The sequence below is a fragment of the Pelmatolapia mariae genome, linkage group LG14 (genome assembly GCF_036321145.2).
Source record: "Pelmatolapia mariae isolate MD_Pm_ZW linkage group LG14, Pm_UMD_F_2, whole genome shotgun sequence".
Classification (NCBI taxonomy): Eukaryota; Metazoa; Chordata; class Actinopteri; order Cichliformes; family Cichlidae; genus Pelmatolapia; species Pelmatolapia mariae.
The window spans coordinates 11801805-11945983 of record NC_086239.1 but is presented as its reverse complement, the minus strand read 5'-3'; the positions used below and the strand labels follow the sequence as shown (position 1 = coordinate 11945983).

General features: G+C 40.3%; 3 protein-coding genes across 3 annotated transcripts; all 3 read left to right on the top strand.

The window, feature by feature from the left end:
• Positions 1-3251: 3251 nt before the first annotated feature.
• LOC134641632 (von Willebrand factor A domain-containing protein 5A-like) lies at positions 3252-25162 on the top strand. The gene is made up of 18 exons (XM_063494121.1): positions 3252-3294; positions 3872-4074; positions 4164-4386; positions 4963-5129; positions 5204-5318; positions 5436-5584; positions 5683-5771; positions 5861-6005; positions 6389-6468; positions 6556-6670; positions 10172-10330; positions 10416-10519; positions 16606-16826; positions 20778-20816; positions 23372-23413; positions 24070-24224; positions 24747-24870; positions 24977-25162. The coding sequence occupies exons 1-18, from the start codon at positions 3252-3254 to the stop codon at positions 25054-25056; spliced, it is 2253 nt and encodes a 750-aa protein (XP_063350191.1). The 3' UTR covers positions 25057-25162.
• A 21203-nt stretch (positions 25163-46365) lies between these two features.
• Positions 46366-95285, top strand: LOC134641794 (von Willebrand factor A domain-containing protein 5A-like). The gene is made up of 29 exons (XM_063494371.1): positions 46366-46470; positions 56816-56863; positions 57436-57638; positions 57728-57950; positions 58554-58720; positions 58804-58918; positions 59045-59193; positions 59292-59380; positions 59481-59625; positions 61053-61132; positions 61223-61337; positions 70954-71112; positions 71198-71301; positions 78232-78452; positions 79012-79050; positions 84348-84365; positions 84702-84719; positions 85055-85072; positions 85409-85426; positions 85763-85780; positions 86115-86132; positions 86467-86484; positions 86821-86838; positions 87174-87191; positions 88755-88793; positions 91045-91086; positions 91684-91838; positions 92356-92479; positions 92586-95285. The coding sequence occupies exons 1-29, from the start codon at positions 46407-46409 to the stop codon at positions 92663-92665; spliced, it is 2523 nt and encodes an 840-aa protein (XP_063350441.1). The 5' UTR covers positions 46366-46406; the 3' UTR covers positions 92666-95285.
• Positions 95286-100335: 5050 nt separating this feature from the next.
• LOC134641795 (von Willebrand factor A domain-containing protein 5A-like) lies at positions 100336-124167 on the top strand. The gene is made up of 22 exons (XM_063494372.1): positions 100336-100511; positions 101108-101155; positions 101279-101481; positions 101571-101793; positions 102929-103095; positions 103179-103293; positions 103433-103608; positions 103701-103789; positions 103948-104092; positions 104428-104507; positions 104583-104697; positions 104808-104966; positions 105066-105169; positions 105300-105508; positions 105594-105662; positions 106663-106701; positions 106948-107010; positions 121729-121761; positions 122015-122065; positions 123271-123434; positions 123608-123731; positions 123848-124167. The coding sequence occupies exons 2-22, from the start codon at positions 101116-101118 to the stop codon at positions 123925-123927; spliced, it is 2448 nt and encodes an 815-aa protein (XP_063350442.1). The 5' UTR covers positions 100336-100511; positions 101108-101115; the 3' UTR covers positions 123928-124167.
• The last annotated feature ends 20012 nt before the right edge of the window (positions 124168-144179 follow it).

Genomic DNA, 144179 nt, shown 5'->3' with positions numbered 1-144179 from the left:
GTACAATATATACAGGATAGCAGCATTAATATAATGACAGTAAGAATAGCAGCATAATAATTGACGGTGACAGTATGGTGTAGCTAAGCAGTTTCAGTTGTTTTTGTGCTTATTTACTGTGGTGATAGCTCTGGGAAAGAAGCTATCCCTGAATCTGTTTGTCCTGGTTTTATGTGACCTGTACCGTCGGCCTGACGGTAATAGTTCAAACACTTGATTGCTGGGGTGAGAATGGTCCTTGATGATATTGCCAGCTCTGCTGAGGTACCGAGAGTTTGCAATGACCTCCAGGCTGGGCAGAGAGCAGCCAGTGATCTTCTGGGCTGTGTTGATGACCCTCTGCAGTACTTTCCTGTCTGCAGCTGAGCACCCTGCATACCATGTTGTTATGCTGTACGTTAGGATGCTCTCTATGGTGGCTCTGTAGAATGTCACCAGCAGCCTCTCCTCCAGGTTGTTCCTCCTGAGCACTCTCAGAAAGTGTAGACGCTGCTGGGCCTTTTTTACCACCGCCGTGGTATTTGCAGTCCAGGAGAGATCATCAGAGATCTGCACGCCCAGAAACCTCATGGAGTGCACCCTCTCCACACAGCTCCCGTGAATGTACAGTGGGGCCGGGTCTGCTCTGCCCTTCCTGAAGTCGAAGATAAGTTCTTTAGTTTTCGTGGTGTTCAGTTGGAGGTTATTAACTGAACACCACTCAGTCAGTCTGTTGACCTCATCTCTGTAGTCCGACTCATCCCCCCTTGAGATGAGTCCAACCACGGTGGTGTCATCCGCAAACTTTATGATGGTGTTTGAGAGATGGGTAGGGGAGCAGTCGGATGTGTAGAGTGTAAACAGGAGGGGACTCAGAACACATCCTTGTGGAGACCCGGTGCTGAGTGTGATGGTGCTGGACAGGTGTGGGGCGAGTCTGACAGACTGTGGTATTGTTTCCTGAATGGCACTCTTTTTAGGATCGGGAAACATTTAACAGGGCTGTGTAATTGGTGTGGTGTTATGGAAACAATTGAGCATGTATTTATTAACTGCAGAAGGTATGATAACCATAGGAGAATGATGAGGGTAGAATTGGGAATTAGGGGGGAACCAGGTTTGAAAAGGTGGTTGACTGGCTAGGATGTCATGAAAGGAAAGGAGCGGTTCTTCGGTTTCTGAGAAGAACGGGATTGTTGAAGAGGATTTAAAGAGCTAAGTGCAGTCTAAGTAACAGCAGAGGGTGGCAGTAATGCAACTTCAATGGATGCAAGCTGCCGTTAAACTGGAAGAAGAAGAAGAACAAGGAAACGGGATGTATCCGACAGCAGTGATTTGTTTCTGCAATGGGATCTGTAAACACTACTAGAAGGAAAAAGAGCTGTAGTCAACCTGCCCGGATACAACTACCTGTCCACACAGGTAAGCTTCTATTGCGCATGATTCTTCATTTGGGGTCTCGAGTGCCATATTTTCATATTTGACAGGTGGACTTTAACCATCCCGTTCTTTATGAGTTTGTCTGTCAGTTCATTCCTAATGTGACATCATTGGTTTCTATTTCAGTTTTCATTATTGCCTTTTAAAAAAAATGCTTTCGGGTCAAAGTCAAAAACACAAAGTTTCAAAACTGTTTCAAAAACTTTTCAAATAGTTTTGTGTTTTGTGAAAAAGAACTACTGCCTTAGGTTCTAAAAGTTATTATTGCCCAGGTGCACAGTCACTCTGTCACAAGAAGAAAGATGCAAGTTTTAGTCTGCACAGTAAATCCCCTGACTAGAAGTTATCAACGCATGGAAAAAGTCCTCGGTTTTCCATCTTAACTGGTTTTCTGGTGGCGTTTTCCAACATTTCACTCCGTGTAAAAAATAATCCAGATTTTTCTAGTCGCAGATCCCTCACATTAATGCGAATCTTTGTAGAAGCGAAGACGCAATCTTAGTAAGACGCGTGTCGAATCATTGACGTTTAGACGATTTAACGGGTCAAGGAGATTTTGTTTTCTCTTAAGAAAACAGCTCCCATAAAGCATGCACTCTATATAACGCACTCTACTGCGTTGGTCAGGAGCAGGATATGTTCAGTTGCAGTTTTAAATTGATTGGAATGAATTGTTTCACACTGTTGGATTTGCAGATACAAACACAGAACGCATTCAAGGATTTCAGTTCAATAAATAAAAATCAATTTGGTCGATGTTATTTGACTCAACTGATAATTAATTTCATATTTTTCAGTGATAATTTGATTTGATCTGCTGACAAACCGAAGCATCTACGCGAAATTAACTCTTGATGTTTTAATATTTAAAGTTTCAGAACTCTAATGCGCAGCTGCCATATTAGAAATAAGCAGCAACACTGAGAGTGCACTCAGCGTTATAATAGTAAATTAAATTAAGATTTTTATTTCATCGTTCTGTGTGTGCATATTCTGTTATAGATTTTTAATCACCCTTTTATCATTGTCACCTGATAAAGTGTCTGAATGGATTGCGCTGTATTCATAAGAAGCGCCATGTTACCAGTAGAGCCCCCCTCCCCCGTCGTTCGTGTGCCATGGTGAAGTCAGCCGCCTCTTATCCGACGCTTAAGTTTCTTGCGCCTTTTCAGTAAGCTTTACGGTAGCGCATCTTTGTGTCCGTTGTTGTTGCCCCCAACACACACAGGAAATTAAGCGAAATAAAGCTCTTGGAGCTCTTGTTTTTACCAGTTAAGTATTTATTTACTTTTCTTTTTACTTTTGCTGGTAATGTGCTTCTTCCTTCATGATTCATTGAAATCTTAAATGTTACCTGCACCCACACTACATTTGTCCCGAGTTTCACCCCAATCAACTGCAAAATTCCTGAGAGGTTAAAGGACAGTTATGCTCAAACTCAACTAACGCTGCAGCTATAGATTATAATTCTATCGAATATACCGTTGATTAATCGGATAAGAAATACTTTTGTCTTATTAATGAGCAATAACAAAAAAACAAACAAAAAAAAATCTAAAGAAAAACAATACAGGGCTTTTAAAATGAACTGCTCACTGGGTTCCATTTTAGAAATTCCAATGTTTTTGTTTCATTTGTTAAAAAACTAAAAACAACAAAAACAACCCTTTAAATGTCATATTAAGTTTTTGATTTAAGGAAACATTTTCTTAAATGCAGAATTTTATATGTATATACTATATATAAAGTAGAGCATTGTTCCAGGCTGCATAGACGAGAAATATTTCTTGTTTTTAATATTAATATCACTATGTTTTTGTTTCACAGGTAGGATGATGAACAGCTGTGGTCTGCTAACTCTCCAGAGGGAACCAGGTACTGACAGGAAATAAAGTTTTCTCTGCAGACTCTTTTCATTCATGTAACATTCAAATGTAAAGACTTTAATCAGTTGTAGTAACAAATAATAATATATAATTGTTTCACCCTGACTGAGGCTGTACTCAACTATCAACATGAGAATTGCATTGAGGTTCATTTTCATCTTCTACTGGCCAAAGCATACATAATAAAAACGTCTGGGTCTCCCACACTTACTGGTGGAGAGTTCAGGATGGCAGCAAGCTCACTCTGTACAAGTTGGTAAAGTTGACCATATGCATCCTGGGCAGTGGGGTGCTGCTACATATGGCTACGAGTCATGCAGAGTATATCCTTGTAGTAGAAAAGTAAAGAGGAAAATTAATGGATATAAAAAATAAAATAAATGAATCAATATTAATAAAAATAAATACACATTGTGACACTATCAAACAGTCAGGTTTAAGTACCAGCTTGTTAATGGTTGACTTTTGTGTGGCTGAAATGTAACACAAGACACAGTCTGTGAATCAACCATTTGCAAAACATCTGTATGGTTTATGTATTTATTCTAATTTTGTTTGTCTGTCAGTTCCTCTGAAGAGCATTGAGGTGGAGCTGGAGGTGAGGGACCATGTGGCTACAGTGGTCTCCACTCTGAACTATGAGAACAAGGAGGACAAACCAATAGAGGCTGTTTTTGTCTTTCCTGTGCCTGGAGATGCTGCTGTCTGTCATTTCAGTGCTCAGATTGGACAGACACAGATTGTAGCTGAGGTGAAGGAGAAACAGAAGGTGAGCTGGACAGTAAATATAACCTGATTATAAGTGAGATTCACAATAAACACAGTGAATGTCACTGACATGTGTCACCTGTGCTTCAGGCTCGTGAGGAGTATGATGATGCTCTGAGCTCCGGTCAGCAGGCCTTCCTATTGGAGGAGAGTGATGAGAGTCCAGATATATTCTCTCTGAGTGTGGGCAGTCTGCCTCCAGGAGAGAGCGCCTCCATCAGGTTGGAGTACGTCACTGAGCTGGCTGTGCAGGCTGATGATGGTCTGAGGTTCTGTCTGCCTGCTGTGCTCAACCCTCGATACCAACCTCAGGGTAGGACAACTTCAGAATACTTGGACCAGAAATGTTTAAACCATAATAGGTCTTTAACAAACATTCAAAACACTGGCAGAATACAATGTATGGCATAAAATTAAGTCAAGATCCAACTTAATTTTCTAGAAGAAAAAGTGATATAAATATTTTTCATATTATAAACTTTGTAAGAAACCAGAGGCAGATGTGTTGAGTAACCACAGACTGTAACTTTTCAGATTTTCTTATCAGCTTGATATGTTGCAAGTGAAATTTGAATATATAAAATTGTTATGGGGATTTGTGTATTGTGTATATTGTATTTGCTATTAGAATTGATCAAGTATGTGGAACATTTGCAAAGCACACAGAGTACAGCTGTTGAGTTGTAAAGCTGCTAACACAGATGCATGGTTCTCTGTCATTTGTACTCTGATAATTTAGTTATTCCTGAACAGCTGAAATAGAACTTTTTTTTAAAAATACCTAATTTTACTGAAATCCTTATTCGAAGCAGATGTTTTTAGCAGCTGTAGTTTTTTCTTGTGGGCAGCCTTATTGTTTACAACAATTCTAACCTGATACTGTGTACAGGTAGTAAAGGTGCAGGTGTCCAGGTGACTTCTGCTCCAGCCTCTCTGGTGCCCTACAGTCTGTCTTTTTCTGCCCGAGTGTCCTCTCCTCGTCCAGTCTCTAAAGTAGAGTCCAACTGTTCCCTGGACCCTCTGCAGTACCTCAACACTGATCAAACCCAGGCCACGGTAGGTAGAGTGCTGATGTGTGTGGTTGTTACTTATTACTGAGGAATAAATATGAATGTGTTTGTGGTGTGCAGGTCAAGCTGGCTGCAGGACACAAGTTTGACAGAGATGTTGAACTGCTGATTTATTACAAAGACGCCCACCAGCCCACTGCTGTGGTGGAGGCAGGACAGGCCTCTGCTGAGCCGGGTGAGTGAAAATGAGTGAAGTCATTAGTTTGCAAAGAAAAAGTTCTGGAGTTCAATATGTTTGAATAAACACTGAAAGTTGATGTTGTTTTAAGTTTTTTCTGTCTCTGATTTTCAGGCTCTCTGATGGGTGATCCAGTGGTGATGGTGAGTCTGTACCCTGAGTTCCCCCAGTCTGTGATGTCTTCAACGGCTTCATGTGGAGAGTTTGTGTTCTTAATGGATCGATCTGGAAGTATGAGTAATACTCGCATCCGCAGTGCCAGGGTATTCATCATTTGTTCTTACACTCATATTAGATAGATATTCCTTCACAGCGTTCCTCTCACACAGAGGCCTCACCATCTTTTCCCTGTTTTCTTAAGGATACTCTGCTGCTCCTCTTGAAGAGCTTACCAATGGGCTGCTATTTCAACATTTACAGTTTTGGGTCCAGATATGAACACATCTTCCCGTGAGTCTCAACAACAACAACAAAGGCCCTGCTGTCTTTGTTAAGCTATCTTAATGGATGTTTTGGTGCATGTGTTTATGTGATGGCAGTAAGAGTGTGGAGTACAGCCAGCAGACCATGGAGGAGGCTCTGAAGAAAGTTGAGCAGATGGAGGCTAATCTTGGAGGAACAGAGATCTTGGAGCCTCTCAAACATATTTACAGCCAGCCCTGCATTCCCAGTCAGCCCAGACAGGTAACACATACAGTGGGACACTTTCCTAGGGTGGTTATGTCTCAGGTTGTGCAGCAGATAATCTGCTCATAAGAACATTTGTGGTTCGATTCCTGGCTGCATGGAAATGTCTTCTTGATCCCCAATGTGCATGATGTAGAGTGAGTATGTGCACGTTAATGCTATATAGAAACCCATAGAAAAAAGGGCCTGTATTCACCCATTTTATGTGAATACGTGAATGAGATGTGTTGCATAAAGAGATTTGAATGCTCAAGCAGAGTAGAAAAGCACTAATAAGAAACAGCCCAGTTACTATTTCTGAAACCTAACTCAGCTCTCAGAACAAGCTGTGTGTTTGTGAGTCTGATGTTATGTCCTTATGTGCCAACTCTCCTCTCTAGCTGTTTGTCTTTACTGATGGAGAGGTGGGGAACACCAAAGAAGTGATCGATCTGGTGAAGAAGAATTCAGGTTCTCACAGGTGAAACCACAAAACGACAGTTATATCTACACAGTTCCCAGAATGTCCAACATGTCCTCTGTGTGCGTGACAATTGTTTTATTGCAGGTGTTTCTCTTTTGGGATTGGGGAAGGGGCCAGCTCTGCTCTCATCAATGGGATGGCCAAGGAAGGAGGAGGTCACGCTCAGTTCATCACAGGGACTGACAGGATGCAACCAAAAGTAAGAAATTAAACACAGTTAATGGGGACGTTAATAACACCATATGAAGGACTTACTAAACATACTTAACCAACTCATAAAAGACACTAAATCTTATTCTGCTGTTTTGATTAATGGTAATAAATCCAATCAAAGGTTTTTCCTTTGACACCATCAGCAGATTCCTTAATCCACCTCAATCTGTTTTCCCTGCCATTTATTCCAGTGACTGCTTAAAAAGTCTGCACGTCTTCAACTAGACCAAGTCTCTTGATCAGTTCTCTTCTCTGAGTTTAAACTAATTTTCTCGACAGATCTCCTTGACATTATTTCACACATGCAGTCTTTTTCCTTGGAGGTGCAGTACCCTTCCCAGTCTACCCAAGACTGGCAGCCACAACCATGCCGGCCACGCTGCTTTGCTAGCTAAAACAGCGGTGTCGGCACATAAGGACGCTGTCATAGCCTGTCAACGATGTTGATTAGCTGCGTATATATGAATGTGAATTGCGTCATTGGCTGGAGCAGCCAGTCACCGGGCACGTAGTGACTCATACTGCAAAACAGAATGAATTGTTAACGTATTTATTTTAATTTCAATTCAGGTTAGATTTTTTTTGTGTGCAACGCAGATTCTCTGTGCACGGAGACCGTGCCAGCAGTGCGCGATTGCACAGAGGGAACATTGCCTACAATGCTGTGATTGCAGCCATTCCCCAACTCTCTGTGAATGGTACTCATGGCCATTGATCAGTGGTTGTTGATCAATGTTCATGAGTGTTTGCATATTAATGATCAAGGAACTGACTTCCCAGCTCATTGTTCCTTCACTGGGCTGGTTTCAGTCATTATGCAAATGTTCTGTTTATAAGACTGGGGAAACCTGCAGTCATTTGAGATTGAAGAAGTCACTTAGTTGAGTGACAAAACATTTCTCCCACTGAAAACGCTACGTCCAGATGAACAGAATCAACTTTTGGGGATTTACTTACCTGGATGACTGACCATGCATCAAGACGCTGGTAACTTCAGTTTAACTGCCTTGGGGCTAATGATGGAGCCCCACCTTGTATGGGTGAATGCAACAATGACTTTAGGGAAATATCTTTTGCAGCAAGCCACACCTTCTGCCCAAGTAGCTACCTGGGAGTGCGTGGCCTGTGGTGGTCTGCTTAACAGCGCTAGCGCTCATCTTTCCAGAATAATGTCTCTCTGGTCCGTGTCCAGACACGTTGACATCGCCGCTGCTCCGCTGAGGGAACTGCCAGTTCTATCTCTGTTTCTGGAAACAAAGTGGTTGGTATCCTAAGGAGATCTCAAAAGAGAGAGAAACCATTAGAGGATGAAGTGTGAGAGTTGTGTGCATACTCCACTCAGAGGAGATATGATGACCAGGTTGAAGGGTTGTTGAAAGTGAAAAAGCAAAGTGTAGCCTCCAGCTCCTGTTTCATGTGCTCTGTTTGGCTGCTGGTCTGGCTATGATATCCAGAGCTGAGACTGACCCGGCCTCCTAATGCTGAACAAAATGACCTCCACACCTGTGAAATAAACTGAGGGCCTTGATCAGACATGATCTCCACCGGAATACCATGGAGTCGGAAAATATGATCTGTTAACAATTTAGCTGTCTCAGCAGCTGAAGACAGTTTTTTTTCAAGGCTATACGGTGGGCTAACTTAAAAAAACCTGTTAAATATGGTGATTATTACAGTTTTGCCTGAGGAAGCAGGGATATGGTTGTAGGAAACAGAGACGTTAAAACGTGCGTGAAATAGTAACCAGCGAGCCTGACGGGCATTCAGTCTCTTGGCTGTCCTCAAATAGGTTAAGTTCTTGTGATCGGTCCAGATCACAAAAGGATGCTCTGCCCCCCTTGTAAGTGTCTCCATTCTTCTAGGCCCAATTTTACAGCCTACAGCTCACGGTCATCTACATCATAATATCTGGGGAGAGACTGCGAGGAAAGAAGGCAGAGGCTTGTAGTTTGCCTTGAGAACCTGAGCACTGTGAGAGGACTGCTCCGACACCAGAGTCTGATGCTTCCACTTCTACAATACACAACTTTGAGTGGTCGGGGTGGATGAGAATGGGAGCAGTTGTGAATAAGTGTTTTAATTTTGAAAAGGCGATTCAAAGAAGGCAGTCTGTTTGTTCAGCCTCACTTCTGGTACCGGTGCCCACCTCTCAATTTTAAATACATGTAGACATTGAGGGTTCTTTGGAGGGGCCATGTTGACACTGGCTTTTGTCTGGCAGGTGAACTGGGGCAGATTGTGGGCACCATGCCCCTCCCATGTATTAAATTCACTTTAGAACAGCACGAATCAACACCACATATGAGTGGGCAGAGTGAGGCATGGGGTCGTCACACACTGCTGATGCCAGGAGAACAGGAGAACTTCACTGCTGCTGCAGGACTGGTGGGTAATGGTAGTGAAAAATTGGTTATTAAGGGCTGTCAAATCAAATCAAATCACTTTTATTGTCACATCACATGTGCAGGTACACTGGTACCGTACATGTGAGTGAAATTCTTGTGTGCGAGCTTCACAAGCAACAGAGGTGTGCAAAGTACAATAACATAAGAGCAAGCAAATATAAGAATGGCTAAATCTGAGAATTATATGAATAAATATATGTACAATATAAGAGTGTATGCATATTACTGAATGTGTATACTAAATATGTATGTCTACGTGTGTATATATATGTGTGTGTGTGTGTGTGTGTGTATATACATATTTTACAAATTAAATAGAGTAAAAATAAAATAAATATATAAAATATACAGAGGTTGGTAGTTGATACAGAGGTTTGTAGTTGTAGCAGGGATGGGAGGATTTAACAGGATCAAAAGGAGATGTAACTCGTTAGCTAACCTAATATCAATTAGGTTCTGCTCAACTCCTGAATCTGCTGAGGCTTGAAGTGACCTAGTGATCTAGTTGAGACTGAGGATGACCAGAAGGAGAAGCAGAGATTCAGTGGAAGTGAGGGATTCGCCCACCCGTATGCCCGAATTTACCAGTGGGCGGAGTCTTTTGGCCAAATTGGACAGGTTGCCATAAAGTGATTTGGAAAATTTCTCTGCAACGGAAGCATCTCTCCCTTTCGTCAGCTGGAGCTGGCGACACTGGGACCGGGATCGGAAACAGAGGGAGTCAGGACAAAGACAAGCTATGAAAGAGAGAAAGCGTTTATTGGTTAGCTTAGCCTTGATCTTTTCCCCTGTATTTTGGTCCATAGTTTGCATGTTGGAATAAATGTCTGAATATATGGTTGATTATGTGTCTGTTTATGTGCATGTATGTATGTTCAAACATGTTATATACATTAATAATAATAATAATAATAATAATAATAATAATAATAATAATAATAATAATATTATTATTATTATTATTATTAAGTCAAATTATACATTACAGCAGCAGCAGATACTCACTAAGATCAGACCTGCAGTGAGTTAAATGTCTGTTCCAGCTGTTTGTGTATATTTGGAGAGTTTTCATTATTTTTCAGGTGATGCAGTCGCTGCGATTTGCTCTGCAGCCAGCTGTGGTCGACATCTCAGTCACATGGGATTTACCAAAGGAAGTGTCTGTCACTGTCCTCTCTACACCAATCACAGCACTTTTCCAGGGTCAGAGGTCACTGATTTATGCCCAGCTCACTGGACAGGTAGGAGCAGCAGCCTCTCATGTTGTTGTTTAGGTATTTGATGACAGTAATTAACGTGACTTCTAACACTGTAACTCTGTGTCAGAGCTCAGAGGCAGCAGAGGGCTGTGTGACGCTGAAGTACAGCCTGGCAGGTCATCCCTCTGAGAACCAGCTGCACTTCAGTCTCAGACCTGCAGAGGACACTGGGTAAAACAGTTTAACACAAACAACACTTCTGTTTTGAATTGTGAGTTTCCATGTGTTGAATTTAAAACAGTATTTTCAGAAACATAACTCTACTTACTGGAAAACAGTTAATAATACACAGACCTAATGCTGTTTGTCTAGTTTTAAATCTGTTTCACTTTTTCCTAATCATTATTTCTTGGATTAGGGGTATCATAACAACTAATACTATATCATTACTGATCACAAACATATTAGACATGACAGAGTAATCTCAGTCTGCAGTTTGTGTGAAATCAAGGAGACATTGTTTGAATTCAAGTCCAAACACTATTGTGCAATAATCTGACACTTACTATAAAATACACTAAGAACAAACAGATTGACACACACAGGAACATCACCAACAACAACTACTTTGTGTCCTCAGAGCCTGCTTTTGTAAAGAATGACAGACTTGTCTGTACATTGCACACTGTCATAGTGTTTTTTTAGAGAAGAGAACAAAGTCTGTCTGACTTTTAGAGGCAAATCCATCAGCAGCAGAAAGAAATCTGTGCAAGATACTGTCAGAACTCCTTCAGACTGATTACTGGGGTAAGTCAGTGGTTCCCAAACTTTTTTTGCTAGGCCCCCCCTTTGTTTTACAAGAAAATCTTGTCCATGATTTGGACAGGGAGAACAAATCATGGCAGGATCAGCCTGACATTATTTGTATTCCACTGTAACTTTACTGTATAAAGTGTCAAAATGTCAGGAATAGTTAGTCATTATAAGAAGTGAACTAAAAATCCAGAATGTGGGATTCTGTTTGTCTGTGATTTGGACAGCCCAGCGCGTGCTCCCAACGCAGGGGAAACTAATTCTGCCGGGGAGACCTACCTTGGCACTTGTGCAGGTGAGGCCAAAGGCAAGATATGCTTCATTGTATTTTCTAGTCTTTGGCTTGGAAGGAAGTTGGTTTGGAGATATAGTTGTGGGAGCCCTGTCAAAAACCTGTCCATTATGATAGCAGTGTCCAAGCATTCTTTTTTTTTTTTCTTTAATTCATAACACTATTTAAATTCAGACACTATCTCTATTTTTAACATTACTCGTCAATACTTTCCGTTGGGGCTTTATCAGATGACCCTAAACCATCCCTTAGGTATGCTGCAACTGGGTTGTTGGTGGCTTACCATGATACACTGAGCATTTTATCTTCATTTTATCTTCTCTCTCCATGTGTTTATACACCAAATTGCATTTTGAGGTTTAAACCAGCCTTAGCAATTGTTAAAAACTTGCTTTCTCTCTTTCATAGCTTGTCTTTCTCCTGACTCTCTCTGTTTCCTTCTGTGGGATTTCTGCCAAGCTGCAGCCTTTCTTTGAGGTCTAGGGAGCGGACCCAGCTTTCGTGTTAATTTAAGGACAGCTCAGGAATTTCTTAAGCTAATGGGTAGTTTTTCTTGTACTATACAAAATACTAGCTGCTTGTTAAAAAGTAACTTCAAACTTCAAACAGTTAGTAAAGCCAAACCCAGCTCATGGGTCATTCTGTTTGAAATCAACACAGGAATTCTGCTCAACCATCTATGATTTTCATAAAGATTTTATGGTACAAAGTTTGGGCACGTATAACAACTACTGTGAAATTTTAGCTTCAAATACTAAATACTACACGAGATATTTTCTTCAAAAAATGCTCTGTTGTACTACGTTGTACTGCTAAAACAAAAAATATCAGTAGGTTGTCCTGTTCAAATAGAATATATGTATATTTTTAATTTGTGAGACCCAAGTGACTCCATTTCAAATAATAACATTTTGTCAGGGTCCTGGGTCTCCTGACCCAGCGTTTTTAGTTCTTTGTGATATTTTTTTTTTTTTTGTAGTATTTTGTCGAGTTCTCATGTGATTTATGGTTTCTAGTTTTGATCCCTTGCCCCTCATGTTTCTCTGTGCCCCCTCTGTTCTGTGTAAAGTCCGTGTTTCTTGGTCTGTGTCTTGGCATGTTTTGAGTTTCCTGTGTTTTTTTGTCACTCTGTATTGTGAATTATGTTCTCATGGTTGGTCTTTTGTTGCTCCCTTGAGTCTAGTTTCTTGTGTTCCAGGATTTCACTCTGTGTATTATTTATCATCTCTAGTCTTTTGGTTCTTAGAGTTCTCTGCCTTATGGTCATGTCTCTGTTTCTTAGTTGCTCTGTCTCCACTGTGTCAATTTCGCACCTCAGTGTTATACTTCCTGTTTTACTTTGAAGGTCTGTGTCTCATGTGAGTGTATCCTACTTTGTTTCCTTGTCTCGTCAGTTCTGATTTCCCCTAGCTGTGCTCTCCTTCTGTGTCTCATTCCCTCGTTATTCCCCAGTGTATTTAAGCCCTGTGTTTCTCTGTGTTCGTGTCACGTCGTCCCTCATTGCGGTGTGTTACTCTGTCCCTGTGGTTCCTTGAACTTAGATTTCCCAGTGTAGTTTTTTTTTTATGCATCTTCCTTGCCAGCCAATAAAGCTGTGATTTTGAGTTCACCCCTCGAGTCTGAGAGCCTGCATTTTGGGTCCAACTCCTGCCTGCCACACAGCACTTCCTGACACATTTTTTTTTTACATTTTTTTTACATTTGACCATCTGGACACTCTAGTATTTGTTGTATTTTGAAGAGACAACCTACTGATTATTTTTGTGGCATGACTTGTCATGTTTGCTCAATGAAATTTGAAAGGAAATACCATTTTCTTCAATTCAGTTCAATTTTATTTATACAGCCCCAACCGTTGCCTCAAGTTGCTTTATATTGTAAGGTAGACTCTACAATAATACATACAGAGAAAAACCCAACAATCATATGACCCCCTATGAGCAAGCAGGCTACAGAGGGAAAGAAAAACCTTTTAACAGGACGAAACCTCCAGCAGAACCAGGCTCAGGGAGGGGCGGTCATCTGCAAAATATAAAATATGCATGTGTAACAGAAAGGATTGGTGAAGGACACTGGATTTGATTTCATAATTGTGCCAGAGTAATAAGGCAACGAAGTGGCTGTTGAATGAGAGAGTTCAACATGTTGTGACCAAAGGCCTGCACACAACACAAGTGAATTACACGATTTCTTTGTAGATTAGAAACATTACAGTCTATGTAAATAAACCAGCTAATTTGGATCACTCCACCCTGGAACAACAAGAATTCAAAGAAACCATTAAAAGCCCGGAAATAATATCAAATTCATTCCCATGATGAGTGTATGTATACCTCTCATAACAACTGTGCAAAATGAGTGGACTTTAACCCCGTGACTCAGTGGTCCTCAACAATTGCATACAATATTGTTAATAATCAACAAATCAATGTTTGACTCATTTCCAGCTTATTGTAGGTTTCCTCCCTTTCAGCAACTTCTACGCTGCAGTCTGAGCTTTTCTACACTTGTTATGATCAAATTAAGGTGACAGTGTTGACTTTTTTGCTGCAGTTACTTGTCTGACAGGCAGAGACTCCATTCCCACAACAAAACAGCAAAGTGAGGCTGAGACTGAGGCTCAGATACACAGATAATTTAGGAAGTTTTTGATCATTCTTTCAAAAGGACATTTGTGAGGTTGGTCATTGATCAGTTTGAGTTCAGGACTCTGTGCAGGCCAGACCAGTTCTTCCTCATCAGACTCGCTTATGTAGCCTATCTTGCTTTGTGCACTGGTGTGCAGTAATGCTAGAATGGGAAGGGGCCCAAACTGTTCTTGCAAAGTTGAGAGCATGAAACTGTCTAAAGTTTCTTGGTATGCTGAAACATTAAGAGTTCCTTTCACTGGAACTAAGCGACAACCCCAACTCCTGAAAAACAACCCTGCACTAAAATCCTCCCACTACCAAACCTTACACTTAGCACAAAGCAGTAATACAAATACCAATCTCCTGACAACCCCCAAATCTAGACATGTCCATCAGAGAACACTCCTTTTCACACTCTTTGCTTTGACCTTGGTATTGAAAGGCTCAGATGCAGCTGCTCAGCCATGGAAACCTAGTGTTTGAAGCTCTTTCTGTCCTGTTCTTGAGCTAATGCGAAGACCACATGAGGTTTGGAGGCCTGTAGCAATCTTGTTAAAACTATTTAAGGATCAGATCTAAAACAATACCATTAGAATACATTTTCTTCTTTTCTGTCTTATTCTTTAACACGGAAACTTCCATCACATTTGAAATTTCAGTCAAATATGGATATAATTACTTCACCATCCATCCATCCATCCATCCATCCATCCAACCCTCCCTCCCTCCCTGGCTTATCCAGCCCCAGGTGGTGGGGTCAGCAGCCTAAGCAGACAACCCAGACCTTGCTCTCCCTGCCCATCTCCTTAGGCTTGTAAAGGGAAACACCAAGGCGTTCCCAGGCCAGCTGAGGGCTGTAATCTCTGCAGTGTGTCCTGGGTGTGCCCCGGGGGGCCTCCTCCCAGGGGGACATGCCTGGAACACCTCACCTAGGATGTGCTTAGGAGGCATCCTTGTCAGATGCCCACATGAACCACCTCAACTGGCTCCTTTTTGATGTGGAGGAGTGGCTCTACTCTGAGCCCTTCCTAGATGGATGAGCTCCTCACCCTATCTCCAAGGGAGAGACGAGTCACCCTTCAGAGAAAGCTAATTTCCACTGCTTGTATCCATGATCTCATTCTTTTGGTCACTACCCACAGCTCATGACCATATATGAGGGTAGGGATGTAGATCGTACAGTAAATCAAGAGCATGGTGTTCTGTTATTTGAGTACGGGGGGTGGGACCCATGTCCCTTCTTCGGGCTGTGCCCAGTCGACCCCCATGGGCTTAGACCAGGCCACCAGGCACTCACCCTTGGGCACCCTCCCCTTGCTTGGCTCCCAGGTGGGACCCCAGTAACTCTAGCTCAGGAGGATGAACTGTTCCCTATTTTTTTTCACTCAGATGGGTCTTTTGAATTGCTCTTTGTCTGGTCCCTCACCCAGAACCAATTTGCCATCGGAGAGCCCAGCGAGGAATGCCCAGACCTCTACATTGGAGAGACCAAACAGCCACTTCATAAGCGCATGGCACAACATAGAAGAGCCACCTCCACAGGACAAGACTCAGCAGTCCATCTGCATCTTAAGGATAAAGGTCACTCCTTCGAGGATGCCAATGTTCACATTTTGGACAGAGAGGACAGATGGTTTGAAAGAGGAGTGAAAGAGGTCTATGTCCATCTATGTCCACTGTGAGCGACCATCTTTGAACAGAGGCGGTGGTTTACGACACCAATTGTCTGCCATCTATAATCCAGTTTTGAGATCCCTTCCCAGACGCCTTAACGCCCACTCACATCCTGGGCCATCTGACCTCAGGAATTCACATGATAGGGTGGGGCCAGGTTTAACAATGAGCTCACCCGAAACCCGGGCTGATTAGGTCCCACACCTGCTTTCACACCTTGGCTTATGTGATTAGAGGATCACCAGGGGGTCCTTTGTCCCTCTTTGGGGGGATAATCCCACTGGGTTTAAATCTGGGACTCTCGGCCATTTGACCTTAGAACTGAAGAAGCTTCTCGGATGAGAGGTGAAACGTCTTCAAGCAACTTAAAGAAGTCCAGACGCTTTTCTTTCCAAGCTCCTTAGACTCCGACAACATAGTCCCTGGGATGCCTGGGACACACAAACCCCTTCACCATAAAAAGGTAGCAATTCACTGAGGGGTGTTTCATCTAGTTTATGTTGTTCTGTTAGATTTCAGGTAGATTTGTTTGTAACACATTCTCACATTAAAATTCATTGTAAAATCTTCTTTTATCTTTTCTCTTTAAAACTCTGTTTTTGTCATTAAATCATACATTTAATTGACGTCAGACATTCTTTGAGATTACTGGCTGCTCAGTGTCGATCACTCCCTCCTATCTTCCTTATATATACACACACACACACACACACACACACACACACACACACACACACACACACACACACACACACACACACACACATAGATAATTTATTAATCATTATATGAGTTATACTTTAACATACTTATTTAATATACCTGATTACATTCTGATCAGTATTGAGCATAATTAGCTATTGGCAATATTACATATGACATATGAATGTTTTCCTTCTTGCCTGCAGACTAACAGTTCACAGGTTGGGTGCTCAGACTCTGATTCGCTCCCTGGAGATGGAGGAGAGAGATCGCAGAGGACAGCAAGATGGAGGAGTGAAGGAGAAGGTGGTGCAGCTCAGTGTCCAATCAGGAGTGAGCAGTTCGTTCACTGCCTTTATTGCTGTCAACAAAGACAACAGCGAAGTGATTCAAGGACCTCTTGTGCGCAGAAATATTCCAACACCCTGTGAGTTTATTTCAAAATAAAAAAGTAAACTCTGTCAGCCACAATTTGAAGATGAAGAAAGCTGATCTTGAATGAAAAGAGCACAATGATAAATTGAAGAGCAGACTATCAGAGTCAGTTCACAGGATCTAGTCGTAACAAATACAAAGAAAAGTTGGTTAAAGCAAAACGTGAGATTCAGTAGCAAAAATCATATCATATCACATTTTACACATTACACATTTTAAATACTGTAGTGTTTGTCTTATATGTTTACTTCCCTTTAACAGATTCTTATTAAATATTTTGATCCCTTTTTTTTACATCCTAGGTGCTTTCTCAATTTTAAAGAGTTCAGGACGACGTATGAGTAAGTAGAAGCTGAATATCAGTATAACACACATCTGCACATCAATGCCTTTCTAAAAAAATAGAAACACATTTCTGTTTTAACTTGTTCAGAATGTTAAATAATAAATACTGTGTGTACAGTTGCTGTTGTACTTGCTTTGATAGTCATTATAATGGGATGTATCCTGAGTAAGCAAGCCAAAATGTTGCTGTTTTTATATTTGGATTATTAGTGAACATATTTTACACTTTAACTACTACTACTAACCCTTCATGGGTGTTTACATTTCAGAATATAGGTGAATATCTTTTACACTTTAAATACTACTTATTATACTACCTGTGAGGCACTGCATTAATATTAGAATTCTGTTATTTTACTAGTTTATTTAGTTACTTATTTTTGTTAGCTAATCCTCTTAGGAGCAATGTTCCCTCTAAGCTGTGCGCGTGCGCAATTGTGCACTGCTGGCACGGTCTCTGCGCACAGAAAATCTGCGTTGCGCACAGAAAAAAAATCTAACCTGAATTGAAATTAAAATGAATACTTTAACAATTCTGTTTTGCAGTGTTAGTCAGTAAGTGACTGGCTGCTCCCGTATGGGATTAGAACGATGCCACCTTATCCCATAGTCCAGCCAATGATGCGATTCACATTGGTATATACGCAGCTAATCAGCATCGTTGACAGGCTATGACAGCGTCCTTATGTGCCGACACCGGTGTTTTAGCTAGCAAAGCGGCGTGGCTGATGTGGAGTGAAGCCACGTTAATGACAACGTGTACAACCATTGGAGATGTGAGCAGGACAGACGGAACAATTGACGGAAAATGTGTGGACTTTATACCAGTTTTTAAATTGTGTTGATAGGCCACGTAAAACCAGAGTTATGATAAAAATATATGCAATGTTTGGTTTTCTTCCTGAATACTATCGTTGTTTATATTTACTGCGGGAAGAAACCGTAAAAACGGCATTTTATAAGGAAAATGCTCGAAAGCACTCTCCGCCTTTGAGCAAAACCAAAACCAAAAAACCCCCCACCCTTTCCTATTGGTCGAAAAATGTACCATGTTGACCAATCAAAACATGGTATTTAGTTGTTTAGGAAGGGGGAAGTTTTAGGAGTGACGGTGGTGTTTTGAGATGTGAGAGATTTGCGACGTTTACCGCAAATCTTGTGTAGTTAGTGTGTAGTGTAGTCAATAGTTTTGTTGTGTGTGTCAGAACAATGAGGCGAATGCTGAATGTTACAGGTGTTACAGGAGTGATACATCTCCTGTTGTCAGGCCTGCAGGTATCAGGCTTGTGATGTTCTCCTTTATCTCATAGTGGACAGAAATTATTTTTTGGAGTGGCACCATAATGGTACAAATTTCATTTAACTTACCTCTACGTGCTTGCGCAGGTTTGATGTTGAATTTTTAAAAGCTGCTAACTCGGTCTCTCTGGGCAAACACAGCTTACACTGCATAATAAAGCTGTTGCCTTTCTTGCACTTGAAGCCGAAATGGACCATTAAATACGGCCAGGGGTTCACATCAGTTTCTTTGAGTTCAGGGTCAGCAGAATTCGACAGAGTTTCTTTTTTCACTGGATCCGTACCACCGATGTCAGACTCCGTCTCCGTCTTTATCGTGACCTTAGCGCCAATTTGTTCTACTACCCATCATTCCCTGCTGTATTTCCCAAGCGCAATGTTTTTTGTTTTTATAAATTTACTCAGTAACGGGTGTGATTGAAAACATAGCGAAGTACAATACTTTTTTAAAAAAGTAAAAGTAAAATTACAGACTTGAAAAATGACTTTAAAAAGTACAAATACACAAAAAAAAAACTACTCAATTACAGTAACGCAAGTAAATGTAATTCGTTACTTTCCACCTTTGCTTATTGGCCTACATATTTATTTATTATACAGGCTATACAGTACATAACATCACATGTTTTATGTAACTAAAGTGTTTAATTATGTGGGCTACAGACAATAATCAAGTTATAGACTATATTTATATGAAAAACGTGTATACTTACTGCATTTGAATCATTTTAACCATATGTAACCACCTGCATATGTGTTTGGAAAAAAAGGCTTTGATTTTGCCACCCTAAAAAGATTTCTCTAGATCCGCCCCTGAATGGGCTGTGTCCCAAAGTGAAGACTTTTACCTGATAACCTCAGCCTGTTTAGTAAGTAGAGGCTGAATGACAACACACATCTACACACATGTGCATTTCTAAAAATAAAAACAAACAAACCAACACATTTGTACTTGAACTTATTTGAAATGTTAAATGTCAAACATTCACTGCACAGTTGCTGCAGTATTGGTTTTGAAGGCCTTTGTAATGGGCTGTGTCCAAAAGTGAAGACTTTTACCTGATAACCTCAGCCTGTTTAAGGTTGATTTATAAATGTTAAAAATGGGTGGTTGTGGTGTTCTTATTTATCTCTAATATGTTCAGCCTGTCGTAAATGTTCAACCTGAATTTAATTTTATTTTATTTGTATAGTGAATTTTGATGCTCCATCTAACTGTAGTAAATAAAAGCTGAGAAATAATATACATCTACACACCTATGCATTTCTGAAAATTAAAAGGAAAAGACCAACATAGGTCGTAAGAGTGCAAGTAAATAGAGGCTGAATGACAACACACATCTACACACATGTGTATTTCTAAAAATAAAAAAATAATCCAACATATTTGTATTTGGACTTATTTGAAATGTTAAATGTCAAACATTCACTGGACAGTTGCTGAAGTATTTATTTTGTTAGTTGTTGTAATTGGCTGTATCCTTAGTCAGTAACTAAAGATGTACAAGCTTTTATTTATACTACCATTTACGATAAGTTTCAAGTCAGGATGAAGACCTCAGAAGCCATAAACTTACCGATCTAAACAGCAAATAAAATGTCTAATTTTCCCAACATTTCAATATCAGCATCATAATCCAGCTGCAATTCATTCCTGTGAAATTAACTTTTTGAATTATTAAATAATTAGAAGTGTAATATATTAAATATGTGGTCCTATTAAAACTCAGAGAAGGTCGTATCTGTACATGTCGCTCCTTCAATAAAGAGCTGTTTTCTTCTCTACTGCACAAAAGAGTAAAAACAATGAAAAAGACCCTTTAAAGAGCCAATGTGTCCAAACTTGAATAATTAAATATAGGTGGTGTTTATCAACATGTAGATTTAAATACAGTTTAAATTTTGTAGTAATATTCTAACCTGCTGTAATTCTCTCAGAAGCCAGAAACTTAGTATTATATGGAGACATTACATGTTAAGATGAAATATTAATCTGTTGTTGTCATGGTTATTTGCTTTCCTTAAAGATAAAGACAGATGAATGTTAATAATCAGGGTACAACAATAAATTTAAGAGCAGAATATTTGAGTCAGGTTCAGACGATCCAAAAGCAAAAAATGACATTGACTTTAAAATATTTGTTACAAGAAATCAAGATTCTGATTAGAACAGTGACAGTGATGTGTATTTAAATACTTTTATACTATTTGTTTTGTATTTGTATATCAACAAATCAGTAATTTAGTGTTCCTTAGCAAATTCTTATCAAATGTACTGACTCTATTTTTTACATTATAGTGTGTGACTCCGCGGTGATGTTTGAGGACATTGAAACAGGTAAGTAAAACCTAAATGACACATCTGTACATTTATGTAAATGTGTAGCTGTTTTTAGAAGGGACCGGTCCCATCCAACTACTGGACATAACCTGCCTCAGTACCACATGGAAGCTCCTGTCCAGGCATCATAGCGGCTAAGATGAATAGGCACATGGCTCAATACATAAGCGGGGCACAAAAAGGAATTGGCATGAATACCAGAGGCACAAAACACCAGCTACTGATAGAGACTGCAAGACTCGGCTGACCAAGCCCCACACTCAGATCCTGGAATGCCTAGAACTGTACAAGATCAACAGGACCCTAAGAGCCTTCATCAGGAACTCTATGTGGATGTGGCGAACAACACTAGAGGCTAACTTCAAGCCAAAAGCACAAGTCACCATCAGGTGTGGGATCTACCAAGGAGATGGATGTGCTGTCCCCACTGCTGGTCTGCTTAGGAGAAGTGTAATCAGATGACAACAAAGAGAGGGAAGGTAGTCAGAACTGAGGGGGTCAAACAACAAGAAGTCAACATTGCAGACATAGAGGACAGGTACAAGTACCTGGGGATCCCACTGGCAAATGGGAGCTGTGGAGAGGCTGCTAGGAAAGCTGCAACCACTAAGTACCTGCAGAAGGTCAGGCAAGTCCCGAGGAGTCAGCTGAACAGTAAGAACAAGTTCCAGGCTATCATCATGTACACCCTGACCGTGATCAGGTACCCAGCTGGGATAATAAGAGATAGAAACTGCTGACATCAAGACAAGGAAACTCCTGACCATGCATGGAAGGTTCACCCTAAGTTCAGCACCCTGAGGCTGTATGCTAAGTGGAAGAAAGGAGGACAGGGACTGGTGAGTATCAGTATCACAGTCCAGGATGAGACAGCAAATATCCACCAATACATGAGGAAGATTGCCCCAACCGACTGCGTGCTCAGTGAATACCTCAGGCAGCAGAAACCCAAGAAAGAGGAGGAAGAGGAGGAGCCATTGTGGATGGACAATCCCCTGCACGGTGTGTACCACCGGCAGATAGAGGAAGAGGCCGACATCCAGATGTCCTGATCTGAAAGACTGCACAGAGGCACTAATCATGGCACAGGAACAGGCTCTGAGCACAAGATCCATAGAGGCTGGGGTCTATCACACCAGGCATGACCCCAGGTGCAGGCTGTGTAAAGATGCCCCCAAGACAATCCAGCACACCCAGCAGGGTGCAAGATGGTAACAGGCAGGGCATACATGGACTGCCATAACCAAGTGGTCAGCGTACCATACAGAAACATCTGTGCCAACTATGGCCTGGAAGTCCTGAGGTCAAAATGGGAGACGTAGGGTGATCGAGAATGATATTTTGTTTTATATAACACGATGAATTTGAATAGTTCAAATGTACTGTCTTCATCTCATGCCATCCATTCTTTTATGATTTTAACATCGTGATGTTGGACATAGCTTTGGAGGAGTTGTACATAACAGGAGTAAGCAAAACGCTTTGTGAAAGTTAAATAATTATATAGGCATTTGTATTCATACAGTAGTCATCACATAGTGTTGTCTTCCATACATGTATGTGTATAAGTAACATACGTATGGAGAGAAATATGTTTCAAAAGGGTTGTAAATGCGGACGATATGATCCAAAAGAACCTTGTATACCTGCGGATTTGTTTTTGTTTGTTTTTTCAAATAAAGTGGACATTTAGTTTTCTTAAAAAAAAACCTAGAATAATAAAAATAAATAGTATGGACTAACACTCTAATGTTGATCTTACCATTCTCTAATGGCAGCAGGCTAACATTAATGTTGATGTAATGAATAATTATGAACACATATTGCATTGCACTCTGGGAAGAAACCCTTTAAATGAATTATAATTATGTATTTGGTAAATTGATGTTTTCCAGTAAAGGAGTTATAAGTTGTTCTGTGTATTTAGAAAAGGAAATGCTCACCTTATTTGAAACAAACACACTAACTCACCCAACCCAGCCCAGCAGGTATACAGGAAGCCCAGATGTTCCAGTTTTACACAGGGACTTGAACGCAGCTTACATCTGTAGATCTGTGTGAAGCTGATGGAGTTAAATTTGTCTCAAAACCCCACGTGGGCATGCAATTTGTTCTGTGTGTATCAGCTGATTCATCCACACATATTTAAGGTTTTGCGAACAAGCAAGAGAGATGTTACGTGTAGTTTTACAGATTTGTATGCTCAGAAAGGTTTTTGAAGGTCAACATTGAAATCTGATTTGTTGGCTGAACTTAAACTCAGTATTTATTCAGGTTAGGATGTACACATGTATGTCAGGGGAATGTTTGTGCCTCTGACAGCCAAAAGAATATTATCATGGAGTGTGTATGCTAAGGACAGAGCAGCACAGCAGTGCACTGTTTTAACATTGTAAGAAATCAGGAAGTGAAAAGGTTATGATTTTTTTCTTGGAATATGACTGTTTTTGAGAAATCCATACATTCAGATACTATTGCTGAGGAATTCTCTGTAATTACCTCAAAAACATTTGTGTGTGTGTGTGTGTGTGTGTGTGTCTTTACCAATTCAGATGGATTCCTGATGATGGAAGAAGAAAACCAGTCAAGAAAATGTAAGTAAAAAAACAAAATGAGAGCATTTATTTAGTTTTAATTAGCAGGTGTGTTTTTTCAAAAGGTCAGCTGATAGAAATTCTTTTTTTCTTATTGTGTGTAACACCATCAGTTATAATTTGCTGGGTTAGAATAAAATAAGAAAAGGAAATAAGCACGCATTGTCTTGGTAGATATGAAGGAAGTTTAGTGGAAGTGACTGTATAACAATGTTTAGTTCAGTTGCTTTGATAATGAGATCCAGTTTTCTCTCACTGAATAAAGTTTTAGTTTTATATTCTAATAAATCAAATTAAATTAATTTAATACATTGGCCATATATTTTTTCTCAGTAAAACATGTGAAACACATACTTTACATCGTTTCAAGCTTTCATTTCATCAGTTTGATTGCCTTCAGGTGGTATTCATTAAAACTACAGTAACTAATGTGTGATGCTGCCAGTTTAATACATTCAGACTGTTGTAAACATTTGATGTTTGATGTGGAGCTCTTATGTAATTATTACAGTTTTAAGATGTAATTTTCAAATGAATAAAATAATATTTATCTGTTGCATAGTTTACAGTGCGGTGTTTTATGCACTGGGTTTTCATGTAGGGTTCTGTTTTGTCATCTAGCACCATCATCAGGTTTTCTTTTTATTCCATCTTAGATTTTCCAGCTGCTGTGCCTGAGCAGCCACCCAGAGACCCTTTGCTACAGTTAGTCTCCCTGCAGGAGGCGTCTGGCTGCTGGCTGCTTGATCCAGCTCTGGCTGCTGCACTGGGACAGACCAACGAGGAGGTGGAAAAGTCAAAGCCTGAAAAGGTGCACTGCTGTCAATTTAAATATTAACACAAAATGATGATGTGAGATGAAACAGATTTGATTCTATATTTTGAGCTAAACCACATGATGTAATTAAAAACACACCATAAAACAAATAAAATGAAGTCAAACTAAATGTAGGCCTGCCTCACAGCCTGAGAATAAACATCTGCATATCAGAAGCTAAAACACTGGTGGTAATCACACTCCTAACCAACCACTGAGCTGCACCAGCGTCTGATATTATCCAGAAACCACACAGCAGCAGAAATTATTTTCCTCATCAGTTGTTGTAAAAATATGTCAGCACATTATTTTAGAGCATTTATGATATCACAGTTTGGGATTACATCAGGAAGAGCATCCAGTGTAATTATCTGCCAAATCAAATATGCAGAGCTGCCCACCTTGGTGACCCCGTGTGACAAAGAAGTACACAAACATATCTAATATTACTGGTTGTAGAAAGTAAAATGTGTGTTCTGTCTGTTTTATTTTATTAATTTTGATTTGGTGAATTAGGCCAGCAGTGAAGTGTGGGCCACCATTCTGGCTCTGATCTGGCTTCATGGTTTCAAGATGGAAGCAAAGGACGAGTGGGAGCTTCTGGCTATGAAGGCTGCCTCGTGGCTCCGTGCTCAGAATGGTACTAACAATGATAGTGACAGATAAAATAACAGCTTTAAAAAACTGTTTTATTCTACAGCTTTCCTCCCACAATCATTATTTTAATATCTGTTTTGTGTTTTTAGCACCGTGTGTGTCAGAGTGTGTGGATGCTGGAAATGTCCTGCTGGGTTGCAGCGTGAAGAAAGAAGCTCTGGGACTCTGAGGGTTTTCTTAAAGTAGCTTCATCTTCAGAGTGAACAGAAGCAGGTCTACTTACTCCACACTGCCTTTGATACAGAGCTGTTTTATATCATCAACCCCTTTTACATGTTTATTTGTTATGAATTATGTACTTAATTTTGGTTTTACCATTGTGGAAAAAAAGTATGTGCACAATTATCTGAATACTCCTAACACAGTAAAAGATTGGACCACTGCTGTGGCAGCTCATTCAGAAAGTGTTTTAATTCCCTTTCTCTGCCACTAGATGGCGATTATGTTCATACTTTTACTTCTTTTACACAGAAACACCAAAACCAATCTAAGAAGAGTCTTTTTCCTTCCTGTTATAGTTCTGAAAATGGCTTCAGTCCAGGACATTTTCAAGATGGTCCTCAGTGAATTGGAGTAAATAGAGCTAAACTTTGAAAATAACTATTTACAGTGTTTACACCATCTTCTAAACAAAAAAGTCTATCCTAGCTTTTATTTTTAAAAAAAGTAATATTTTTATGGACAAATTGAAATGAAACCATACAGAACATCGTTCTGTTTCTCTCGCAGAAGTTACAATTTTATCCATAAAACACTTTCATTCTGCTAATTGACACTGATTGGTCCTTGAACGTCTTAAGACAGCACATAGTCTTCATTCATGTTTGCTTACTTATGATTATTTTTGAATTTTCAAAAGTGCCTGTTTTGTAATGAGTTTCCAAATAACACTTAGCATAAAAAGTTATGAAATTTATGTTTGGTCTGTTATTTCTTTGTTGTAACAATGTTTCTTGGCAATAAATTGTATATTGTTGGAAAGTCTGTTTTTCCCCGGAAATGGTGGCACATTTGTAAGAACAATATATTTTTGGGTTATTTGTGGGTTGAGCAGCAAAGTTGAGTACCAGGATTGTTTTCATGAATAACTTGCCAAGTCTTCTCTGCCAATGCCTTAGCTTTCTGGGTGCTGCACTGCACTGTCAGAGCATGACATGAGTGAACACACGCTATAAATACACAGAAGGGAACGAGGAAACTACACACAGGAGGGAGGCACAGCTGATTGTGATTGACAAGACAAGACAGGGGAAACACAAACTGAACACACTGGCATAAGACACAGACTCAGAGACGCAGGCTTTACACAGAGACCTGACTACCCTAGAGGGGATACACAGGTAGGGATGACACAGAACAGAATTAACACTGGGAGGTCAAATAACAAAACCTAAAAATCAGAACTCAGGAAGTACCACGAAACTAGGGAGCTAGAAACACTAGGACAGAAAACCCAAAACACAAACAGTCACAAACCATTATGAAATTAAAAGTATAAGTACAAAAACCAAAAACACTGGGTCACCGACCCAGGACCATAACATAATGTTGCTTTTTTTCCCCTTCTATGGTGCTGTGGATGTGCAGTATTACAAACTTAATAAGGTGAATCAATTTGACTGATATAGAAAATATTTTGATTTTAAATGTTGTTCAAATGTTGCTAAAGCAAATCCACAAAAAATTTGGTTTTTTGTTACACATTATTAGTACATTTGTTTAAATGGAGGTTTTCCTGTGATCAGTAATCCCCTCCAACCTGTTTCATGACTGCACAGCACATTAACTTAGCGTTTACTCTTAAACTGTAGTTGTTAAAATCTGAACGCTTTAAGAGCTTCTTAGCCAGGTTAACAGATGAACAGCTTTTAAAATATTTATTCCTACTGTAAGTTAAAGTTATTTTTCCATTTTGTCTTTATTATAGTATTATATTTGTCCTATTTTCTCATTTTCTCCCGAAAAGAAAACGTCTCTGTTTCCACATACAGTGATGTTACTGTTAGAGAGTGTTCCTAGTGTTAATATCAACACTTCACCGAGTTCTTTTGATTACTCAGAGGCATCCGATGGAAGACAAAACACTGCTCAGTAGACCATTACTTCTAGAAGGGAGATGCGTCCTGCACGACACACTGCCAGAAATCTCAAAATTGCGGTGTGCCCCTAGCAGTTTTATTACAGAAGCTGTTTCATTCTAGTCTAAACAACAGCATTCCAGTAACTTTCCACAGAAAATGGTCCCCTCTTATCTAGATTTTCCCAGGCAATCATGAGCGAGAGTCTGCAGCTTTCTACCCCCCAAGGACACATGGTCTCATGCCTTTATTTTTCAGGGCTGTGTCCACTTAATTCTACCCTATATAACTTTATAACACTTACTAATAAAAAAAGCATAGCATTATTGAGGCCCTGAAAAATTGTTTACTCCCAACACTAGTCAAACAGGAAGCAAATATATCCTGATCAGTTTTTATTTTGATCTTATAAACAAATAAGTTATGTAATCAAGGTATACTGAAAAAAGTCTCCTTATGTCATCAAGTACAGAAGCTGGTAATAAATAACCAGTTCATTCACCACTACATGATTTCTGCTGCTGCATTCGTCCTCACCTTAATGCTTTAAATAACTGACACTGACGTTTCACCTTAAGGAAATCAATATAGTTCCCATTCTATACAGCGATCGAAACAGATCCATAAAATCCATCCATAAAGTCCATTGGCAGTGTGCTTTACACCACTTCATCTGACATTTTGCATTGCACTTGGTGATATTGCACTTGGTGATATAAGGCATGGATGCAGCTGCTTGGCCATGGAAACCCATTCCATGACGCTCTCTATGCGCTGTTCTTAAGCTAATCGGAATGTCAGGTAAATACTTTGAAGTTTGGTAAAAGTTTGTGATGGTGAGTTAGAAGTGTTACTAAAAACAAACAGCTGGACGAATAGTTTGCAACACATTAGTTTAACTGAAAAGGCAAGGCAAGTTTATTTATATAGCACAATTCAACAACAGAAACAATAAAAAACAAAAACAATAAAAAGCAAGTTTTAAAATTGATTAAAAAACAGTAGATAAAATCAGAACAGTAGATAAAATCAGTAGTTAAAATGTAAGTTTTGAAATTTAAGCTTAAAACTGTGGATTTGGTGTTTTATTCAAAAGCAGCTGAGAACAGGTGAGTCTTCAACCTGGATTTAAATAAACTGAGTGTTTCAGCTGATCTGAGGCTTTCTGGGAGTTTGTTCCAGATATATGGAGCATAAAAGCTGAATGCAGCTTCTCCGTGTCTGGTTCTGACTCTGGGAACTGATAAAAAACCGGATCCAGATGACCTGAGGGATCTGGAAGGTTCATACTGGGTCAGGAGGTCACTGATGTATTTTGGTCCTAAACCATTCAGAGCTTTATAGACCAGCATCAGAACTTTAAAGTCTATCCTCTGACGGACAGGCAGCCAGTGTAAAGACCTCAGAGCTGGACTGATGTGGTCCACTTTTTTGGTCTTAGTGAGGACTCGAGCAGCAGAGTTCTGAATGAGCTGTAGTTGTCTGACTGATTTTTTAGGTAGACCTGTAAAGATGCTGTTACAGTAATCAAGCCTACTAAAGATTGTGATATATATTTGTGTGTCATCTGCATAGCTATGATAGTTTATTTTGTTGTTCTTTATAATCTGTGCCAGTGGGAGCATGTAAATGTTAAACAGAAGGGGTCCCAAGATGGAACCTTGGGGAACTCCACATGTGATATGTTACGAAATCAGTTTCACCCCGGTTCTTTTTTATTCCTCGGGCATCCAGAGACGGCACCGGACTCAGTAGCCATTTTCACAAAAACCTTTATTCATCTTGTTCAGCATGCATCTTCTAGAAGGGGAGACGTGCAAGGCCAGTGTCCCTCTGCAGATACTCCACTCCTTTCTTTGTTACAGTCAGCTTTATAGAAGTGACCCCATCATAAAACCCCCATGGTGTGTTGCAAACTCTGTGTCTGTGTGTGTATGCATGAGCACGTGAGTTCCAGTGTGTGCGCGTACCATTGTGTCTATGTGAGTGCAGGTGAGTGAGTGTGCATGTAGGTGTGGGTGCGTTGTAACAGTCAAAGCACTGTGTATGTGTCTCTGTGTATGTGACTTCCTGTCGGTCATAAAAGTAATCTCCTCACTCAATCTACACCAAATTCCTTTAGACAACATACAAAACAGAGTTAAAATATTACAAGCACTGAGACCCCCACTCTGCATCCACTCGGCTATTGGCCTCTTGTTGTCTTACATTTACAGATAAGGTGGAGAGTCTCCTGCAAACCTACTTCTAAGTTATAACAGTTATGAGTTTTTATTAAAGGTACAAGCATCAGCATCAGCAACCCCCAACTGTAGCTTCCTGTCTCCTTTTATGACAGCAGACCCCCAGTGTCAATAAATTCCTTTCCCTCTACACAATTACACACACTCTCAAGCCTACAGCTAAGCCAAACTGAAACACACAGACAAATCCTTCCCTATTCCTCTGATCTACTACTGGACCCTCTCATCTAAGCAAATTTAACACATTGTATTCTAATAATTGTTTTCTTGTACTCACAGATACTTGTCTGCTCAGATGTGAAGTTACCTATTGATACAAAGTATTTCCTGTTTTCTAAGTATGTTTTGAACCAGTTTAGTACAGTTCCTGAAAGACCTGCCCAGTTCTCCAGTCGTTTGAGTAATATGCTGTGGTCAACAGTATCAAATGCTGCACTGAGATCCAGTAAAACTAACACATTTTTCCACTGTCTGTATTCAGACATATGTCATTAAACACTTTGGTCAGAGCGGTTTCAGTGCTGTGGTTTTGTCTAAAACCTGACTGGAAGGCATCATAGCAGTTATTCTGTTTTAAGAAGTAATTGAGCTGTTGAGAAACTGCTTTTTCAATGATCTTACTTAAAAATGGGAGGTTTGAGATCGGCCTGTAGTTGATCATTTGTGTCTTGTCAAGATTGTCCTTTTTCAGTATAGGTTTAATTACGGCAGTTTTTAGTGGTTCTGGAAACACACCTGACATTAAAGAAAAGTTGACGATCTGTAACAGGTCTGACTCCAAAGTCTTTGAGACCTTTTTGAAAAAACTTGTTGGCAGGACATCTAAACAGCAAGAGGAGGAGTTCAGTTGACCTAAGATGTCCTCCAGGTCTTTGCTGTTAATAGGGTGAAACTGTTTGATGGTGTTTAAACAGTTTTTCGGTGGACAAGGTACATATCCTGAATCTGCTGTTGATGTACCAATTGCTTGTCTAACAACATGGTAACATTCTTGGGCATAAAAAGAAGTCAAGTCAAAAGTAAGTATGGACAGATTTCACCCTAGGTGTGTGAATGGTGTCTGTGACAGATTGGTATACCCCAGTATCTCTTGAATCAAGATATCGCTGAAATAAATACAGTTTGCATTTTGTTAACTTTACATTTTATTATTAGCACAGAACATTCTTTAGTTGTTTTGTTTGAGAGAAAAAGAATATCGCGAGTTCAAATTCAATGTTTAAAAATGTCATTTCTTAAAACCGCTCGGTTAAATTAGCCAGATATTTAGGTTTTTAATGACAAAAATAATACATCGACTCTTTATATAGAAGCATCTTTGACAAATACAGGTACTTCTGAGAAGTGGTGGGTGAACTGGTAATTTAACAAAGCTTGCAAATGATAGTAACCAAAGTAGTTTTCCTGTGAAACACAACACTACAGCATACATACATACATACAAACAGCATATATACACATTGGGGTTGTTGGGTCATCCATCCGCTTCTCCAGGAATCTCACCTTGACATGATGATGATTGGAGACGCTGCGTATTGTTTTCTTTGGTGCTATCAGTTCAGTCAATGTCAATGAAAAGCTCTGTGGCCCAAAACACAAATATTAATTCAAAAATATCAAAATGCAGAGTGGAATGACTTCATTTTAAACTTCCCATTGACCTTTATACATCTACTTAAGTGTAAATATTGCATCTTACACTGATATGTGTCACACAGATAAAATAAGATGCAGAATATAAAGTAAAACGTCAATTTATGCCTACAGGCTAGAAAACATTTTGGTAGATATACCTGACTTCTCTGTATAATCATCAGTACAAGGTTTTTCATTCATTCCTGGAGAAAAAGAAAAAACAAAAACAAAAACATTTTGTCCTGCGTCCTGATCGCTGCAGACGATCTCCTCCGTGACATCTCTCCTGTACAGTACAGAATCGCTGCATCGATCGCTAGCAGTGTGACTCTGAAGTGCAGTACTGTATGTCGACGATGTCGACGAAACGTTTTAGACCATCAAAAAATAAAATTGTCTACTTGATTTCACCTATCACTGGTTATTTTTAGAACATAACACCCGCGATAAATGAGGGACCGCTTTTTACAGATACTGAGAAATATAACATTTGAATCCATTTTCTCTTTTGCTCTGAGGCGCGGGGGAAAAATATCGACAAGTCGATGAACATCATTTACAGATATATTGGGTAAATGCCCAAGACATCTATAGAAATGTAAATCGCCGCTTGATTCATTCATTTGCTTAACTTGTTTTGGACCGTAAACAAGGCGCGAATAGGACACCGGAAACACAGCTCCCCACAGGAGTTTCCGCACTGGAAGTAGCATATGCTAACGTGCACATAGTCTATTGGGCATACCGGGCATTTGCCTGGTGGGCCGATGGTGATTTTTCATTTTTATGTTTGTTTGTTTTTGTAACGGTATAAACAATGAAAGGTGGTGGATTAGCCAATTGGTCATGATCAACTCTGGGCTGGACCAATTACAATACATCCGTATTGACAGGAAAAGGAACGCGATTAGTCCCGTACTTCAGCTAGAATGAAAAAAAGACACAAAGCTGGAGTTATTCTGTCTTTAGGTTGCACAGCTGCCTCTTCTCCCCTCATTCTCTCTCCCTCCCTCTCCTGTTGCTACTTCAATCATTAAACTGATCAATGATCAGCTGATCGTCTCTCTTATTTGTTTATCGCCCATTTTGCGCCAGAAACAGGAAACCAGCGGATGTTGCGCTAAACAACAACAACAGCACGTTAAAGCTTGATAAGCTGTTGTTATAATTTATTTAGAATTCATTTCTAGTATCATCTGATGTTTCGCTGGAGCCACAGCTGTAAAAGCTGCTGCTCATGATATCGGTTTAGAAACATGAAGGTGATATAAATCATGCATATATACCAACAAGACAGTGTACATCACAACAGCATTTGTTTTAGTTCAAAGGCTTTATGGTTTTTCCTATAATACCTGGTGGTGTAGTCTGTGATTTTTTTTGTCAGTTCAGCCTTATATATTATGTTTAACCCGAGTGACCACCTGGTCAGCTGGTGGGTAACAGGCATATCCGAAAACGTTAGAGCATGTATGCAAATATGTGAAGTCTTGATAAATCGAGCAGGTATTTGAAGTTTACACAGCACCATTCTTGCATGAAAATATCTTAAAAGTTTATTTTGTGACCCAGAAAGAGTAATATTTCAAACTCCGCCACTCTGTGTTCCTCCGCCACTGCCTCGTTTGAGTTTTGGACGAAATGGATTCTGGGATATTGCATTTTGTCATTTTGAGCTGATTGGAGACCAGAACAGCCAATCAGATTTTTTTGCATCCAAGTCTGTGATTGGCTGGTTTTGTGGCACAGATATAACGGTGTAGAGAAAGAGTTGAGCGCGCACGGGCAGAAATGTTAAGAGCCCGAGCAACACATTGTGAGCGAGCCCAAATGCAAAAACTGAGCGAGAGGGGCCGCTATTGTGTGTGTGTGTGGATAACAGCAAACACTGAAATACATTTTTTGCACGCAGGAATGAATTTTGTTCACTCAAATTCAGCTTTTCTTTGCTCAAAATAAATTTCTCCTCAAAATGCAACACTTGCGCCTGCCTTTTTTTAACGTGCGCTCAGAATAGTGGCGCAAAAATAACGCCATATATTTCTTAAAGAATGTGCTGGTTTGCAGTGCTTACCATTTTCTACCGCTAGAGAGAAATTCAAACACTTTCGCTCTCTGCAATTGGTGCTAGGACACATTTCTGAGCTGTACATCGAGTCCAATGAGTCCAATTTGTGAGTCACAATTTCCAGTGTGAATTGTTTTCTGTTGCTCATACAACATTCAAGTTTCCAAGTTAAATTGCCAATTTCTAAATCTCCTGCATTTGGACACACATCGGAAGAGAAAACAAAGTGCAGCTGGACTGTTGCTGTAACAGAATAAGTTCAGATCAACAGTTTAAGTATCATTTAGTCATTTGTTTCCAAATTACTGTTGTCTAAAGAGATTTGAAAGAAAAGTGACTAAATTTCTTAAAGATGTTTCAACTGAAGAAGCTTCTCAGATAAGAGGTGAAACATCTTCAAGAAACTTAAAGAAGTCCAGTTGCTTTTCTTTCCAAATTCCTTAGACTACCATGACCTGGATGACTGAGATCCTTTTGATATATATTTAGTATATTTATGCATATTTAGATATAGATACATGCAAAGATGAATAACTGTAGAAATACATCACTAAATATACAAAAAAGCACATTATTTTTACACTTCTAATTATTTAAATTTTAAAGGCAAATATGTCTTTGTGTTATCTTCCTCAAGGCAATGCAAAAATAACTTTTGTTGTGGAATTTTGTAACTCTTTTTGAATATAGAATATAGACTATAGATGAACTAAAGCTCTACACATTACCTTTCAGGCTTAAATGTTTTCACTGCTTTATTAAATGCTGTAAGCTCCATAACAACAGGAAATATTTGTTTATTTATTAATTTTAGAATCTAGGTAAATCATATTTAACATTTATAACAATGATGATTTAGTGAGAAACGTAGCTAAAAGTAGTGAAAGAGGGCTCAGCAGTCCTATGGCCTGTAACCACAAAAGGCAAAAACCCCAACAAGAACAAAAAAATAGAGAAAGTTGAACATATGGGATTTTATACAAAATTTTATACAAAATAATATACTTAATATTTGTACGTCCAAATCCAAAACAACATAATCATATGCACTTTGAATAGGGCACTATAGTACTTTGGTAGTCAAATTGTGACAGATTACCACTGACCAACAAAGGCTTGTCTGTGCAGTTCGCTTCTGATGAAACAGACAAACTTCTTCAAATGAACTCAGTTTATCCCATGCTTTATCAGATAAGTTATTCTTAGTAAAAAAAAACAAAAACAAGGCTCAGGTAGGCTATACCTGTGGACAAAGGCAAATATGTTTTCTTTTTCTCGTCTTTCATTACTTCATTTGGTACAGAAGATAAATTGTTCAGTATTTGCCACACAAGTTTATCCAACCGAACACATGATGCAAAAAACATTGTTTATATAATGTTTAAACAGAAATATTAAAGTGTTTAATAATAATAAACATTTTATCATTCTACGAGTTGTTTGTGTGTGTTAATTTTACAAGGCAGTTCTTAGGATTTACCACATACGCACACATTCTGGTAATTAGTAATCTAATTTCAACTTGCTGTTGGTCTCCGAAGTACTACAGAGATATAGTATGGGGAATGTAAACTTGTATCTCTGTATGGAGTTACTTAATTCATCCCTGTTTTGAATATACAAACACACCCACTAACACACCATACAGGCATCGCTGGACTGGCAAGTGGGTATACCGGGCATTTGCCCGGTGGGCCTCTCATGATTTTTCGTTTTTATGGGCCGATGGGGTTTTATTTCTTTTCTCTTTTTTAACGGTATAAATGAATGGTGGTGGATTGGCCAGTTGGTCATGATCGACTGTGGGCTGGGCCGATTACAGCCGAGGTCGAACTTTAAAGTTGAGGTGAAAAGGAACGCGGTTTGTCCCGTTCCTCTTCAGCTAGAAAGTTGCTAATTCAATCATGAAACTGATCAATGATCCGCTGATCGGATTTTCTCTCTGCGCCAGAAAGAGGAAACCAGCGGATGTTGTGTTAAACAACAGCAGCAGGTTTAAGATCAGCTGTTGTTAGAATTTATTTAATATTACTTTCTAGTATCAGCTGATGTTTGCTGGAGCCACAGCTGTAAAAGCTGCTGGTCATGATATCGTTTGGATATGTGGTGAGAGGGAAACATGAAGATGAAACCAGGAGATGTCCTTACTGAATCATCAGAGCTGAACAGATGATGGAGAAACAGGTTTACCTTTTAGGTGGCATGAATGAGTTGAAGGGAAGTTATGAACTGTTTCTGAGAGACCAATAACACCGGGATCTTTTTCTACGTAGCTGACAGCTAACTGTGCAGGGGCGGATCTAGCAAAGTTTTGCCAGGGGGTCAGGTAGGGCATTAACAGGGAGAGGGGGGCACAAAGAAATACTTTTCTTTCTTATTCTTATTTAAAATGTCTAGCTTTTAATAAATAATTATCTGAATCTTACAACCAAAGTTTTCATCTGATGTAAAATGTATAGAAATCCATTATTGTATTCAGTAAATATTAAGTCTAGTATATACCCTAAGAACTTATATTATTCTTTCTTTTGGGAAGGTGCCATCTGTGCAGTTCTGTTGAAGAAAGATGTTGAATCTATTTAATTACTGGAGAAAAATAATAGATTTCTGTGCATTTGTTTTATACGTGCATTAAATTAAAATCAGTTTTGTCAATTAAGCATCTTGAGGCAGAGGGTATGGCAGTGGTTCCCTATCTTTTTTTCTTTTCTTTTTTTGCTGGCAGTTGGCAACCCTATTAGTCAGGTATATGTAATTATAAATTAGGTTGTTTTATATTTTTGCTAAGTACGGTTTAGAATACCAAAATAGGGAGAATGGTGTAGGTTTAAGTTTATCATAAAGACCTTATGGCTTTTCCTATAATATCATGGTGGGCCGGTCACTAGTCAGAGTTTTTGTCCCAGTCCAGCCCTGCATACAGGGGCTAGGATCTTATAAACACTGGGGGCCTCGCCTAGCCCTTTTTTATGATATTTATTCATGCATATGATATATAGAAGTAGTAGTAAAACCATAAGAAAATTGCAAGCCTGCGTGCTGCCAGTATCTGTTTTTTTTTAGTTTGTCCAGCCCTAGTCTCATAGCTTCTGCTTCTGTTGCACCTTTTAAATTGATAGTCTGTCTTCTTCTTCTTCTTCTTCTTTTCACCTCTCCTGTTGTTTTTTTTTTACTATGAAATCTTAATCTTGATTTATTTTGTATGCATAGTAACCCGACATCATTTATTAGAAGTCATGAGAGTTTCAGAGTAACAGACAATTGCTGTCACACGGTAACCATGGTTACGCACTGTCATGCACACGTGTGCAAACAGTTTGAGACAGGATCATGGATGATTTCATCCTGACATGTTGAACTTGTGGGCATTTTTTACTACCCACGACCGTAAACCAAGATTTAAAAATATGGACAATGATTTGTGTGTGGCCTTTGAGGACTCACAAACGCAATTTGACCACACACTTAAAACTATTTTACAAATGCATACATCCAAACCTGAGTACACACTGTGCACACAAATGTCTAAAACTACACGCAACTTCCTTCTCGGTCTCTTAAAATCCATATATATATGTGTGGACGAATCGTCTGGTACGCACAGATCACGTTGCATGCCCACGTGGGGTTTTGAGGCAAATTTAACGCTGCCAGTTTTGCACAGATTATCTGCAAACGTAAGCTGCATTCAAGTCAGTCACAATGTAAAACTGGGACGTCTGGGCCTCCACTTCCTTTTCTGCGTTTTTTTTCCCTAAATAAACTGAACTCATAACTCCTTTACTAGAAAACATAGATTTACCAATTACAGACACTAGACATTAGACTGCACCATCCTGAAATGTTCAGAATTATTAATTACCCCAACATTAAGGTTACCCTTCTGTTATTAGAGAATGGTAATATTAACATCAAAGTGTTAAGTGCACATTACCTTGGTTATATTCAGAACACACAGAGATTAGTTAGTGTATACTCACTCCAGAGTAGGATTCACAGTGATGTACAGCCACGCTGTAGCTGAGCACTGGATGACTTTTCCAATCAAAAGATCGTCCAGCATGTAGCAGCAGATTATTCAAACCGTATATTAAGCTTTATAGGCCACTGTGTAGTTTCTCTAACTGGTAAATCACATTTTCTAGTAGATCTAGTAGATTTAGAAAAGGACACGTCCACTTTTTTTGGAGAAAAAAAAGTCCCTAAAACAAAACAAAGCATTTGCGTGCACAGAAAAGTTTTTGAAAGAAAAAAATTATGATTCTTGAAGCTGAACAAATTGCCTTCTATTTGTGTGTGGATTGAAGCACGCACTTGTGATTTCTCAAAAGTTGTACATATTTGTAAATCTTAGTTTACGCTTGTGGATCATATCGTAGCTTTTGCAACACTTTAGAGGCAACTTTCCCTGCATAAGTCTATGCTGCAACAGTAACAGGAGACAGCTCCTCTGCCAACAATGTTGAAGTGCTTTAGTTATAATAAGAGGAATTCAAACAAGTAGACATCTTAAATGTTTTTGTACATTCAAAGAGTAAGTAGAGTAATGTTTATTTATATACCACTTTAAGATATGAACGAGTCACAAATTGCTTTACAGAGGTAATAAAGAGTGGACAAAATGAACATGCTCAAATTATGTAAAATAACACAAAACACCAAAAAATTACTCAAATGCCTTTCTAAATAAATTAATTTACAGCTTCTTCTTTTTTTAAAAAAAAATCTCCGGACCTCAGGATTTGGTTTGAAGAATAGGTGTCGAGTAAACCGGAGTCATATAAGTGGGATCCTCACCTCCTAAGGCCATAAAAGAAAGAATGAAGATTTTTTAACTGATATGTAAATCTTACCCGAAGCCAGTGCAGACACTTTAACAATGGAGTGATATAAAATAATTTATGAGTGGGTTAAAAGCCTTACAGCAGCATTTTTGGCAGATTGGAGTTGATTAACAGATCATTTAGACAGACAAGACAATAGAGCACTACAGTAATCTAAGCGGAAGGAGATGAAATCATGAACAGGAATGTCCAGGTAACCATTTCTGGAATAAGGCTCAAAAATAAACATGGCAAAATAAACCGGACAATGACATCAGGGTGTTAGACTGACCTTCTCACATGAGTCCAGAGTACCAGACATTCTGAGTCAGTTTGTAAATTCACATTGTTGCACTTTAAAGTCTCTTAACTATTAATTCACTACATCAACTGCTTTGCAGCACAGCTGCTGAAGTCACATGTTACAGGCCTGAATGCATTTGCCTTTTAATGAATCATTCTTTTACGAGGTCTGCTCTTGAGCAAAACATTGAAAATACTTTGAATATATATTTTAGGTGTAACTTTCGGGTTGAAACAGACTGAAACCACTGATGAAGCATGTTTTTTTTTTCATGTTGATATTTGTTTCACAGGATCAAAATACTTTAATATATTTTTCATCTATTTATAATAATGCATTGGATTTATATAGCGCTTTTCAAGGCACCCAAAGCGCTTTACAATGCGCTTTGGGTTCATTCACACTCACATTCACACACTGGTGGAGGCACGCTACGGTTGTAGCCACAGCTGCCCTGGGGCAGACTGACAGAAGCGAGGCTGCCATATCGCGCCATCGGCCCCTCTGGCCAACACCAGTAGGCGGTAGGGTAAAGTGTCTTGCCCAAGGACACAACGACCTGGACAGAGAGGCCGGGGATCGAACCAGCGACCTTCCGGTTACAGGTGCCCTTCCCAACCCCCTGAGCTACGGTCGTCCCATTTAAATTGTATAATTTGTCTTTATTTCTAGGAAAGCATGCATTAAAATTACATGACATACGTGTTTTGTTTTTTCCCAAAGAAAAGGAAACACATCTGCTTCCACCTCATGCAAACCTAGCCCCGGAGTCCTTACAATGTGTTTAGTTATATAAGAACGAAATAAGTTATCAGGTTTTTTGAAGAATATGAAAATATATTGGGTCACACAACCCAATGTTGGAGGTTTTGACTCATAATTTAAACATAAACATTTAAACTGAAGCTGTGCTATGTTAAATTATGTACTAATGGTTATTATTCATTGATGGGTACCTGTAGTATTAACAACTTAAAAACTTGTGTGTATGTACTCATTTTCCTCCATAACTTTCCCTTAAGCCAACAAGTACATCCTGTGTGTGAGCAGAAAGCGAGCCTGAAGGTGGACATTAATTTTATCAGCTTGGATCACAAAATCAGACAGAGTAAAAGTCGGTTTTTGTATAGTGCTTATAAAACTCTTATTATATTATTACTTTGAATGGCCAAGTCAGTCACCTGATCTTAACTCAATTGAGCATGCATTTTACTTGCTGAAGACAAAAAATTCGGACAGAAAGGCCCCACAAACAGGCAGCAACTGAAAGCTGTTGCAGTAAAGACCTAACAGAGCATTAAAAAGGGGGAAACTGTTTTAATTTCCTTTATCTGGTGTTATGACCCAGGTCATTGTTGCCGTGTGGTACTGTTACTTGCCACACCAGGCGGGGGCATTGTTTGTACTCTGTGATGTCTGTGTTATGTAAGTTTCCAGGTAGAGGCTGACCATTGGTGGAAGAGGGAATGAGGCCAGCTACAAATTGGGACCTCAATGTGGAAGGCAGCCCCTCCCTCCTACTTCCTGTTTCCAGTGAGCTGCGCGTTTGGGGCCCTTCGTGCCATGTGACTGAGTTTCCTAGAATGAGCTAGGCTGCAGTAAAAATAGTATAGAGAGTCTTCTATCTGGACAGCTGTAGGTGTGGGAAGCCGTTTCTTTTACAACCTTTTACTCCTGTTTCGGGTAGGGAGACAGGTTAGAGGCTGTATTTTCTTTTGGGGTTGACTCACTATAGGTAAGCTAGTTCTGATTCATTTCTAGTGTGTTTTGTTTGTTGTTTTGGCCATGCCCACCCTGACGCTGGCTACCTGTCAAATTAATAAAACGACTAGTCATTGTAAAGCTGTAGCTGTGTGATTTATTTCTTTTTATTATTTTTCTTGTGTTGCACTCCAGCCCCACCCCAGGCCGGTGTGTAACACTGGTGATGTCCTTCAGTCTTTCATTGCCTTAGGGGGCGATCGTGGCTCAAGGGTTGGGAGTTCGACGGTTTGAGCCCAGGCTTGGACAGTCTCGGTCGTTGTGTCCTTGGTCAAGACACTTCACCCGTTGCCTACTGGTGGTGGACAGAGGGCCCGGTGGCGTTAGTGTCCAGCAGCCTTGCCTCTGTCAGTGCGCCCCAGGGTGGCTGTGGCTACAATGTAGCTTGCCATCACCAGTGTGTGAATGGGTGGATGACTGGTTGTGTAAAGCGCTTTGGGGTCCTTCGGGACTAGTAAAGTGCTATACAAATACAGGCCATTTACCATATTCTCCGTTCTTAATTTTGTCCAAATACCTTTGAGCCCCTGAAATGAAGGGATTGTGTTAAAAATGCTTCAGTTTCTCGCATCTTTAAGCAATCTTTTTGTTCAATCCACTGATTTAAAGCTGAGAGTCTTCACTTCAACTGCATCTCAGTTGTTTCATTTAAATGTCATTGTGGTAATGTACAAAACGAAAATTCAAAGTTGTCTCTGTCCAAATTTATGGATATAACTGTAGATCATCCAATCTTGGCACAGTACACAAATTTTCTTGGCAAACACTTTTCCTCAAAAATTTTCCACTTTAACCTAAAAAATTGAGTTCTTTCTCAGAACTTTGGAGACCCCCAATGCCCAGTGCCTGATCTTTTCCTTTCTTTCACTGGCCCTAATAAGCTCTCATAAGCCAGTAGGAAATTTAGAGTTATCACAAAAAGCAACATATTTAAAGTGGCCTGAGCACCAATCAGCAGAGAGCTGAGCCAGAATTAAATACTCCAGGTAAGTGTTATTGTTGCACAGATGTAGCAGCAGCAGGAGCCTGACGAAGCCAAACCCACTCACCGAGGTGTTAATGCTCACACACACCCCAACAGACTCTTACCCCTGTCCAAAAACTGCTTCCAGAGTTTGAGTTATGCTTTGAGGTGAGCCCAGTCAGTGGCTTTCTGTCAGGTCACTGCCTCGTCAAATCTACAAATACACACAAATTAAAACGTACCAAAGTAAACCAATCCCTTTTCTTTTCATCTCAGGCAGCACTGTCATACGGTCTTCGGCAATGTTCCCTCTATTTTTTCATGTGTCTGAGCGAACACACAAACTCCCTGAGCCGGTCCCTTGGACCACTGTGAGCAACATCAGACGTGTGCACTGTGGTCACGCCAGCATCGAATCCATCCAAGTTACATGGTTTATTAAAATAATCAAATTACAGCATTTAAATTTATGTTAGACTACTTTTAATTAACTGCTTTAGCCCACGTACAATGAAAATTAAAAAAAAAAAAATCTTGTTCATGACCTGTGTAGTATGTTAACACTATTGGAAGTAAAAATAACTTGAACTCCAAATTTGAAAACACAACTCTTTCTTTCTTTCTTTCTTTCTTTCTTTCTTTCTTTCTTTCTTTCTTTCTTTCTTTCTTTTATGAGTTGGTTGGTTATAAGGAAGCAGATTCTCATATAAAACTCTGTGAACTGCTGGGGGTTACTTTTTAGGGAAGACTAACTGCAGAAAACTTGTTCTGAACAAAAGTAGTGCATGATCATTTTTAATCATTCATTGCCTGCTTTAATAAATAATAATTGAAGGAAGAAGTGTAAATAATGTAAATAAATAATGTAAATAATGCAAATACCACCTCCAGTTTATGTCATAATTCATGGGCATGGATAGCTCAGTAGGTAGAGTGGTGGCCACATGATTGGAAGGTCAGGGGTTCAAATCCACTGAAATCCTACCTTCACACCTACGCACTGCTCCCTGGGTGCCCAATGGCTGCTCACTTCTTCACTGGGTTAAATGCAGAGGGGAATATTCCCTCTGCAATTATATGAACTTATTCAGTTTAGTATAATTCTTAGTCCAGATTTCCGAGGACACAGATCACGTGGGACTTATCTATGACACTCCTAACTATAAGTTAACTTCAGTCATCAAATTCTTTTGTCATTAAAAACACAAACACTCTTCTTCCCGTAAGTCAGACCTTCCCAAAGTGTGGGGCCGAGCCATTGCAGGGGGGGCGCGGTATGAAAGACTAGAAAATATGGTGAAGCATATCTGCCCTTTGGTTTCACCTGCACAAGTGCCAAGGTAGGTCTCCCCTGCATAATTGGTTTTCCCTTCGTCTGGAGCACGCGCTGGGTTCTTCAAATCACGGACAAACAGAATCCCACATTCTTGATTTTTAGTTCACAAACACTTGTTGTAATGACTAACTACTCCTGACATTTTGGAGATGTTAGCTCTTTATACAGTAAAGTTACAGTGGGATACAAATAATATCAGGCTGATCCTGCCACAATTTGTTCCCTCTGTTCAAATCCCGGACAAACAGCATCCAACAGTTGTTTATGTTTTTGAACCCATTTTGCAGAGGGATTGAAAAAATGTATTGATAGCAATGTTGAATATTATTACACAGGAAAAAAACAACTACATGTAAAATAATTACACCGTGATGCCTCTGCCTTTGTAAATAGAGGGACAGTCACTGCCTGTGTGTATGTAAGCTTGTAAAACCTGAAGATAGTCAGATTAACAGTATTTTGTCTCTATCTGCTATTCTGCAATTCATCTCATGTAAACAATAACGTGGCGCACAGCTTGACGTGAAAAAAGGCACATACCTTGTATTCCTCTTCCACACGTAAATGCAAAAAGAGAGTTTTAAAAAATCTCCATTTTCGGTGATTCGAAATGCCGTTTACATGTGGACGAAACAGCTGTGTTGTCAAAAATACCCGTGTAGGTGTGGACGTAGCATAAAAGAGTTAGTAGTTTATTTTATTACTACCTGTAATCTATTGCAGATTACTTGTATTTGCTTAATTGTTTACTAAATGTTTGAGGTGTGAAATAAACCGCAATGGAGAAAAAAATATGGGTGTGTGTGGTTGGAGGATGTGTTAGTGCGTGTGTGTGTGTGCGTGCGAGGGGGGTCGCAAATATTTTTCTTGTAAAACAAAGTTGGGCCCAGCAAAAAAAGTTTGGGAACCACTGCCGTAAGTTATCATAGTGTCAGCTGTTTAATTCACAGCAGCTTCTGCAGTAAATATGGTAACCATGGACACTGAGCAGATGGATCGATGCAGGTCATGTCTCTTTGAAATTAAAAAGAGGTCATTCATTAGCTGTGCAGCTAGTTTTCCAGCACGTTTTGTGTTGATGATGAAAATAGTGGGTCTGCCTGGGTGTTTCCCTGATGAGCATCAGTAATAAAGTCATAGATAAAACTTTATTCACCATTTCATGTTGGCTGCAAGCAATTTTACATATATGATCTTAAAACAGAGACACTGTAATGTCTGAGACTTTATATTAAATGTGTACATAGACTGAGCCCATGTATGATGTTTGTTTCTATATCTAATATTTACTCTCACACCTTTAAACAGCAGCGAGTCTGCAGCTGAGAGAATAAAAACTCAAACTGTTGGAGCGGGTTTGATCGTTTCCATTTAAAATGAGCTGAAAGAGACACGCTTTCACTCAGTCTTTTATTTACAGCATGTTTTAAGTGTTGATATAAAGGGGGAATATGTTTTATATTAGCAGCGTGTGAAACCTCCTGTATTAAAATCAGTAAATGAAGGGCAAACAGTGCATTCCACTGTCACGGGAATATGCGTGTATTAATTTTGTGCTTTATTAAATGTATAAATATTGTTGTGTTTGATTCTAATCTGCTGCTGAGAACTGCTGCAGAACACACACCAAAAATACTGTTCAACCAGTCACATTTGTTGCACTTTGATCTGTGACAAACTGAAGCGTTCATCTCATTTACAACAGTGTTGTGTTTGACTGGTATATTTTTATGGTCTTTATTTTATAGATTTTCATGTCTTTGGAATAGTTGGCAGTAATAATCATCTTTTTCTGTGGAAGAACACCAATATGACCCATGAATTAGATTCATAAATGACCGTTGTGGTTAGTTTAATGCTGGTAACACGTTCATGTGAACGTGCTGCAAAAACCTGGATTAATTTAAGAGGGGATAGCCTGCTTTTTGTGACCATTTATCCTGGTCTCAGTGTCAGGGTCAGTGATTCCAGATAATTGAAAGATATCCTGGATATGCTGACCTTGCTCCATAGTCTACAAGGCTCCGAGGCAGCAGCTGGACTGCCTGTTTACCCTCATGATTAATATTCAATAATATTAATAATAATATTAATCATTAGATTAATATTATTCGAACATCCTGAAGTCTGTATGTGTTGAATGTGTCTAATAAGGTTGCCTGGGCAGACAGTGCCAAAACCATTGAAGCACTTAAATAGGCAAATAGGCTAGTTTGACAAAAGGATCAGATACTTGGAGATTAAACCACTAAAGAAAAAAATAATAATTTATTAATATATTATATTAAAAATATTAAAAGTGACACACAAACAGAGTATTTCAAAGTATAGTTTTGTTAGTTTCCACATATTGGTTTTTGGTGCTGAGAAACGCCCACTGAAACAATGGCCCCCAGACCAAAGACCTAGACCAATGAACAGACCAATGGTTTTGACTCAATCAGCATCAACCCCGCCCCATCACCGTTTGATGGGTGAGGCTGACAGATAAAATTAATTAATGAACACAGCCGCAGGGTCAGGACTGCCAAAATGAATTAAATAAATACATCATTAAATAGTTAATTAAATGTGTGAATATTAAATAAAATTTGAAATAAATGAATAAATAATTTATGAAATGCCTTAAAATGTAATGAAGGGGTATTTAATTATTAATTGATATATTAATTTTACTAATTAATTAATTAATTAATTAAACATTTAATTAATTATTTAATTGCACATTTAATTCATTCATTTTGTCACTCCTGGCCCTCCATACTGGGGAAGGACGCTGAAAGCAAACCCAGTATATGCTGCAGAGATTACATCTCTGGGCTGGCATTTATTAAATACTGAATGACTGAATGATTTTTGTTGTCTAAATACAACACAAACAATGTTTACTTTAAATTATTAAAAACTTATACTGTATACTTTATATACTTCAAAAGATGGTAAATAAGTTTTTAGGAAGCCTATTTGGGATAAAAGACAAACATTTTATTACAGAAAAATATAAAGTTTTCTTTTCAAAAAACATTTAAATTACCTGTAATGTTGCAAAATTAATGATAATTTTTGTTTTTATTTGGATGACATGAATTAGGTAAGTAATATAATTTGTGAAGAAACATGTTTCACTGCTTAAATTTTTTTTTTCTTACAATAAATTATTGTTGGACCTCAAGTCGGTCATCTATGTATGCTAAATATGTTGTTTGGAACAAGGGTTACATAGTGTGATGTAGATATCTATTTATCAGACACCAAAAAATACTCAGACTATATTTTAGATAATGTGTTTGCACAGATGTAGAAAGTGAGATAACGATCTTTATGTGTTCTGTTATATTTGATTATCTTTGACTTGTTGAATAAGGCTAAGAGTGAAGTGTGGGCCACCATTCTGACTCTAATCTTGCTTTATGTTCTCAAGATATACAGTATGAAAAGGAGAAGTATAGGAGCTTTTGACAATGAAGGCTTCCTCATGAGAACAACAACTAAAATATTCTTTTAAACACTGTTTGATGCTGTACTTCTTTTGATTTGTTCTAATAATAACTTTTCTATTTTAGCAAGATGTGTGTCAGAGTGTGTGGAAGCTGGAAATGTCCTTTTGGGCTGCAGAGTGAAGAAAGAAGCTCTGGGTCTCTGAGGATTTTCTTAAAGTGCCTTCACCGTCAGGACAGGTCAGCAGAAGCAGATCTACTTACACCATACTGCCTTCAGTTCGGTGTTGTGTGTTATAAATGCTGTTTAATCTGTCGAATTTTCTTTTGAACTATTTCTATAATCTGTAAGCCAACTGTAATAGAGTGAATTGTTGCCCCCCAGTTTTAAAATACAGAAGTGCCTGTTAGAGGGCTAGTTCTTGGTTGACCAACACATAACAAAAAAGGGTAGCTTGTGTAACGCTAAGAAAAACAACAAGTTAGTGTGTGATGTCCTGTTGTTCAATAAAGCACGTATCCACGTCCTTCTGTCCTGATCTTTTCAAAGAGCCTAATCCAGAATATCACACCAATTATACAACTGTATTTGTGCTGATTAATGAAAGGTATGCACAGTAAATTACCGAATAATGTGGAAGAATAAGCTCAATTTTTTTAAATAATATTTCTCAGCACTTCAGAGCTATTGCAAAGTAAAAATGGAACTCACAGAAGGTCTTCTCAAATAAACAAAAATTAAAAAAAAAAAAAAACCAAACCAAAAGAAAAATTTATTTGGCAGTTGAAGCTCCGCCTACCCAGTATATACCGTTTTTTTGAGACAACATGGAAATGGGACATACCCGACAGCACTGACTTGTTTCTACGATGGGGTGTGTAAACACTACTACAAGAAAAAAGAACTGTAGTCAACAACTACCTGTCCACACAGGTAAGCTTCTATTGCAATGATTCTTCATTTGAGGTCTCGAGTGCCGTATTTCCATATCTCACAGGTTTAACCATCCCATTCTTTATGAGTTTGTCCGTCAGTTTATCCCTAATGTCACATCGTTGGTTTCTCTTTCAGTTTTTATTATCGCCTTTTGAAAAATGCTTTCGGGTCACAGACAAAAACATCCAGTTTCAAAACTGTTTCAAAACTATTTCAAATAGTTTTGTGTTTTGTGAAAAAGAAGTATTGCCTAAGCATAAAGTTATTATCCTCCAGCTGCACAGTCACTCACACTCACAAAAAGAAAGATACCTTTTATCGTCTGCACGGAGAATCCCCTGTCTGGAAGTTATCAACGCATGGAAAAAGTCCTCGGTTTTCCATCTTAACTGGTTTTCTGGTGACGTTTTCCAACATTTCACTCTGTAATCCAGATTTTTCTAGTCGCAGATTCCTCACATTAATGCAAATAAGACGCTTGTCATTAACATGACGTTTAGACGATTTAACGGGTCAAGGATATTTTTTTTCCTTAAGAAAAAGCATGCACTCTAGAGTGAAGCTGTGGAGCAGACTAAGCAAAGATATGAAGCAATGTCCGAGCATGGCGCAGTTTAAAAAGCGGTTTAAGGATATGGTTTTTGCAGGGTGCGGGTGCACGAATATGTTGGTATGGGTATATATATATACCCATACCAACATATTATACATATTATATATATTATATAACAACCTACAGATATATATATCTGTAGGTTGTGTATCCTTTGAGGTGTTACTGGGGTTATTGAAAATATGTATATGTGTGTATGTGTATATACGTATGTATGGATAGATAGAAACACACACACACACACACATATAGGTATGTATGTATATACATATATCAAGGGCGTAGATTTGGCATGGACGGAAGGGACGTGTCCCCACCAATATCCAGCGATTATTGAATTGTTAGAATTTATTTAATATTACTTTCTACACCAGGATCGTTTTCTAGCTGACGGCTGGTAACTGTGCAGGAGCGGATCTAGCAAAGTTTAGCCAGGGGGGCCGATAGGGCATGAACAGGGAAAAGGGGGCACAAAGACATACTTTTCTTTATTTTATTATTCTTGAAAAATAATTTATTTCTGTGCATTTTTTTCACCCTGCATCAAATTAAAGTTCATTACGTCGATTAAGCATCAAGAGGTGGAGGGTGGGTGGTGGTTCCCTACTTTTTTCTTGCTGGGAGTTTGCAAGCCTATTAGTTAGGTTGCTTAATATTTCTGCTAAGTACTCTTTAAAATACCAGAATAGGGAGGATGGAGTAGGTTTAAGTTTATTAGATTGATCAGTGTTGCTGAACTATGAAATATTTTGGGCGCAGTGTATTTTTTACATACAGGTATAACAGAATAGCTTTAGTGTTGTTGTTTATTTAAACTTGAGTATGAACGTATACAAAATGCAGCAAGATATTAAAAAAAAACAGTTTTATTGATTAAAAAACACACTATATCGGATTCATATCGGTATCGGCAGATATCCAAATTTATGATATCGGTATCAGTATTGGACATAAAAAAAAGTGGTATCGTGCCATCTCTAGTCCCCACCAATAATTTGATCTCTTCCAGTAAAGAAAAACAAACCAGATAGAAAGAAAAAAAAAACGATCTGGTGAACGTGTCAGTCACCCAGCGGTGCAGAAAGAGTTAAATTACGTCCTCTACTGGAGTCCTACCTCATGTGACAAATATGGCCAATGTGATTGGCTGTGCCTTTCAGTGAGCTCTGTTTAGTTTTAGCAACGGCAAGCCTGCGCTGCAAGGACCTGCAAGGAGGAGAGGAGGATGGCAGCAAAAAGGAAGAATCTGGATATAAGAAAGTATTTTTCAAAGAAACCTGTAAGTCACTTAAAGTCAAGTTCACTCATAAAATGTGTCCGTCATAATAACGTTACAGGCTATGCCAGGCCATACATGTCAACACTCCAGATTTTCCGGGAGAATCCTGAATTTCAGTGCCCCTCCCGAAAATCTTCCGGAGCCACCATTCTCCCCAGTTTCTCCTGATTTTCCACCCGGACAACAAAATTGAAAAACCATATCCCAGCTTGGCCCAGCCAATTCAAGTTTCCATCAATGGCTACTACTGCTGCAGCTACTTAGTTTTAATATTACTCTTATTAATCTTTCTGGGTCGCAAAATAAACTTTTAACATATTTTCAGGCGAGAATGTAGTTGTGTAAACTTCAAATATCTGTGTTATTTTACTTACATTATAATCAATCAGCTCCCTTTTGGCCCACATCAGTCTAAAATTGTATGTAACCATGAATAACGTGTTGCCATGTCCACCAGGAGAGATTGGACAGTATAGATGTAAAACAAATATGACAGCAGTTCATCTCAGTTAACGAGAGGAGACGGCATGTGTTTGGCTCCTTCACATAGTGGACATTGAGTTGTTGTGTGGGATACCAGTAGTCCATGTCTGTTGCTGTAACAGTAGTTCATGTTTAGAATAAAAAATCCCAGCTCACTGATTTGATCGGGGCAATAAAATGTTGCATAATTTTGCTGAGAGATCTTTTACTTTGTGGTAATCTTAGATGAGTAGTTTTATGGACAAAACCCACCAGGTCATTCAGTGTTCCCTTAGTGCTAATGTGTAAGAGATGTTGGTGTACTATAACTGAACTAATGTTGTTAAGTCCTTAAAGTCATATTTTTTTATTGTCATGACTGTATTTGAAGCTATTTTTATTTTTGTATGATACCTGATTTATATGGAATATGGCTGAAGTAAATTAAAGTCTAAAATACTTAGTCAGTCATTTGTTTAATAGTAATTTAACATTATATAAATCACATAAAACTATGAATTGCATGTATTCTACATGCATAGGCAAGTTTTTTTTCTCCTTTTTTTTATCAAGAAGCAAAGACAAAAAGGAAAAAAAAAAAGAAACAGGGCAGGGTTCGGTGGTTGAATCATCCGTCCCCACCAATGCCAAAACCAAATCTACGCCCTTGATATATATATATTTATATATATATATATATATGTATGTGTGTACATATAAAAAGTGCAAGGAGGTATTTCTTTAGTATATTGATTACTATATAGTGGAAAAGGGGTGGGATTAAATAAGCTTATGCTACTTCCTGCTCCTTTTTGAACATGAAAGTTATTTGTAGTTGTGGTTGCTCGTTTTGTTTTGCTTTGTTTATTTGTCTCTTTTAATTCTATGTTGTTGTACTTTTTCAACACGTTCAAAATAAAGATTCGATTCAATCAATCAATCAATCAATCAATCAATCAATCAATCAATCAATCAATCAATCAAGGTATCAATCAATCAAGGTATCAATGAAAGCACACACAAGATGGAGCAAAGTGTGCCGACTTTGTTCAACATTACTTGGCAACAGGGAAAGGGAGGCAGGTTGCACTGGTGCAGTTGTGACAGCTTCACTTGAAATGCCTTCACCGCATCATACATGCCATGTCCATGAACTGACAGATTTCCTTGCTGAGCTCAAAAACTCTATTGAGAATTTTTATCCCAACTCAGCCAACGGACCTCTGTATGATAAGGAATGTCGGCAAACTCTGAATCTATTTTCCACATAAAAGACTGAAATTGACGGTGATTTAAACCTTTAGCTCAGATAAAATGTACGGTCTGCGTTACTGTGATCATTACATGCTCCATTTTTAGGACTTTACCACACAGCGTTTCCTGGTATGTGATGCAGTGATATGCTGTTAACTCACCGGTACATTTCTCCTCCTGCATCTTTACTAGATCCTACATCCTGCACAACACCAGTGCTCCATCTGTTGTAAGCAGAGATGGGCAGTAACGCATTACTTGTAACGCGTTACTGTAATCTGATTACCTTTTTCAAGTAACGAGTAATGTAAGGGATTACTATTGCAAAAACGGTAATTAGATTACCGTTACTTTCACGTAAGCACGCTGCGTTAATGCGTTACTAAAACCGTGATTTTTTGCGAGAATATCTCATGACAGTGACGTAAGCGAATGCGACCTTCGTGACAACAGCTGTGTGCAGATCAACAATGGATAATATATCGAGTGCGGGAGAGAGTATGAGCGTGCAGCATTTAAAGCGTGGAAGTACTGACTTTACTTTGAGTTTGATTCCGTAAAAAGTGACAAAAACATTAGTGTCCATTGTGCGTGGGAAGAAAACTTCTTTTTACAGCGAAAAAAACCCCCTAAACTTCCAAGCAAGCACCGAGTGCGCTACGTCTGTAATGTGAAATTCACAGAGAAACTCGCGGATTCTTCAACTGACCGCTGTGGCACACCTGCACCAGGGCAAACCTCCGCCTACCCCAGTCCTGCTTTACAGGTGAAAATAGAACAACAGGACTGCTAGTCTTTGATTTGATTTATTTTCTGCTGTGTTTTACTTTCATCTATTTGAAAGACTGAGTCTAAACACAAAAAATATTTTATTTTATGTGCTGGAATGTGCAGAAAATAGGTTTAAATGTTAAACAAATTTCTTCCAGTCAGAGAATATTGCATATAATTAAGTTTGATGCATAAAGTTTAAAGATTTAAAGTTTTAAAAAGAGACTTTTCCATTTGATTACATTTTGTATGATGGATTATGCAGAAAAAGTAGAATTGGGCTGAAAGATCTATTGCTTTATCAACTATTCAGGTTGTAAATCGTGTTTTTAAAAAGTAACTAAGTAATTAATTACTTTTGAAAATATGTAATCAGTAAAGTAATGGGATTACTTTTGGGGGAAGTAATGAGTAATTACTTCCTGATTACTTTTTTCAAGTAACTTGACCAACACTGGTTGTAAGTCCAACAAGTTTGTCCCAGGGCAGTTTCATGTCGGTTACACTTTGAAATGCGTTTTCAAAAATGTCTTTTCCTGCCGTTGTCCCGTGCATTGATTTAATTTACAATATTTCCTCTCAACGGATGAAGATGGCCAGCTGTGCAATGTCCATCATGTCTTTACTTTCATCCACAGCAAGAGAGTATGTGATAAAGTTTTTCTTCTTTCACACAACTGCATTCTTAAATCAGTGGCCATCTCCCAAACCCGATCAGCAATCGTATTTCTCCTCAGGCTCACATTTGCCAAAATCTGCGTCTTGTCTGGACACAAGACGTCACACAGCTTCATCATGCAGCTCTTCAGAGTGGTACCGGCCTGATTTGGCTGTCTCCTCAACTAATAAGTTGTATCAGTACAACAAGGATGAACAAATAAATAAACCACAAATAAACAATGTAAACATTTCACAGAACAATAAAACACCAAAATACAGCTAACATTTGACCCTAACCCCATGGATGCGCTCTCTCTCTCTCTCTCTCTCTCTCTCACACACACACACACACATGCGCGCGTTGTGTTTCCATCACTTTTGGGGACATTACATTATCTTACATTCATTTCCTGGAGACTTACCCTGATTCTACCCATCACAAGTCCCTGCCTGAACCTTACCCTAACCCTGACTCAATCCTTCACCCTAAAGTTGAATGATTTACCTTGCAATTTGTCCCTATAAAATGGTAAAATGGCCTGTATTTGTATAGCGCTTTACTAGTCCCTAAGGACCCCAGAGCGCTTTACACATACAGTCATCCACCCATTTATACATACATTCACACATTGGTGATGGCAAGCTACATGTAGCCACAGCCACCCTGGGGCGCACTGACAGAGGCAAGGCTGCCGAACACTGGCGCCACCGGGCCCTCTGACCACCACCAGTAGGCAACGGGTGAAGTGTCTCCAAGGACACAACGACCGAGACTGTCCAAGCCGGGGCTCGAACCGGCAACCTTCCGATTACAAGGCGAACTCACAACTCTTGAGCAATGATCGCCCGAGTAAGCGAGACCTCACAATGTGAGTTTGTAAACAAATTTGTGTCCCCACAACAATATGTAATACACGACCACACACACACGCACACAGCAAAATTGGTATGGCCCGGATCAGGCCCACACAATGTGCTTACACATGGCCCACATACCACAAAGAATGACGGCCCTTTGGTGGCCCAGACCTGGTTTGCCAGAGGTGGCCCACACATGGGCCAGCACAAGGCCAGTTTCAGACACACTGGTTGTCCTGTGCTGGCCAATGTTTGGATTGGCCACATAAACCAGGCCACAATGAAGCCAGATATGGCATGCTATCACATAGACAGTGCCATCTACGCCAGGCCTGGCCCACATATTTGGCTCTCGGCGAAGGCGGTCGCACTTTTTCTCCTCTCCCTTATCTTCCCTGCTTAGCTTCCTCTTGTGTCCTTGTCTAGTCTCGTGTTTTTTGTATTACTTTTCCCTGAACACTCTCTCACAGTCTGTTCTCTAAAACCTAAAAGAGGAATTATGGATTTGATCAACTGATCCCTGAATGAAACTGACACCCTTTTCTCAACGAGAAGTCTGGGCTTGGGTGAGCCTGAGTGCTGAAGATATCTACCTATTCAGAACCATGATAACAGGGTTCTTGCTGATCGGAGCTGGCTTGGCCCTGGCTTATCGAAGAATTAAGAAAGCGGAACTGGCTGTTTAAACCCCCACAAGGCTTCCCACTGGGATTGAAACGATGGGACGAGGCGTGAGTTTCTCAAAATGGGCTCATTGAGTGCAGCACGGATAAGATCTTGGAGAAGCTTACGGCTGCTGTGAATACTCAGAACAAGACCTCTGAGTGCAAACTGGATTACATCTGGAGGGGCTCGCTCGGAATAACACCTCTGAGCGCAAATTGGATCACATCTTGGAGATGCACACTGCAGTCGTGAGTTCTCAGAATCGGCTCTTTGAGCACAAGAATGACAACATCACGGAGCGTAAGTTTGATAACATCATGGAGAAGGCTCATGGCTCTCCAACGGGAGATTGAGAGACCAGTGTTGGACTGTTAGAACAGCTTTGAAATTCACATAAGTTGTTCGCAACAAAGTAAAAACCATCATCACTTCATGCAGAGACCCCTTCGGCGCCAGCTGCGGTCTCAAGGCTGGAGCTGAACAACAACACCCTGATAACGACTGTGTTTTGACTGTTCCTCCCATTCCATACAAGGCCACCTGGGTTGGCTGGAAGACTGTTTACTTAGCCTGGCAGGGCGAAGGACACTGTCTCAGCTGAACTCTGGACACACACACACACACACTAATATGCACACACTCATCCCCCCTCCCTTTCCAAACGCCTTCGATGCTTGTCCCCTCCTGGGGAGGATGGCAGTCGACTGGACCAGCGCAGACATGCTGCAGGACCGGATGTGCTGTCTACACCAGCTCTCCCTCACCCTTTACCCGCCCCTGTTGCTTGTCTTGTGTTTTTATGGTGTATTGATAGTCATGTGCTTTTTGTGCTGAGGTGTTTTTTTTTCTGTTATCAAACTGTTCTCCCTCTAGGAGCTCAGTCTGAGTGGAGTTTTTTTTTCTCCTCCTCTCACCTCATGTTTTATATTTTCGTTGTTTTTTTCCTATCAGCCTACCTCTCTGACATGTCTTTCCTATGTGATGTTTGTGCAAAGTTTAGTCAGAAGGTTCCTTTGTAAGTGCGCATGCGCCATCAGCGTGCTGCCTGCTGTAACCCTAATTTCCTTCGGGATTAATAAAGTATTCTGATTCTGATTCTGATTCTGATCTGGATGGCATACGTCCTATCATGCCAGAAGTCAGCCAGCAGTGCCGACTTGATACCAGATCCTTGCCAGACCTGCATGCTATGTGGGCACTAACACACACTCAGACACAGTTACTTTACCAACTGACCCCTGAGCTCCTAAGTGTCCTTCAAACCTCATTCAGGGATCCACTCCTCTACTTTACTGTCACTCCCTTAAAAGCTCACTGTCCTCACCTTCTGAGGACAGAAAGTGCACATTCCCTTGGTTTCCTTCCATAAAAGGTATTTACATCCATCCATTAATATGATATATATATGTGTATATATATATATATGTATATATATATATATATATATATATATATATATATATATATATATATATATATATATATATATATATGTGTGTGTATATATATATATATATATATATATATATATATATATATATATATATATATGTGTGTATATATATATATATATATATATATATATATATATATATATATGTGTGTGTGTGTGTGTATGTATATATATATGTATATGTATGTATATATATATGTATGTATCATATTATATATATGATATATACAGTATATATATAATATGATATGTGTGTGTGTGTGTGTGTGTATACACCAAGGAGATGGATGCTCTGTCCCCACTGCATTTCTGCAGAGGCCTTAACCCTCTCAGTGATATCATTGATAAGATTGGCTACGGATACCGACTACGAAATGGAACCGTTATTAGCCACCTCCTGTGCATGGATAATCAAGCTCTATGCCAAGAGTGAACAGCACATCGATTCACTGATCCACACCACGACGATAGACAGCAATGACATCGGGATGTCATTCGGACTGGAAAAGTGTGGTCGGATGGTAAGATAAAGAGAGGGAAGGTAGTCAGAACTGAGGGGATCGAACTACCAGAAGAAGACATTGCAGACATAGAGGACAACTACAAGTACCTGGGGATCCCACAGGCAAATGGAAACCATGAAGAGGCCGCTAGAAAAGTTGCTACCACCAAGTACCTGCAGAGGGTCAGGCAAGTCCTGAGGAGTCAGCTGAACAGTAAGAACAAGATCCGGGTTATCAACACCTACACCCTGCCCATGATCAGGTACCCTGCTGGGATAATAAGCTGACCAAAGGAGGACATAGAAGCTGCTGACATCAAGACAAGGAAGCTCCTGACCATGCATGGAGGGTTTCACCCCAAGTCCATACACTGAGGCTGTATGCTAAGTGGAAGAAAGGACGACGGGCTCTGGTGAGTGTCAGTAACACAGTCCAGGATGAAACAACAAACATCCACGAATACATCACGAAGATGGCCCCAACTGACAGCGTGCTCAGTGAATACCTCAGGCAGCAGAAACCCAAGAAAGAGGAGGAAGAGGAGGAGCCATCGTGGAAGGACAGTCCCCTGCACGGCAGATAGCGGAGGCGGCTGACATCCAGAAAGCATACCAGTGGCTTGACAAAGCTGGACTGAAAGACAGCACAGAGGCACTAATCATGGCAGCACAGGAACAAGCACTGAGCACAAGATCCATAGAGGCTGGGGTCCATCACACCAGGCAAGACCCCAGGTGCCTGCTGTGTAAAGATGCCCCTGAGACAATCCAGCACATAACAGCAGGGTGCAAGATGGTAACAGGCAGGGCATACATGGAATGCCATAACCAAGTGGCCGGCATAGTATACAGGAACATCTGTGCTGAGTATTACCGGGAAGTCCCGAGGTCAATATGGGAGATGCCCCCAAGGGTGATGGAGAATGACCGAGCTAAGATCCTGTGGGACTTTCAAACACAGATGGAAAAAATGGTGGTGGTTAACCAGCCAGACATAGTGGTGGTAGACAAACAGAAGAAGACGGCCGTAGTGATAGATGTAGCGGTCCCGAATGACGCAACATCAGAAAGAATGAACACTAGAAGCTCAAGAAATACCAAGGGCTCAGAGAAGAGCTCGAGAAAATGTGGACGGTGAAGGTAACAGTGGTCACAATGCAGGAACTCCAGAAACACTTGAGGGAAGATGAACAACTTTAATAATTGACCAACGCGTTTCGGCTTGTGGCCTTCATCAGGGTCATAGTAAAACATTGTAGAAAATTGCTTAAATACAAGACAGGAAAAAGAAAAAAAATCAAATTAACCAGTCAAAACTTCATAGATAGATCAGCTGACATATAATAGGTACGTATTGGTTATTTGGTTAAGTCATGCCCAAGTTAATACTGGACTAGTTCATTAATGATGAGGAGGGGGGGAGGTGACATAACCCCCACCTGTCTGAAAATAACACATGCATAAGGTAACAGTGGTCCCAGTGGTAATCGGAGCACTAGGTGCGGTGACTCCCAAGCTAGGCGAGTGGCTCCAGCAGATCCCGGGAACAACATCGCAGATCTCTGTCCAGAAGAGCGCAGTCCTGGGAACAGCTAAGATACTGCGCAGGATCCTCAAGCTCCCAGGCCTCTGGTAGAGGACCCAAGCTTGAAGGATTGACCACCCGCAGAGGCGAGCAGGGAATTTAAAAAAAGTATATTATATATAAAGTAGAGCATTGTTCCAGGCTGCATAGGCAAGATGGCTGTGAAGGTTCTCAGTCATGCATAGACAAGAAATATGTCTTGTTTTTAATATTAATATCACTATGTTTTTGTTTCACAGGTACGATGATGAACTGCTGTGGTCTGCTAACTCTCCAGAGGGAACCAGGTACTGACAGGAAATAAAGTTTTCTCTGCAGACTCTTTTCATTAATGTAACATGCATGTAACAACATGACTTTTGTCAGTTGTAGTAACAAATAATAATATATAATTGTTTCAACCTTCAACATGAGATTTGCATTGAGGTTAATGGCCATTTTCATCTTCTACTGACCAAAGTATAAATAATAAAAACATCTGCATCTCCCACACAGACTGGTGAAGAGATACGCATGGCACCAAGCTCACTCTGTGAAGTTGACCATATGCATCCTGGGCAGTTGGCTGCTGCTGCATATGGCTATGACTCATGCAGAGTATAACATTATAGTAGAAAAGCAAAGAAGAAAATTGATGGACAAAAAACCAAACAAACAAGAAATAAACCCAATAAACAAATAAACTCAATAAAAATAGACAAACATTGTGACACTATTGAACAGTCAGGTTTAAGTACCAGCTTGTTAATGGTTGACTTTTGTGTGGCTGAAATGTAACACAAGACAGAATCTTTGAATCAGCCGTTTGCAAAACATTTGTATGGTTTATGCATTTATTCTAAATTTGTTTCTCTGTCAGTTCCTCTGAAGAGCATTGAGGTGGAGCTGGAGGTGAGGGACCATGTGGCTACAGTGTTCTCCACTCTGAACTATGAGAACAAGGAGGACAAACCAATAGAGGCTGTTTTTGTCTTCCCTCTGCCTGGAGATGCTGCTGTCTGTCATTTCAGTGCTCAGATTGGACAGACACAGATTGTAGCTGAGGTGAAGGAGAAACAGAAGGTGAGCTGGACAGTAAATATAAGCTGATTATAAGTGAGATTCACAATAAACACAGTGAATGTCACTGACATGTGTCACCTGTGCTTCAGGCTCGTGAGGAGTATGATGATGCTCTGAGCTCCGGTCAGCAGGCCTTCCTATTGGAGGAGAGTGATGAGAGTCCAGATATATTCTCTCTGAGTGTGGGCAGTCTGCCTCCAGGAGAGAGCGCCTCCATCAGGTTGGAGTACGTCACTGAGCTGGCTGTGCAGGCTGATGATGGTCTGAGGTTCTGTCTGCCTGCTGTGCTCAACCCTCGATACCAACCTCAGGGTAGGACAACTTCAGAATACTTGGACCAGAAATGTTTAAACCACATTACATCTTTAACAAACCTTAAAACACTGAAAGAAGAGAGTATATGACAGAGAACAAAGTCAAGATCCAGCTTTATTTTGTAGAAGAAAAAGTGATATGTATTTGTGTCATATGATAAACTTTGTAAGAAACCAGAGGCAGATGAATTGAGTAATCAAAGACTCTCACTGTTGAATTTTTTTGTCAGCTTGATATCCTGTAAGTGAAATGTAAATACCGGTATGTAAAATTGTTATGGGGATTTTCTCATTTTGTCACAACTGTTAAAAAATAAGATTGTGTATGTCCCAGTTTGCAGTGCTGTCTATTAAAATTCAAGTATGTGAAACATTTGCAGAACATACAGAGCACAGCTGGACTGTTGAGTTGTAAAGCTGCTCACATAGATGTGTGGTTCTCTATCACTTGTGCTCTGATAATCTAGTTATTTCTGAACAGCTGAAACGTAACTGTCTTTTATTTTTTTAATAAAATGGATCAGAGGTTTTTAGCAGCTGAAGTTTTTTCTTGTGAGCAGCCTTATTGTTTACAGTATTTCTAACCTGATGCTGTGTACAGGTAGTAAAGGTGCAGGTGTCCAGGTGACTTCTGTTCCAGCCTCTCTGGTGCCCTACAGCCTGTCTTTTTCTGCCCGAGTGTCCTCTCCTCGTCCAATCTCTAAAGTAGAGTCCAACTGTTCCCTGGACCCTCTGCAGTACCTCAACACTGATCAAACCCAGGCCACGGTAGGTAGAGTGCTGATGTGTCTGCTGTGTGTGGTTGTTACTTATTACTGAGGAATAAATATGAATGTGTTTGTGGTGTGCAGGTCAAGCTGGCTGCAGGACACAAGTTTGACAGAGATGTTGAACTGCTGATTTATTACAAAGACGCCCACCAGCCCACTGCTGTGGTGGAGGCAGGACAGGCCTCTGCTGAGCCGGGTGAGTGAAATTGTTGGTTTGCAAATAAGAATTAATGATCCCCGTTCTTCAACCTAAAAGTTAATTGTGTTGGAGCTATTATAAAATGTAAACTTGACATTTTTCTGTCCTTTTCATGTGTTTCAGGCTCTCTGATGGGTGATCCAGTGGTGATGGTGAGTCTGTACCCTGAGTTCCCCCAGTCTGTGATGTCTTCAACGGCTTCATGTGGAGAGTTTGTGTTCTTAATGGATCGATCTGGAAGTATGAGTAATACTCGCATCCGCAGTGCTAGGGTATTGATCGTTTGTTCTTACAGTCATATTAGATAGATATTCTATCACAGCGTTCCTCTCACACAGTGGCCTCATCATCTTTTCCTTCTTCCCTGAAGGATACTCTGCTCCTCCTGTTGAAGAGCTTACCAATGGGCTGCTATTTCAACATTTACAGTTTCGGGTCCAGATATGAACACATCTTCCTGTGAGTCTCTCCCTAATATTAGTCAGCCCAAGAATGGCCCTGCTGTCTTTGTTAAACTATCTTAATGGATGTTTTGGTGCATTTGTTCATTTGATGGCAGTAAGAGTGTGGAGTACAGCCAGAAGACCATGGAGGAGGCTCTGAAGAAAGTTGAGCAGATGGAGGCTGATCTTGGTGGAACGGAGATCCTGCAGCCCCTCAAACATATTTACAGCCAGCCCTGCATTCCCAATCAGCCCAGACAGGTAAAACATACAGTGGGACACTTTCCTAGTGTAGTTATGTCTCAGGTTGTGCAGCAGATAATTTGCTCATCAAAACGTTTGTGGTTTGATCCCTGGCCACATGACAATGTGTTCCTGAGCCCCAATGCGCATGATGTAGAGTGAGTATGTGCGTGTTAATGCTTTATAGAAAGCACTTCAACATAGGAAAAAGGCCCTGTATTCACCAGTTTCTTTTGTGTATAGGTGAATGAGACATGTTGTATAAAGAGATTTGAGTGCTCAAGCAGAGTAGAAAAGCACTAATAAGTAGGAATGGGTATTGTTTAGGTTTTATCCGATACCAGTACCAAACTGGTACTTTTGAAACGGTGCCGGTGCTTAAACGGTGCTCAAACCAGTGCTTAAAGAATGGAGAACACAAAATTTGTCCAAAAACCTCTCATGTTCAGCTGTTTTTTGTATAAAGATAACAATGTTAGCCTTTTCTGTAACTATAAGGCATATATTGTATCACTCTTGGATGGAAGCAGTGCTTAAACAATGGAAAAAAAAAAACTTTGTCCAAAAACCTCTCATGTTTAGCTGTTTTCCACTTTTTCTTTGGTCATTTTAGCCTTTTTGGCCAGGGTGAAGGGAGTATCTGCCGTCAAACAAGAAGACAGCCGCATGTAACTACGACAGTGTTTGCTAGTTCACCTTACATGTGTTAATTTAATAACGTGGTTAGCCTACTCAACGTAAATTACACACGAACAACATTAAGCTACTCACGCAGAGAAGAACGGCTGCTGCTGCTGCCATCATCATCCGTCATCATTTCTGCTACACTGGCAGGGCTAGGGGCCAGGACTCTCCTCTTCGGGATTTTTTGGGGGATGTTGCTAACTCCAGGTCCCACCCGCAGTAGATGTGTTTGGTGTGAGGTCTCGCAGCAAGCTATCAAATACGGCGCATTTCTCGGCTTTTAAAAAAATGCTATGCGTCGCCAGGTGTTTCATCGGATTTGAGGTATTACCTTTGCACAGTATCAGAGTATCAGCTTAAAGCACTTGTTGTAGGCTGCTGAGTTTGCATCTTTTGCTGTGAAGTACAGCCAGACTTTTGACCGCTTCGCCTTGGGCATTTTTAATCTGTAGCTCTGCTCAAAGAACGTACGTACCTGGGCCCGCCTACTATCCTCGGAAACGTAAAATGATTGGCTAGAATCTAAAGTGTATGACATCTCAGGGAAAAAAAAGCACCGAAATAAAGCACCGAAATGTGCGCTGCTTTTCGGTCTGGTTACTACCGTTTATGTCAGAACCGGTGCCATGATGGCACCGGATACCGGTACCCATCCCTACTAATAAGAATAAGTCAATTTACCATTTCTGAAACCTAACTTTGCTCTCAAAACCAGATGCTTGTTTCATATTATGTCCTTATGTGCCAACTCTCCTCTCTAGTTGTTTGTCTTTACTGATGGAGAGGTGGGGAACGCCAAAGAAGTGATCGATCTGGTGAAGAAGAATTCAGGTTCTCACAGGTGAAACCACAAAAACACAACTATATCTACACAGTTACCAGAATGTCCAACATGTCCTCTGTGTACTCAAAGAAAACTGTTGTATTGCAGGTGTTTCTCTTTTGGGATTGGGGAAGGGGCCAGCTCTGCTCTCATCAATGGGATGGCCAAGGAAGGAGGAGGTGACGCTCAGTTCATCACGGGGACTGACAGGATGCAACCAAAAGTATGACATTAAACACAATTATGAAGGAGGATAATAACACCATATGAATTCTTACTAACCATATTTAACCAATTCATAAACGATACTACATCTTATTTTGCTGTTTTTGTTAATTGTAATAAATTCAATCCAAGGTTTGTGTTTGACACCATCAGCAGATTGCTTAATCTGCCTCAATCTGCTTTCCCTGCCATGTATTCCAGTGACTGCAAACAAGTCTGCACGTCTTCAACTGGCCCAAGTCTCTTCAGATCAGTTCTCTTCTCCGAGTATAAACAAATTTTCTCAACAGGTTTCCTTGACATTATTTCACACATGACAGGGCTCTAGAGTGCGACCGATTGGGTCAGAAATGCGACCAAATTTTTCAGTGGTGCGACTAAAAAAATATTTGAAAAAAAAGTCTCTGCAACTCTCCGTGTGGTCAACAACAGAAACACATTATGCCCCTATCGTGGACTAAACCAATCAGAGATAGTCAGGGGCGGGACCTTTCTGATTGGCCGTGGTCCAGTTGAAAGTGCAGTTGGAAGAGGGAGGTGAGTATGTTGAATAAAGCAATATTGATTCATTAAATCCTGAATTGACTTTTAAATATAACTGTGTTTTGTCAGAAACGCCAGATTCTCAGATTAAAGCTCACAAAACTATTTCAACAACCACCAAACAGCAAATGAGAGCAGGTACACGGATTCCACACAAAGACGTAAACACAGAGCGGACCTAACACATCAGAATCAACTTTCTCGGCTTTCTCACCTGACGGCCCGTAGACGTCAGCCCGTCAGCGATTCTGATGCGTCGGGTCCGCGCTGTGTTTACGTCTTTTTGCGCTGATTCTGAGCTGCAGGTTTTATCTCTCTCCAACCAAAATTCACCGAGCCAGCAGCCAAAGAAGCAGCAAACTGCGCTTCACATTTGATCAATGTCGTCATGAATTCCCTCTGAGTTTTGCTGTTTTGCTTCCACAACGATAAAAATCACACTTCATGCACAGCTCTCTCCCTCTCTCTCTCACTCTCTCTCTCTTTATACTTCAAGAACAGTTTCCTGTCTCAAATCTCTGTTTTCTGAATTTTTCATTCGCTTATTACCCACCAGTCTACCGTTGTTTACAGCGCTGTCGGCCGCTGTCTTTTTCTTTTCTTTTTTTCACTTAAATGACCTCGGACAAGAAAGCCTATTTTTTTTCTGTTGTTCAATACTGAAGAAATTTAAACTTTTTAAAATTATGCAAAATTGCGGAATATTGCAGAATATTTTTAAGGTTATCTGCTATAAAAAGCCAGACCAGAAAAATCTCCTTTGTGTTTTTCTGTGTTTTATTCTCAGTTACTTTGACACAAAGGCATCTGCTGTGATGTTCACAATTCTGATGAAGTCTCACATGTATCAGTACTGATAAATGATCAGAATTATAATATTCTTGACTGTCTGAGGCTAAATTGAATCGAATCAGGACTTTGAGAACCGGAATCGAATGGATTATAGAAATCAGTGATGATACCCAGCCCTAGTGAGCAGCCTAGGCCCGACAGAAGTGGATGTAGCGGTGGGTAATAGGGCTTTGGAGTTGACGTCACGCCGCAGTGCATTGTGGGATCGCGGCGCCATGACAGAAGGCCACAAATCAAAACAAACACACTGTGTTGGAAGCAGGACTGTCAGAACCATGCTTAAAATCAGCGCAAAAGACAAAGGGCTGTATTGCGACCGATTGCGCCCACACGCCAACAGACGGTACTTGGAAAAAATAGCGTGCATCGGTAATGTGGACCCGTATGAAATAAGGCAGTGGAGCGGAAACCCAGACAGCCTACCGCCGTTGTCCTATCCAGATATTTTCGCGTACCTTGTCTGTGGAGTCAGCGCATACACTGCAAATCATTTTTGGAATTATAAATTCCTGGAGACGCACATCTAATTCACAAACGGTTGGGTACAAGATTTGTCCGTTTTTAAGCCTCCACGTTGTGAGTAGCCAGAGGTTGCACATAACATTGACTTCTCCTCAGCACCCCAAAATTGCTCTAGATGAACGATTCATGATTGATGCCAGCTGTGCGTTGCCATGTAAATAGTTTGCATTTCATGTGTACCTGCACATGTACTTGCTAAGTACATGTGAACAGATCTTGAATTAAAAAAAACAACAACATACTTACCCTGGTTTGACAGCCACACTGGGGCACATATTCACCAAAACACAGCACACCTTAACAATCTTATCAAGCAGTGTTGTGTCTTCACCCTGACATGATATGAGTAACTCCTGTCCACAGCCTCCATGACATGGTGATTTTGTTGTTGGTCTTCTGTCAGATCTTCATCTATTACTGTTTTTGGGGCGGGGGTTACCTCCGATGGGTGCTCTTTTTCGTACTCGTTGCACTCGCCTTGCGCGCCGGTCTGAGTCTGACTGCTGCAATCCAAGCCTGATGTCTTCGTTTAGTAATATCGGATACATGAGATCCCTCCCGTTGCCTCCAGGAGGGGAAACGATGAAAAGAGAGACAACACAGTACGTACGAACCATAGCTGACGCTTCCGTGTCCTTCGTTTGGCCTACTGTCATGGCGGGAGGGGGCGTGGCCCCCCTCACATCACGCTCCAAATCCCTATAAGAAAAGATGAAAAGAACTATTGATAACTTTTTTGTTAAGTTACGGCCTGATTGGTCTGAAATTCATAGCCAGTGCTCTGACACGGTGCCATCAATCTTTGAATGCTGAAAAAGCACAGTGTATCCAGAAAACACACCCAAGTGCCCCCTCTCCCCACTGCCTTTCAGCAGCATGCAACAGCAAACAGGTCATCAGAGGAGGCCGAGATGATGATTAAGTTTAACATTTTCTACAATATTGACAAAGCACTTTAAGCACAAGATTGTTAGTTAATAATCTAGAAATGAATGTTGTCTGTATGGACTGCAATTTCCCCCCCAACAAAGTGCACATGTAAAACTGCGGTTTTAAGCGATACGGTTGAAAAATTTGAGTGCGCCTAACTTTTGTGCCGGTGCACCCATGACAAAAAGTTAGTCTGGAGCCTTGCATGAAAACTTTTTCCTGCCCAACAGACATAATCTCTCCTCTCTTCTAAATTCATTAAGAGGTTCTGTATGCCGTCTCTCCTTTGACACAAGGCCCAGTGTCTGTAAAGGTTCTCAGTCATCCATGTCATCGTAGTCTAAGGATCTTGTAAAGAAAACTGTCTGGACTTCTTTAAGTTGCTTGAAGACGTTTCACCTCTCATTTGAGAAGCTTCTTCAGTTCTAAGGTCAAATGGCGGAGAGTCCCAGATTTAAACCCAGTGGAAGTTTTCCGCCAAAGAAGAACAAAGGACCCCCTGATGATCCTCTACCTAATCACATGAGCCAAGGTGTGAAAACGGGTGTGGGTCACAATCAGCCAGGGTTTCAGGTGTGCTCATTGTGAAACCTGGCCCCACCCTATCATGCGATTTCCTGAGGTCAGATGGCCCAGGATGTGAGTGGGCAATAAGGCGTCTGGGAAGGGAACTCAAAACTGGGTTATAGATGGCAGACAGTTGGTGTCGTAAACCACCGCCTCTGTTCAAAGATGGTTGCTCACAGTGGACGTAAATGGCTTCTTTCACTCCTCTTTCAAACCATCTGTCCTCTCTGTCCAAAATGTGAACATTGGCATCCTCGAAAGAGTGTCCTTTGTCCTTTAGATGCAGATGGACTGCACCCAGAGTTGCAGTACCCTTCCAAGCAATGTTCCCTCTAATTTTTCATGTGTCTGAGCGAACACACAAACTCCCTGAGCGATCCCTTGGACCACAGTGAGCGACATCAGACGTGTGCACTGTGGTCACGCCAGCATCGAATCCATCCAAGTTACATGGTTTATTAAGATAATCAAATTACAGGATTTACATTTATGTTAGACTACTTTTAATTAACTGCTTTAGCCCACTTATAAATGAAAATTTAAAATATCTTGTTTATGACCTGTGTAGTATGCTAACACTATTGGAAGTAAAAATAACTTGAACTCCAATTTTGAAAACACACTTTTTTTTTCTTTTTTTCATAAAGCTCTGACTTGTATTATGAGTATGAGTCTGTGGTCTGGGACAGAGTCCTGTAACTCTGTCTGCCAAATACAGTATATAATGACCAATGTTGGGCAATTAATTATATAGTTGCTTCTTCAAAAAAGTTACTCAGTTTGGCAAACAACAAAGTTTTTTGCAGCTTTTTTTTTTTTTAATGCAGCCAAGGCGTTTTTAAATAAACATTTCAAACTATTTACAGAACAATCAGGTGTTCTGCATCAAATTTGATGCCACACTAATTATTTGTGCCACTCCAAAAAATAATTTCTGTCCACTATGAGATAAAGGAGAACAACAGCCTGATACCTGCAGGCCTGACAACAGGAGATGTATCACTCCTGTAACACATGTAACATTCACCAGTCGCCTCACTGTTTCTGACACACACAACAAAACTATTGACTACATTACACACTAACTACACAAGATTTGCACTAAACTTCTCAAATCGCTCACATCTCAAAACACCGCCATCACTCCTAAAACTTCTTCCCGTTTCTTAACAACTAGATGCCACATTGCCATATCATTTTTTGATTGGTCAACATGGTACTTTTTTCGACCAATAGGAAAGGGTGGGGGTTGGTTTTGTTTTTGCTCACAGGTGGACAGTGCTTTCGAGCGTTTTCCTTATAAAACGCCGTTTTTACCGTTTCTTCCCGCAGTAAATATAAACAACGACAGTATTCAGGAAGAAAACCAAACATTGTATATATTTTTTTTCATAACTCTGGTTTTACGTGGCCTATCAACACAATTTAAAAACTGGTATAAAGTCCACACTTTTCCCTTTTTCAATTGTTCCTTCTGTCCTGCTCACCTCTCCAATGGTTGTACACGTTGTCATTAACGTGGCTTCACTCCACATCAGCCACGCCGCTTTGCCAGCTGTTTTAGCTGGCAAAGCGTCCTTATGTGCCGACACCGGTGTTTTACCGGTGTCGGCACATAAGGACGCTGTCATAGCCTGTCAACGACGTTGACTGGCTGCGTATATACAAATGTGAATCGCATCATTGGCTGGACTATGGGATAAGGTGGCATCATTCTAATCCCATACGGGAGCAGCCAGTCACTTACTGACTAACACTGCAAAACACAATTGTTAAAGTTTTAATTTTAATTTCAATTCAGGTTAGATTTTTTTTTGTGCGCAACACAGATTTTCTTTGCGCAGAGACTGTGCCAGCAGTGCGCAATTGTGCACGTGCGCAGCTTAGAGGGAACATTGCTTCTAAGTCTACCCAAAACTGGCCACCATGACTGCACAGGTGCACATCTAAGATCCCCCTACCATGTAGGCTGGATAACCATCGACAAGCCTGGCGTGTGGCAGGGTTTCGGACAGGGGGCAGAGAGCGCTGGAGTGCACAGGTTTATTGTGAGATGTGTGAAAGCTTGGGTGGATGTGTAGGGAGGCTGGTAACTTCAGTTTTACTGCCGTGATGGAGTCCACCTGGTATGGGCGAATGTACCTGGAAGAGAGTTTGCATAACAGTTACTTTAGGGGAATGTCTTTTGCAGCAAGCAACACCTTTTGCTCAGGTAGCTACCTTGGAGCAGGTGTTCTGTGGCGGTCTGCATAACTGCACTGGCACTCATCTTTCCAGTGTAATGTCTCTCTGGCCCGTGTCCAGACATGTTGATATCGCCACTACTGTACTCTCTCTATGTTTCTGGGAATAAAGTGGTTGTTATCCTAAGGAGATCTCAAATGCAGAAAAACCAGTAGTGGATGAAGTGTGAGGTCTGTGTGCATACTCCACCCAGACTAGATATGATGAAGGGTTGGTGGAAGTGAGACAGCGAAGTATAGCGTCCAGCTCCAGATTCATCTATTCTGTTTGGCTGTTGGTCTGGGTATGATATCCTGACCTGGATCTGATAGACTGACCCGGCCTCCTAATGCTGAACAGAATGACCTCCAAACATGTGAAGTAAACTGAGGTAGTCAATCAGACATGATCTCCACTGGAATACCGTGGAGTCGGAAAACATGATCAGCAGGTGAAGGTAGTTTTTTCAAGGCTATAAGGTGGCCTGACTTAGAAAACCTGTCAACTATGGTGAGTATTACAGTTTTGCCTGAGGAAGCAGGGAGTCCAGTAAGAAAATCCAGAGCTATATGGAACCACGGTATGTGTGGGATGGCTAGTGGGTGTAGAAAACGAAACAACACTGGTTGTGGTGTTTATTGCAGGCACAAATGGAAAATGAAGCTATGTAATCTCTCGCATCCTTTTTTAGTGATTCCCACCAAAAATGACGGTGAAGTAAAGAGACTATCCTTCTTACCCTGGGATGAGAGAAAAAAACGGGAAATGTGTATCCAAACATTGTCTCTCTTGGCTCTGACGGAGGCAGATGCATCTTTCCCTATCTCTCACCTTATCTTTCCTGCTTGGCTTCTATTTCCTTGTCTAGTCTCGTCTAACTCTAACCCTCAGAGAGTCTCTTAGTCTTGTTCTCTAAAACCTTAAGAATAATGGATTTGATCAACTGGTCCCTGAACCGAATTGACACCATTTTCTCAATGAGAAGCCCAAGTTCAGGAGAGCCTGATTGTCCTGGAGGGACATTTCCTGCCGGATACACGATGGATGGGTGGGAGCAGTGGTGCGTCGTGTACTGGCAGGACTGTGGATTGAGGACATAGAAGATTTATACCTATTCGGAACCATGATAACAGGGTTCTTGCTGATTGGAGCTGGCTCGGCCCTGGCTTATCAAAGACTGAAGAAACCCCACTAGGCTAGCCACTATGATTGAAGTGATGGGACGGACTGCGAGTACTCAGACTGTTCTTATTGAACCAACGTGGATAAGATCTTAGAGAAGCTCACGACTCTTCAACAGGAAATTGACAGACCCGGTGACCAGTGACGGATATTTAGGCAGCATGTTCGTACTAAACCGAAACATCATTTCTCTCATCTGGCTACCCACATCGCTAGAAGGCCCCTCAGGGCCAGCTGGTTGAAAATAACAAATTCTTCTCCTTGATTATGAGATTCTTATGGCTCTCTGCACCCGTATCCTTCCGAGGCCACCTGTGTAGGCTGCGGACTGTTGACTTTCGCTGGGTGAAGGGACACTATCTCAGTTGAACACAGGATACACATACACATGCACACACACACGTACACTGACATAGATAAGTGCTCACCAACCCTCATGCATCCCAAACGCATGCGATGCTTTCCCCCACCCGATGCAGACGGCGGGTCGACTGGACCAGTGCAACGTTGATTGCTGCAGGACCAGCTGTTGCTGTCCACACCAGAAGACTCTCACCCCACACCCACAGCTGTTGCTTGTGATGTTTTCATGATGTTATGATGTGAAGTTCATGTGATCTTTGTGCTGAGGAGTTTTTTTTTTTTTTTTTGTTTTCTGTTCTCATACTGATCTCCTACTAAGAGCTCAGTCTGAGTTCTCTTTTTCTCTCCTCTATTCCCCTATTGTGTTGTAAATTTCATTGTTTTTTCTTTACGCTACATGTTCTGACCTCTACCCAATGTGATGTTTGTATGCGAGATATGACCTCCTCCAACCATACATGCAACATGTATGGTTGGAGGAGGTCATATCTCGCTGCAGGCAACTGCAAGTGGTAAATAAATCATCATCATCATCATCGTCATCAGTGGAGCACTGTGGCATGTGCGGAGGCAGGTACAAACTGTCGTCCAGGTGGGCCAGTTCCTGGGTCAGATTCCACTTGGAGGGCCTGCTGGACTCTGTTTACCATCCCCAATTTCACAGCGTCCACCTTACACAAAGCAGGGAGAATGTTGGCAGGCTCGGGGGTACTGATGTCTGTGGCAAACTGGTGGAGGAAGGCATCAGGTTTGACATTTTTGGACCCTAAATGGTAGGAAACAAAGAATTTAAAACGTGCAAAAAATAGTGACCAGCGAGCCTGACGGGCATTCAGTCTCTTGGCTGTTCTCAAATAAGTTAAGTTCTTGTGATCGATCCAGATCACAAGAGGATGCTCTGCCCCCTCCAGTAAGTGTCTCCATTCTTCTAGGCCCAATTTTACAGCCAACAAATCACGGTCATCTACATCATAATATCTGGGGAGAGACTGCGAGAAAAGAAGGCACAGGCTTGTAGTTTGCCTTGAGAACCTGAGTACTGTGAGAGGACTGTTCCGACACCAGTGTCTGATGCTTCCACTTCTACAATACACAACTTTGAGGGGTCGGGGTGGATGAGAATGGGAGCAGAAAAGTCAATTCAAAGAAGGCAGTCTGTTTGTTCAGCCTCACTTCTGGTACCGGTGCCCATTCTCAATTTTAAATGCATGTAGACACTGGGTCTGGTTATTTCCTGAGGTAATAATACCTCACATGGGTTTGGTCTGGTGGGTAGTGGTAGCGAAAACCTGATTATTAAGGACTGTAGCAGGGATGGGAGGATTTAACAGGACCAAAGTGAGATGTAACTCATTAGTTAACCTAATATCAATTAGGTTCTGCTCAACTCCTGAATCTGCTGAGGCTTGAAGTGACCTAGTGATCTGGTTGCGACTGAGGGTGACCGGAGGGAGAAGCAGAGATTCAGTTGAAGTGAGGGACACCCTATCCCCAAATTTACCGGCAGACAGAGTCTTTTAGCCTAATTGGACAGGTTGCTATAAAGTAACTTGGAGAGCTACAATACAAACATTTTCTGCTACGGCAGTGTCTCTCCTTTTCTTCGGCTGTTAGCAACGATCAACCTATCTGCATGGACTCTGGGGAAGATTCTGACACGGAAAGCCATGTAGACAGAATGGATACTGGAACTGGAGGTGGCGGTGCTGGGACCTGGATTGGAGAGGAACAAAATTGGGTGCAGTGAGGCTAAAGGCTCTTTTTGACCCCTCTCTCCCTCATATGGGCAGGTAGCGATCTGATGAAAAGTGAAGTAAGCTTCGACCCAGGTGAGCGCTTCTCCCCTCAGCATCCCCACAAAATACAAGCGCTTCGAATCATCATCATTGCAAAAGGAATCCCTACACCGACCCAACTCACCAGCGAATGGGTCGAGGGCAGGGGATACTGCATCTCTAATACATTAGTTTCATTGAAAGCAATGGGGGTGTGACAGGCGGAGTGGCCTTAGTGAATGCCGGCGATGGCTTTGAGGATGGAGAAATGGGTGCCGCACTGGACGTGAGATCTGATTTGAGTTCAAGAATCAAGTATCTTTTTGTGTTTGTCTTCGATAGGTTTACATTGACCACCTAGGAACTGCAACATCTGCTGAAATTCATGTTATCTGGCACCCTGTTTCACAATTGCTGTGCGAATTGGATCCACCTAGTCCAATTTCCTGTTCAGTTCATACTAACACAAAGCCCGGAGGCCGACAGAAAAGATGGCAGAAACCAAAACAGACAGCGATCAGTTTAGTGAGTTTATTGAACAAGTGCAAAAATACATAGCTGAATGAGACAGGCAGGGGAATTATGTGAGGACAGATGGCAACTAATTTCTGTCTGGACTTGAGTGTCATATTTGGAGAGTTTTTTATTATTTTTCAGGTGATGCAGTCGCTGCGATTTGCTCTGCAGCCGACTGTGGTCGACATCTCAGTCACATGGGATTTACCAAAGGAAGTGTCTGTCACTGTCCTCTCTCCACCAATCACAACACTTTTCCAGGGTCAGAGGTCACTGATTTATGCCCAGCTCACTGGACAGGTAGGAGCAGCAGCCTCTCATGTTTTTGTTTAGGTATTTGATGACAGTAATTAACGTGACTTCTAGCACTGTAACTCTGTGTCAGAGCTCAGAGGCAGCAGAGGGCTGTGTGACGCTGAAGTACAGCCTGGCAGGTCATCCCTCTGAGAACCAGCTGCACTTCAGTCTCAGACCTGCAGAGGACACTGGGTAAAACAGTTTAACACAAACAACACTTCTGTTTTGAATTGTGAGTTTCCATGTGTTGAAATTAAAACAGTATTTTCAGAATTATGATACTACTAACTGTAAAACATTTAACAAAACACAGACCTAATGCTGTGTGCCTAGTTTTAAATCTGTTTCACCTTTTCCTAATCATTATTTCTTGGATTAGGGGTATCATAACATCTAATAGTAGATCATTACTGATCACAAACATATTAGACATGACAGAGTAATCTCAGTCTGCGGTTTGTGTGAAATCTGTCAGGGTTCCTGGGTCAGCGACCCAGTGATTTCAGTTTGTTCATGTTCAGTTTATTTTGCCACATCAATGTTGTTCTCACTTCCTGTTTTTCCCGTATCAGCTCGTCTCTCATGTCGTTAGCCAGATTATGTTCAGCTGTGTACTTACCGGTCTCTCATTATAATCCGCATCAGTCTGTGTATTTAAGTCCTCAGTTTCCTCCAGTTCTTTGTCGTGTCATTGATGTTGATGTCGTCTCTCCGCCTGTATGGTCAGTTAAGTCAGTCCGTCAGCCAGCCAGCCGGCCCAGTCCAGTCCAGTCCAGTCAGCCAGTTAGTTCAGTCACCCAGTCAGTCATTTCAGTTCATGTTCTGTTCATCCAGCCTACCCGCAGTAAAACACCATTATCCTGCACCGTGAGTCCAGCGTTTGGGTCATCTCTTCCTCGCCTCCACACACGACACACCTGACAAAATCAAGGAGGCATTGTTTGAATTCAAGTCCAAACACTATTGTGCAATAATCTGACACTTTTCTTGTAAAATATACTGAGAATAAACAGCTTGACACACACAGGTACCTTGCCGATAACAACAATTTTTTGTCCTCAGAGCCTGCTTTTGTACAAAAATGACAGACTTGTCTGTACATTGCACATAGTGTTTGTTTAGAGAAGAAAACAAAGCCTGTCTGACCTTTAAAGACAAATCTGTCAGCAGCAGAAAGAAATCCGTGCAAGATACTGTCAGGACTCGTTCAGACTGATAACCGGTCACCATCCTCTGTCAATGTGATTGATAACAACAAAAAGTAGTTAAGAAGGGATTATAAACCTTTAAAATGTAGTTTTTACAGTAAGTTTAATGTACTGTTATGTATGCTTACCAGATCCTCTTTAAAAATCTTTAAATTTCTATTTGCTTTCTTAACAATGCCTCCATGAAGCCCAGTTACACAAATCAGTTGGTTAAACTACAGTCATGTCTTAAAGATGTCAAGGCCTGGATGAACTCTTAATTTCCAGCTTCTAAATTCAGACTAAATTGAGGTTTTATTGTACTCGACCCTACAAAACTTAGAAAAGTAGTGTCTCACCAAATTCATGATGGCTTTACTTTAAACTCCAGCATCACTGTGAAAAATCCTGGAGTTGCTTTTGATCAGGATATCTCCTTTACTGGACATGTCAACGGAATATTTAGGTCTGTTTTCATTTAGTTCTGTAAAATCTCTAAAATTAGAAACATCCTGTTTCAGAGTGATGCTGAAAGATTAGTTAGTAAATAATTAGTCCATTTTTTATTTTTAGACTGGACTACTGTAATTTATTATTATCAGGGCTGTAAAAGCTCCCTAAAAGTCTTCAGTTAATTCAACACACTGCAGTGAGAGTACTAACAGGAATGCAAAGATTATATTTTGTCAATACTGGCTTGTCTTCATTGGCTCTCTGTTAAATCCATATTTGAATATAAAGTCTTTCTACCTGCCATCATTCTCCTTTAGTAATCAGGCTGCATCACAAAGACTAAAGATTTGACAGTACCATATAGTCCCAGCAGAGCACTTTGCTGTCAGACTGCAGGTTTACCTGTGGTTACTAGTGTTTTTAAAAGTAGAATAGGGAGCAATGCCCTCGGCTTTCAGCCCTCTCTTCTGTGGAATCATCAGTTTGCATTTGGGAGTCAGACACTATCTCTATTTTTAATATTACTCGTTAATACTTTCCCATTGGGGCTGTATCAGATGACCCTAAACCATCCCTTAGGTATGCTGCAACTGGGTTGCTGGTGGCTTACCATGATACACTGAGCATTTTATCTTCATTTTGTCTTCAATCTCCATCTGTTTATACACCAAACTGCATTTCTCTTGCTTTCTCTCTTTCATAGCTTGTCTTTCTCCTGACTCTCTCTGTTTCCTTCTGTGGGATTTCTGCCAAGCTGCAGCCTTTCTTTGAGGTCTAGGGAGCGGACCCAGCTTTGGTGTTAATTTAAGGACAGCTCAGGAATTTCTTAAGCTAATGGGTAGTTTTTCTTGTACTACACAAACTACTAGCTGTTTGTTAAAAAGTAACTTCAAACTTCAAACAGTCAGTAAAGCCAAACCCAGCTCAAGGGTCATTCTGTTTGAAATCAACACAGGACTTCTGCTCAACCATCTCTGATTTTCACAAAAGTTCATTGGTAAAAAGTTTGGGCACGTATAATGACTACTGTGAAATTTTAGCTTCAAATACTAAATACTACTGAAGATATTTTCTTCAAAAAATGCTCTGTTGTACTATGTTGTACTGCTAAAACAAAAAATATCAGTAGGTTGTCCTGTTCAAATAGAATATATGTATATTTTTAATTTGTGAGACTAAGTGACTCCATTTCAAATAATAACATTTTTTTTACAATTTCTTTTTACATTTGACCATCTGGACACTCTAGTATTTGTTGTATTTTGAAGAGACAGCCTACTGATTATTTTTGTGGCACGACTTGTCATGTTTGCTCAATGCCACATGAAATTTGAAAGGAAATACCATTTTCTTCAATTCAGTTAAATTTTATTTATACAGCCCCAAATCACAACAACCGTTGCCTCAAGTTGCTTTATATTGTAAGGAAGATTCTACAATAATACATACAGAGAAAAACCCAACAATCATATGACCCCCTATGAGCAAGCAGGCTACAGAGGGAAAGAAAAACCTTTTAACAGGACGAAACCTCCAGCAGAACCAGGCTCAGGGAGGGGCGGTCATCTGCAAAATATAAAATATGCATGTGTAACAGAAAGGATTGGTGAAGGACACTGGATTTGATTTCATAATTGTGCCAGAGTAATAAGGCAACGAAGTGGCTGATGAATGAGAGAGTTCAACATGTTGTGACCAAAGGCCTGCACACAACACAAGTGAATTACACGATTTCTTTGTAGATTAGAAGCATTGCAGTCTATGTAAATAAACCAGCTAATTTGGATCACTCCACCCTGGAACAACAAGAATTCAAAGAAACCATTAAAAGCCCGGAAATACCATCAAATTCATTCCCATGATGAGTGTATGTAAACATCTCATAACAACTGCAAGTAAACAAAAGCTTTGTTTACGTGCAGAAATTCTTTCACAATGAGTAGACTTTAACCCCGTGACTCAGTGGTCCTCAACAATTGCATACAATATTGTTAATAATCAACAAATCAATGTTTGACTCACTTCCAGCTTATTGTAGGTTTCCTCCCTTTCAGCAACTTCTACGCTGCAGTCTGAGCTTTTCTACACTTGTTATGATCAAATAAAGGTGACACTGTTGAGTATTTTGCTGCAGTTACTTGTCTGACAGGCAGAGACTCCATTCCCACAACAAAACAGCAAAGTGAGGCTGAGACTGAGGCTCAGATACACAGATAATTTAGGAAGTTTTTGATCATTCTTTCAAAAGGACATTTGTGAGGTTGGTCATTGATCAGTTTGAGTTCAGGACTCTGTGCAGGCCAGACCAGTTCTTCCTCATCAGACTCACTAACTTGCTTTGTGCACTGGTGTGCAGTAATGCTAGAACGGGAAGGGGCCCAAACTGTTCTTGCAAAGTTGAGAGCATGAAACTGTCAAAAGTTTCTTGGTATGCTGAAACATTAAGAGTTCCTTTCACTTGAACTAAGGGACAACCCCAACTCCTGAAAAACAACCCTGCACTAAAATCCTCCCACTACCAAACCTTACACTTAGCACAAAGCAGTAATACAAATACCAATCTCCTGACAACCCCCAAATCTAGACATGCCCATCAGAGAACACTCCTTTTCACACTCTTTGCTTTGACCTTGGTATTGAAAGGCTCAGATGCAGCTGCTCAGCCATGGAAACCTAGTGTTTGAAGCTCTTTCTGTCCTGTTCTTGAGCTAATGCGAAGACCACATGAGGTTTGGAGGCCTGTAGCAATCTTGTTAAAACTATTTAAGGATCAGATCTAAAACAATACCATTAGAATACATTTTCTTCTTTTCTGTTTTATTCTTTAACATGGAAACTTCCATCACATTTGAAAATTCAGTCAAATATGGATATAATTACTTCACCATCCATCCATCCATCCAACCCTCCCTCCCTCCCTGGCTTATCCAGCCCCAGGTGGTGGGGTCAGCAGCCTAAGCAGACAACCCAGACCTTGCTCTCCCTGCCCATCTCCTTAGGCTTGTAAAGGAAAACACCAAGGCGTTCCCAGGCCAGCTGAGAGCTGCAATCTCTGCAGTGTGTCCTTTTTTTTTTGCCTGTCCCGTTTGGCTCTTTTGCCATCAGAATTATTGTCTAAAGGCGAAGGAAGATGCCCAATGGATTTACTTTACCAAATGGACCATCCCAGCCTTGCCATAATGGTCTATTTGATTCACCTTTTATTGTTTATTTTATTTTTTATTTTCACTTGCTAGATACGGGACAGACTTGACGGGGGAAAAGAAAGGGGAGAAAGAAAGAGGGAAAGAAAAACAGCGGAGAAGAGGGACGGGGAAAAAGGGCAAAAAACAAAAACCAACAAAATAAGCAGAAAAAAAATACATATATCGATCACCTGGATCACTGTTGAGAAAGAAAAAAGAAAACAAGCAGAAGAAAATGAGAGCGATAGAATAAACAACATCATGATGATCTATAGGAATATAACAGTAAATACTTAATATTAAACATTATTGTGCAGCACGTGAGATCGACAGCGCACAGTGTGCTTTGAGGTAGGAGCCAAAAAGGGTGTAGTTTGTGTGTGTGAGCACCCGTGTGTACACCTGTGAGCATGAGTGCGCTTGTATTTAAAAGGTTCCTTCATGTAATGATCTGCTAGAGGGTGTGGGGGGCCACAGACCCATCCTCCAGGGCATGAAGCAGGTATGGAGGAGATCAAAACTCCAGACATCCAGAGGCCCCCAGAACACAAGAGACCAAGGAAGACCAACAGAGGGGCAGCCGCGCCACTGTCCCAGAAAGAGCTGAGGAGAGTCCCAGATGAGGGGTCACTCAGCAGCCGTGGAGCAGAAGCCAGGGGGGGTTGCAGTGACGTGCCCGGGAGCTCCGCCAGCAGCCAGCTGTGCCTGAGTGACCGAGCCCCAGGCCGAGAGGCCGAGGGCACCCCACCCCCGAAGTGGCCCGAGCGAGCCCCAGGCTCCAGGCCCCGACAAGCAGCCACCAAGGAGTGAGCCGGTGTGTACCTGGACGCCCACCCCCGGACACAAAGAATCACCAACGCACCGATGTCTGAGGGCGTCTGCCCATGGCAGGGGAAGTGGTGGGGGGAGATAGGCCTCCATACCTTGGAGGTCCCGAGATGTCCCCAGAGAGGTGGCGTCTGATACCCGACCTGACATATGGACACAGACATACAGGCACACACAGATACAAACATCCATTCCCACCCTCATGCTCTCATATGCAATTACTCAACACTCACCCAACGTGGAGACAGACATAAAGAGACGCTGTACACACAATCACACTCTCCAAGCGTACTCTAAGCCCCGGGTCTAGGTACCCTTGCCCCTGGAGGGGGAAACTGCACCCAGACCCAGGTGGTGGTACCCTTTTCCCTGGGGTGGGGAGAAGCAGACCACTCTGTAGTGTGTCCTGGGTGTGCCCCGGGGGGCATCCTACCAGTGTGACATGCCTGGAACACCTCACCTAGGATATGCTCAGGAGGCATCCTAGTCAGATGCCTGAACCACCTCAACTGGCTCCTTTTTGATGTGGAGGAGTGGCTCTACTCGGAGCCCTTCTTAGATGGATGAGCTCCTCGCCCTATCTCCAAGGGAAAGACGAGTCACTCTTTGGAGAAAGCTCATTTCCACTTCTTGTATCCGTGATCTCATTCTTTTGGTCACTACCCACAGCTCATGACCATATATGAGGGTAGGGATGCAGATCGTACGGTAAATCAAGAGCATGGTGTTCTATTATTTGAGTACAGGGGGGTGGGACCCATGTCCCTTCTTCAGTCTGTGCCTAGTCGTCCCCCATGGGCTTAGACCAGGCCACCAGGCACCCTCCCCTTGCTTGGCTCCCAGGTGGGACCCCAGTAACTCTTCCTCAGGAGGGTGAACTGTTCCCTATTTCTTTCACTCAGATGGGTCTCTTGAATTGCTCCTTGTCTGGTCCCTCACCCAGAACCAATTTGCCATCGGAGAGCCTAACCTCCGACAACATAGTCCCTGGGATGCCTGGGACACACAAACCCCTTCACCATAAAAAGGTAGCAATTCATGGAGAAGTGTTTCATCTAGTTTATGTTGTTCTCTATTTCAGGTAGATTTGTTTGTAACACATTCTCACATTAAAATTCATTGTAAAAAATCTTCTTTTCTCTTTAAAACTGTGTTTTTGTCATTAAATCATACATTTAATTGACATCAGACATTCTTTGAGATTACTGGCTGCTCAGTGTCGATCACTCCCTCCTATCTTCCTTAAATACACACACACACACACACACACACACACACACACACACACACACACACACACACACACACACACACACACACACACACACACACACTCATTATATGAGTTAAACTTTAACATACTTATTTAATGTACCTGATTATATTCTGATCAGTATTAAGCATAATAAGCTATTGGCAATATTACGTATGACATGACAACTCTGTAATGTTTTCCTTTTTGCGTGCAGACTAACAGTTCACAGGTTGGGTGCTCGCAATCTGATTCGCTCCCTGGAGATGGAGGAGAGAGATCGTAGAGGACAGCAAGATGGAGGAGTGAAGGAGAAGGTGGTGCAGCTCAGTGTCCAATCAGGAGTGAGCAGTTCGTTTACTGCCTTTATTGCTGTCAACAAAGACAACAGCGAAGTGATTCAAGGACCTCTTGTGCGCAGAAATATTCCAACACCCTGTGAGTTTATTTCAAAATAAAAAAGTAAACTCTGTCAGCCACAGTTTGAAGATGAAGATAGCTGATCTTGAATGTCCAGCATGTCTTTATCCTTTTTTCCTTCTCTCACCCCAACCGGTCGGAGCAGATGGCTGCCCCTCCCTGAGCCTGGTTTCTTCCTGTTAAAAGGGAGTTTTTCCTTACCACTGTCTCCAAAGTGCTTGCTCATAGGGGGTCACATGATTGTTGGCTTTTTCTCTGTATCTACTGTACAATATAAAGCACCTTGAGGCGACTTTTGTTGTGATTTGGTGCTATATAAATAAAATTGAATTGAATTGAATGAAAAGAGCACAATGATAAATTAAAGAGCAGACTATCAGAGTCAGTTCACAGGATCTAGTCGTAACAAATACAAAGAAAAGTTGGTTAAAGCAAAACGTGAGATTCAGTAGCAAAAATCATATCACATTTTACACATTACACATTTTAAATACTGTTTGTAGTGTTTCTCTTATATGTTTACTTCCCTTTAACAGATTCTTATTAAATATTTTGATCCGTTTCTTTTACATCCTAGGTACTTTCCCAAATTTAAACAGTTCAGGACGACATATGAGTAAGTAGAAGCTGAATATCAGTATAAAACACATCTGCATATCAATGCATTTCTAAAAAATAGAAACAGTGCTTGATGCATAATGGTCACATTAGAAATGACTAATTGTTTAAACTAGAGTTTAAGCATGATGCATAAATACAGTAGGGACCAATCAGAGAACAGGATGCAGGTGAGGAAACTTTAGTGGCAGACATGTCAGGAACATTATGACATGAAAATGGAACAACCAGACTGAGCAGATAAACATTGTATAACAGTGTTTATGTATTTGTGTTTATTTGCATATCAGGCTATGAATGTTATAAAGTAAAAATTTCTGGACCTTTTCTTTCTTCGGTTTACATGGAAGGGAGCATCCCCAGGATCTCCAGGGGACTGTACTTGAACTTATTTGAAATGTTAAATGTCAAACATTCACTGCACAGTTGCTGGGCCACCAAAGGGCCGTCATTCTTTGCGGTATATGGGTCATGTGTAAGTTGTGTGCAGCCACGGGCCAGTTGCAGACACACTACTGGCCTTGTGCTGGCCCAGAACAGTTTCAGCTCTGGCCCCAGATGTCAGCCAAAGTGTACCTTAATCAAGCCATTTAATAATAACATGTACCGGAACATAATAGTACAAAAGTAGCATGACGAAACTCTGTTCAGACAATGAATGGACTGATTCTTATATAGCGCTTTTCTACTCTCCCAGATTACACGAAGTGCTCTATACAACATGCCACTTTCACCCAAGTACACACTTTCTCTAAACTGAGTGTTTCCTAACTACATTCATACACATCCACACTCTTGACATGCAGACTGGAGGAGCCAGGGAGCGAACCACTAACCTTCCGATCAGTAGGTCACCTGCTCTGCCTCCTGAGCTACAGCCACTCAGTGGCAAAGATGAGTAAACCGTCACTAGCTTTTGGATAAAGTGTACGCTCACAAACCTGTCAAATCTGCATTTAAAACGTTGGCTACCATAGCAGTATAGTATTGCAACATGGCATTTGGGTCTTCTAACTAAAATAGGAACATAGGAACATAAATAGTGCCATCATTGCCAGACCTGGCCCACATCTGTTTTGTTTTTTTTTACATCCTAGGTGCTTTCAGAATTTTAGGGAGTTCAGGACGGTATAAGAGTTAGTAGAAGCTGAATATCAGTATAACACACATCTGCACATCAATGCCTTTCTAAAAAAATAGAAACACATTTCTGTTTTAACTTGTTCAAAATGTTAAATAATAAATACTGTGTGTACAGTTGCAGTAGTACTTGCTTTGATAGTCATTATAATGGACTGTATCCTGAGTAAGCAAGCCAAAATGTTGCTGTTGTTATATTTGGATTATTAGTGAACATATTTTCCACTTTAACTACTACTACTAACCCTTCATGGGTGTTTACATTTCAGAATATAGGTGAATATCTTTTACACTTTAAATACTACTTACCTAATACTAACTATCTGTGAGGCACTGTATTGATATTAGAATTCTATTATTTTACTAGTTTATTTATTTACTTATTTTTGTTAGCTAATCCTTAGTGGGGGGGGGGGGGGGGGGGGGGGGTATCATAACTTAAACTGAGGCTGAGGGGTTTTGTGGCAGACAGTGCTTGATGCATAATGGCCACATAGTAACAAAAAAATTAACCTGACAAAAAGTAAACACTAGAGAACACATTATAAATTACTAATTATATAAACTAGAGTTTTGAGCATGATGTATAAATACAAATGATGTATAAATGTGTTATATTTGCATATCAGGCTATGAATGTTAAAAAGTAAAAATTTCTGGACCTTTGTTTTTTCTTCGGATTTTATAGGAGAGAGAAGAGGGTTCGGATGTGTCTCAGTTAAATAAAAGCTGAATGACAGTACATCACACATCTGTGCATTAAAAAAATACAAACAAATAAAAACATTTGTTTTTAACTTTTTTGAAATGTTAAATGTGCAATACTGCATGCAAATAGGTGAAGTATTTGCTTTGATAGCCTTTGTAATGGGCTCAGGGGCAGATCTAGAAGGGTGGCATGGTGTGGCAAATGACAGTGCTGTTTATTAAATTAGGATAGCATTAACACTTGGAGCGTAGTTACAGTTAACAGTGAATTTAAATGCTAAAACTGAATATATTGTGTCGTGACAAATGCAATTGTTTTACAAAAAAGACAATGTAAAACAATAATAACAATTTAAAACAATAACTAGGACTATTAAAATAAAACCAAGATGCTTGCGTCATAGTGTGTTAAAAGCCAGGGCATAAAAATGTGTCTTAAGTAGCGATTTAAATTGATCAAGTCTTTGTGAAGATCTAATTTTTAGGTGGAGACTATTCCAAAGACATGCCACAGAGAAGTGGCATGTCCTTGTGGACCACAAACCCTTGTCCAAAGTTTCTGACCCATGGAGTGCGCGCAAGCAGTGCCAGTTTGGAGCCATTTCTTAGTTTACCACGGACATTCAGCACGTGGCTGGTAAGTCCAAACTGACTGTTTGTCCCGTGCACTGGTTTCTCCCATGTTTGTCGGCATGGACTACTCTGCCATGGCTGCCATTCAGACTGGTGACCCAGACATCCTCGCGCTTGAATCTGTGCAGATCGGCCTCATGCTGGAGGACAGACCGTGCAGTACGGTGGTCCTCTCCTGGTATGTGACGTTTCCACCGGCCGCCCTCACCCAGCAGTTCCCGTTTCATGGGGGTTTAACTCATTATATGCTCTCTCTCATCCAGGGGTCTGTGCCTCTGATAAAATGGTCAGCTCTAAGTTTGCTTGGCCAGGCCTTCGCAAATTGGTGAAGAAATGCATTCCATGCCAGCTCGCGAAGGTTCATAAACACACCAAGGCACCCCTGGAGCAGTTCTTCATGTCCAGCGAATGTTTGGATAATGTGCATGTTGATATGGTGGGTCCCCTGCCGCAGTCACAAGGTTTTACGTACCTTTTGACTATTGCTGACCGCACCACCTGGTGGCCAGAGGCAGTCCCCCTGGTGTCCACTACTGCAGCAAGGGTTTTTGTAATCTTGGTTTGTGCGTTTCGGCACCCCCGTGGACATTACCTCAGACAGAGCCCCCCAGTTCGTTTCAGAGTAGCTCATTTAAAATGTACAAAGTTACATAGTTACTTTTTTGTGAGCAGGAGGACAGCCTCTTCTGAGTAGTGCAAAACAGACAATGTGGTATAAATGTCAAAGTAGTTGTTTTTTAATTAAAAGAAAAACTTTACAAATTAAAGTGCAGTGGCATTTAAACTGCAATAGTATACATCAAAATGGATAATGGTCACCAAACCAACAAACCAAACCAACAGGTATCACAGTGTTTTCAATACAAAACCATATAATTCTTTTGCATGAGTTTATTCTAAACTCTCAAATAAGAGAACAAGTACTGAACTGAACTGTACGGCAGCTGCTATAAAAATGTTTTTAAATTTTTTAAACTTGGCCCTGCCCTACTGTACCTCTAAATTAAAGTTCCTCCTGTTAATTTTGAGGAGCAGTTGATTTTCAAAGTTAGTAGAGTTCATCCTTGCTGGCTTTACAGTGAACAGCACAGCTAAAGAGACGCTCGCAGGCAGTTTTTTGATGTGTGGAAATGAATTCAGCAGATCCATCTTGTCCGAGACACAGGCAAGGTACCCATCCAGCTCCCCTAAACCTTGTGGCCTTTTGGACTTCATTGAAAAGAAGAAGTCTTCTTCATCTGATGAGTGTTGCTTGACTTGCTCCACCCCAGCCTCTGCCATCTGGTCAAGGTGTTGTCTCACATAGATCAGACCTGTTGAATGACAAATACACAACACATTAAATATTTCTGATATTTATTTTTGGATAAATGAGGCTACAAGAGTTTATTATAGTGCACAATTTACAAAAACTACAGTTTGTTTAGAAAGGTGCATGTTATTGTACTTTATTTAATTAATAGTTAATTTAGTTAATTATTGAAATTCATAAGAAACAACTGATTACGGCATGATATTAAATTATGAAATCAGACCTGCTTCTATGATATCAGGCCTCTCAGTCCAGGTGGTCTTTAACTTCAGGAGAAGGATTGCAGCAGCAATCAGTTCAGGGTCTTCCATCATCCCACCAAAGTGCTTTTGGACACCATCTTGAATGGCTCTGATGAGTGGGAGACACATTTTGGTGGAGGTCTCCAGTCTGCTGAGTTCAGCTTTCAGCTGGAAGATCACTGGAAGAAGCCACTCCATGTGCGTATTGGTCTCAGACTGAAGGATGTTTAAAGCCTTCAACAAAGAAGCAATTTCAGCTGGACTCAGCCTGTATGACATAAAGCATTTTTTAGTAAATTACTTTCAGGCATAGATGTGGAATGTAGACCCAAGTATGGACATGCATTTTAAAAATTCAAAAAAAGGTTTGAAAAACAAATAAGTGAGGTAGCTCCAGCGTTGTTTTCCACCTGTGTCATTTATGTCACATTTTAGAAATAAGAAATAAAACTCACATTTTCACTTTGAATTCGTCACAAAAAATCTGATAGCATCATTTTCTTCTGATTTATGATCTCCAGAGCTATGTATGTTGAGTTCCATCGAGTTTGCTTTGGCCGGATGAGCTGGAACTTGCATTCACTTTCCACAATTTCTGCTGCCATGTAGGACCAACCTGATTTGTTCTAGATTGCTTGGCATTTCTCAAAGGCTGCTCGTGATAGCCGTTTGTATGCATCATTCATCTCTAATGCCTTGGCAGCATCTGTTGTGGCAACTAAATTTAATAGGTGGCATGCACACCTTTGATGTGGTGGAAGTTGGTACTCAAGACCGCTATCTTGCTCCAGGATGGTGAATGTGTCCAGGTAGTCTGCTCTGGTCTCTTCAGAAGAGTCTTGATCTGACGCTGACTCCTCAGGCTGACTTTGTTCACCAAACACACTGAATGCTTTAATAAAGTTCGAGGCACTGTCTGTTGTCGTCTTCCATGTTGCTATAAAGTGACTGAAGGTTTCATTCAGGAATCATTTTAACCATATGTAACCACCTGCATATGTGTTTGGACAAAAAAGGCTTTGATTTTGCCACCCCATTTGATTTCTTTGCCACCCTAAGAAAATTTCTCTAGATCCGCCCCTGAATGGGCTGTGTCCCAAAGTGAAGACTTTTACCTCATAACCTCAGCCTGTTTAAGGTTGATTAATACATTTTAAAGATGGAGGTTGTGGTAATGCCAGTTTTTATTTTTCTCTAATATGTTCACCCTGTTGTAAACTTTAAACCTGATTTTTCTTTTTTCTTTTTTTTTTTACAAAGGTCGTTTGGGTGTTTCAAGTAAGTAGAGGCTGAATGACAACACACATCTACACACATGTGCATTTCTGAAAATAAAAACAAACAAACCAACACATTTGTACTTGAACTTAGTTGAAATGTTAAATGTCAAACATTCACTGCACAGTTGCTGGAGTATTGGTTTTGAAGGCATTTGTAATGGGCTGTGTCCCAAAGTGAAGACTTTTACCTGATAACCTCAGCCTGTTTAAGGTTGATTAATACATTTTAAAGATGGAGGTTGTGGTAATGCCAGTTTTTATTTTTCTCTAATATGTTCACCCTGTTGTAAACTTTAAACCTGATTTTTCTTTTTTCTGTTTTTTTTTTACAAAGGTTGTTTGGGTGCTTCAAGTAAGTAGAGGCTGAATGACAACACACATCTACACACATGTGCATTTCTGAAAATAAAAACAAACAAACCAACACATTTGTACTTGAACTTATTTGAAATGTTAAATGTCAAACATTCACTGCACAGTTGCTGCAGTATTGGTTTTGAAGGCCTTTGTAATGGGCTGTGTCCCAAAGTGGAGAATTGTACCTGATAACCTCAGCCTGTTTAAGGTTGATTAATACATTTTAAAGATGGAGGTTGTGGTAATGCCAGTTTTTATTTTTCTCTAATATGTTCACCCTGTTGTAAACTTTAAACCTGATTTTTCTTTTTTCTTTTTTTTTTTACAAAGGTCGTTTGGGTGCTTCAAGTAAGTAGAGGCTGAATGACAACACACATCTACACACATGTGCATTTCTGAAAATAAAAACAAACAAACCAACACATTTGTACTTGAACTTATTTGAAATGTTAAATGTCAAACATTCACTGCACAGTTGCTGCAGTATTGGTTTTGAAGGCCTTTGTAATGGGCTGTGTCCCAAAGTGGAGAATTGTACCTGATAACCTCAGCCTGTTTAAGGTTGATTAATACATTTTAAAGACGGAGGTTGTGGTAATGCCAGTTTTTATTTTTCTCTAATATGTTCACCCTGTTGTAAACTTTAAACCTGATTTTTCTTTTTTCTGTTTTTTTTTTACAAAGGTCTTTTGGGTGCTTCAAGTAAGTAGAGGCTGAATGACAACACACATCTACACACATGTGCATTTCTGAAAATAAAAACAAACAAACCAACACATTTGTACTTGAACTTAGTTGAAATGTTAAATGTCAAACATTCACTGCACAGTTGCTGCAGTATTGGTTTTGAAGGCCTTTGTAATGGGCTGTGTCCCAAAGTGGAGAATTGTACCTGATAACCTCAGCCTGTTTAAGGTTGATTAATACATTTTAAAGATGGAGGTTGTGGTAATGCCAGTTTTTATTTTTCTCTAATATGTTCACCCTGTTGTAAACTTTAAACCTGATTTTTCTTTTTTCTGTTTTTTTTTTACAAAGGTCGTTTGGGTGCTTCAAGTAAGTAGAGGCTGAATGACAACACACATCTACACACATGTGCATTTCTGAAAATAAAAACAAACAAACCAACACATTTGTACTTGAACTTATTTGAAATGTTAAATGTCAAACATTCACTGCACAGTTGCTGGAGTATTGGTTTTGAAGGCCTTTGTAATGGGCTGTGTCCCAAAGTGGAGAATTGTACCTGATAACCTCAGCCTGTTTAAGGTTGATTAATACATTTTAAAGACGGAGGTTGTGGTAATGCCAGTTTTTATTTTTCTCTAATATGTTCACCCTGTTGTAAACTTTAAACCTGATTTTTCTTTTTTCTTTTTTTTTTACAAAGGTCGTTTGGGTGCTTCAAGTAAGTAGAGGCTGAATGACAACACACATCTACACACATGTGCATTTCTGAAAATAAAAACAAACAAACCAACACATTTGTACTTGAACTTAGTTGAAATGTTAAATGTCAAACATTCACTGCACAGTTGCTGCAGTATTGGTTTTGAAGGCCTTTGTAATGGGCTGTGTCCCAAAGTGGAGAATTGTACCTGATAACCTCAGCCTGTTTAAGGTTGATTAATACATTTTAAAGATGGAGGTTGTGGTAATGCCAGTTTTTATTTTTCTCTAATATGTTCACCCTGTTGTAAACTTTAAACCTGATTTTTCTTTTTTCTTTTTTTTTTACAAAGGTCTTTTGGATGCTTCAAGTAAGTAGAGGCTGAATGACAACACACATCTACACACATGTGCATTTCTGAAAATAAAAACAAACAAACCAACACATTTGTACTTGAACTTAGTTGAAATGTTAAATGTCAAACATTCACTGCACAGTTGCTGGAGTATTGGTTTTGAAGGCCTTTGTAATGGGCTGTGTCCCAAAGTGAAGACTTTTACCTGATAACCTCAGCCTGTTTAAGGTTGATTAATACATTTTAAAGACGGAGGTTGTGGTAATGCCAGTTTTTATTTTTCTCTAATATGTTCACCCTGTTGTAAACTTTAAACCTGATTTTTCTTTTTTCTGTTTTTTTTTTACAAAGGTCGTTTGGGTGCTCCAAGTAAGTAGAGGCTGAATGACAACACACATCTACACACATGTGCATTTCTGAAAATAAAAACAAACAAACCAACACATTTGTACTTGAACTTAGTTGAAATGTTAAATGTCAAACATTCACTGCACAGTTGCTGCAGTATTGGTTTTGAAGGCCTTTGTAATGGGCTGTGTCCCAAAGTGGAGAATTGTACCTGATAACCTCAGCCTGTTTAAGGTTGATTAATACATTTTAAAGACGAAGGTTGTGGTAATGCTAGTTTTTATTTTTCTCTAATATGTTCACCCTGTTGTAAACTTTAAACCTGATTTTTCTTTTTTCTTTTTTTTTTTACAAAGGTCGTTTGGGTGCTTCAAGTAAGTAGAGGCTGAATGACAACACACATCTACACACATGTGCATTTCTGAAAATAAAAACAAACAAACCAACACATTTGTACTTGAACTTAGTTGAAATGTTAAATGTCAAACATTCACTGCACAGTTGCTGCAGTATTGGTTTTGAAGGCCTTTGTAATGGGCTGTGTCCCAAAGTGAAGACTTTTACCTGATAACCTCAGCCTGTTTAAGGTTGATTTATGAATGTTAAAAATGGGTGGTTGTGGTGTTCTTATTTTTCTCTAATATGTTCAGCCTGTCGTAAATGTTCAACCTGAATTTTATTTATTTATTTTGTTTTTGCATAGTGAATTTTGATGCTCCATCTAACTGTAGTAAATAAAAGCTGAGAAATAATATACATCTACACACCTATGCATTTCTGAAAATTAAAAGGAAGAGACCAACACATTTTCATTTGAACTAACTTCAAATATGCAAATAGCTGCAGTACTTGCTGTGATAGCCTTTGTAATGGGATGTGACCCAAAGTGGAGAATTGTACCTGATGAACCTGTTTAGGGTTGATTAATAAACTTTAAAGATGGAGGTTGTGGTAATGCCAGTTTTTATTTTTCTCTAATATGTTCACCCTTTTGTAAACTTTAAGTCTGATTTTGTTTTGTTTTTTGTTTTATCTACACACATGTGCATTTCTGAAAAAAAAAAAAAGAAGAATCCAACATATTTGTATTTGGACTTATTTTAAATCTTAAATGTCAAACATTCACTGGACAGTTGCTGCAGTATTTCTTTTGTTAGTTGTTGTAATTGGCTGTATCCTTAGTGAGTAACTAAAGATGTACAAGCTTTTAGTTATACTACCATGTACGATAAGTTTCAATTCAGGATGAACTTACTGATCGAAACATCAAACGAAATAATTTTCCCAACATTTTCATATCAGCATCATAATCTAGCTGCAATTCCTTTTTAATTAGTAAATAATTAGAAATAGAATATAATAAATATGTGATCCTATTAAAACTTGTATCTGTACATGTCACTCCTTCAAGTAAGAGGTTTTCTTGTCCACTGCACAAAAGAGTAAAAACAATGAAAAAGACCCTTTAAAGAGCCAATGTGTCCAAACTTGAATGATTAAATATAGGTGGTGTTTATCAAAATGTAGATTTAAATACAGTTATATTGTAGTAATATTCTACTCTATATTCTCTCAGAAGCCAGAAACTTAGTATTATATGGAGACATTACATGTTAAGATGAAATATTAATCTGTTGTTGTCATGGTTATTTGCTTTCCTTAAAGATAAAGACAGATGAATGTGAATAAACAGGGTACAACAATAAATTTAAGAGCACAATATCTGAGTCAGGTTCAGACGAACCAAAAGCAAAAAATGACATTGACTTTAAAATATTTGTTACAAGAAATCAAGATTCTGATTAGAACAGTGACAGTGATGTGTATTTAAATACTTTTATACAATTTGTTTTGTATTTGTATATCAACAAATCAGTAAGTTAGTGTTCCTTAGCAAATTCTTATGAAATGTACTGACTCTATTTTTTACATTATAGTGTCTGACTCCGCGGTGATGTTTGAGGACATTGTCATAGGTAAGTAAAACCTGTACATCTTTTCATGGCTGTGTGAAGGAAGGCAGGAAAATGTGGACCCAAGAGCAGGACTCACGGAGGCACAAGTGAACTCAACAACCAAAGAACTGACTAAACTGAGGAGTCAGCTGAACAGTAAGAACAAGATCAAGGCTATCATCACGTACGACCTGACCTTGATCAGGTACCCAGCTGGGATAATCAAGACAAGGAAACTCCTGACCATGCATGGAAGGTTCACCCTAAGTTCAGCACCCTGAGGCTGTATGCTAAGTGGAAGAAAGGAGGACAGGGACTGGTGAGTGTCAGTATCACAGTCCAGAATGAGACAACAAATATCCACCAATACATGAGGAAGATTGCCCCAACCGACCACGTGCTCAGTGAATACCTCAGGCAGCAGAAACCCAAGAAAGAGGAGGAAGAGGAGGAGCCATTGTAGAAGGACAGTCCCCTGCACGGTGTGTACCACCGGTAGATAGAAAGTCTTGATCTGAAAGACAGCACAGAGGCACTTATCATGGCAGCACAGGAACAGGCTCTGAGCACAAGATCTGGGGTCTATCACAACAGGCATGACCCCAGGTGCAGGCTGTGTAAAGATGCCCCCAAGACAATCCAGCACACCCAGCAAGATGGTAACAGGCAGGGCATACATGGACTGCCATAACCAAATGTTCAGCGTACCATACAGAAACATCTGTGCCAACTATGGCCTGGAAGTCCTGAGGTCAAAATGGGAGATGTAGGGTGGTCGAGAATGATATTTTGTTTTATATAACACGATGAATTTGAATAGTTCAAATGTACTGTCTTCATCTCATGCCATCCATTCTTTTATGATTTTAACATCGTGATGTTGGACATAGCTTTGGAGGAGTTGTACATAACAGGAGTAAGCAAAACGCTTTGTGAAAGTTAAATAATTATATAGGCATTTGTATTCATACAGTAGTCATCACATCACATCACATATTGTTGTCCTCCATACATGTATGTATGGAGGACAACAATATGTTTCAAAGTGTTGCAAATGCGTACGATCTGATCCAAAACCACATCTGGCCTTGTATACCTGCAGATTTGTTTTTGTTTGTTTGTTTTTTTTAATAAATTGGACATTTAGTTTTAAAAAATTAGAATCATGAAAATGAAAAGTATGGAATAAAAATCTAATGTTGATCTTACCATTCTCTAATAACAGCAGGCTAACATTAATGTTGATGTAATGAATAGTTCTGAACACATATTGCATTGCACTCTGGGAAGAAAACCCTTTAAATGAATTATAATTATGTATTTGGTAAAGGAGTTATAAGTTGTTCTGTGTATTTACAAAAAGAAATGCTCACCTTATTTGAAACAAACACACTAAAACTCACCCAACCCAGCCCAGCAGGTATACAGGAAGCCCAGATGTTCCAGTTTTACACAGGGACTTGAACGCAGCTTACATTTGTGGATGTGTGAGAAGCTAATGGCGTTAAATTTGTCTCAAAACCCCACATGGGCATGCAGTCTGTTCGTGATTCGTCCACACATATTTAAGGTTTTGTGAACAAGGGAGAGAGATGTTACGTGTAGTTTTACAGATTTGTACGCTCAGAAATTTTTTTTGAAGGTCAAAGTGATCTGATTTGTTTGCAGAACGTCAACAAGCCTAGTATTCAGGCTAGGATGTACGCGTTTAGAAAATAATTTTAGGTGTGGTTCAGTGTGTGGACTGAACATGCACATGTGAGTCCTCAAAACTCATTGTGCGCACTTGTGGAGTTCGGTTTATACTTGTGGATCAACCCTTTGTTGAACACATTTTTCTCCATACATATGCATCAGCTAGAGCAGCAAACAAGCAATAAAAAGAGTAAATACAGCAAAACCAGCTTTCATGAATGTGAGAATCCATATTTTGTACTTTTAATTTGGCCGTTTCTGTGAATACACAGACTGTTAAACACAGAGGAAATGATGTGAGCTATCACATGTAGGAGCTGGTGTGGTGGTCCATAGTAACATGTATGTCAGGGGAATGTTTGTGCCCTCATGGAGTGTGTATGCTAAGGACAGAGCAGCACAACAGTGCACTGTTTTAACATTGTAAGAAATCAGGAAGTGAAAAGGTTATGATTTTTTTCTTGGAATATGACTGTTTTTGAGAAATCCATACATTCAGATACTATTGCTGAGGAATTCTCTGTAATTACCTCAAAAACATTTGTGTGTGTGTGTGTGTGTGTCTTTACCAATTCAGATGGATTCCCGATGATGGAAGAAGAAAACCAGTCAAGAAAATGTAAGTAAAAAACAAAATGAGAGCATTTATTTAGTTTTAATTAGTTATAATTTGCTGGGTTAGAATAAAATAAGAAAAGAAAATAAGCACGCATTGTCTTGGTAGATATGAAGGAAGTTTAAGGGAAGTTTAGTGGAAGTGACTGTATAACAATGTTTAGTTCAGTTGCTTTGATATTGAGATCCAGTTTTCTCCTGTTGAATAATCTTTTAGTCTTATATTCCAATAAATCAGATTAAAACTATTTAATAAATAAAACCATATATTTTCTCAGTAAAACATGTGAAACACATACTTTACATCGTTTCAAGCTTTCATTTCATCAGTTTGATTGCCTTCAGGTGGTATTCATTAAAACTACAGTAACTAATGTGTGATGCTGCCAGTTTAATAAGATCAGACTGTTGTAAACATTTGATGGTTGATGTGGAGATCTTATGTAATTATTACAGTTTTAAGATGTAATTTTCAAATGAATAAAATAATATTTATCTGTTGCATAGTTTACAGTGCGGTGTTTTATGCTCTGGGTTTTCATGTAGAGTTCTGTTTTGTCATCTAGCACCATCATCAGGTTTTCTTTTTATTCCATCTTAGATTTTCCAGCTGCTGTGCCTGAGCAGCCACCCAGAGACCCTTTGCTACAGTTAGTCTCCCTGCAGGAGGCGTCTGGCTGCTGGCTGCTTGATGCAGCTCTGGCTGCTGCACTGGGAAAGACCAACGAGGAGGTGGAAAAGTCAAAGCCTGAAAAGGTGCACTGCTGTTAATTTAAATATTAACACAAAATGATAATGTGAGATGAAACAGATTTGATTCTATAATTTGAACAAAAAACACACAATGTAATTAAAAACACACCATAAAACAAGGACAATGAAGTCAAACTAAATGTAGGCCTGCCTCACAGCCTGAGAATAAACATCTGCATATCAGAAGCTAAAACACTGGTGGTAATCACACTCCTAACCAACCACTGAGCTGCACCAGCGTCTGATATTATCCAGAAACCACACAGCAGCAGAAATTATTTTCCTCATCAGTTCTTGTAAAAATATGTCAGCACATTATTTTAGAGCATTTATGATATCACAGTTTGGGATTACATCAGGAAGAGCGTCCAGTGTAAAAATCTGCCAAATCAAATATGCAGAGCTGCCCACCTTGGTGACCCCGTGTGACAAAGAAGTACACAAACATATCTAATATTACTGGTTGTAGAAAGTAAAATGTGTGTTCTGTCTGTTTTATTTGATTGATTTGGTGAATTAGGCCAGCAGTGAAGTGTGGGCCACCATTCTGGCTCTGATCTGGCTTCATGGTTTCAATATGGAAGCAAAGGACGAGTGGGAGCTTCTGGCTATGAAGGCTGCCTCGTGGCTCCGTGCTCAGAATGGTACTAACAATGATAGTGACAGATAAAATAACAGCTTTAAAAAACTGTTTCATACTACAGCTTTCCTCCCACAATCATTATTTTAATATGTGTTTTGTGTTTTTAGCACCGTGTGTGTCAGAGTGTGTGGATGCTGGAAATGTCCTGCTGGGTTGCAGCGTGAAGAAAGAAGCTCTGGGACTCTGAGGGTTTTCTTAAAGTAGCTTCATCTTCAGAGTGAACAGAAGCAGGTCTACTTACTCCACACTGCCTTTGATACAGAGCTGTTTTATATCATCAACCCCTTTTACATGTTTATTTGTTATGAATTATGTACCTAATTTTGGTTTTACCATTGTGGAAAAAAAGTATGTCAAAATTGTCTGAATAATGCTAACACAGTAAAAGATTGGACCACTGCTGTGGCAGCTCATTCAGAAAGTGTTTTAATTCCCTTTCTCTGCCACTAGATGGCGATTATGTTCATACTTTTACTTCTTTTACACAGAAACACCAAAACCAATCTAAGAAGAGTCTTTTTCCTTCCTGTTATAGTTCTGAAAATGGCTTCAGTTCAGGACATTTTCAAGATGGTCCTCAGTGAATTGGAGTGAGAAGCGCTAAACATTTAAAATAACTATTTACAGTGTTTACACCATCTTCTAAACAAAAAAGTCTATCCTAGCTTTTATTTTTTAAAAAGTAATATTTTTATGGACAAATTGAAATGAAACCATACAGAACGTCATTCTGTTTTTCTCGCAGGAGTTACAATTTTATCCATAAAACACTTTCATTCTGCTAATTGACACTGATTGGTCCTTGAACGTCTTAAGACAGCACATAGTCTTCATTCATGTTTGCTTACTTATGATAGTAGTTCGAGTTGAATCTGAATTTCCCAAACTGCTTGTTTTCTAATAACTTTCCAAATAATACTTAGCGTAAAAAGTTAGGAAATGTATGTTTGGTCTTTTATTTCTTTGTTGTAACCAGGGCTGGACTGGCCATCAGGCATACCGGGCATTTGCCTGGTGGGCCGCTCGTGATTTTTCGTTTTTATGGGCCGATGAGGTTTTATTTCTTTTCTTTTTTTACGGTATAAATGAATGGTGGTGAATTGGCCAGTTGGTCATGATCGACTCTGGGCTGGACCCTTTACAGCCGAGGAGGTCGAACTTTAAAGTTGAGGTGAAAAGGAACGCGATTTGTCCCGTACTACTTCAGCTAGAAAGTTGCAAATTCAATCATGAAACTGATCAATGATCAGCTGATCGGCTTTTCTCTCTGCGCCCGAAAGAGGAAACCAGTGGATGTCGCGCTAAACAACAGCAGCACGTTTAAGCTTGATCAGCTGTTGTTAGAATTTATTTAATATTACTTTCTAGTATCAGCTGATGTTTGCTGGAGCCACAGCTGTAAAAGCTGCTGGTCATGATATCGGTTTGGTTATCTGGTGAGAGGGAAACATGAAGATGAAACCAGGAGATGTCCTTACTGAATCATCAGAGTTGAACAGGTGATGAAGAAACAGGTTTACCTTTTAGGTGACATGAATGAGTTGAAGAGAAGTTATGAAGTGTTTCTGAGAGACAAATAACACCAGGATCCTTTTCTAAGTAGCTAAGTAGTTTTGCCAGGGGGGCCAGGTAGGGCATTAGCAGGGAAAGGGGGGCACAAAGAAAATACTTTTCTTTCTTATTCTCATTTAAAATGTCTAGCTTTTAATAAATAATTATCTGAATCTTACAACCAAAGTTTTCATCTGATGTAAAATGTATAGAAATCCATTATTGTATTCAGTAAATATTAAGCCTAGTATATACCCTAAGAACTTATATTATTCTTTCCTTTGGAAAGCTACCATCTGTGCAGTCTGCAATTCTGTTGAAGAAAGATGTTGAATCTATTTAATTACTGAAGAAAAATAATAGATTTCTGTGCATTTGTTTTATACGTGCATGAAATTAAAATCGGTTTTGTCAATTAAGCATCTTGAGGCAGAGGGTATAGGAGTGGTTCCCTTTTTTTTTTTTGCAGGGATTTGGCAACCCTATTGTTAGGTATATGTAATTATAAATTAGGTTGTTTTATATTTTTGTTAAGTACTGTTTAGAGTACCAGAATAGGGAGAATGGTGTAGGTTTAAGATTATTATAAAGACTTTATGGCTTTTCCTATAATACCATGGTGGGCCGGTCAATAGTCAAAATGCCCGGGCTGATTTTTTGTCCCAGTCCAGCCCTGGTTGTAACAATGTTTCTTGGCAATAAATTGTATATTGTTAGAAAGTTTTTTCCCAGAAATGGTGGCACATTTGTAAGAACAATATATTTGATCAGCAGCAAAGTTGAGTACCAGGGTTGTGTTCATGAATAACTTGCCAAGTCTTCTCTGCCAATGCCAAATAGCTTTCTGGGTGCTGCGCTGCACTGTCAGAGCACACCTCCTTATCTAAGGAAGGTTTTATGTGTTTCTTATTCTCTTAAAAAGTTCTGCTGAGGTCCTCCTATACTCGAAGTCTTAGAGCCAACTCTGTTCTTTGGCTAGACTTTCTTCCATAATCTGTCTTTTCACTTTTGTGAGAAATAAAACACAATTTAAGAACATATTGTCATAAAAAGAAACAACATCAATAACTACACCAAGGACATTCAAAACAAATTTTAAACTTGGCTTTAAGTCATAAGTCTGATCTGAAAATGTCGACCAACTTCAACATTTAGATTGTGACACTAACTTGGCTCTCTTCCACAATGTGTTTCTTTTGTCCTGCTCCATTTGTGTTTATTTTGTGCTGTATAATTAAAACTGAATTACATCTCTGAAGAAATCTTACATGCGTGTTTTGTTGCCTTTTTAAAGTGATGGGGGAATAATTGTAATGGGCTAATAAAAAGGGACAGACATACTCTGTGTAAAGATCAAACCTTTGACCATCATTCACTGTATCATTAATTACTTTAACTTATAGTCCATAATGCTGTAAAAACAAAACAAAAGAAAAAGCTGAGTCATTTTCACATTTTTATTGAGGTTTGAATTCAGAAAGTCTGCTGCTGATCTCAGTAAATGTAACAGGATGTCTCCTTCCCTGCCTGAAAATTTACAGATGTGGGTAAAACAGGGTGATGTGTTATTGTCAGGTTTGAGTGAATAAAAGGACCCAAATGCAGGACTTCCTGAGAAGCCACAGTCAGTTTATTTACTTCACTTAGACTTTATGTCAGTTTGGCCAGCAGTCACGTATAGGTTCAAACAAAATGGCACGAGGCTGCAAAAATATTTATCATCTAGTAATCTTTATCAATGAAAGCATGAGTGTGCCCACCAAAACACACCAAAGAACCCAACCCCTGTAACAGCAACCGGCTTCTTTTTATACTCTACCATTCAGGTGAACATCTGGAATAGCCCAAGTCTGGGGGTAGCAAACCAAATGAGAAACAAAACATCCACATATGCAAACATCAAACCACAATATAACACATGGAAGACATTTATATTTTATACAAAGTCCTATGAATAATTCAATATGTGTAATTAGAAAATGAATAGGTACATAAATAACAATCTTCTTGTGGGACATGTGTATGAGAGAGACACAGAGAGTGTCGAGTGTGTGTGTGTATGTCACCCCCAAATTTCACCCCTAAAAATAACTATATTAATAGTATTAATAACAGTGAATTTTAGTATCATTGATACTAAATGATTTTCAAATGTTATATTTTCCTAACTTTTCTATTGACAACAGTACAGGATAGAATAAAAACAGGTTTTATATCCAGTTATGAGGCATTGCTGCTTCAGCAGTCTGGTTTGTCATTAAAAGACTTTGGTTGCTGTGGCAGAAAGGTAATTTCATGACACAAATCAGTGATGCAAATTTATAATAAAAAAAAACACTTTAACTGAAATATAGTAAAAGTTCAAACTGTTCTGATAATGTAGAAATGTTGCTGTGTCAAAAACATTAGCTTGTATCTAAAATCACTGGAGATTCTAGTCATCTATTCTCTTCAACTTATCCTGGTCAGGGTCACGGGGAGGCTGGAGCCTATCCCAGCTACCATAGGACGAGAGGCAGGGTACACCTTGGACAGGTCACCAGTCTGTCAAAGGGCTAACACATGGAGACAGACAGAAAAAGTTTAGTTAAACTTTAAAGTTTAACTATGTTTTTTCCTCGTTCTTTTGGAAACAGGGACAAAACAAAAAAAAAGGACAACAGATAGTTAAACTTTCTGATTTAGCCCAATTATTTAGGCTAAAGCCAATAAGATAGTTACAGACTATGTTTATATGAAACATGCGTATACTTACTGCATTTGATGTATTTTAACCATACGTATTGACTTATACATATTACAGAATTTAATGTTGCGGGTCCCAAGGATGAAGACAACCGTGATAAATATGTTACCTGAAAAAGCAGGTGAAGAGCGGAGTAATGAAGACACAATGCGTCTCAGTTTTTCTCCAGTATGTGTCTGAGGAAGCAGCGGAAGGTGGGCTCCCTTACTGCTCCCCGAAACCCTGGAGCAACCACCAACATTCTGCCCCCACTGCTTTCCAACATAAAATGACCCCCTTTCATATGGATTTCTATTCTTTTAAAGAAACTGAAAATAAATACATATATTAATGAAACATGTCCCATAACATGTGTTTTACACAGAATATCCCTCTCTGGGATCCCACAGTAACACCAGCATAGAAGAAATGGCTTTGATTTTGCCACCCTATTTGATTTCCATGCCACCCTCTTTCAGTAGACAGGATGTGTGAAACAGGAGTGTATGAACACACACACAGTGTTGAAGGTGCTATGTTGGGTGGGTGTATCGGGGAGTTTGAGTGTACAGAATGAGTATGACAGTATGAAAACTAGAGTGCTGTTAAAATGTTTTGACTATGGTGCACTTTTTTTACTGCAATATTTTCTCCCTCTGCTGTTCACTAAGGCTGAGATCAACTCTAAAGGTAATTTGCTGCGGTGCTCCTTCAAACCTTCAACAGATCAAACAACAGAACAAACTCCCTGGTGCTGTGCTTTGACGCAATCCTGACTTCGAGCTCTATGTGCAGTTCCTTCAGCCTAATGGTTCGGTTTTTGTTCTAAAGCAGTGAGACCTCATATAGACAGGTATTTATCAAGAATGCAAATTTAAAGCAAGCCCATAGGCACCTGTCTCATCTGTCGAAATTTGCAAAATATTACAGTTTCTTTTGTTATTTAAAAAAAACCTCCATCAGTTACACATATTGATGTTATCTATTCTCCCAGAGTTGGGGGGGGGAGGGGGGATGTTAAAAAGACACAAGTGTAACAACTGTGATTGGGCCCAGGACATTATTTTTGGACCCTTTCCACCTGGAGCAAATACAGCTTCTCTCTCTCTCTTTCTCACTGTATTGGTAAAATAACACATACCAATAATCAATACTGTCAGTAGCATCTTTCCAGCTTTTGATCAGCACCATGGAGAGCAACCACATTCAGCGGTCAGGGGAATGGACACATTTACTCACACCATCGTCTTCAACTAGGATGCCACGAGCCCTAAACTGATTTAATCTTGCTTACATAACAGAAAGACACCTATAATTTTGATAAGCATGAAAGAGAAGAGAGAAGCCCATTAGACGCAGGTCCTCATAGACAGAATGGATGGGGTGATCATATCAAACGAGAATTCCTCACTCACTCACACACACACACACACACACTAGGAGTGAAGATTTCAACATACAAGTGGTAACAAAGTTTTGCTCCTTTACAAAAAAACAAAAAAAAAACTACTCACTCTTTTGTTCAGCAAAACAAAAGAACAAACAACCTTCCTCTTTTGAGCATCTGTTCTTTTTCCTTTGACTCACTAAACAAAATTTAAAATGCAGCTGCGCTAACTAGCTCCTAGCTGATAAACAAATTGCTTCATAGATGATACCAGCAGTCAAATATGTCAAGTACACTACAAGAGGACATCCTCTCATCCTCCAAAGTAAATAAGTATTTGTACTTTGTTAATTCCCGCCTCTGGTAACATGTTTCTCTCAATCACAACACTTACATGATCTAAAATTAAATAAATAAACAGATAATAGTAATAAAAAGAAGATGAAGAAGAAGAATATTCAAACCTCATTTTTTCTGGGTTTTAATGGTAACATACTAGTAATATACCCATTGTGAAAAAAAAAATGACTGATCGGATTAAAGGGGTGTGAATTGTTTCAACTTTGTTTCAGTTAAAAGGACTAGATGTTACAGTCCCTGATAATGCATTGCTTTAGATGGAGAGACTCTTGAGTGACGGCTGTTATGAGAAAAGGCAGCCCATAAACTTTGCCAGCAGCACACATCATTGTGTGCCTCAACTTTCGGTCTTTTACCCAGGCTAATCTGCCATTTTCCTTCCTTGGTTAGGTTTAGGGATTAGAGATCGATCTAGATTATCATTTTAAATTTGGGACACATCATCAGTAGTGGACCTTGGATTCATCAGGTGTTTCGGCCATTATCACTAGACACCCTCATCCAAGGAGGCCCTGCCAGGGTTGATCAGGCCCTGGAGTGTGTCACTGGTTTATGCTAAATTGTTATTTCTCTCCTTCTTTCTTCTGTTTAGTTTCCTACAGTTTATTTTCTATCTATTCACTGCAACTGAGAAATAATACTTACCTCTTTAGCATTTATTGAGCCTAACTTCTTCAAAGGGATAGAAAAGGCGATAGAGAGAAGTAAGACAAAAGGGACAAGATAGGAGAGAGCAGAGAGGAGAGCCGGAAGGGGGGCGCCCGATCTGGCTTCGCACACCTCCACGCCGGATCGGGCTGTACGCTCTACCTCCCCACTGCCTCCCAGAAAAGGGAATGAAAACTGTGATGATGGTTACAGATTGACAGAAACTGTAACATAAAGCTCTCAGGGGCGGTCCTAGCCTGTTTGGTGCCCTGGGTGTACACTCCCTCTGCCTTTTTTCTAAACTGAGGACCTGATGGCTTTGACCTTTTCTTGTCCATCTTCCATCAGTAATTTTGCACTCCAGTATCAACACCGAAACCCACAACATAGACTACCAGACTAATAGACCTACACCTTCTATAGTTTGTTTTCTTTCACACAACCCAGGAAAATAATTAATACATAATGGGCTTGGATTGACAATATTATGAATGAAATGTGCACTATTTGAAAGCAGCCCGCCCCCTCCCCTTTCCACAGGTTGTGTGTGAGACTTCAGCACAGAAGCAGCAGCAAGCATGCGCACCGAGGGCTCTCGCGCTCACTTTTCGAGTATACGTGTGTGATAGAATTTAGAAAACACATCGGTGCAAATTACAAGTCTATATCATGATGTCTTCAGTTTTTGTGTTTGTTATAGGGCTGTCAACGTTAACAGGCTAACCCCGTCATCACGATTAATTATTTTTTTAACGCAATCAACTCATCTGGAGCGCAGAATGGACAAACTTTGGACAAACTGCCCGAAATGCGTTGCCAGAGACATTTCAGGGATTTTGAGTCATTCTGCGTCCGTTGACAGCCCTAGTTTGTTGGGTTGTTTTTATTTTGTTTTATTTTGGGAGCTGGTTATTAGATGCCGCTCCAGTCAGCCGGAGAATCCCCCGCTGCCCCGCCCCCTCCTCCCTGTGTGGCAAGCAGCAGGCGCACCTCAAACGGAGGGCGCCTTCACTCCCCGCAAATCGGCAATAAATAGAAAACCGATAGGTGCCCACGTAATCGACAAAATGCGCTGGCATGATGTCGGGGCAGCATGTGTGCGAGCAACTTTTTTTTTTTTGCCGATGCCATGATGCCGCGCCCACCACGATGCCACTCTGGGCAACCGCCCATGTTGCGCATATCTAAAACAGCCACTGGGTGCTCTGGTATAAGAAAATCGAGCATACCCGGTGGCAGTCTTGTTTCAGTTAGGTCAGTGTTGTTAGCGAAAACATTACGTGGTTTAACTCCATTCTTCACATATTTAGAGGAGGGGGGCTGCAGTAAAACTGTACCGGAAACATCAGTTCCTTCTTTGAGGTAAGTCTGTCCGTTATTTAAGCAGCTCGACTGACAGGAAAACCTGAAAGCTTATCGCTGTCACGTGGGTGCTGTCACACAGACGTTCCGCACTAACTGTTTATGTGTGTATACTGTCATGCAGTAGAGAAAGTCCACAGCGTTATACAACAGACGGCATGTTTTAATGTGAAAGTGAAAGTCACGGTCAGAGGGACGCTTGGCTGGTTATAATAATTAACAAGACTGCAACAAAACCCGAGGCCTGTACAAAAAACCCTGATTAATGCGTCAGCGAGCTGTTCCCGACAGTGACTCCCTTTTTAGCTGCTTACATCACCAAAGTAACTTGTACTCAAAACATAAATCGGTCAGGAGCAATTTGTGTTCCGAGTTTCGGTTAAAAATCGACCAGAAGCGCCATGTTTACAGTGGTTCTTTTATTTACTAAATGTTTTTTTAGGCACAGAGCCTAAAAAGGAAAGTAGTTAACGGAGAACGTTTATTCCCACGGTCGACATACCCGTTATCTCTGACTGGGGCTATATGTTTTGAATGTTCCGTATTTGTAAAGTGTAAAATGTATAGTTTCAGTATTAAGTGTTCTTGTTTTACAGGTAAGATAATGGATTGCTGTGGTCTGCTAACTCTTCAGAAGGAACCAGGTACTGATGGAGAAGAAGTTAATTAAAAACATCTTCAAATTTAGATTTTTGTTGTTGTAATGGCACATAATAATACCCTGATGTATGGTTCATGTATTTATTCTAATATTATTTTTCTATCAGTTCCTCTGAAGAGCATTGAGGTGGAGCTGGAGGTGAGGGACCATGTGGCTACAGTGGTCTCCACTCTGAACTATGAGAACAAGGAGGACAAACCATTAGAGGCTGTTTTTGTCTTCCCTCTGCCTGGAGATGCTGCTGTCTGTCATTTCAGTGCTCAGATTGGACAGACACAGATTGTAGCTGAGCTGAAGGAGAAACAGAAGGTGAGCTGGACAGTAAATATAACCTGATTATAAGTGAGATTCACAATAAACACAGTGAATGTCACTGACATGTGTCACCTGTGCTTCAGGCTCGTGAGGAGTATGATGATGCTCTGAGCTCCGGTCAGCAGGCCTTCCTATTGGAGGAGAGTGATGAGAGTCCAGATATATTCTCTCTGAGTGTGGGCAGTCTGCCTCCAGGAGAGAGCGCCTCCATCAGGTTGGAGTACGTCACTGAGCTGGCTGTGCAGGCTGATGATGGTCTGAGGTTCTGTCTGCCTGCTGTGCTGAACCCTCGATACCAACCTCAGGGTAGGACAACTTCAGAATACTTGGACCAGAAATGTTTCAACTATATCAGTGAAACTGTTGAACCACCTTCCAACCTTCACACCACTGACAGAACACAAAATCTAAAAAAAAAAATACATCTTCCAACTTTGCCAGTTGCTGTAAGGTGTGAACACAGAACCAGATATGCAACTGTTGCCACATACAGGAAAACACAGACAGTGAGAAAAATCTGGAAGATAATTAGGTCAAGTTTCAACTTGATTTTCTGCAAGAAAAAGGATTCACTTCTCATCACATTGTGATTGCCAAATATAAAAAGCTGTGAAAAGGCAGGTTTCAGTCCAGTGAAAAACTTAAGTTGTGCACCCTCAGAGAAATTGGAAAAAGCCCAAAAGCTGTATCTCAGACTCTACAGGCCTCAGTTAGCATACGAAATGTTAAAGGGATTAGAATAAAACTGAACAAGTGTGGCTTCTTTTGTAGGGGTTGCAGGAGAAAACCTTTTTTCTCAAAAAGGAATTTGCACCTGAACCAATCGCAAGACTTCTAGAACGATGCCCTTCTGACAAACAAACCCAAAACTGGAGATATTTGACCATAATGCATAGCACCACACTTGGACAAAAACAACCCCAACATATCAGCACAAACACATTCATAAAAATGTCATGTAGAAAGGGTGAGGATTTGGGCTTACTAAGCTTACTTACCTCCTATATGGTGGGACTGGTGTGTTTAGTTTTTCACAGGACTGCGTTTGTCAGATTATAAACTTTTTGTGAAGTAGGTTGATGCAGTGTGCAAACACAGACTCTCCCTCTCATCATGATTTTATATCATTAAATGGTTTTAATTAAGTAGAAATTTTTATATGGAGTTTCCCTCATTTTTTTAGGCAAAAATGATGTTAGGTTTTCCTCATATACCGATATGCTTCATTGTACCATCCGTAGGTCATAAAAGTCAAGGGTATATTTATAAGAAAAAACATTTCTGTCACTTTTTGAATTAAAACAGCTGTAAAATTGTTTTGTTTTTCCTGAGCAAAATGCTTATTTTCCATCATGTGGACCAGAGACTCTTTACAGCCTAAATGATTTGAGTGTATAAGGCTTCAATAATTACAGCATTTCGAACCTGATGTTGTGTACAGGTAGTGAAGGTGCAGGTGTCCAGGTAATGTCTGTTCCAGCCTCTCTGGTGCCCTACAGTCTGTCTTTTTCTGCCCGAGTGTCCTCTCCTCGTCCAGTCTCTAAAGTAGAGTCCAACTGTTCCCTGGACCCTCTGCAGTACCTCAACACTGATCAAACCCAGGCCACGGTAGGTAGAGTGCTGATGTGTCTGCTGTGTGTGGTTGTTACTTATTACTGAGGACTAAATATGAATGTGTTTGTGGTGTGCAGGTCAAGCTGGCTGCAGGACACAAGTTTGACAGAGATGTTGAACTGCTGATTTATTACAAAGACGCCCACCAGCCCACTGCTGTGGTGGAGGCAGGACAGGCCTCTGCTGAGCCGGGTGAGTGAAAAATATGTGAAGTCATTAGTTTGCAAATAGAAATCCTTTATCCCCGTTCTTCAACCTGGAAGTTAATTGTGTTGGAATATATTAGAAAATGTAAAATTTGATATTTTTCTGTCTTTTTCATGTGTTTCAGGCTCTCTGATGGGTGATCCAGTGGTGATGGTGAGTCTGTACCCTGAGTTCCCCCAGTCTGTGATGTCTTCAGTGACTTCATGTGGAGAGTTTGTGTTCTTAATCGATCGATCTGGAAGTATGGACTGTCCTACGAATAACAGTGAGCAGCAGGAAACTCGGATCAGCAGTGCCAGGGTATTTATGATGTGGTGTTAGAGTTACAAGATATTTCCTCAAATTGTTCCTCTCACACAGTGGCCTCACCATCTTTTCCCTCTTTCCTGAAGGATACTCTACTGCTCCTGTTGAAGAGCTTACCAATGGGCTGCTATTTCAACATTTACAGTTTTGGGTCTAGTTATGAACACATCTTCCCGTGAGTTGTATTCATATGATCTCCGTGATATAACTTTTTTACAGTGATATTACTGTGTAATAAGATATCTTCCCTGCTGTTAGACAACATGTTGCCTTTGGATGATTCTGCAAAATTCCAGGTTATGTTTGATCTCACTTGTGTGTTTCTCATGGCAGTAAGAGTGTAGAGTATGGTGAGAAGACCATGGAGGAGGCTCTGAAGAAAGTTGAGCAGATGGAGGCTGATCTTGGAGGAACAGAGATCCTGGAGCCCCTCAAACATATTTACAGTCAGCCCTGCATTCCCACTCAGCCTAAACAGGTAACTCAGACACACACACACACACACACACACACACACACACACAAACTTTAATGATGTCATTCTTTAGTCCTTCTTTTTTCTCATTCAGTACTCCAACTTGTAAGTTGACCATGAACCAAGCCAGTCTCATATAAACTGCTAATTATACAGGAGTTGATCTGTTGAGTGGCTCCTACTGTTCATCTCACTCTTGCTTAAAGCTTCTTCTTTTCTTTCTTTCTTTTTTTTTTTACTTGTTAAAATGCTTTACTGACAGCATACTTGTATACCTGTCAGAGAGTTGTGTTTCTGCTTGTGTAGAGGAAAAACTGTGTGTAAACTCTCCTCTCTAGTTGTTTGTCTTTACTGATGGAGAGGTGGGGAACACCAAAGAAGTGATCAATCTGGTGAAGAAGAATTCAGGTTCCCACAGGTAAAACAAGAAAAAGAGGATGACATGTGCTGCGTACCAAACCTATGTGTCTTAAAAACAGCTGTTGTATTGCAGGTGTTTCTCTTTTGGGATTGGGGAAGGGGCCAGCTCTGCTCTCATCAATGGGATGGCCAAGGAAGGAGGAGGTCATGCTCAGTTCATCACAGGGACTGACAGGATGCAACCAAAAGTATGACAATGAGACATAACAATTACAGTTAAAAAAAAAAAATATTAGTGTTTTTTTTTGTTTGTTTTTATTTGGATAAAAGATATGATTTCAGTTTTTGTACTCATCAGGTGATGCAGTCGCTGCGTTTTGCTCTGCAACCAGCAGTGGAAGATGTTTCTGTTACATGGGATTTACCAAAGGGATCAACTGTCACTGTCCTCTCTCCACCAATCACAACCCTTTTCCAGGGTCAAAGGTCACTGATTTATGCCCAGCTCACTGGACAGGTAGGACCAGCATCTTCTCACAGTGAATGATGTCTGTGTTTATGCTTGTCATGTTTTGAAATAAAATGAAATTAGTTTAGCACTGTAATTCTGTGTCAGAGCTCAGAGGCAGCAGAGGGCTGTGTAACGGTGAAATACAGCCTGGCAGGTCATCCCTCTGAGAACCAGCTGCACTTCAGTCTCAGCCCTGCAGAGAACTCTGGGTAAATGATCTGTTAATCTACTGGAACAATTACATATTTACTTTACAACAGTTGAATTTCTATGTCTGTATGATCTAAAACATGGTAATTGTGACCATGTCACCATACCAATATTTTCTCTTGTCTGTAGCTTAATAGTCCACAGGTTAGCTGCTCGGACTCTTATTTCCTTGCTAGAGATGGAAGCAGAAAACAATCAGGAAAAAGAAGAAGTAAAAAAGAAGGTGGTGCAGCTGAGTGTCCAATCGGGAGTGAGCAGTTCTTTCACTGCTTTCATTGTTGTCAATAAAGACAACAACAAGGAGATTCAAGGACCTCTTCTGCACCGAAATATTCCAAGTAACAAGAATAATTAGCAATCCTATCTACTTCATATTGTTCTTGGGGCATTCTTATCTTATCTTATTTTATCTTATCTTATCAGTGGCCGGTCTAATGAGATGTGCTGCTACCCCTTGCTCTCTGGTAGCCTATAGTTCCTCTTTTTCGCCCGGTGAGTACAAGGTTTGTTACCATTGCAAACACAGTACGAGTACCTCTACACACACAGATTTGTGTGTGAGTGTGTGTGAAGAAGAATCATTAGTTATAAGGACAAATTAGAGACTTTTAGATACATATGACTCAAACCACTTCAGTGCACTTTTTAAAAAATACCTTTTGTAGACAGTAATACAAAAAAATGAGAGAACCTCAACAATCATATGACCCCCTATGAGCAAGTGATTTGGTGACTGTGGGAAGGAAAAACTCCCTTTTGACAGGAAGAAATCTCCAGCAGAACCAAGCTCAGGGAGGGGCGGCCATCTGCTGCGAGGGGTTGGGATGAGGGTAAGAAGACAAGACAAAGACATGCTACGGAAGAGAGCCAGAGATGAGTAATTCAATGCAGAGAGGTGTATAAACACATAGTGAGTGAAAAAGGTGACTGAAGAAGCATCACTCAATGCATCATGGGAATCTCCCAGCAGCCTAGACCTATTGCAGCATACCTAAAAGAGGTTTCTGCTCTCTCGAAGCCTACAGCAGTGAGTACAAGGTTTGTTACCATTACAAATTTAGAAAAAGTACACACACCCACACACAAAATATACCAAAAATTCACCTCTTGCCCCTGCAGGCAGTCTGTATCTCAAGCTTACGTCCTCTACCAGAGGCCTGGGAGCTTGAAAGTAAAGTTCACTGGATTAAGCATTTTCAGTAGGAGAAATGTTTCGTCACTCATCCAAGTGACTGTCTTCTGGTAGTTAGTATTGGGGTTGCTGACACAGACCAATTTAGTCTGGGTTATATAATGTCGGATGATTTGCTCATACTACACATGAACAATTTAGATAGTGGACAAATTCCAGTCAGACCAGTAAAATGAGATCCCACATCAATTAAGCTTCTACTGAATTTTGTGTGCAATGAAAGAAAAATGCTTAATTGTGTTTTCATTGGGAGTAGAATTATAAGTGTGTGTGCTCACTGTTGTATTTCCTTTGAAAAAGCAGGTTTACAGTACAAATGTGCAATGGATGACTTTGAAGGTATTTGTTTTGACTTCTTTGCTTTAAATGGACACACTTGAATATGTACTGATTCTTTTCCAAGTGTAATTTGGATTTTTCTACTATTAATTTTAACTTAAAAATTTTAATAAAGAAAGGTTTACATTTTGTTTTAATTAAATGTTCAGCATGCTACCACATTTAGTGTACAATGAATGAAAAATGTTTTAATTTTGATTGCAACTTCAAGTGTGTGTGCTCACTGTGGAATTTCCTTTGAAAAAGCAGATTGTGAGGTGGATTATGGATGCCCTCTAGAATGCGCAGAAGACATGCACAGTTACAGAGGTATCTGTTTTGACTTCTTTGCTTTAGATAGACACTTTTAGCTGTAGTTCAACATTGAAAGTCATGTAGACCTTAATATCTTTAAGACATTCCTGTAGTTTAATTAGTTTTGTGTCATTTGGCTTCATGGGTATATAAAGTTGAGAGTCCTCTGCAAAGCAATGCAAATGTATGCAGTGTTTTCTAATAATACTGCCTAAATATGGCGTTATTTTTGTGCCACTATTCTGAGCGCACGTAAAAAAAAATTGAGCTCACGTTAAAAAAAAATTTGCAGGTGCAAGTGTCGCATTTTGAGGAGAAATTTATTTTGGGCGAAGAAAAGCTAAATTTGAGTGAACAAAATTCATTGCTGCGTGCAAAAAATGTATTCAGTGTTTGCTGTTATCCATACACACACACACAATAGCAGCCCCTCTCGCTCAGTTTTTGCATTTGCGCTTGCTCGCAATGTGTTGCTTGTGCTCTCAACATTTCTGCCCGTGTGCGCTCAACTCTTTCTGCACACCGTTATATTTGTGCCACAAGACCAGCCAATCACAGACTTGGATGCAAAAAAATCTGATTGGCTGTTTTGGTCTCCAATCAGCTCGAAATGACGAAATGCAATATCCCAGAATCCATTTCGTCCAAAACTCAAACGAGGCAGTAGCGGAGGAACACAGAGTGGCGGAGTTTGAAATATTACTCTTTCTGGGTCACAAAATAAACTTTTAAGATATTTTCATGCGAGAATGTGTAAAACTTCAAATGTCTGCTCGATTTATCAAGACATCACATATTTGCAAAAGTGCTCTAACGTTTTCGGAGATGCCTGTTACCCACCAGCTGACCGGGTGATCACTCGGGTTAAACATAATATATAAGGCTGAACTGACAAAAAATCGGCCGACTACATCACCAGGTGTTATAGGAAAAACCATAAAGCCTTTGAACTAAAACAAACGCTGTTGTGACAGTGATGTACACTGTCTTGTTTTATATATCTGTATGATTTGTATCATCTTCATGTTTCCATCTCACCACATATCCAAACCGATACCATGAGCAGCAGCTTTTAGAGCTGTGGCTCCAGCAAACATCAGCTGATGCTAGAAAGTAATATTAAATAAATTCTAACAACAGCTGATCAAGCTTAAACGTGCTGCTGTTGTTTAGCGCAACATCCGCTGGTTTCCTCTTTTTGGCGCAAAGTGGGCGATAAACAAACGAGAGACGATCAGCTGATCATTGATCAGTTTCGTGATTGAAGTAGCAACAGGAGAGGGAGGGGAGAGAATGAGAGAAGAAGAAGCAGCTGACAGCGTAAAGACAGAATAACTCCAGCTTTGTGTCTTTTTCATTCTAGCTGAAGTACGGGACGAATCGCGTTCCTTTTCCCCTCAATACGGATGTATTGTAATTGGTCCAGCCCAGAGTTGATCATGACCAATTGGCTAATCCACCACCTTTCATTGTTTATACTGTTACAAAAACAAACAAACAAACATAAAAATGAAAAATCATTATTGGCTCACTGGGCAAATGCCCGGTATGCCCGATGGACAGTCCAGCTATGCGGTCAGCTGGTGGGTAACAGGCATCTCCGAAAACGTTAGAGCACTTTTGCAAATTTGTGATGTCTTGATAAATTGAGCAGACATTTGAAGTTTTACACAGCACAATTCTCGCATGAAAATATCTTAAAAGTTTCTACAAAGAATTCTGGACGATTTTAGCCCCAATTTTTTACAGAACGCTGTTGGAAATCAAAGAAAATGGCAGACTCCCATCAAATATGAATTCTGCAAACATTAATCTCCTGCTAAAACCAGGCAAAGACCCTGTATATCCCTCAAGCTATCGTCCAATATCCCTTATAAATGTAGACCTTAAAATAATCTGCAAAGCTCTCTCGAAGAGACTAGAGAAAATAACCCCCCTCTTAATTCATCCTGACCAAACTGGTTTCATAAAAGGTAGGCACTCATCAACAAATACACGTAGATTACTTAATTTGATAGACTACTCATACAATAAAAACCTTGAAACTACAATATTTTCTTTAGATGCAGAAAAAGCGTTTGACAGAGTTAACTGGAAATTTCTATTTGCAACTTTACACAAATTTGGTTTTGGATCTTCTTTCATCAACTGGTTAAAAATATTATATAATTCCCCAACAGCTTGTGTCAGAACAAATGACCAGACATCCTCCAGCTTCTGTCTCCTGAGGGGCACCAGGCAGGGATGCCCACTCTCCCCTTCACTGTTTGCAATTTTTATTGAACCACTAGCAGCAGCAATTAGACAGAATTCAGTAATTAAGGGCATAAAATGCAAGAACGTGGAACATAAAATCAGCCTTTATGCGGATGATGTGCTACTCTTTCTCCAAAATTCACAAACCAATATCTCTGGGGTGATTGAATTGATAGACTCTTTTGCAAGAATATCAGATTACTCAATTAACTGGTCAAAATCTACAGTCCTTCCGATTAATTGCTCCTTCCATAATTCCTCTTCTACTCCACTGCAATCGGGAAATATAAAATATTTAGGTATTAATGTTTCTCCCAAGCTTGCAGATCTAACTAAATTAAACTATATCCCACTTTTAAAGAAAGTAGAAGGCGATCTGGCTAGGTGGAAATGTCTACCCATATCACTCATGGGAAGGGTTGCCGCTATAAAAATGATGGTCTTACCAAAAATAAATTATTTATTCTCAATGATCCCAACTAAACCGCCACAAGATTGGTTCAGATCTCTAGATTCATATATGTCCAAATTCCTTTGGAAAAATAAGCCCCCACGTATAAGCTTAAAAACACTACAAAAGACCAAGGATAAAGGAGGATTAGAACTACCTAACTTTCAGCACTACTTCTTAGCCAACAGGCTCCAATTTATCTCAGGATGGCTAAAACATACCCTCTTAGATGAACCTTGGCTAGATGTAGAACAAGCACTTTGCAATAATCTAGAGATTTCAGATCTACCATTTATCAGCTCAAACATTCAACGACATGAATGCTTCAAAAGTGTCAACATTAGCTCCTCTCTGACAGCATGGTGGGAGTTTCTGAAGTTGACAGAGTCTTCATTAATCCCATGCAAACGTACACCTATCTGGAACAACCCTGACATATTACAAAACAATAATATGATAAACTTTTCAGATTGGAGTGGTAAAGGAATCAAATATTTAGAACATATACTAGAAGGAACAGAATTTATTTCATTTGACAGACTAGTTACACAATATGGGATCAACAAGAAAAGATTTTTAGAATATCAGCAAATTAAATCCATAGTAAAAAAGAAATTTAAACCGGGTCAAGTTGAACTACAAACACCACCAAGTGTGGTTCAATTTCTTACTCTTAAAACCCCCAAATTACTATCCAAAATATACAGAATGCTTTCTAAAATAGATGAATCAATATCACTTCCTATTGCAAAATGGGAAGCGGATTTATCAGTTAACTTAGACCAAAACTTCTGGTCTCAGATTTGCTTAAAAACCTTTCATCTAATTAGAAATCCCAGTCTTCAATTAATTCAATACAAAATACTACATAGAGTGCACTATACAGGTCATCGGATGTTCAAGATGGGCTTTACGTCTACCAACAACTGCTCACACTGCCAAACCAATTCACCGGACAATTATATCCACGCTCTTTGGTTCTGTCCACCAGTTCAGAAGTTTTGGCGTGAGATATGTGAAGACTTATCGAAGTGTCTGAAATGTAACATTCCAACTTCTCCTTTAGTGTGTTTGTTGGGCAGCTTAGATAATGTCACTTCAGAAAAGAATATAGCCCACATGGTTTTCAGTGCCCTATGCATAGCCAAGAAAACAGTCCTCATGAACTGGAAAAATAAAAATAATCTTAATTCTAACCAATATAGAAATTATCTATTAGATTACATTAGTCTTGATACAGCCTCTGCCACCACATCAGATCAATTGCTCTGGGCTCCTTTGATCAGCTCCATCACCTAGTGGGGGTGGGGGGTCATAGTTTGGTCCCACCTTCACTGTTGTGATTGGTGTGGGGGTAGGGACAGGCTTAGGGCGTCGGGGGGTTCCCCAGGAGCATCTTCCTTGGGGGGCTCAACCCGGGGTAGCGGTCATGGCCAATTAGGGGCTCTGTCGGCTCCTAGGTGACGGTTTCCTCGTGGCTGCGTGCAGCGGGGCTAGGGGAGGGTCTGTGCTGACGGACGTGGGTTACTGACCTGGTGGCCTGGCTGCCCCTGGGTGGATCCGGGACGGGCGTGAGGTTCTGGGGGCGCTCCGTCTCTGGACTGGGTCCCTTGCTGGGCCTCGGGGGCTCGGGCCCTGGTTGGTGTGTTGCCGGGGTTGTGGGCGGGTGGGTGTATGGGGGCCCAGCCCTGGCGCAGGGCGCCGCCAGTGCATCGAGCCACCTGGGGGACTCTTCAACTGGTGGGGGAGGTTGTCACATCTTGCAGGAGCTTTCCTCTCCTCAGGAATTCTCTCTGCAGGAGGGGGAGATATAGGAGAGGTGGAGGAAGATCTCAGCCTGGGCGTCTATTGTCTTGTGTAGTCTGGAAGATGAGTGGATGATGGGGTGGGTGCAGTTTTCTCTGTAGTGGGGTCGGGTGGGCTGTCCCGGGCTCTGTGGGGCCGGGCGGCGCTGCTGCACTGGGCCCTGGTCCGGATGGGCCTGGGCCCCCTTTCCCTGGCGGGTTGCAGAGTATGGGGGTGCCTACTGAGGTCAGCGGGGGAGCTGGCCCCAGGGAGGGGTCACTTGCCCCTCCCTTTCTTCCCTCCCCATCTCCAGCTGCCTCCCTCTTCCCGCTCCACCACAATCACCCACACATGCAGGGCCTTGGGGTAGGGGTGTGTCACCAGGGTGCAGAGGAGGCATCCCCCCCTCTGTCCCCTTCTGGCTGCCTCTGCCTCAATTTTATCTCACAACTTAGACATTCACATTACTCACACTCTCATAACACATACATATAGGATCTTGGGGGTGGGCTCACAACACGGACTCCAAATTACCATCAGGGTGTACACCTCACCCCTGGCGTCGTTGCCCACCTCTCAATTTTAAATACATGTAGACATTGAGGGCTATCAGGAGGGGCTATGCGCTTACCTGCTGCTCTCTGGCAGGTAGCTCCATGCCCTCCTGGGTTTTAAATGCACCTTAGAACACATATACATCAACACTACATATGAGCGGGTAGAGGAAGGTTTGGAGTCTTCTCACACCCCCGGTCTCTGCGGCCTGCTGGAGCGGGGGGGCTAGGAGGAGGAGTTGGCCGTCCGACTGGGGTCTGGTGTGTGGGGCCTCCCTGCTGCTGCGGAGTCGGGGCAGTCTGCTTCTCCCCACCGCAGGGAAAAGGGTAACACCACCTGGGTCTGGGTGCAGTTTCCCCCTCCAGGGGCAAGGGTACCTAGACCCGGTTCTTAGAGTACGCTTGGGGAGTGTGATTGTGTGTACAGCGTCTCTTTATGTCTGTCTCCACGTTGGTTGAGTGTGGAGTAATTGCCTATGAGAGCATGAGGGTGGGAATGGATGTTTGTATTTGAGTGTGCCTGTATGTCTGTGTCTATATGTCAGGTTGGGTATCAGACGCCACCTCTCTGGGGACATCTCAGGCCCTCCAAGGTTTGGAGGCCTATCTCCCCCCACCACTTCCCCTGCCGGTGGCAGACGCCCTCAGACATCGGTGCGTTGGTGGTTCTTTGTGTCCGGGGGTGGGCGTCCGGGTACACACCGGCTCACTCCTTGGTGGCTGCTTATCGGGGCCTGGAACCTGGGGCTCGCTCGGGCCACTTCGGGGGTGGAGTGCCCTCGGCCTCTCGGCCTGGGGCTCGGTCACTCAGGCACAGCTGGCTGCCGGCGGAGCTCACGGGCACGTCACTGCAACCCCCCCTGGCTTCTGCTCCACGGCTGCTGAGTGACCCCTCATCTGGGACTCTCCTCAGCTCTTTCTGGGATAGTGGCGCGGCTGCCCCTCTGTTGGTCTTCCTTGGTCTCTTGTGTTCTGGGGGCCTCTGGATGTCTGGAGTTTTGATCTCCTCCATACCTGCTTCATGCCCTGGAGGATGGGACTGTGGCCCCCCACACCCTCTAGCAGATCATTACATTAAGGAACCTTTTAAATACAAGCGCGCTCATGCTCACAGGTGTACACACAGGTGATCACACACAAACTACACCCTTTTTGGCTCCTACCTCAAAGCACACTGTGCGCTGTCGATCTTACGTGCTGCACAATAATGTTTAATATTAAGTATTTAGTGTTATATTCCCATATATCATTGTGATGTTGTTTATTCTATTACTCTCGTTTTCTTCTGCTTGTTTTCTTTTTTCTTTCTCAACAGGTGATCCAGGTGATCGATATATGTATTTTTTGTCTGCTTATTTTGTTGGTTTTTGTTTTTTGCCCTTTATCCCCGTCCCTCTTCTCCGCTGTTTTTTTTTTTTTGTTTTGTTTGTTTTGTTTTTTCCCCCCTCTTTCTTTCTCCCTTTTCTTTTCCCCTGTCCCGTATCTAGCAAGTAAAAAAAATAAATAAATAAAAATAAAATAAACAATAAAAGGTAAATCAAATGGACCATTACGGCAAGGCTGGGATGGTCCATTTGGTAAAGTAAATCCGTTGGGCATCTTTCTTCGCCTTTAGACAATAATTCTGATGGCAAAAGAACCAAACGGGACAGGTTTAAAAAAAAAAATAAAAAAAAAATAAATAAATAAATAAACATAATATATAAGGCTGAACTGACAAAAAATCGGCCGACTACATCACCAGGTGTTATAGGAAAAACCATAAAGCCTTTGAACTAAAACAAACGCTGTTGTGACAGTGATGTACACTGTCTTGTTTTATATATCTGTATGATTTGTATCATCTTCATGTTTCCATCTCACCACATATCCAAACCGATACCATGAGCAGCAGCTTTCAGAGCTGTGGCTCCAGCAAACATCAGCTGATGCTAGAAAGTAATATTAAATAAATTCTAACAACAGCTGATCAAGCTTAAACGTGCTGCTGTTGTTTAGCGCAACATCCGCTGGTTTCCTCTTTTTGGCGCAAAGTGGGCGATAAACAAACGAGAGACGATCAGCTGATCATTGATCAGTTTCGTGATTGAAGTAGCAACAGGAGAGGGAGGGGAGAGAATGAGAGAAGAAGAAGCAGCTGACAGCGTAAAGACAGAATAACTCCAGCTTTGTGTCTTTTTCATTCTAGCTGAAGTACGGGACGAATCGCGTTCCTTTTCCCCTCAATACGGATGTATTGTAATTGGTCCAGCCCAGAGTTGATCATGACCAATTGGCTAATCCACCACCTTTCATTGTTTATACTGTTACAAAAACAAACAAACAAACATAAAAATGAAAAATCATTATTGGCTCACTGGGCAAATGCCCAGTATGCCCGATGGACAGTCCAGCTATGCGGTCAGCTGGTGGGTAACAGGCATCTCCGAAAACGTTAGAGCACTTTTGCAAATTTGTGATGTCTTGATAAATCGAGCAGACATTTGAAGTTTTACACAGCACCATTCTCGCATGAAAATATCTTAAAAGTTTATTTTGTGACCCAGAAAGAGTAATATTTCAAACTCCGCCACTCTGTGTTCCTCCGCTACTGCCTCGTTTGAGTTTTGGACGAAATGGATTCTGGGATATTGCATTTCGTCATTTCGAGCTGATTGGAGACCAAAACAGCCAATCAGATTTTTTTGCATCCAAGTCTGTGATTGGCTGGTTTTGTGACACAAATATAACGGTGTGCAGAAAGAGTTGAGCGCAAATGGGCAGAAATGTTGAGAGCACAAGCAACACATTGCGAGCGAGCGCAAATGCAAAAACTGAGCGAGAGGGGCTGCTATTGTGTGTGTGTGTGTGTGTGTATGGATAATAGCAAACACTGAAATACATTTTTTGCACGCAGCAATGAATTTTGTTCACTCAAATTTAGCTTTTCTTCGCCCAAAATAAATTTCTCCTCAAAATGCGACACTTGCACCTGCAAATTCTTTTACGTGCGCTCAGAATAGTGGCACAAAAATAACGCCATACCTAAACAGGTATAACGTAAGAAGTATTGGTCCTAGTACAGAACCTGGTAAAATTCAGTGACTAATTTGTGTGTGTGTGTGTGTGTGTGTGTGTGTGTGTGTGTGTGTGTTAGGCATTCATTTTTGGTAAGCAGTTAGGGAAAGCATTATGTCTAAGATAAGTCCCCACTAGGATAGCAACACCTGACGTGTGTGTGTTGTGTGTGTGTGAAGAAGAATCATTAGTTATAAGGACAAATTAGAGACTATAAGGTACATATGAGTCAAACCACTTCAGTGTACTTTTTTAAAAATACCTTTTATATACAATTATACAAAAAAATGAGAGAACTCCGACAATCATATGACCCCCATATGAGCTAGTGCTTTGGTGACCGTGGGAAGGAAAAACTCCCTTTTAACAGGAAGAAATCTCCAGCAGAACCAAGCTCAGGGAGAGATGCGACAGGTTGGGATGAGGGTAAGAAGACAGGACAAAGACACGCTATGGAAGAGAGCCAGAGATGAAGAATAATTACATGCAGAGAGGTGTATAAACACATAGTGAGTTAAAAAAGTGACGGAAGAAGCAACACTCCATTAGGGCAGGGCAATATGGCCAAAAATATTTATCACGATATATATTTGAAAATTTGTGATAACGATATAACTGACGAAATAATTGACGCGAGACAAAATACTTTACAACTCCACAACTTTATAAGTGCAAAGAAAAACCCCATCAATGTATTTTCACTTAAACAAGCAGCTGTTTTTTGTTTTCGTTAAAACTATAAAAAAAATTTAACAGTGCAAATGCAAATTCCTTGCTGACAGTTTAAGCAAAAGGCATTTCCAGTGGAAATGGGCAGACACATCCTGAGCATAACCATGTATAATATTCTCAAAACTTAAAAAGAGGTTATACACACACAATACGGTAATATTATGTTGAAGCACAGTACGTATCACTCCACGAGGCTCCTTACGGTAGCCGTAATGCTCCGACAATCCATCACGCTGTGCAGCTTTGTAGCTTAGCAAAGTCGTACTAAAACATTTTTTGACAGATTTTTGAGCACCGTGTACCACATAAAATCGGTTCAAGGTCAGTAAGCACAACCAGAATTCATACATAAGGCACACCGGATTATAAGGGGCACTGTCGATTTTCAGAAAATGAAAGGCTTTTACGACCGACTTATTTTCCGAAAAACATGATAATAACGACGGCCCACTTGCATGCTCTACCAAAAATTGTGCTTTGGTGTGTATCTGACAGAGGAAAGCCAAGCCAGTTCCAAATCACTGAGGTTGCACCATTTTTACAAACCAATTCTGGTTCATCTGTTTCATTCAACGATCCGCTTTCGCCCTTCTCATTCTCCGTTGCCGCCATGCTTTTTCCGCCATGTGCGTATGAAAACATGGCACATGGGCGTTTTACCCATATTCTATTGCAATGTTTCATTTTTTTATCATTGCCTAACATTATACCAGTATTACCATGAACGGTATGATATGGTCCAGCCCTACACTTCATCATGGGAATCCCCCAGCAGCCTAGACCTATTACAACATAATTAAGGGAGATTTCTGCTCTCTCAAAGCCTACAGCAGTGAGTACAAGGTTTTTTACCATTTGAAACTCAGTAAAAGTGCACACAGGTACACACACACAAAATATACCAAAAATTCACCTCTTGCCCCTGCAGGCAGTCTGTCCTTCAAGGTTGTGTCCTCTACCAGAGGTCTGGGAGCTTGAAAGTAAAGTTCACTGGATGAAGGGTTTTTCAGAAGGAGAAATGTTTTGTCACTCATAAAGTGACTTCTTCAGTCTGGAGTGGGTTTTGTCTTCTGGTAGTTAGTATTGGGGTTGCTGACACAGACCGATTTAGTCTGGGTTATATAATGTCAGATGATTTGTTCATGCTACACATGAACAATTTAGATAAAGGAAAAATTCCAGTCAGACAAGTAAAATGAGATCCCACATCAATTAAGCTTCTACTGAATTTAGTGTGCAATGAAAGAAAAATGTTTAATTGTATTTTCATTGGGAGTAGAATTATGAGTGTGTATACTCACTGTTGTATTTCCTTTGAAAAAGCAGGTTTACAGTACATGTACTGTTATCACTACGTGTTGGATACACTGTGTATGTTAACGCTGGTCAATCTTGGACTCCTTTTGACATTTTGCGTAACAATAGTCTGCCTTTGATTGTCACTGGCGATGGTAGTCCCAAGGGGTCGAAGATACTATTAATCACTGAGAGAACCCCGCAGCAGGATGTCGGGTTTGTCATTGACTGCTACCTTGAAGGTAAATGAGTCGGTGTTAATGTCCCAGCACATTCCTAGACTTCTCTGAGCCGGTAAGGTATTGTCGCTGAGACTCAAGTCTTTGATGCCGGAGGCCAAATCTTCTGGCTTCAGCCAAGGATGCACATGTGCGCTTGAGCAGATCGATGGCTGCAGACTCCGTGGGAACTGAAATCAGCCCGTAATCGACATAGAAGTGTCTCTCGACAAAGTGTCTTGTGTCTGCTCCAAACTTTGCCTCGCCTTCCTGGATGGCTCTTCGAAGGCAATTGATGGCTACCGCTGGTGACGGGCTATTACCAAAAAACACGGACCCGCATGTGGTATTCCTGCACCTCCTTTGACAAGTCATTGTGTTGTGCCACAGGAACCTCAAATAATATCTGTGGTCTGGTCTAACTAGGAACCCATAAAACATTTGCTGGATGTCATCAGTGGTTGCAATGCGCTCTTTCTTAAACAGATTCAGGACACCAAGGAGGGTGTTATTGAGATCAGGGCCCGTTAACAGCACTGAATTGAGTGACACACCAGACTGCTCGGCACTAGAGTTAAAGACCACGCGTATCTCACTGGGCTTCTGGGGATGATATACGCCAAAAATAGGCAGGTACCAGCACTCAGTGTTGTCATCGATGGGTGGAGCGATCTCAGCATGGTTGTTTTTAAACAGCTTGTCCATAAATTCTGAGAACTGTTCTTTCATTTGAGGGTTTTTGGTTAAGTTGCGTCTCAGTGAGTTGAGTCTTGGTCTCTGTAATTTGGAAGTGGCAAGCGAGGGGACTTGAACGGTAGAGGGGCAATCCAGTTATTATTTTCATCCTGGTGGACTTCCTTTTCCAAGGTCTCATCCTCAAAGGACAGGGCATGCTGGTTATCATACTCTGTGCGCTCAAAAACTTTCCTCCCAAGTAGGGCTGGGCGATATATCGAGTTTTTTAAAAATATCGATATATTTTCATACGAGATATAAAATGTGACAATATTGTTTATATCGATATAGTATATATTACGTTATAATTATACTTGTGGAGCCGCAAGTTTGCCTCTCTTTCGTCCACTTTTGTCTCTACGCAACGTTACTCGGCCTCGCCTCTGCTTCACTGAACACAACTCCCCCTCCCCCATAGCTTCACCTGCAGGCAACGACAAGATGAACACGGCAAATCTCCGTTAACGAGTTACCGCGGATCACCCCGTGCGTGGGGCTGGACGGGGTCAACGTGTTAAGAGCTAACCGCGCTAACGAGCTAACCGCGCTAACGACATGCAGGGGCTGCATGGCCTAAAATCCTTTCATTTTCTCAAAAATCGACAGTGCGCCTTATGTATGAATTCTGGTTGTGCTTACTGACTGCGAACCGTTTTTATGTGGTACACGGCGCTCAGCAATCTGTCAAAAAATGTTTTAGTACGACTTTGGGAAGCTATGGAGCTGCACCGCTTGATGGATTGTCGGAGCATTACGGCTACTGTAGTGGAGCCTCGCGGAGTGATACGTACTGTGCTTCAACGTAATATTACCGTATTGTGTGTGTATAAGGACCATAAATGGCACCTGTTAAGAGACATGGTTACAAAGAGGATTTCAAACTCAAGGCTGTCAGCCACGCAGTAGAACTTGGGATTAGAGCAGCTGTGAAATCTGTCTGTCTTTGTTATTATCCTCAGCGTCTTTTAGTTTACATTTTGACTGCACAATTGTGAGCTTTTTGTTATGCACAAAAACAACATTGTTTTCTTTTATTTATGGAGCATTATTATTTAATAAATGCTGATAATTTATTTTTGAGTAATTTCTTCATGTACATCTATGCTGTATGTTAATAAAAGTGCCTGTGTGACATCTGGGACACAGCTTTGACTAAGAACTCTCTTTTTGTTCTTACCTTATGGCTTTAAAAAAAAATATCGAGATATATATCGTATATCGCCATCCAGCTAAAAAATATCGAGATATGAATTTTGGGTCATATCGCCCAGCCCTACTCCCAAGCTTTTCTTCTGCTGCATTGGGTTTCAAGCTGCGTTTTAAGAAGCTACTCTTGTGCTCCCTGCCATAGCATGGTTTTTCTTTGATCTTGATGCTGGACAAGGAGAGATGGATGTCCGTTGGAGAGCACATGAGTTTTATAGGCGCTGACCTTTGGCCTGTGAGCATTGAGGCATACTTCCCCCACGATTACCCAGCCTAGGTCTAGGCACTGAGCAAAGGGAGCGTTGTGGGTCCGTTGACTTGTTGTTGTGCCTTGTGGACTTGTATGATGTCTCTGCCCAGTAAAACTGCAATCTGGGCACCTGGGCCGTGGTTAGGTATCAGAGGAGCCAGGTGTTTCAAGTGGGCGTGGGCAAAAGCAACTTCAGGTGTAGGTATTTCTTCTCTGTTAAATACTATCTCATCACATTCAATGAGAGGAGGGACATCTAGACGTGGGCCTTCACCTACAGGCTCAATTTGGAACCCCACAGCTTTCCTACCGAGCAATTGAGTTAGACGTTCTCATATGGTATGTCAGAGGGCTACTCTTGATTCCTAATAGCTGAAAGAATTCAGGGCGTGCCTGAATTGCTCTGATCAAGAATGGCGTACATCTTAACAGACCGTTCTGATTGAACTTTAGGGAAAACTCGAACTAGACATACCTTGGAGGGAGAACGCGGAGGACAGCCTTCACCGCAGATCTCAGTGCACCGTGATGTTACCTTGGGTGGAGTCTTGTCTTGAGGCTGAGGCTCTGGTTCAGGTGCGTTTTCCAGCTGGGGTTTTTGACCCATATCAGGGTGCATGGCAGAGCAATGTTTTTCACTTTGCACTCCTCACACTTGACCTTCAAGTCACAGTCCTTTATTGTGTGCATGGGAGAACAACAGCAAAAACACCATTTGTGTTCTTTGAGTATGTTTTGTCTTTCTTGTAGTGGTTTTCTCCGGAGAGCTCTACATTTGGCTAGAGGATGCGTTTTCTTCTGGACTGGACAATAACATGTTAGATCATCCTCTCTGATAGTAGCAGAAGCAGTTGTATCAACCTCTGTTCTGTTTACCGTTAGAGGTGTTTTGTAGCTAGTTTGTTTGAATGGTGGTCTCTCACCTTTGTTGAGAGGTTGGCTGCTGCATGACACAAAACTTGGATCATTTCTCGCTTTTGCCTCCTCTTGGACAAACTTTACAAAATATGAGAATGGAGGGAACGTCACATTGTATTTTTGTTTGTATTTTGAACCCGTGTGGAGCCATTTATCTTGTAAGCTTGGAGGCAGCTTTTCCACTGTGGGCTTAACCCCGCGTAGTGTGTCAAGGTAAGCGAGGCCTGGGAGGTAGGCTTCGTCTTTAGCAACCTGGAGCTCTAGGAGCAAATCCCCTAGTTCCCAAAGTTTTACATTGTCTCTGTTTGTAAGATGAGGAAAACTGTCCAGTTTTTTAAACAAGGCGTTTTCTACTACTTCTGGTGTAGCATAACACTCCTCCAACCTTTCCCATGATAACTGGAAGGCAGCTTTGGGGTTAGTGGTATAAACAGCCCTGATTCTTTCAACATGCTCTGAGGACTTTACCGAGCCACTTGACTAGGAGATCTAACTGCTGGCTGTATGTAAGATCAATGCCTTCAGTTGCATTTAAGAATGAAGGCTGCCATGCTCTAAAATTTTCAGGGGTGTCATCAAACTTAAAGAGCCCAGTTGTGATTAACTCTCTGCGTACAAGGAACCTAGCAAAGTCAGCCATGCTTTGTCTCCTGAGTTAGCCCATTCTTCTGCCTTCTCCCCGTGAGCATCCATTGCTGTGGCATAAACTTATCTTCCACCAACTGCTGACCTGTCTTTTCACTGTACTGTTATCACTACGTGTTGGATACACTGTGTATGTTAACGCTGGTCAACAGCAATCCAAACTCAATTTTCATGGACCAGGAAACTGAGCGTCTTGCTCCTTTATTACGGTCTTCTTGACAGCTTACAATCCTTTACAATTGTGGCTTGAATAGCTCGAAGAAAGGGTAGAGTGAAACTAAAAATAAACCAGAAAATAAAAACAAACCAGAACATTCAATATACTTACAGCCATTGCTTTCGATGGTGTATATAAAGATTCAGGACACAGGAGGTGAAGTTTAAACATGGATAGGCAGGTTTTCTGTACATTTTTCTTCCCAACTGACTGCGGCTTCTGCCTCCCACAATGCACTGCGAACACAGATTACTCCTTCAAAATAAGATACAGAAAAACTAATGCTGACTGTATAGAAAATATTTTTAACTAAATGTCTCTCTTTTTTTTAACATAAATTACCACAGATAAAATATGACATTTTTTTATCACTAAATTATTATTAACCATTTTGAACCTTTTACTTGGGACAGAACAGTACAACTCTGCAACGGATTACTCTGAAGGTATTTGTTTTGACTTCTTGGCTTTAAATGGACACACTTTATGAATATGTACTGATTCTTTTCCAAGTGTAATTTGGATTTTTCTACTATTAATTTTAACTTTAACATTTTTAAAAAAGAAAGGTTTACATTTTATTTTAATTAAATGTTAAGCATGCTACTACATTTAGTGTGCAATGAAGAAAAACTGTTTTAATTTTGATTGCGACTTCAAGTGTGTGTGCTCACTGTTAAATTTCCTTTGAAAATGCAGATTCTATGGATGATATGGCATACCTTACAAGTTTCATGTGCAGAAGCAGAGGTATCTGTTTTGACTTCTTTGCTTTAGATTGCATTATCTCTAAGATAAGTCCCCACTAGGATGCAACATCTGACGTACGTGTGTGTGCGTGTGTGTGTGTGTGTGTGTGTGTGTGTGTGTGTGTGTGTGTGTGTGAAGAAAATCATTAGTTATAAGGGCAAATTAGAGACTATTAGATACATATGATTCAAACCACTTCAGTGCACTTTTTTAAAAATACCTTTTGTATGCAGTAAAACAAAAAAATGAGAATACTGCAACAATCATATGACCCCCTATGAGCAGGTACTTTGGTGACCGTGGGAAGGAAAACTCCTGTTTAACAGGAAGAAATCTCCAGCAGAACCAGGCTCAGGGAGAGATGCGACAGGTTGGGATGAGGGTAGGAAGACAGGACCGAGATATGCTGTGGGAGAGAGCCAGAGAGGAGGAATAATTCAATGCAGAGAGGTGTATAAACACATAGGAAGTGAAAAAGGTAACTGAAGAAGCAACACTCAATGCATCATGGGAATCTCCCAGCAGCCTAGACATATTGCAGCATAACTAAGGAAGGATTCAGGGTCACCTGATCCAGCCCTAACTATATGCTTTATCAAGAAGGGAAGTTTTAAACATAGTCTTAAAAGTACAGAGGGTGTCTGTCACCCAAATCCAAACTGGGAGCTGGTTCCACAGGAGTTAAACACAAGTACAGCTCAGTCAGAGAGCGGCTGATACGATACTATAAAGTCTTTAAGATAAGGTGGAGCTCGATTATTCAACACCTTGTATGAGAGGAGCAGGATTTTAAATTTGATCTGGATGAATCTTCTAGGAATGCAATCTAAATAATTTAGTAGTACAGTGTCAACTTACAGGAATAACATTTGGCATCACATGGCAGCTTCGAGTAAAGAAATCATCATCAAATAGCCATAAAATTATGAAATATATCTGGTTATAAAAGCTGCTCTATTGTTAACTGTTACTCTTTTAATTGCCACGATCAGAAATAATAACAACCCTAAATATGACAAATATATTGCAACACATGGATACTAACCAAATCATTAGAACTATTTTCTTAATAACTAAGCTCATTATATTAAATATTGCTCTGTTAATTCCCCCAATTAAGATAATTTTATTAACTAAATAGCAGGAGAGTGATCAGCATAAAAAAACTTAATGATTGTACTTTGATTTTAAAATTTCCCCTTTAGCACTGCCGGATGAAGAATTTAAGCCTGCTAAGAAGCCACCCAGAGACCCTTTGCTGCAGTTAGTCTCCCTCCAGAAGGCGTCTGGCTGCTGGCTGCTTGATCCAGCTCTGGCTGCTGCACTGGGAAAGACCAACGAGGAGGTGGAAAAGTCAAAGCCTGAAAAGGTGGATTATTAAAAAGAATAATAAGACACAGTAATAGTGGGTGTTTGTAACGTATTCATTAAAATGGTTTCAAAAGTGAATTTTCAAAATTACACACTCATGTTAACGAACATCTGCTTGCTGTCTCACTTAATTTAATATTTAACTACATGACTGCTGATTCTATACACTAGGCCAGCAGTGAAGTGTGGGCCACCATTCTGGCTCTGATCTGGCTTCATGGTTTCAAGATGGATGCAAAGGACGAGTGGGAGCTTCTGGCTGCAAAGGCTGTATCATGGCTCAGTGCACAAAAAGGTAGCAAACACAAAAATAAGCATTCAGTTTGTGATGGTTATACTGAGTTGCTCTAGTCGGTCAGTTATTAAGATGCTAATTGGTTATTTTGTTTTGTGTGTTCCTTTTTTTTCCAGCACCATCTGTGACAGAGTGTGTGGAAGCCGGAAATATATTGTTGGGTTGCAGTGTGCAAAAAACTGCCCTTGGCGTCTGAGGTTTTTATTAAACCAACAACTTCTTTACGATTATTACACAGAAGCAGATTTACTTCATACTTCATCCACATTAATCTTTGCATCGTCCAACTTTATTATCTAATGTGCCTTATTTTATGCTGCATGTGCCCAAAGTCAGCTTTGTAGGAGGACCAGAGATTATTGCTTTTGTATTCTAACTTTAATGTTGCTGTGTGCTTGAAAGCATCAAATATAAACAAATAAAATCACACATGAGTTCAAAACCCTTCAGTTCTTTTAATGAGTCAAAAATGAGTTTTGCTGGTTTTTAGTTTGTTTTTGTCTGTTTGGGAGCTGACACAGTTTTTAAGGGGATGGGATTTTGGGGGGATAATGGAAGGAGAAAGGAGAACATGCGGCTAAACATGTCACTCCTGGTCTGATTGGAGAGGGGACCAAAGAAAACTACAGACTCCAACATTGTTTTGGCAAAGTTCCACACCGGTTCACTATTCATTTTGGTGACCTCCAATTGACGTAACCGGGTATCATTACTGCCGATGTGAATTATAATTTAACTGAATTTACGTTTACCCTTAGCCAGCAGTTTTAAATTTCCCTCAGTGTCGCCTGCTCTGGCCCCTGGAAGACAACTGACCATGGTTGCTGGTGTCTCTAACTTCACGTCTCAGAACAGAATCGCCAATCACCAGAGTTTGATCCCTGGCGGGTGCGTCGCCGAGTGGGGAAAAGCGGTTAGACACATTTCATAGAAAAATAACTTTTATATTTCTTTAAAAAAATCAAAATATAAGTTTACTCAGTTGGAATATACAATTTAGTTCAATTGGTAATGGAGTAATGCTTAGTTAAAAAGCTGAGTTAAATAAATGTGTGGTGAATAATTGTATGTTCAGTTGCTGCAATTCTGTTATTAGTACATTCAAATGATGATGAATTACCACCACCAACTGGTAGAATATGGAGATGAAACTCATCAGCTATTATTTGAAATAAAAACTCAAAGTGTTGATTTTAAACAGAAAAAAGAATCACTGCTTAACCTTGAATGTTTTTAGGTTTTTACTTCCCATCTCTGCTGATATCAGATATCTGATGTCCACAAAATAATAATAATAAAAAAAACATCTGACATCAAGTCAGTATCTGATTGGTGCTCTTATAAAAACCTTTCCCTTAACATTAAAAAAAAAAAAGAAAAAAGAAAAAACTGATTTCAGGTGACAGAGAGGGGCGCTCAGGCCACTGGAATCTGGTTCGTCTGCCTCCAAACCCTGCAACAGTGATCGAGGTGCACAGGAGGTACAGCGATCCCCTTCTAGAGTCGATTTGAGGTGTGGTGCTTGCATTTAGAAGGTTTTGCTGTGAATAGACAACATGTGGTCAAAAGAGCTCTCCATGCAGGTGAAACAAGCCATCCTTAAGCTGCCAAAACAGAAACAAAAAAACATATCAGAGAAATGGCTACAATATTAGGAGTGGCAAATTCTACACTTTGGTACTCCTGAGAGGCAGTGTGGGCATGCAGGCTGCCAGTGGCCCTGAGACACGAGTGTTAATTGATGATGATGTGACACAGGACAGGACAGAAGCAGCCAAATGAATTCTGAGGTGTTCAGAGACATTTAGGTTTCACAGGAATACAAGTGAAACTTTGTAATCCCGTGTAACGCTCTTTTTTTATTGAGTCTGCTTTTGGGTAAAGCCCACGTATCGACCTTCCTTGGATCAGAAAACAATCTCTATCTTAGTCTTAATACACATCAACAACACACAAGAAACAAAAATGAGCATTTAAATTTAAATAACACAGTGACATAAATAACACTGAATATAAACAGTCTGGTTTCCGAATATGGAAATGAAAGAAATTCTGTTTTTTAAATTCAATCATTTTGAAATTTTAGCAGCACTGCCAAACTCTGATACCTTGTTTAATAAACCTGGAGAGTGACTTACCTCTGTGTCAGTACTTATCAAAATATTGCCTCTTGCCCCTCTGACAGATGACCTCGCCTGAGAAAACAAAACAAAACAAAAAACCTCAAAATGGCTGCAACTGCTGTGCTCCCTAAATTAGTACTTTAAAAAAAAAACGAGAGTGGGCATGTTAAATATTACAGTTAGATTTTCTTAAACTTTCACTCTTAGAAAGCATTCTGTTTTAAAGTGCGCACTTCAAAGACATGATGTTTGTGCAGGTCTCCACTCCTTCCTTCTCATGTTAGCCAGCCACTGGTTCAGTCTTGCTGCTCCATCATAACCTTTAGTAAAACGAGAGGCTCAGAAGCAACAAGAGTATTGTGTGAAAAGAGATCTGAATAAACAAAGAGTGGCATACTCCCCGGCTGTGTCGTGTTCTTGCTATTAGCAACTTTATGGTGATTCAGAACATACACCAGTTAGTGCACATCAGAACAAAATGTCAGTATTTGTAATGAAAACTGTGCAGAACATTAGGAAATAAATATACTGTGCAGGAAGACTAGCAGCATAAAACCAATTTACCTTCATCACTCCAGGCATGATGTTACACTGTCCCAAATATAGTCATGGTCCAAGTGAGGAAATGCAATATTTGCTTTTGAAGGAATCCTTTAAAAGCCAAAGATCCTTTTTTATAGATGATGTTTGGTGAGTATTCATGCATGCATCATCCATTAATGTTTGGGATGAGGGGCTGATTGACTTTGTCAGGACTGTTTTTCCCAAAAAGCCACCAACATTAAACTTTGACAAGCCTTATGGCCAACTCAACCCATCAGATCTTTGATGTGTTAAAGCCAAAAACCTGCTACAAGACACAATCGAGAGGACTGATGAGAAAAGAAAGTGAACTGGATTTTCTTCCAATTTAAAGTGAACAGTTAGATTTAGCTCATTTAGCTTTGTTAGTGAGCATATATGTAGTTTACAAATAAGTAAATTAAATTAAGGGAGGGAAGAATCAACTTGAAGACTGAACTCCAGGAAAAACTAGGAAGCTTGAAAGGGAAACAGCAGTTACTTTGGCTGCTGCCACAGCCGCTCCTTAAATACCTGGTCTTGATGACACACTTAATTATCAAGCTGGTGCCTACATGAAGGTGAGAATTTCACTCCCAACCACTGAATAGACAAGACTGTACCCGCACGACGGCTATAGAACAGCTGCTATAATTGTGCCTTTTTGTCAATGCTGGTACAAACCCTGTTCGTGCTTTATTGATCCCTTTGCAGAGGTTTGAACTTTCTTTCAATAAATCTCAGAAAATCATTTTGGTTTCAATGTTTAAATTATTTTTCCACAACAACAAACAGGAGCAAGCCTGTGAGCATCGGTCCAAGCAAAAACAATACAAAGATATTATTAGTAGCTAACATATTGCACTTTAGGCTACTGACTAGATAGCCACTAATATCCTTATATTACGTGAGGAAATACAAGAATAACTCTGAATGCAATTTGATTTATTGAATTTGTTTATTGAAAATAACTTGAAGACAGACAAGAACATTTGTTGTCTTTTAAAGTTTTCTTTATTTTGTGCCAAATTGGTGCCAAATCAACAAATGAGCGGTAGAAGCTACCGTTCACAGATGGAAAATGTAAAACACTCACTTGCCACTCTATTAAGAACATGTTGGTTTTTGGTCAATGTGATGGACCAAAAAGCAACAAAGTTATTGTATCCAATTGATCCCTATGAGCGAGCGTGGAGAGGAAAAACTCCCTTTTATCAGGAAGAAACCTCTGGCAGAACCAGGCTCAGGGAGGGCGGCCATCTGCCTCGACCGGTTGGTGAATAAGTGAGTGTTTTTTGTGCATATTAAATATTTACTTACTGTGCATGTTGTATTAAATATTTAAATGACATATTTACTAGGGGTGCAACAATACATGTATCTGTATTGAACCGTTCGATACAGTGCTTTCGGTTCGGTATGCATATGTATTGAACAATATAAAATTTTTAATTTATTTGATCAACTTTTCTTCTGACGATGCCATCTGTGTTGAGGGCTCAGTGGATCTGCGTTCGATTACTCTGCCTAGGCTGCATTGTCGAGCGCAGATCCACTGAGCGCCGCCCATATGCATTCACTCAAGTTAGCATGGCAACTGCCTCAACGCTACCCGAAATTGAACCTCCTCCATTCAGATCTGGCGTTTGGATCTATTTTCATGTGAAGTATGACCCTACTTAAGCGCGTCGTGGACAAAAGTACAACAGTATGTCGGATGTGTCACGCAATGCTCAATTAAATCGGTGGGAACACAACGAATATGACTGCACATTTACGCCGACATCACGCTAGTGCAAAGACAAGTGGAAGCAGACAAAAAAAACAACAAGCATGCATGCTACCAACTTTACCGGAGTCATTTAGACAGCTGTTAGCACATGATTCTAAAGGGGCAAAAGAGATAGACAGGACAATTGCTACTTTAATTGCTGTCAACAAAATAGCTTTTATTTTGGAAAGAGCCATTTCTCTGTAATAAACTCTCTTTTCCACAGATAAGTGATTTCTCCATCAGATACAATAATTTTTTTTATTATTTTGTTGATTCAGCAACATTTAATTTAAAAACTGTACTTTTGAGTTAAAAGAAATATTTATAATTTTAATAACTTACAAAAGGCATGAACATTTTTTTGTATCAAAAAAATATCGAACCGTGACACCAAAGTATCGAAACGAACCGTGAATTTTGTGTATCGTTGCACCTCTAATATTTACTTACCTGAAGCAGACGTGATGTGGGAAATTTGTGAAAATGCCACACAATAATGAGCAGCCTTCAAAGTGGTTTCTTAATTTGAAGGCTGCTCATGTATGCTGTGTGGCTTACCTGTGTCTGCTATTTCTGAAATACATCTCTGAGTCTTCTTTCCACTTCACAGCGGGATTTATCTGAGACGCTTTCCTCTGTTTGACCAGGTCTTTTAGGATGGCCTTTCCATGGGCTCTGCAGAGAGATGCATTTTTAATTAACACTTTAGTTTCTAAGTAAATGCAGAGAATTTATCAAAAGAAAGTCAAAATAGAAATATCAGCCTATAGTTGTTAAAAGTTCACACTGACCTGACTTCAGAGGAAGCATCCTGACACAGCTCACTGACAGCCAACAGGAAGGATTTGGTGAAAATCTGTCCTGCAGACAGAACTTTCTCCGCTTCCATGAATTTAGTGATTATGAGGAACCCCAGTGCGGCACCAGCTCTCACGAGAACGCTCTTATGTCTGAGGAAGGAAACACAGACAAATCCACTCAGTGTGTTTGATTTTCACCTGATCTGATTGTGATGCTGGGGTCACAGATACACTTCACAGGTGTGAACTTACTTCAAACCAATAGTCACCAGGCTGTTCAGAAAGCGACTCGGGCTGCAACCGTGAACCAGAGCTGTCAGAGCTTCCTTGGCATGCTGCTGAATGAACACATTGGCATTTGCCCTTGCAAACAGCTGGAGTAAACTCTCACAGGTCCAATCAGCTTCGCTGTCCATGCTCGAGGGGGGACGGGAGTTGGAGCTCCAGGAGGAGCTGGAGTTCGAGCAGGGGCCGGAACTGGAGCTCCAGGAGGAGCTGGACCTCGGGAAGGAAGAAGCCGCCGCCGAGCTGCAAAGGTTTGGGGCAAGTAGGCATCCACAATTTTTTTACATGTTTGCTCCAATGCCCTAACCATATGTTGGGCTGTCACCAGCCTCACGTCAGCAGCGACTTCTTTGTCTGCACAGATTAGATCATGAAATATTTATCACTCACATTTCTGTTTGTTTGCAGCTGAGAGTGAACAAGACAAGTCCACTTTAAAGGGGAGAGCAAACCATGTATGTCTATAAGTGTGTTTATTAAATTAAAGTACAAGTTTTCAATTCATCATAATCAGTCTTAATTAATCATTTACCAAACTTTGTATTCAAATAAAACCAAATCACAGGCTGGATAAAAAGTGAAGCCGGTGTGCTGAAATGTCAAATTTTTCATCTCTATAGATATGGCAAAATACATTTAGCAATGTGTAAAATCTGGTTGAAGGGTTTATCTCTCACACAACAGCTGATTAAAAGCCTGAAGAGTTTAAATGTCTGACATTCTGACTCTTTAGTGCGTCGATATAAGAACTGACCTGTTTCTCTGTAGTTTTTTAACCTCACTGGAATCTGACTTCTGTGAGGTGGAGAGGATGATGGAGGACAAGGAGCAAATGGTGGAGGAGGAGAGGGGGTCTTAACTAAGGGGATAGCCCTGAGCTCCTCGGGAGTGCGAATGTCTTGAGGTGTTATTGAACTTCCATCAGAGCTCAATGAAGATACCGAGCTCAATTCCCGCTGCGGCTGCACCTCCCCAAAAAATTCAGCAAGTGGATGCAGGCTGTCCCTGGGTGTTTCTCTAAAGGCTGTCACGTTTTCAACAGCCACCCTTGGTCCACTGCACCCGGATTCCAAGTGACCATTGAAAATCCGGTCACGGATCCGATTTTCTAAGTCCTCTACAGGTCGAAGAATCTCGTCAATTCGGGAAAGAGTGTCTGTCTTTCTCTCCATCTTTCCTATATTCTCCGTATATCTCTAAAAATGGGAGACAATCAGATGAAAGGAAAAAAAGCTAAGTTGACTTGAAATGTTTAAAAATTATTTTACAAAATTAGATTTAAAATTTTACTGTGATAAACTAAACGACATTACACCATCACACATTTAATCCTACAAGGTTTGTTTTCTAAATGACCAAAGTATTTTAACTTTATGCCATAACAACACACTCGCTGCAGCTCAGCGAGCGGCTCCAGCAGATCCCAGGAACAACATCGGAAATCGGAGAGCGCAGTCCTAGGAACAGGTAAGAACAATAAAATAATCTTGTCAATCTAACACGTGGTAGTCAAATAAGATAAACATAAAAACATCTTTAAATTTTACATAACCAGTTAATGTCCAGTAAACAAGTGGTTTCTATAAATATTTTTCAGGAATAAAAAAACGGAACAACATCATAAAAAAATCACATTCGTGTTACAAAAACTTGTGTGCAGTTGTAACATAAAAAACTAAGGTTGAAAAAACAACTTAATTGCAACAGATGTTTAATATTAATTCAACAGGTTATAATTTTTCAGCGCAGGAAAAGAAGACCAAGAGTCACGTCTGCTGCTGAGGATACATTCATGAGTCACCAGCCTCAGAAATCACAAGTTAACAGCACCTCAGATTAGAGCCCAGATAAGACCAGAGGATTAGACCAGATCTGTGTTTTGGTCTGATGAGTCCAAATTTGAGATCTTTGGTTCCACCCGTCATGTCTTTGTGCGATGCAGAACAGGTGAACAAATGGTCTCTATATGCATGGTTCTCATCGTGAAGCATGGAGGAGGAGGTGTGATGGTGTGGGAGTGCTTTGCTGGTGACACTGTTGGAGATTTTTTCAAAAATGAAGACACGCTGAACCAGCACGGCTACCACAGCACGGCTACCACAGCACGGCTACCACCAGAGGTGGGTCGAGTATCCAAAAAATTACTCAAGTAAGAGTAGCATAACTTTACAATATTATTACTCAAGTAAAAGTGAAAAGTAGTTGGTGAAAAGTCTACTCAAGTACTGAGTAACTGGTTGTAATGTCTGATTTATTTTTTACTTTTTTATGCTATCATACAAACAAAAATTAATAAATTTTAGTATTTTCAAATAAAATATATGTAAAAACATTAACAAATTAAGGCACAACAATTCAAATTTCCAGATTTCAGTTTTTCACAACATAAAGCTTTTAACCAATATCTACAGTAAATAATATAAATATACGAACAGTGCAAACCATTTCCAGTGACAAGATGTGCTGTATACTTTATATTCACTTTTACTCCCAATGGCACAGCAGCCTCAGAGAAAACGTCAGAGCGAGGCATCTTTAACATATGTACATACAAGGCGGCTCACTTTACCATAAATTGTATGTGTGTGCATCAATTTCTGCATATTTAGCAAAAATGTGCCATTTCTTCACTAAGTAAGGTGATGGTTGAGCTTCAGCTGCAGTTTGCTCTCAAGGTGCTTGCTGTGAAGCTGTACCTGTTCAGCAGTGAACAGGAGTCTCGCACAGTCTTTCACAAGCTCTAGATGCAGGAAGAACTGTATTGATTTTGATTGACAGCTTCTTGATGTGAGGAAAGCTATGCAATAGATTAGGGGTTGGCAACCCACAGCTGGCACGACACGCAGTGAATTAATCTGAAAAGGTGCATTAAAAATAAATATCTACGGCCAGGCCAACGGTGCAAATTGCAAATTAGCTCGCGTAGACACATCAGTTGTGCCCCTTCTTAAGGATGGTATCTTAGCTAACAACCCCAACTACCAGATTCAACTTGTAATTGGCTAAAAATGACTTTGCCTACCGGTGAGAGGGACATTATTAGCAGGCAGTTTTTTCAAGCGATGTTGAAATGTCCACATTCCAACACTTCAATTGCTTCAGGTGCTGCCCGCTCAGCGCAGCATCAGCACCACGTAAATACATGGATACATCCAAAGACTCAAGACAGAATTCACTATGTGTTTTCGGGACTTTTAGGTTTATGGACCAATGTTTTCTTTACTGATCAAACAAGAAAGCTTTAATGAGCAGCTGTTGTTTCTCTTTAATTGGTTGGACATCGAAATGCAGCTGACTGAACTGAAAAGCTCGATTATCTGACAAGTTTAATTGTCTTAAGAACATTGCACAGGCATTATTGACAGTATTTGGCTCTACATATTTGTGTGAGCAGATTTTCTCTCACATGAAGAGTGTTCTCAGCACCTCCCGTAGCTGTGGAAAGATACATGGTTTTCAAAAGAATCAGGTCTGGGTATTATAGTGCTGTATAGACTAAATTAAAATTTAATGTTTAACGTGAACATTTTTAATCACACTGGACATGTTTTTTACCAACTCTGTCGAAAAACAAAATCTTGTCATTCATATCCTGCACAAACACTTTGCAATTAATTCTAGATTAAGTTTAAAATAAGAAGGCAAGAGAACACAAACACCTCAGTCTGCGTGGCTGCAAAATTAGGCTAACTACACAGTGTTGCCTTGAGGCAACGAATGAAAATTAACAGTTTTACTGTATAAATACATTTTAAAAAGTAGAACAAACAATCAGATATACTTCTTAACATATTCATGTACATGCAAGTATTTTTTAAATACATTTATTTCACTATAAACCTGTAAAATTGTGATCTTTATCTTACCTCCTAATGGAGATATTGCTCATGTAGTACAGCTTACAGAAAGGGGTCCCCTCCCCCAAATGAAAGTCACACCACCTCTTCAACCCATCATTTTATTGGACAGAGATGTGCCTGGTAGCATTATTTGAAAGAAAAAAAAAGTTGTTTTTATTATGAAGGGCCAGTGTGAGGCATGAAAATGTGGTTTTCCTCAGGTTAGAGTTGAGTTTTTTCACGTTGAAATGTCAGCTGGTTTTAGCTCAGACTGAAGACACCGCGTTATATCGCGAAATATGCTTCGTCTATGAGGCCAAGGGTGTTCATCCTCTTCAGTTCTAGCGGAGATAGTTGCCTCTGCCATGTTTTCCTGTTTCTTCGCTCCGTGTGTCCGCTTAGTTTGAAAGGCTTGGACCTAGAGCTGGGCGATATAAGATTTTTTCATATCACGATATGTTTTTTTCATTTCAGGCGATAACGATATATATCACGATATAAGCCAAATAACTATATTTGTAAGATCTAAATGTGCCGTTGCTCACAAGTAAAATGTGAAATAATCAGCAGCTTGTCTTGATTTTAATATTTATTTCCCATAATAAGTTCAACAGGGTAGATGTACTTAAGGAACATGAGACTTTTTCAGATAAATAAAGGCAAATATTGCAAACTACACAAAAGGCAGCCGCTAAAGCGTTTAAGTTTCAAAATAGAACAAACAAAACAGACTACTAAATTGTTAATTCCACTTAGAAACAAAATGTTAATTCTAAAAATAAATCTTAGTTTGTTTTACAGAAGAACAGACAAAATTGACTAACTTTTGTCAATATCAAATAAACTGAGAACTAAAAGGAAATTTTCAATCTCTCCTTGTTGTATAGCTTTCTGAACTTTCTGAATCCTTTATCATCCGCAACTGAAAATAGTTGTGGATGATTACTATACCTTTCTAATGTGACGTTGTTGTCCCTGGCTCTCTTTCTCTCTCTCTCCCTCCCGCTCTGTTCCTGTGCTACTGCGAGTGTAACTACCGCCCCTCCCCCCTCTTCCCAGCGCAAAGCACAAGGCTCGCGTGCGGAGTGAAGCGGAAAAAAAGTGCGAGAGAGAGGGTGAGAGAAAGAAAGAAAAAAACCCACGGCTCACGATAAGGAGCCGGCTTGCGTCGTTCACGTCAAAAATCCGGCTCTAAGAGCCATTTCGTTCGCGACCGACACATCACTACGAAACACACTCATTTCCTCCATTACCAGCGGCAGGCTGCTTCCCAAACCACACATGCGCGGCTTGGCACTTGTGCTGTACGTAACAAGTCACGTGACGTGACGCTGCGGCTGTGATTGGTTCGGCTCTGCGCTACTTAATTTGGATTGGCTGTTCTTCTTTTCTTTTCTTTTTAAGAGAGCAAGAGAGAGATGAGGTCTATCGCAATAGTTTAATTTTTCTATCGAGAAAAAGTTATTTCGCAATACATATCGTTATCGTTTTATCGCCCAGCTCTACTTGGGCCGCTCTCTGCCCGCATCAATTCATAACTGGTCATGTGACTGCATGGCTACATCTGATTGGTGAAAAAGTTACAGGGAACTCCACTGGTGGCATGATTTAATATTATTAGCATGATGTAATGTGTGAAATTAATTCCAAGTCTTTTGATCAGTTCTCTTCTCCGAGTTTAAACTAATTTTCTCGACAGATCTCCTTGACATTATTTCACACATGCACACTTTGTCCTGCCCAATGGACATAATCTCTCCTAAATTCATTAAGAGGTTCTGCCTGGCAGCTCCTTTCTCTCTATCACCAATCAGTCCTTTTCATCTCACTTTATTCCAGATTACTTGAAAACAGCCAACATCTTTCCTCTGCTTTGTTCCCACTGTTCTAGATAATTATGGACCAATTTCCAAACTCTTGTTTATTTCACGAATCCTTGAGATTCCGGTTATTGACAAAACCACAGCACTAAAACAACCGTATTAAAAATATAATTACTAATGATATTCTTATGCAGTTGGATAAGGGTGAAAATTCCATTTTATACCTGCTTGACGTATCTGCAGTCTTTGATACCACTGATCATGCTACTCTTATTTATATAATACAAAACTGGATGGCATCACTGGTACTGCCTGCAAATAGTTTTCTACATATTTATCCAACAAATATTTCATAATTCATATTAATCAATGTACAGTGGTGTGAGAAAGTGTTTCCCCCTTCATGATTTCCTATGTATTTGTCTATTTGTCACACTTAAATGTTTAAGATCACCAAACAAATGTACATGTTAGACAAAGATAACACAAGTAATTAAAGGGAAAAAAAATATCCAAACCTAAATTGCCCTGTGTAATAAAATTGATCGTGATAACGGGTTGGGCCACCTTTAGCAGCAACTGCAGTCAAACGTTTGCAATAACTGGTAATGAGTCCTTTACAGGCTGTGGAGGAATTTTGGCCCACTCATCATTGCAGAAATGTTGTAATTCAGCCACATTGGAGGGTTTTTGAGCATGAACCGTCTTTTTAAGGTCACGCCACAGCATCTCAATCAGATTCAGGTCAGGACTTTGAATACGCCAGTCCAAATTTTTCATTTTGTTTTTCTAAAGCCATTCAGTGGTGGACTTACTGGTGTTTTTGTCCTGCTGCAGAACCCAAGTGCAGCTAATTTCTGTTATAATGAGGGGGGAAACCACTTTTTCACACAGGGCCATGTGGGTTTGTTCCCCCATTTATTACACCTATAAACACTTTCATTTACAAATTACATTTTGGTTTTACTCGTGTAATTTGTCTAATATTTGTTTCTAAAACAAGTAAGTGTGACAAAATAGGAAATCAGGAAGGGGGCAAACACTTTTTCACACCACTCCAGCTTGCATAGCAGAGCTTCTGAGACCTTATCACTACAGCCGACCTCTCCGATCCTGTAACCAGGGTCTCCTAAATGTCCCTCGTTCTGATTTTAAAGTCAGAGGCGATCATGCTTTTGAGATTGTGGTGCCCAAACTCAAGAATGCAATTTGCTCTGCAGCCGACTGTGGTCGACATCTCAGTCACATGGGATTTACCAAAGGAAGTGTCTGTCACTGTCCTCTCTCCACCAATCACAACACTTTTCCAGGGTCAGAGGTCACTGATTTATGCCCAGCTCACTGGACAGGTAGGAGCAGCAGCCTCTCATGTTGTTGTTTAGGTATCTGATGACAGTAATTAACGTGACTTCTAACACTGTAATTCTGTGTCAGAGCTCAGAGGCAGCAGAGGGCTGTGTGACGCTGAAGTACAGCCATCCCTCTGAGAACCAGCTGCACTTCAGTCTCAGACCTGCAGAGGACACTGGGTAAAACAGTTTAACACAAACAACACTTCTGTTTTGAATTGTGAGTTTCCACGTGGTGAATTTAAAACAGCATTTTCAGAAACGTAACTCTACTTACTGGAAAACAGTTAATAATACCCAGATCTAATGCTGTTTGTCTTGTTTTAAATATGTTTCACTTTTTCCTAATCATTATTTCTTGGATTAGGGGTATCATAACATCTAATAGTAGATCATTACTGATCACAAACATATTTGACATGACAGAGTAATCTCAGTCTGCAGTTTGTGTGAAATCAAGGAGACATTGTTTGAATTCAAGTCCAAACACTTTTATGTAATAATCTGACACTTTTACTATAAAATACACTAAGAACAAACAGATTGACACACACAGGAACATCACCAGCAACAACTAATTTGTGTCCTCAGAGGCTGCTTTTGTAAAGAATGACAGACTTGTCTGTACATTGCACACTGTCATAGTGTTTTTTTAGAGAAGAGAACAAAGTCTGTCTGACTTTTAGAGGCAAATCCATCAGCAGCAGAAAGAAATCTGTGCAAGATACTGTCAGGACTCCTTCAGCCTGAAAACTGGGGTTAAGTAAAGACACAGCATATTTGTCTGGACTAAAGGTCACCATCCTCTGTCAGTGTGTGCGATAGAAACAAAGTATAGCACGATAAATCTTGAAAATATAGTCACTGGCAATACTGTAGTGCTGGGCGATATGGAAAAAATATTTATCACGATATGAATTCTTTTATATCATGATAACGATATATATCACGATATACCACCTGACCTGTGGTCATCTGGAAAGTATGAAGTCTGTAAACAGCGAGTGGAGAGGGTGCAGTCTTTGTTTTGAGTTACCGTAAAGCATGTCGCAAATCCGGGTGCATGTAAAGCAGCACCATGTCGCAAAACCACAAGACAGAGTCATTGTTTTTATCATCATTTTTTTATACTTTATTTTCTCTTGCATAAAGTTCAGAGTATGTATAGTGAGAAGACAACACTAATATATTTGCCACAGTCTATTTAACCCTTTAAGACCTACCATAGAACCAAGTCCGCCAGAGCTTATGTTTACATTTTACATGCTGTAGTGCCATTTGTGGGAGCATTTCAAGTTGCTATACATCAATACAACCGTTATAGCCCAAATTTTAATAATATGTATGCATTAAGTCCATAGAAACTACATAAATTGCAAAAAAAAAATGCAATAAACTACAAAAAAAATTGAAAATCGTTTTTGTTTTGTTTTTTACATATATTTCTAGTTAGAGAAATTTAAGAGGCTTATCCCTCAAAACTGTAAATACAAAAATGTTGCACAAAATAGTTTCCCACCACAGGAAATTTATTTTGAGTGTCTTCATAGTTTTATGTTTGAGATACACTAATTTTAATATACTACAGGAAAAATGAAAATAAATATCATAATGCAAATTTAAAAAAAAAAAACAGCATGTGCATCAAAATAAACTATTTTCAACAGTGTAATTTGACTTCTAAGCATCCCAGAAACGATACAGAAAGCATAAAGTCAAGCATGACTTTTAAAAACACCAACATAGGCTTTGAAGGTAAAAAACTAAATTTTCCGCGAAAATGACGTCACTTCCGGTTTCGGACAGGTAATGGCGGACATGCGATAGTTTTCGCTGACTTATATTCCAACGTAGGAAGTGTTATGAACAGCTGATCGGATCGGCAAAGTGTGTTAATGGAATATTATGTTTTTGTTGCTGCAAGTCTGGAATATTATGTTTTTGTTGCTGGAAGTGCTTTTTATGCAATTTTTGCAAAGCCATATGTGGAAGGAAACCGTGACCTAGGGCAAGCTAATGGAATAAGATGTAAGTACAACTCCTACGGTTTCATATGCAAAAACAATTATTGCGCTACCTTACGTGGTTCCAGTTCTACAGGGATTTAAAAATAGTTAGGCAAAATGGAGTGTGCCTGCTCCGACCGGTTGTAAAGGGTTAATGATATATTTTATGTAATAATTTATAAAATTAGGGTTAGAAACAATAGAAACAATAGAAGACAAATGGCACAATAGACACTTTTCTATCGTCCACACGATGTATATCGTCATATCGCCCAGCACTAATTCATACACAGAAGCAGATTTACTTCATACTTCATCCACATTAATCTTTGCATCGTCCAACTTTATTATCTAATGTGCCTTATTTTATGCTGCATGTGTCCAAAGTCAGCTTTGTAGGAGGACCAGAGATTATTGCTTTTGTATTCTAACTTTAATGTTGCTGTGTTTTATTAATGTATTATTTATAGTGAATAAATCAAAGCATAGGTGAGTTTTTTTCCCTTCATTTCTTTTCATGAGTCATAATAAAACAATTTTTTTTAAAAAGACTAACATACTTGTCCAAAATTCATTCTTCTTCCAATGCATATCTTTCTTTTTTTTTTTTTTCAATTTATGTCATGTAAGTAAACAGCTGGGCATAATTTCCACTAACCAAAGGGACATCGTGCTCAGCCATCTCTCTCTCAGAGTGAGTGAAATCAAGGCCAGCAGAGGGAATGCAAAAGGCAGAGCATGCAGCCATTCGTGAGCTAATGGGCCCACCACTAGTAGAGCTTCCTTTTCCATCAGGGAGAAACACAGTGGACACTGCACTTTCTACCTAGGGGCAAACATGTTGACCTGTGGCTGGTCAAATCCTGCCCAGATTTGGGTCACCAGCTGTGGGTGCTGGGTGCCAGTGGACAGTAGTTCTCAGATTGTGAGTAGCTCTCAGTGACAGCAGATGAATGCTGCTCCATATGGTCAGTTTAAAAGGCAACATGTGCAGGGCAGCATGCGACAATTAAAAGCTACACTACCTATTAGCAGTGCCTCATGGTTAAAGTAGCCATTCATTTTCCTTGAAGCTCTCCCTTCCCAATTCTGTCCATCTATGTTCTTACCATGCTGATTACACCTCCCTCTGTCTTTTCCTCACTCTCTTGTTGGGACTGCTGTCCCTCCTCCTGCACTTCTTCCTGGCTAGTGCTAGCAGCAGTGCAGCAGTCTCTTGTGACTGTGAGGGTTTTATATTAGTTGTTTCTGGGACTACTATTGACAGTGCAGCTGCTAACATGTCTGCACTTAGTGTGTGTAGGTCTGGTGTGCAGCAACCATTCAAGGAACCCCTATGGTTACATCAACAAAGTAAAAAAAATTGACTCATCGGTCCTCAGTGTTATATCCCCAGTAGTAAAGATTACCACTTCAACTCTGAATGGAGGAAATTATTCAGTGTGAAAATGCTGCTAGTATTTTTAGCCAGGTGATGTGAGCACCCCTTTGAGGTGAGTCCCAGTAGTCCCACCCACTACTATGCTGCTGTGAGTGGCACCCCAGCCCATGAGACTTGCATCCGTGGTACCACCTTCCTCTCTGTGACAGCTGCTAGTGAAGCATCTGCTGCCATTGTCTGAATGAGAGATATCGCCCCACCTGAAACATACCTGCATGTGACAGCATTTTTCCCTCTCTGCCTACAGAGACACGCTCTGTATGAGGTGAAATTTAGAGATATTCCTATGAAAGATATGGGCTGTGTTGGCTGCAGGACACTCTTTTCGTAGTTTATGGTGAAACCCAGAGTCATCAGTGGATCCACTTTAACCTGCTCTTTTCTCAACATTTCTCATTCTGATAGCAACAGCCATTCATCTATGTACGTTGCTATGCCGTTACCCCGTCTCTTTAGCAGGCCTATGAACGCCTCTATGCATTTCAAACATCCCTCTGGGCTGTGCGAGGGACCAAATGCCAGGACTAGTTACATGTACATTCTGCCCTGAAACGCAAATCACAGGAATTTCCTGTGAGGCAGGTAAATGCAGATCTGAAAATATGCTTTCTTCAGGTCTACTTATATAAAAGAATTGCCTGGGCACACTACAGGCAGCAGAATGACATTTGTCTGCATATTATGCTATGAAAAATCTCCATTCTTCATCTGCATGGGGAACTTTCCAAATAAGTCATGAGAACATTGAAGATGTCACTGGATCTACCTGAGACAGCTGGAGTCCTGGTCATGTCACACATGTCACTGCTACACTGACACCGTACCCCTGCTCACCTTCAGCTGTATGATTGGCTACATTAATTTAGGACCCATGGCAAACATTAGCTGAGTAAATAGTTCCTTACATTAAACATGAAACCTTCACATTCATAACGTTTTCTCCTTTTTCTTTATATTTACGTTCTACGTAAATAAAACCACGACAGAGTACTAACCACTGTGCAGTCACTGTTCATAAAATAGGAGCGCAGCTAAATTGACCTCAGTGTATGATTGTGTAGGTCTGTAAGCAAAGTTTTCTGCAGGTTTGGTGTCAGTTTTAACTATTACATCATGTGTATGAAAAGTAGTGATGTCTCCTGTGTGTCGAAGCTTTGAAGCGTGTGTCGGTAATCTCGGGGTCGTTTTGTGAAGCGCGTATCGAGGCTTGCTTTGATTACGTATGCAGTGACGTTCGAGGCCTCGCGGGCAGTCCGTACCACGTGACTGATTCAGGAACTGGCTCGCCAGTTTGCGCCAGATTCTAAATAAATTGGGCAGCAAAACACAGCTGATTCCCATCACATTGTGTGGTGGAACTGGATTACGTCCCAGTTACATACTTACTTGAACATTTCTTCTTCAATGGAACCAGCAAGGAAGAGAAGATTTTCCCCTGTCTGGCAACATTTAGATCTCATCTCTCCTAATAAAGTATGCACACAGTAATAAATATCACAAATGATAAGTACCATAATATAAATCAACAACACCACAGATCTTATAATCTGATTTCTTTTAGTTTATTAAAAAGTGAAGCACCACACACTAGTTTGTGTCATTATCCAGATGTACATAAGCATGATTACACAGTTACACAATCATACCAAAACTCTGTCCTGATAGTTTCCACTTTCTCTTTTGTATCAGACATACTGAGACAATATTTGGGATAAATAACCATGAAAACAATTTATTAAGTTTAGAGGTTTACACATCACATCATTATAATCACTGAGCCTATTTGACTTTAATCGTCCACTTGAATCATCACAATGCTTCGAACCATGAGTCGAGCAGTTGGATGGAAAGCTTCAGTTCATCACAAGGCTTCATCTCACCATCACTAGTGTGCAGGTAGGAGTGGTGAAATGGAGGACTCAAAGTGCAGACTCCGGAGACAAACGTGAACTCAAACAGCTTTATTGCTGAACTCAAACAGAACAAAACTAAGACTACGTTCACACTGCAGGCGAAAGCGCATCAAATCCGACTTTTTTGACCCTATGCGACCCATATCCGATCATGGTATGACAGTGTGAACAGCAGAAATCCGATGTCTTCAAATCCGATCTGGGTCACTTTCGTATATGGTACTGAATCCGATACATATCTGATGTTTTAGAAAGCGACTGCTGTTTGAATGGTCATGTCGCATTAAATCCGTCTTTTACGTCACTGACACAAGACAGACGCCAATTATCAGCGCCGGAGAAGACATCGCGAACGCTTCCGGGCCATCCAGTGTAGATGTTAGTGAAACTGTTGGGAAGACAACGTTGGAGAAACGTGAACATTTTATTTGTACTGTATAATCTGCAGATTCTGACAGAAATCTGCAACTATCCTTTGAAGCACCGCTCCTCTCTAAAACAGCAATAAGGATTATTATTAGGCCATGTGTAAATAACACAATAACCTTATAACTTAAAGCAAAATTGGGAAACGTAAAGTCCAAAACAAGTCTTTACGTTAAGGCCATCAGTCAAACAATACTGTTTAGTCTGGATCTAAACAGAGCGCGTTGTGTGTGACGTCTGATTTTGCGCATGCGGATCGCTTTGAGGGTTCATACTAGAGCGCGTTTGCTGTCACATTTTATTTGTGGTGCGAACAAGCAGACAAAAAAATCAGATTTGATGCGCTTTCACCTGCAGTGTGAATGTAGCCTAAGAATTCAAATAACTTACACAGGCAGACAGAACACACAGCATATATGATGGTAGATCACAACACGGACACAGAGAAACACAGGGCTTAAATACACAGAGGAGCAATCAGGGAATGGGAAACAGGATGGAAACACAGCTGGGGCAAATCAGGCCTAACGAGACAGGGGAAGCAAAACCAGACACATTAACATAAGACATGGACCTTCAAAGTAAAACAGGAAACATAACACAGAGACGCAGACTTGACACAGAGATACAGCAGACAGGGGAGACAGCAACTATGGATCACAGACAGAAAACCAGAACACTAAAACTCTAACAAAACCCACACAGAGAACCTAAACTAAGAATAATCCTATGACCTATAAGGCAAAGCTAGAATATAATGAAATAAACAAAATCAAAGAACCAAAAACACAAATTACTGGGTCGATGACCAGAACACTTGTACCCAGAATGGTGCACACAGGCTACAGAAGTTAAACACAACTAACACACTGTTTTCATCATTAACACACTACCACTCAAAATTGAAAACACATGTTGCAACCTCTTCTTCTGCTTTTTGCTAGACTGAATACGGCTTCATCCATGAAGATGTATTCATGAGGACTAACCACTGAGTCAAGCTCAAAGATTCTCTTTACACAACAAACTAATTTTAGTTCTGTAAATGAAATAGTATAATATATACATGTGCTATATATACAAGTATACTTATAACTAAATGGTATTTTGTTTAGAATTGAAGGAAAGCCACATGAGGGTGCTCACAACACCAGGAGACACTTGTTGTGGATATGGTCCGTCAGAATAATGCAATTTGACTGCGTGAAATGCAGCAAGGGAATGTAGAAGACAACATACATGTTGAATCTAGCAAAAAAAAATCTAGCAATGTTGTAGGTCAACATGCCATTATTGAACTGCCTGGCCAGCGTGGTGGAACTGTAACTATCTGTGCTGCCATCAGCAGCTATGGGGTTCTCCACAGTCATGTTACTGTTGGGCCGTACAACAATGAACTTATAGTAATGTTCCTAGATGGTCTACGGGATGCTTTGCTTGATTAGAGAGATCGCGAGCAGGCAGAGCATCCCATATCATTTGGGCCAATGTGAGCTTTCACCGAGGTCCAAGAATATGCAATTGGTTTCACAATGAGCAGCATTTTATCAATGTGTTTCTTCCACCGTACTCTCCCTTTTTGAACCCTATTGAGGAGTTTTTCTCAGCATGGAGATGGAAAGTATACGACCGAAACCCTTACACACAGGAAAATCTACTTCAAGCATTGAATGGAGCTTGTGGTGAGATAGGAGTGGAATCTTGCCAGAGCTGGATTCGGCATGCTAAAGGATTCTTTCCTCGTTGCCTTGCAAAGGAGACCATAGCATGTAATGTGGATGAAGTCCTGCGGCCTGACCCAGCACAGAGGCGTAATGCTGAGACAGGATAAATTATCTGAATATGCTGTAAAAATATATAATTTTTTAATGTACATATAACTTTTTCTTTTACTGCAGTTCTTTTTTTTGTTAAAATGTGAGTACAAGAATAAATGAATGAATAGATAAATATTATTTTCCAGCTATCTCACAGTGTTTTGTATTTATTTTTGTAGTGTGTAATCATTGCTAAGTTGTGTTTGTACATTGGCTGGTTTTGTGTGGCTTTTGACAGTACTGGTTGATTTTGAGTAAAGTTCAAATAGTTTTGGGTCAAACGTTTGGTTT

What these genes read in the sequence shown, in the direction of transcription:
- LOC134641632 (XM_063494121.1), top strand. Translation starts at nt 3,252, where the DNA reads ATGATGAACAGCTGTGGTCTGCTAACTCTCCAGAGGGAACCAG. An exon ending in AGAAAACCAGTCAAGAAAAT is followed by an intron (nt 23,414 to 24,069) that starts GTAAGTAAAAAA and finishes ATTCCATCTTAG; the next exon opens with ATTTTCCAGCTGCTGTGCCT. An exon ending in AAAAGTCAAAGCCTGAAAAG is followed by an intron (nt 24,225 to 24,746) that starts GTGCACTGCTGT and finishes TTGGTGAATTAG; the next exon opens with GCCAGCAGTGAAGTGTGGGC.
- LOC134641795 (XM_063494372.1), top strand. Translation starts at nt 101,116, where the DNA reads ATGGATTGCTGTGGTCTGCTAACTCTTCAGAAGGAACCAG. An exon ending in AGCTGAAGGAGAAACAGAAG is followed by an intron (nt 101,482 to 101,570) that starts GTGAGCTGGACA and finishes CCTGTGCTTCAG; the next exon opens with GCTCGTGAGGAGTATGATGA. An exon ending in AAAAGTCAAAGCCTGAAAAG is followed by an intron (nt 123,435 to 123,607) that starts GTGGATTATTAA and finishes TCTATACACTAG; the next exon opens with GCCAGCAGTGAAGTGTGGGC.
- LOC134641794 (XM_063494371.1), top strand. Translation starts at nt 46,407, where the DNA reads ATGGGGTGTGTAAACACTACTACAAGAAAAAAGAACTGTAGTCAACAA. An exon ending in CTGACAGGATGCAACCAAAA is followed by an intron (nt 61,338 to 70,953) that starts GTATGACATTAA and finishes ATTATTTTTCAG; the next exon opens with GTGATGCAGTCGCTGCGATT. An exon ending in AGACCTGCAGAGGACACTGG is followed by an intron (nt 71,302 to 78,231) that starts GTAAAACAGTTT and finishes TTTTGCGTGCAG; the next exon opens with ACTAACAGTTCACAGGTTGG.